The sequence below is a fragment of the Populus nigra genome, chromosome 2 (assembly GCF_951802175.1).
Source record: "Populus nigra chromosome 2, ddPopNigr1.1, whole genome shotgun sequence".
NCBI lineage: Eukaryota > Viridiplantae > Streptophyta > Magnoliopsida > Malpighiales > Salicaceae > Populus > Populus nigra.
The window spans coordinates 38,707,823-38,844,725 of record NC_084853.1 but is presented as its reverse complement, the minus strand read 5'-3'; the positions used below and the strand labels follow the sequence as shown (position 1 = coordinate 38,844,725).

The 136,903-nt window shown below is 33.6% G+C and overlaps 14 protein-coding genes and 2 pseudogenes across 23 annotated transcripts; 3 read left to right on the top strand and 13 right to left on the bottom strand.

The window, feature by feature from the left end:
• Positions 1-2,038: 2,038 nt before the first annotated feature.
• LOC133681542 (uncharacterized) lies at positions 2,039-8,131 on the bottom strand. Of its 4 annotated transcripts, XM_062104613.1 has the most exons (9): positions 7,865-8,131; positions 7,627-7,774; positions 7,058-7,122; positions 6,517-6,674; positions 6,228-6,395; positions 6,012-6,128; positions 5,723-5,890; positions 5,550-5,635; positions 2,039-2,357 (listed from the first exon to the last, which is right to left on the bottom strand). In XM_062104613.1, the coding sequence occupies exons 4-9, from the start codon at positions 6,646-6,648 to the stop codon at positions 2,273-2,275; spliced, it is 756 nt and encodes a 251-aa protein (XP_061960597.1). In that variant the 5' UTR covers positions 6,649-6,674; positions 7,058-7,122; positions 7,627-7,774; positions 7,865-8,131; the 3' UTR covers positions 2,039-2,272. The 4 variants fall into 4 exon arrangements, with proteins under 4 accessions (XP_061960597.1, XP_061960598.1, XP_061960595.1 ...); XM_062104614.1 differs by lacking the exon at positions 7,058-7,122 and having other exon boundaries at positions 6,517-6,677; XM_062104611.1 differs by lacking the exon at positions 7,058-7,122.
• Positions 8,132-10,519: 2,388 nt separating this feature from the next.
• Positions 10,520-11,665, bottom strand: LOC133682255 (uncharacterized). The gene has a single exon (XM_062105540.1). It carries the CDS (start codon positions 11,415-11,417, stop codon positions 10,656-10,658), a length of 762 nt encoding a protein of 253 aa, XP_061961524.1. The 5' UTR covers positions 11,418-11,665; the 3' UTR covers positions 10,520-10,655.
• A 3,689-nt stretch (positions 11,666-15,354) lies between these two features.
• On the bottom strand, positions 15,355-18,341 carry LOC133682508 (probable aldo-keto reductase 2). The gene is made up of 4 exons (XM_062105869.1): positions 17,707-18,341; positions 17,211-17,383; positions 16,993-17,095; positions 15,355-16,009 (listed from the first exon to the last, which is right to left on the bottom strand). The coding sequence occupies exons 1-4, from the start codon at positions 18,127-18,129 to the stop codon at positions 15,671-15,673; spliced, it is 1,038 nt and encodes a 345-aa protein (XP_061961853.1). The 5' UTR covers positions 18,130-18,341; the 3' UTR covers positions 15,355-15,670.
• Positions 18,342-19,354: 1,013 nt separating this feature from the next.
• Positions 19,355-21,098, bottom strand: LOC133682963 (probable xyloglucan galactosyltransferase GT12). Its single transcript, XM_062106492.1, has one exon. It carries the CDS (start codon positions 21,096-21,098, stop codon positions 19,443-19,445), a length of 1,656 nt encoding a protein of 551 aa, XP_061962476.1. The 3' UTR covers positions 19,355-19,442.
• Positions 21,099-26,028: 4,930 nt separating this feature from the next.
• LOC133682346 (phosphoglucan, water dikinase, chloroplastic-like) lies at positions 26,029-37,548 on the top strand. The gene is made up of 19 exons (XM_062105648.1): positions 26,029-26,312; positions 26,426-27,005; positions 28,632-28,718; positions 28,802-28,933; positions 30,014-30,139; positions 30,240-30,418; positions 30,862-30,946; positions 31,291-31,440; positions 31,607-31,659; positions 32,266-32,474; positions 32,569-32,687; positions 33,266-33,336; positions 33,492-33,609; positions 34,744-34,830; positions 34,922-35,008; positions 35,107-35,183; positions 35,344-35,494; positions 35,601-35,712; positions 36,362-37,548. Exons 1-19 carry the CDS (start codon positions 26,122-26,124, stop codon positions 37,261-37,263), a joined length of 3,516 nt encoding a protein of 1,171 aa, XP_061961632.1. The 5' UTR covers positions 26,029-26,121; the 3' UTR covers positions 37,264-37,548.
• A 2,350-nt stretch (positions 37,549-39,898) lies between these two features.
• LOC133682962 (MACPF domain-containing protein At4g24290-like) lies at positions 39,899-41,978 on the bottom strand. Its single transcript, XM_062106491.1, has 5 exons — positions 41,740-41,978; positions 40,620-40,691; positions 40,416-40,521; positions 40,187-40,195; positions 39,899-40,102 (listed from the first exon to the last, which is right to left on the bottom strand). The coding sequence occupies exons 1-5, from the start codon at positions 41,976-41,978 to the stop codon at positions 39,899-39,901; spliced, it is 630 nt and encodes a 209-aa protein (XP_061962475.1).
• A 3,404-nt stretch (positions 41,979-45,382) lies between these two features.
• LOC133682961 (oil body-associated protein 1A-like) lies at positions 45,383-46,299 on the top strand (annotated as a pseudogene).
• Positions 46,300-46,755: 456 nt separating this feature from the next.
• Positions 46,756-48,656, bottom strand: LOC133681337 (uncharacterized). Its single transcript, XM_062104374.1, has 2 exons — positions 48,476-48,656; positions 46,756-47,440 (listed from the first exon to the last, which is right to left on the bottom strand). The coding sequence occupies exons 1-2, from the start codon at positions 48,584-48,586 to the stop codon at positions 47,102-47,104; spliced, it is 450 nt and encodes a 149-aa protein (XP_061960358.1). The 5' UTR covers positions 48,587-48,656; the 3' UTR covers positions 46,756-47,101.
• Positions 48,657-55,479: 6,823 nt separating this feature from the next.
• Positions 55,480-58,642, bottom strand: LOC133682022 (uncharacterized). 2 transcript variants are annotated; one of them, XM_062105258.1, is made up of 7 exons: positions 58,284-58,642; positions 58,078-58,163; positions 57,004-57,082; positions 56,862-56,921; positions 56,529-56,650; positions 56,344-56,415; positions 55,480-55,941 (listed from the first exon to the last, which is right to left on the bottom strand). In XM_062105258.1, exons 1-7 carry the CDS (start codon positions 58,593-58,595, stop codon positions 55,839-55,841), a joined length of 834 nt encoding a protein of 277 aa, XP_061961242.1. In that variant the 5' UTR covers positions 58,596-58,642; the 3' UTR covers positions 55,480-55,838. The 2 variants fall into 2 exon arrangements, with proteins under 2 accessions (XP_061961242.1, XP_061961243.1); XM_062105259.1 differs by having other exon boundaries at positions 58,078-58,198; positions 58,284-58,420.
• Positions 58,643-59,121: 479 nt separating this feature from the next.
• LOC133681551 (putative wall-associated receptor kinase-like 11) lies at positions 59,122-61,801 on the bottom strand (annotated as a pseudogene).
• Positions 61,802-61,930: 129 nt separating this feature from the next.
• On the bottom strand, positions 61,931-67,377 carry LOC133681552 (uncharacterized). The gene is made up of 10 exons (XM_062104627.1): positions 66,999-67,377; positions 66,722-66,881; positions 65,900-65,961; positions 64,243-64,402; positions 64,028-64,148; positions 63,035-63,116; positions 62,856-62,959; positions 62,417-62,495; positions 62,268-62,318; positions 61,931-62,184 (listed from the first exon to the last, which is right to left on the bottom strand). The coding sequence occupies exons 1-10, from the start codon at positions 67,302-67,304 to the stop codon at positions 62,101-62,103; spliced, it is 1,209 nt and encodes a 402-aa protein (XP_061960611.1). The 5' UTR covers positions 67,305-67,377; the 3' UTR covers positions 61,931-62,100.
• A 2,148-nt stretch (positions 67,378-69,525) lies between these two features.
• LOC133681784 (HVA22-like protein f) lies at positions 69,526-70,530 on the bottom strand. Its single transcript, XM_062104922.1, has 4 exons — positions 70,457-70,530; positions 70,293-70,319; positions 69,812-69,934; positions 69,526-69,723 (listed from the first exon to the last, which is right to left on the bottom strand). Exons 1-4 carry the CDS (start codon positions 70,513-70,515, stop codon positions 69,561-69,563), a joined length of 372 nt encoding a protein of 123 aa, XP_061960906.1. The 5' UTR covers positions 70,516-70,530; the 3' UTR covers positions 69,526-69,560.
• Positions 70,531-71,420: 890 nt separating this feature from the next.
• LOC133682425 (15-cis-phytoene desaturase, chloroplastic/chromoplastic) lies at positions 71,421-80,973 on the bottom strand. 2 transcript variants are annotated; one of them, XM_062105775.1, is made up of 15 exons: positions 80,657-80,973; positions 80,219-80,468; positions 80,001-80,133; positions 79,692-79,780; positions 79,282-79,339; positions 78,766-78,921; positions 78,074-78,222; positions 77,092-77,211; positions 74,885-75,098; positions 74,692-74,794; positions 74,014-74,061; positions 73,128-73,173; positions 72,465-72,652; positions 71,987-72,149; positions 71,421-71,661 (listed from the first exon to the last, which is right to left on the bottom strand). In XM_062105775.1, exons 2-15 carry the CDS (start codon positions 80,420-80,422, stop codon positions 71,602-71,604), a joined length of 1,731 nt encoding a protein of 576 aa, XP_061961759.1. In that variant the 5' UTR covers positions 80,423-80,468; positions 80,657-80,973; the 3' UTR covers positions 71,421-71,601. The 2 variants fall into 2 exon arrangements, with proteins under 2 accessions (XP_061961759.1, XP_061961758.1); XM_062105774.1 differs by having other exon boundaries at positions 80,727-80,972.
• Positions 80,974-81,580: 607 nt separating this feature from the next.
• On the bottom strand, positions 81,581-96,140 carry LOC133682423 (DNA topoisomerase 3-beta). Of its 4 annotated transcripts, XM_062105770.1 has the most exons (15): positions 96,026-96,140; positions 95,882-95,938; positions 95,687-95,790; positions 94,971-95,064; positions 94,183-94,282; positions 92,816-93,059; positions 90,642-90,804; positions 90,434-90,553; positions 89,136-89,215; positions 87,922-88,200; positions 85,416-85,584; positions 84,573-84,701; positions 84,222-84,434; positions 83,504-83,683; positions 81,581-82,413 (listed from the first exon to the last, which is right to left on the bottom strand). In XM_062105770.1, exons 1-15 carry the CDS (start codon positions 96,047-96,049, stop codon positions 81,775-81,777), a joined length of 2,595 nt encoding a protein of 864 aa, XP_061961754.1. In that variant the 5' UTR covers positions 96,050-96,140; the 3' UTR covers positions 81,581-81,774. The 4 variants fall into 4 exon arrangements, with proteins under 4 accessions (XP_061961754.1, XP_061961755.1, XP_061961756.1 ...); XM_062105771.1 differs by lacking the exon at positions 96,026-96,140 and having other exon boundaries at positions 94,971-95,059; positions 95,882-95,912; XM_062105772.1 differs by lacking the exons at positions 95,882-95,938; positions 96,026-96,140 and having other exon boundaries at positions 94,183-94,268; positions 94,971-95,059.
• A 17,890-nt stretch (positions 96,141-114,030) lies between these two features.
• Positions 114,031-117,295, top strand: LOC133682601 (transcription factor bHLH77-like). 2 transcript variants are annotated; one of them, XM_062106012.1, is made up of 8 exons: positions 114,031-115,431; positions 115,515-115,727; positions 115,830-115,895; positions 116,049-116,117; positions 116,202-116,273; positions 116,372-116,599; positions 116,673-116,770; positions 116,869-117,295. In XM_062106012.1, exons 1-8 carry the CDS (start codon positions 114,490-114,492, stop codon positions 116,897-116,899), a joined length of 1,719 nt encoding a protein of 572 aa, XP_061961996.1. In that variant the 5' UTR covers positions 114,031-114,489; the 3' UTR covers positions 116,900-117,295. The 2 variants fall into 2 exon arrangements, with proteins under 2 accessions (XP_061961996.1, XP_061961997.1); XM_062106013.1 differs by having other exon boundaries at positions 114,033-115,431; positions 116,692-116,770.
• Positions 117,296-123,143: 5,848 nt separating this feature from the next.
• Positions 123,144-131,938, bottom strand: LOC133682676 (kinesin-like protein KIN-12B). Its single transcript, XM_062106141.1, has 17 exons — positions 131,424-131,938; positions 130,727-130,864; positions 130,546-130,629; positions 130,319-130,444; positions 130,170-130,229; positions 130,026-130,079; positions 129,852-129,944; positions 128,663-128,758; positions 128,221-128,366; positions 127,440-127,589; positions 127,209-127,338; positions 126,776-127,130; positions 125,910-126,664; positions 125,709-125,807; positions 125,475-125,627; positions 124,603-125,403; positions 123,144-123,620 (listed from the first exon to the last, which is right to left on the bottom strand). The coding sequence occupies exons 1-17, from the start codon at positions 131,736-131,738 to the stop codon at positions 123,306-123,308; spliced, it is 3,870 nt and encodes a 1,289-aa protein (XP_061962125.1). The 5' UTR covers positions 131,739-131,938; the 3' UTR covers positions 123,144-123,305.
• Between the last annotated feature and the right edge of the window lie 4,965 nt (positions 131,939-136,903).

Here is a 136,903-nt window from a genome sequence, read left to right as displayed (position 1 = left end):
CCATTTCAGATGAGTTAAGCTAATATTTATACACCGTTTTTCATAAAAATTCAATTTTTTTTATATATTTTAGATTGTTTTGATACACTGATTTTAAAAATAATTTTTTAAAAAATAAAAAACATCATTTTAATGTATTTTAACACGAGAAGCATTTTGATTCCACAAAAATTTAATTTTTTTTGCTAAAAATTAATTTTTTTGTATATTTTGGATCGTTTTGATACGTTGATTTCAAAATAATTTTTATAAAATAAAAAACATCATTTTGATACATTTCAACGTGAAAAACACTTTGAAAAGCAACTATAACTACACTTCTAAACAGACACTAAAAGTTTGGTATGAAATAAAGTGATATCCTTAAAAGCATGAGATTAATTAAATTTTGATCAGTTATTTATGTTAAATTTTTTTAAAAAAAAAACACTACAAGAATTGTACATCTTTATTGTTTCATCCTAGGATGAAACAATAATAAACAAAGCACAGAGCATTTCTATTTGCCAGCTATCCAACCCTAGACAAGGTATATTTAAATTTGTTTAGTATTATTGTATTATATTTTGTTTTAATTATTGTGCTGTGTTTTTTTAAGAGATAGACAAGAAGCATTACTTGGCAGCTCTGCATTTAAGGAAAAAAAAATTGTTTTTTTTTTTCCAAGAAGATAACAGATCTCATGATAAATTATTTTATTTTTAATTGAAAGCAAGGGTACCGGGCTTTGAAATTAGATCACCCATGTTGCCCACTGCCCGGCAGCCTTGTTAATGCTGGAATGAACTGCTTACGGGCTGGTTTTATGGACTGTCCTACGGTAGGTAGTCTGCCCTTGAATCCTCTGATGAGTCTTTTTTTGGTTTGGGCTTTGCCCCTTTCCTCATCACCAAAAACAGAAACAATTTATATTTAGGGATTTCGATTAGTATTGATGGGTTGGATTTTTTTTATATTTATATATTATTTGTTATTTGGTAAAAAATTTAGGTATTTATAAATTATTTATTAGGTTCAAGTATTAATAGGTATTTATTATCTATTATTATTTATTAATCAATGAAAAATAAAATAGTTAATATATATTAACATAGTAAATAAGCTTATTTTTCCATGCAATAAAAACATGTAAATTCAGGATGAAAGTTAGGTCATGACCTGATAGTAAACATCATTAAGAATTGCACTCATTTGCATTGCCAGCTCAAACTCACATAAAACTCACATAGCCCAGCATCAGTATGGCAACCATTTCAGGACAATTCTCGGGTCACTTCACCTCTGTATTCTCCATTTACGCACAACAACAAATTTGGCATTCCCTTGGACCAACTTTGATTATCTTGCGCAAGGTGCGGGAAAAGCGAGGCCAAACAAAGGACTCAAATGCAGGTAATTGTAACCCAAAGTTCTGAGAGAGAAGGTCGATCCCAATTAATGCCCTCTACAAGCTATTCTGAATGCAATTCTCATTCTCATGACATGATGAGGATTTCCTCTGTCATGCCATCATAAATTTTGTGAGACTAATATTCATTATCTTGAGTTAATTTTTTAAATTTATAACCCGGGTTATGAAATCATAATAACCCTAAATAAAATATTTTTATAAAACTCAATTTTCAATAAACATATTGTTGATTGATATAAATGGAAAACATCCAATTTCAAAATGACATTTCAAAACAAAATTAAATGTCATCGAAGGTTACGCAAAACCTTTCTAAACTCTGATTGCTCTAAAATTTTAACTTAAAATATAACAATATATTAAGAGGCTCCTCATTATTTCAACCTGATCCAGCAATCGGATTCAGAAATATAATTTATAGTGTAAAACTAAATTATTTTTAAAAAAATAAAAAGGCAAAAAATAAAATATTATTTGGCTAAAATGGAACAGCCGGAACATAACCAAAACATTCCGGCCAAAACTTGGGCGGGATTTACAGAATGGACTTAGATTCTGAGCAAGATGAAATCTCTTTTGATTTGTTCCATTTTTTAAACTAGAAAATGATATACCGACTATTCTGGATGAAACACAACGAAATTCACAACCTTGCACTGGATAGAACTACAAGAGTTTTCTTTAAATATCTCAATACAACAACGATAAGGCTATTCTGATAGACTGATGATGACTAATTGGGGAATCATGCTGTTCATAACAAGATTTGTTATGCATGCCAGCAGTTCCAGATTGATTTCAAAAACATGGTAAATAAGCCAAGTTTGTACCATGATAGTCCCTTTTACAGTATATTGATTGTTAAATACCAAATTCAATGTACCTTCTTCCATCACAAGTAAAATAAGAAAGCAACCACTTCAACACGTCAATTGCATCTTTGTTCCTGAAGAGAAGAAATTCAGTTTATGCAGACATGTTTCATGTAATTGCACATAATACAGCACCGTTTTCTTGATGCTAGCATTTTTCTTATCTAATAATGACTTGCAGAGTAGTAAACAGGAGAAGATGGTGCATTTGCAGTTCCATTACGACGAGCTATTTCCATAAACACAAACAAAAGAGAGTTGACCTTGTTTGAAATAAAACTTTTCTTAAGTGGAGTGTATATATTATTGTAAAGCTGAAGCGCAATTTCATCATGTTTCCAATAAATACTGTGCAGACAGAGTTTTGGATCTGACAATAGCACTTGCCAAATTTAATTCTAAAAACCAGGATAAACTCTTCCTATAAAATATTTGTACCAAAAAGGAAAAAAAAATCAATTGTCTAAACTCAAGCAAATGCTATCTAGAAGTGGTTTTGGAACAGAACCCCATGCTCCTTTGACATCACTAGCAGAATTGGTGTTGGAACAGAACCAATCTGCACATTCCATTTAGATATCCAAATTACAGAATAGGGAAGATAGAATAACAGAAGTAAAAGTTGAACCTGTAACCCTCCGTGAAATTTGTCACTTACTATCCCCGTGGGATATTAAAGCCTCTTAAAAATCACACTTACAGAACCATCTGAAATCCTAGATCAATATGTTTGTTTAAAGTTAGTTTGTGTAAGCATGCATGGTATCCCTAAGATTTTAATCTCAGTTCCTAAACGCTTTCCTCCATTTGAAAGCCTTTCAAATTTGAGCACATTGCCTCAAGCATGAAAGTGTAAATGGCATATGAAAGTACAGATTTTGAAACAGCTTGCCATCTGCAGCAATCTTTATAGTGCTTAAGGCATTTCTTCATTGTTTTGCCTTAAGACACAGTTCAAGAACAACCTTCTCAAACAGATATTCAAAGTGTCAAATAAGTCAATTGTCCAATATATGTTGCGGACTTGATGAGAAGGAGATTATTATTTTGTTTGTTTAATTGAATGTCACAGGACACATGATTAGTTGAAGGTCATCATTTCATTCCATTACATTTTAGTGCTAACATATCACAGCTGTAAAACTATTACCGATGAATCAATACTGAAATCCTTGACTCTAGCTTAAAATTTAGCACATCTTGCAAACATGAAAAATCAGCTATATTGTCCAGGAATATTCACTCAAATATATTTAGATTAATTCATTTTGATTTTACTCTCTGGAAAAGATCAATCCATGAAAGACAGTACTAGATGGGAAGTAGATTGCTAAACCTATAAACCATGAAAAGTAATGGGAAGAGAGAATTTCACATGTTCACTAATTAGCATGAACAAACCTCATAAATCAAGGATTATGTTAACTTTCTAGCAAAGATCCAATCATGTGTGAACTAGCAAAAACCAATTAAGGACCAAGGAAGCACCATATTTTGTTGAACATGTCTGTTTTTAGCATTCTTGTTTTCATGCATAAAGGATAAATTCTTGATCACCAAAAATATAAAAGATGTTTGACCCGTATCTGTCCACACAGCAAATCTCTTACTGTGTAGTCATCGAAAGCCAATTTGTTGCTTTAGGAGCATAAACTATGGAAACAACCAAATCTAGGAGGACCCATCCATAATGCTCCATACATTACACGGGCAAGACAATGCGTTATGACTTTGTTTTACTGAACTAGTAAATTATAAAAGCAAATAGAGAGAGAGAGAGAGAGGAGGGAGGGGGAGAGAGAGAGCTATATGGTCTACCATCCTATAAAACTTATAAAACTTCAAAGAAACTTCAAAAAGCTATACAATCTTCATTGATACTCCATCCAAATAATAGCTTCTTTTGTTATTTATCTATCCTAAAATGCATGTCTATTGACTATCCTACCTTCCCATTCTGCAATACTTCTCTAACACATAACAGAACACACAATACCCGGTGTCCTTGCCAGAAAACAATGCTTAAGCAACAATGGAAATAGGATAAGGCCAAGTACTTTTGAACCAAAAATCTGATGAATTGGACCCTTGGCTAGGCCATGTTTTGAAGTTAATTGGTTGAACAGTTGAACTGGTAAGGTTTTGTCAATTTCGCAAGCACAAAAACCTAGATGCTGGCAGCTCAATCAGAAACGCTCAGTGACCTGCATTCCATAAACCTTGAACCAGTGGCCTAGGATTAAGACTTTTGTATGGTCAAGGTCATCGCTCTAACAATTATGCTTGGTAGTTTCATGGCTTGTCTCATAAACTTGGCAATTCATGGCTTCTTTTTGTAGTTTGGCTATAATAATTTACACATATATTTATATTAGATCTTGAATTCAAGAAAATCTGATAAATGGTTTATTTGTTGAAATTCGTTAGAGTGTCTTGTATAAGGGAGACCCAAGAATCATTGTGTACGTCTTCTTGTTGCCAAGATTTTAAGGGAAACCAACCATGTTTTTTTTTATGAAGCTGTTTTAGTTTGAATACGTGGTGGATTCTGTACTACATATCAAGGCAGCAAAGGATGGAGAAAAAAAATTAAAAGAATTTTGATTGGTACTGTTTTATGATGTATTCAACAGCTGTAGTTCTTTTTTTTTGTTTTTTGTTTTGGCTATTATAAGAGAGAAGAGAGAGGTGTGTCTTGGTTCTTTCTTGACATAACTAAGTGCTTGTACAAAGAGTAAATGAGACTTAGGTGTATTGGCTTTCAGGATGAAATATTAATTTGAGTGACCACTCTTATTTACTCATAATGAAGTTTTTCTTTAATCATTGTTGCTGGTGGAAGTACTCGAAACTATAGTTGTCCCTATCCAATTTCTCTACCTGCCTATTGGTTTAAAATTGACATTGTCGCAACATATATTCTTGCACTCTAATAAATCACCTCCTAATGAATGTAAATTTAGTTATTTAATCACAATGCTGTAATTTTGTGAAGATTACAAGAAATCAGCTTCATGAAATTACAATGCTAGGTTTAACCTTAAGATGTCAGAACTATAGGAAAAAGATAGATATTTAATCACAAGTCCTAAAACTAAAAAGATAGCTAGCAACATTTAATCAGAGCAAGTTTCTTTTCTCTTTCCCTATTTCAAAAGGATGTCAAGACAGCACAAACACAAACACAAACACAAACAACGAGGTTTTTACATAAGACACATAGAAGAATCTGCTATTCACATACAGAAGTTGCAAAATCCACAAACCTGAAAATGAAGTATAGAGGGCTTAACCGATCTAGTATTATGGAGAATTCATAGTAGTAGCCTCCCTTCTCCATTTGTTTGCACTCCTAAAACAACCAAGTACAATAATCACAAAGAATTATGAAACCTGGAAAACAAGTTAATAACAAATAATATTAGGAGTATTAAAGTACCTTATCGACAGCTTCGCCGGATAATGGAATGTTCTCATAATTCTTGTACTGCTCAAGCCTGGTCAATCTGTATTTTTCCCTGGTTATATTCAATCTTTCCCAGGGAATACCCTGTATGTCTTGCCCATTCCTGGCCTGCCCAGAAGATGTATCCGTAGCCTTGGTAAGCTGCTCATTTTTTACCAAAAATTCCAGATTAATTAATTTTGTAAATTCTACCTGAAATAAAATACTCATCTATAAAAAAAATATAAACCAAAACTACCAAAAAATACGTTGAGAAGAATACCAAGTCGTATTCATTGGCTTCAACATCTTCCACACCGGCGGTGGCTCCTCCATCCATTTCATTGACGAAATCGACCATTTCTGCCTCTTCCACCATGTAATTCATATCCCCCAACCGCTGGAAGTAGGACATGTGCTATTTATGCATATATATAACGTCTGCTACAAATAAAAAAGAAAATCAACTCCAACGTGAATATTAGGAGTATTAAAGTACCTTATCGACAGCTTCGCCGGATAATGGAATGTTCTCATAATTCTTGTACTGCTCAAGCCTGGTCAATCTGTATTTTTCCCTGGTTATATTCAATCTTTCCCAGGGAATACCCTGTATGTCTTGCCCATTCCTGGCCTGCCCAGAAGATGTATCCGTAGCCTTGGTAAGCTGCTCATTTTTTACCAAAAATTCCAGATTAATTAATTTTGTAAATTCTACCTGAAATAAAATACTCATCTATAAAAAAAATATAAACCAAAACTACCAAAAAATACGTTGAGAAGAATACCAAGTCGTATTCATTGGCTTCAACATCTTCCACACCGGCGGTGGCTCCTCCATCCATTTCATTGACGAAATCGACCATTTCTGCCTCTTCCACCATGTAATTCATATCCCCCAACCGCTGGAAGTAGGACATGTGCTATTTATGCATATATATAACGTCTGCTACAAATAAAAAAGAAAATCAACTCCAACGTGAATAAAAATCATTTACCTTGGTAATTATATAATATGATATATTTTATCCATATTCATGAAACGTTGAGAAAGAAGAAGACCAAACTCACACAAACAATTGCAGGTTGCAACAGAACATCCAATCCAAGTTAATTATTAAGAAGTAACTAATAAATTCGACAATTTCAAGGGTCTGTTTAGCATCCATGCCATGCTATGATAGATTAGCCGAAGAGTATTAGCCTCAGAAATATGGATTAAAACCCCACCATAAAAAATCATAGAAAAGAAAAAAGAAGCAAACAACTGTTGCTAGATTACACGAGAAGAATTAAAAATGAGGGGAGGGGAGAGATTCTCTAACGCACACAGTAAGACCAATTCAGAGAGGGAGAAAGAGAGGGAGCAAATTGTTGAGAGGAGATGAAATTCTCTGCAAGGAAAATTTTTAAACAATTAGTAAGCCATGCAGGTTTTATCTTTGGGATTCATTCAAGCACTATTAGTAAACAGTACAGTGCTTTCATGTGTCACAAAGAGAGAACAAAATAAAAACTTTCTAGGTCCTTTCTTTTATCTAGGAAGAACAATACACAAAAAGAAGGATGAAAGGATGGAAATTCGCATGTGCTTGGGTTTTGGGTGGACTTCGGTAAATATCCTATTTTCACCTAACGAAAATTTTCCAATCATCATCATTCAAGGAGTTTCGCTCTGAAAGCTCAAAACCAAATGCCGCATCCTCCTGTGCAGTTCCTGTTCCCAACTCTTTTACACCACTCTATACTTAGGCATGCATCTAGAAACACCAATAAATAATAAAAGATTCGTAACCACTTAAAACAATGACAATATCTGGTGAATAAAACTCGAATTTCGTTTAATTGATTAAACCTAGTAATAAAAGACCTTAATTTTTTTAAAAAAATATTTATACCTAAATGAGAGTTGATGATGTGGCGTTGAGCAGAAAGTTCAGAGGAACAAACAGGACCAGATACCCAATCAGAAGACCGCGGTGTAGTTTGGATTTCTTTCCGTCTCCATTGGAGACAGCATTCTTCCATTTTCATTTTCAACGAGGTCTGAGATTCAGAATGACAAAATAATTAGACAACCGGAGAAGAAATTAAGAGAGATGAATGGAGGTGCGGTGCGGTGCATACAATCAGTACCTGAGGCTGAAGCTGAGTCGGGGATGATATTGATAAGGGTGGAAATGGAATTGAAAAGGAGAATGACGATTGGGGAGGAATCTTCTGCGCTTCCCCACCAATCGGCTGAAGCTCTTCCCTTCCCCGCAACATTCCTCCCGATTCTGCTTCTGCTTCTGCTTCTGGCTGCTGCTTACCCTAATCAAAATAAAATCTTCTAGGGTAAGCAGCCATGGCCAGGGAGAACAAGCTTTTTTCCATTTGTTTATCCCGCCATGCTGCATTGGTTTTAATTTAGGCCCGTTTGTTTGTCTACTTGAAAATAACTTTTTTTGTAAGTGGATTTTTGAAAAATAAATTATTTTTTTATATTTATTAATATCTTAAAAAATATTTTTTTAGTATTTGACTATATAATAAGATGAAAAATAATTTATTAATATATTTTTTTAAGTTTATCAAAAGAATACTGACAAAATCTTGTAAATAAAAAAGTTAGAGAATTAAATTAAAAAAATTCTAATTTTATAAATTATTTTAAATAAAATAAATAACAATTAAAATAATAAAAATAAAAATCAGATAATAAAATTAAAAGATAATAAAATTAAAAAAAAATACAATTTCATAAATTATTTCAAATAAAAATAAATAACAATAAAAAGAATATGAAGATAGATGAAAATTTTCAATTAAAAATATGATAAGAAAATAAATAAATACCAAAGCTATATAAAAATTAAATTAAGTCAAATTATAAGGGATGGAATTGAAAAAAAAATATTCAAAACAAAATATATAGCAATAAAAAAATTAATGATCAAATTTGATAAAATCAATATTTATGAAATTTCTATAATTTTTGGAAAATATTTTCCATCCAAAGTAAAAGAAAAAAAATTTAGAAATTAAGTCAAGTTTTTTTAATTTTAAAAGTGTTTTTTATTGATTAATTTTTCTAAAAATAAATAAATACAAGAAAGTTTGAAATTTTATTTTTTATGAAATTAGTGTAATTACAAGATTTGTAACTTAGTTTACAAAATAATAAGATAAGTTATTCTATTATAATAAATAAAAATTATTTTATAGTTTATATCTTGAAGACACGTACTCCTATTTTTATGAATGACCGTATAAAGTGTTATTAAACTATATACACAATATCATGTGTTAATATTGACTGAGTTAGTACCTGGCATTTTCTTTTAGTAATTATATATGGCCTGCGTGTTGTTGCCGGGAGCCAATTAATAAACAATATAAATGATTATTTTATCAGCAATTAGAAATGTTAGATTCATTATACTGTGAATTTGGGTAACCTAAAGTTTAGATATATAGGTTTGGTTTGCCATACTCTCTCGCCTTGAATTTGGTATGGTGGTCAAATATTATTAGACTTAAGTGATTGAGCCTTACAACCATTTAAAAACGATGAAAATACATTTACATCCAGCCTTGTTTTTGTTAAAATTTAAAAGTAATTTTATATTTGAAATATTTCAATAAAAAAAAATGGTGAAGCTCCTCAACACATCTATATTTCCCCCCTTATAGCATGATTGTATTTCAAATGTTTTTTTTTTTAAAAAAAAAAAGATAAAAGAAACCTCCAACCCAAAAGTTAAAATTTTATTATTTAAATGGCAAATAAATATCTATAATGTAGTTCAAAAAAATATTAAATGAATTATTTTGTCTCTAATTATTCTTTTAATATCAAATATATCTTATAAAAAAGATAATTTTATTCTCAATTGCATGTTTATTAAGTTTTTTTTGTTAAGAATAATTCTATTATTATACTGTTGTAATCCATAATAATTCGTTTCTATAGATAAATATTAAGAGGAACTCCTATCACTTTACTTTTAGTATTATGTAATAGCATAAATAACAATATCAACAATATATATATATATATATATATATATATATATATATATATATATATATATATATATATATTGGACATTCTAACAATTGGAGCTGAACAAGATATGACGCTTGTTTCTGGGCTTTTTACAAGTCAGAGAGGGACTTGTATGTATCTCAGAAGGAGCACTCAATGGGAGGAAGGCGGGCTTGAGGAAACAATTGGTTTGGGATGGGATAAACATGAACAAAGCCATTGTTTTTTAGTGATAGTGATAGTCTCAAGACTTTACCACGAAGATTTGAGGAGAGTTCAGAAAACAAGGAGCGACCAATAAAATATTATGTGGGAAGATCAGTTATATGGATCTGGACATGGATGAAAACGAAGAACAGTGTATCATTAGAGCTGAAAAGAAAATGGTAAACGAGTAAAGAAGATTACATTAGCTCAAATACAAGAAGTATTTATGATCTATAAGGAGGTTTCTTGAGTTGAGACTTACAGCATCAAATCTTTACCTTCTTTAAAATGAAATCAAACAAAGTTAGAGGAAAATAATAGATAATTGGTAAGTGATGGCTCAACAGACTCAAGATATCTTAGCTGAATAAGCCTTTAATGGAATTGGTGGGAGTGGGAAGAAACAATGGCGGCGGCGGCCGCAGCAGCAGCAGCTAGTTTGAAAGTGCAGCAGCAATAATAATAATAATAGCAGCAGCAGCAGCAGCTAGTTTGAAAGTGAACATAGAGAGGACAAAAACGGAACAGTTATTGAATCGACACCAAAAATAATGTACAGAGATAAAACGAAATAATATCATATGCAAAGAAGCATTAATAATTAGAAAGAGTACAACAAATTAATTATCCACATAAATATAGGTTCGGGAATTTTTCATTTCTTTGAAGAAGATGGGATATATTAATTGATCAGTGGTCACAACACAAGCGTGTCGATCTATACTGATCCAATTCTTTTTCTAGCTTCTCTATTATCTCTTGGAGCTTCTCAATCATACTATCTTTCTCTGCGATTGTCTGCGACAGCCTTGAATTCTCATTGCTAAGTGCTTCAAACTGGCTTAATATTCCTTCAATCTGTGCTTCAATGGCTTCATCACTCAACTCAAACGCGCTCTCCACCAGCCTCACAACTCGCCATAAACTCACGACTACAAGCAATCCTCCACCCTTCGTCCCCAAAAACGTTTCCAAGAATAATGCTCCTATAACAACTGCGCCATCGACAACATAACCTGGCCGCTTGAAGAAGGAGCTGCCAAACCCCACAACTAGAGCAACTGACTTGGCAGAAAGGAGGCTCAGTATACAGATCCCTGCCAGATGGTACCAAACTTTGTTTTTCTTATAATGGTCTTCTTCCGGGGTGCATGATTGTAAAGAAGATGAAAGTTCAAGGACAGTTAAGATGACGTCAAGGAGAAGCAGTGAGATTGTAAAAACATGAACTGGGGTTGATTCCAGGAACTTGATTAAGTGGTTTCTCCATGGTTCTCTATTCAGGTCTAGTACTAGTTTAGGATTGCAGAGGTGCATCCATTTTTGCCTTCTGTGCCGGCTTTTGATCAGATTTTGGACCAAGTGCTCTACTGTTTCAACAGAGATGGAATCACTTGGAGGTTGAGATTGCAGGATTCCTGAAGAACCGGTGATTCTCGATGGGTTATTCATTGATGAAGAATATAATTGTATCTGGTACCAGCTTGATGTGATAATTTATATAATAATTATGCAAACGAGAAATTGTCTTTATTTAAAAGGCACGTGAAGTGCAAGAAGGCTGAGGGCAGAGGCGTGGAAGAGGCGTTAAAAACCACATCAAATTGATGTTCTTGATTTCGTCGTGGAAGAGGCGTCAAGTATTGATCAAGCCTACGATTTCTGTCTCTTTTCTCCATGACGAACTTAACCGACCGCCATCCCGTGAAGCGGTTCTCTGAAGAATGAGTGAGATAACATTTTCCACGACGGCATGATTTATATGTATTTTAGAAGGAAAGGCAAGATTGCATCTTTTAGAATGGTTGGGTAAAGAGTAATTAAATGTCTAGTTTTTTTATTAATATATAATTGTTTTAGTTTTTTTTTTCAGCGGGTAAGTAATATTTTTTTAAATATTAAAAAAAAAATACATTTTAAAATTTTTTTAAAAAAAAAACTTAAATATGATGATAATATAGGCCAGGAATCTTGGGCCTCACAGACATGTCATATCCAAGACATTTGGAGCTAGCAGATCCAGACGTGTGAGTTTGACTTAACATTTAAAATTTGACAAACATGTCTGATTTCAGTGCTAGGTTTCTGACAATCATATCATTTTTCAATGCTAGATCTCAAAAAACTTGATCTGTTCATTCTGTCTTGAATTATATTTTTAATATCTAATATATTTCATGAAAAAATAAACTCACCAACTACATGGCTATCAAATTTCTTTAGGAAAGATAATTACATCATTATATTATTACAATCTATAATAATCTTTATCTTGAAAAACACTAAAAGGATGAACAATGATAACCCCCGTACCCATTTCAAGCCATAAAATTTTTGGGTCTTTTTCCAGTCTTCTCTGTAAAGTACGAAGAAATGAGGCTTTGGAGGAGCTTACTTCTTTCTACCCGCAAGAAATACACTATCTGAAAATTATCAACAAATTATCAATAAAAAACTTTTTTGTTAAGTAATGTTTAAAAACAAATGGAAAAAATCCATCAAACATTACCAACAAAATATGTTATGTTGGTAATGACTTAAAGAATTATTAACAAAACAAAAATAATTAAAAATATTTTATCAGTTATTTCATCAATAATATAGCATGTGATTATTTATTGATGGAATTATTTCATCAATAGTTTTTCATTAATAAATTTAAAAGTGTTCATAATTTTGAATGTTGTAACTAATATCAAGTTTAAGAAACTGTCTGGGAACGCGGTACAAATCGCATTCTTAAAAAATTTAATTTTTTTTATTTATTAAAATATAATATGGTTTGTATGTTTTGAATCGTTTTGATGTGCTAATATTAAAAATAAAAAAAATTATTAACATATATTTTGGTATGAAAAATTATTTAAAAAACAACTGCTATTAAATTAACAAATATTCTATTAAGTATTATGTGATTGAAGGGGATATTGCGGCATGGAGTTCAAATTGAAGTGCATGTTATAATACCCAATTCAACTTCAGTTAATTGTCTTTTTTATCATAAAATAAAAGATATTTTTGAACTAGTTTGTAGATATTTAAAAAACGTACCTCTCAAAAAATAAAAAAGTTTGATTCATTCGAAAGGTTTAATAAATTGTAAAAGTTTAAACTCATAAAAATCTAGTCACGCATCAACGACAACAGCTGTTACTTGATAAAAATCTAGTCACGCATCAACGACAACAGCTGTTACTTGACTCGTTTAAACACTAAAAAAAGAGTATATCTGGTTATGAACCAATGACAGAGAAGACGGCACCTAAGACTGTCGGCTCAAAGACTCTGGATTCGAGAGAACAAGCTCTGGTCAACGAATTTGTCCGATTCGAATAAAAGTATAATAATCATGAAGGACTCGGATATAATTCACTCCTCATGGACTCAGCTTCCTCTCAATATAAGAAAAATGCCCACTCTGGTGTGGTGTCGTGGCTAGGGGTAATTATTTTTTATTTATTTGGGATTTTATTAAAAAAAAATTAAATTAATTTTTTTTTTTAAAAATCGAAATTAGTTCAAATCGATCGGTTTTGATTTGGTTTTTTAGGATAAAAACTAGTTCAAACCGAAACTGAAATTGAACCGATTAGTTTTTTCAAAATTTTAATCGGTTTAATCAATTTTTTTTCACGATTTAGTTTTTTCAGTTATTTTTTCCGGTTTTCTTGGTTTTTTTGCTAGTCCCTAGTTAGGGTTGTGTTTTTTTTATTAATATTGGTATTTGAATTAACTTATGAATATCTCGATTAATTTTATGAGTTTTAAAATTAATCACCTTATAAGTTTTCAGTGATTTTAAAAAAACTCAAACTTCTAACCATAGTTAAATTAAATTACCCCTCAATTTATGTTAAATCCAATAGCCTTACGTTGCACTCGCCCCATGTCACGTCTGATGTCATTCTATGGTTAGGAAGAACAAGAAGATATTTGGAGTGAATTTTGTCCCTTATAAAAGGTTAATAAAGGTTTTTAGACAAAATCATAAAAAACTCTGAAACTCCACCGTAGCTTTTTAGATATTCCAGCTCCGACACCGGAGGAGATGTCCGAGCTAGAATCCATTGCTTCTGCAGATTCTGTAAAGGGTGATAGATATGGAAGTAACATCTCTACACATGAGAACTCTGAAACTCCACCATTGTCGTCGTGGAAAGCTATATAAAGGAAGGCCTTTTACCATGTCTCTCGAGACTACGTTTTTAAAAATTTTGATGTTTTTTTTTATTTAAAATGAATATTTTTAATGTTTTTAATTTTTTAATGTAAAAGTAATTTTTAAAAAATAAAATTTTGATATATTTTTAAATAAGAAGCATTTTAAACTAAACGAGCATTAACCAGAAGATATCTCGCGTGTGTATGGAGTTGTGCTTTGCTTTGAAGTTTGTTTGAGCTATGCCTTCCACGATGTTAGCTACTTCACTATTTTTTTTTTATTTTTAATTTTTGAAATAAGGGCATGCTTGGAACAATAAGTTTGTCTGATATCCCATAGTTATTCATTAATTTTCACTTTAATCCCTGTAGTTTTTAGAAATTGTTATGGTCTGTATTTTAATTTCTTTGCTTTACAAATAGGCCCTAAATTGATTTTTTTCCCGTTCTCTATTTCATTGAAAAATATTTTCTAAACTCTCTACAAAAACATTCATGTAATTAGGTACCTAGGTCAAAAAAAGGCCAATCTTGGTAATATTAGCTCATTTTTTCATTTCTTAATCATGTAGTCACTACATAACTTTTTTTTTCTTAGTCAATAAACAATATAATTTGTGATTTTATAAAGATTATATTTTATAATCGTCCAATCATTATAATTTAAAAAATTACAAAATAAAATAAAAACATGATGAATCTTTACAAAATAGATATCTATGGATTAAGAGTTCTACACGCATGATTCGGTTGTTACTTCTATTTATGACTTGTGAATCGTTTACATGTACTTCGAAGAAGAACAAAAGTGGATTGAAATTGCATGCGTTTTCAAGTAATTATTTGTCCTTTTTGCGAGCACTATGCAGCTGTTAAGAGTACCAATTGAATAATTTGATCAGAAAATTATGTCTTGGTGGTGGCGAAAAGGCTGTAATTAGTTTCTTCAATGTTTTTTTTTCATGATAAATCTTAAATTTTAAAAAAATTAAAATAAAACGATAGCTAAGATTTTATATATATATATATATATATATATATATATATATATATATGTTAAAAGTATTTACAAAATAGAAGTTAAAGAAAAAAAATACAATATAACTACTTGACTGATATGTATAGGACTTTACAGTCACAAAATTGTTATATATATATTAGTTATTTGACTAGCGTGCCGCCACGGGTTGTAAATTTTTATTTTTAAAAAACCTAAATATGCAGGCTATTTTCTTAAAAAATTCAAATTTTTTAATTTTTGTTATAATTATAATTATAATAATACGCATTCATCTTTCGATAAAGTCAGATCACAGATTGCACGCGCATAGGGGTTCTACTTGCCCTCCATAATTACATATCAAAAGTGAAACTAGGAAAATCCATCTTCTTGTAGCAAAGCAGGAACTCGGTAACGATAATATCAGATAACGGAAACATTTATTCACTTTAGATGGAGTGCAAAACTTCCACAATTTTGGAGCCCTTCAAAGGCATCTGAAATCCACAAGCAGCAGCGAGATAACGGACATGGCATCATGCCTTTATGTAGCTTTCCATGATGAAAGAGGGGGAGTATCTGAATCCTTGTATGTAAACATGGAACCCTCATATCTGTCACCCTTTACAGCACCTGCAGAGGCGATTGATTCGAGTTCAGCCATTTCTTCTGGTGTTAGTTTGACAGACAATGCCCCAACGTTCTGGTTGAAGTTTTCGATCTTGGTAGTTCCAGGAATTGGACATACATCATCACCCTGGTGGTGTACCCAGGCCAATGCTAGTTGTGATGGGGTGCACTGTTTCCTTGCTGCGATTTCATTAACCCGCTCAAATAGTTGTCTGTTATGGTCTAGATTTTCAGGTCGGAACCTAGGCAGATGCTGAGGCAATTGAAACACTAATTTCAGAAGCTAAGCTTTGAAACAACACATCAAAAACGAAATTATCATTGATGTACGGTTTATGCAAGGCATTCCATATGTACTTGTAGCATGTCCTACTTGCTCACTGTAAGATAACAGGAACAACTTTTCCATAACACGGCAAAATATCAAAAGCAAAAAACATACGTTCTCTAACAAACCAAACTAATCATCATGATGCTGTATACCATGCAGGTTCTATGGGTGCAAACATGCCAAATTGCCTAAATATAAAGTGAGTTGACAGACTTTAAGGAGCCAAAAGCACTGAATTCGGACTATCGGAAAAAGGAGGTATTCTACCCATGAGCTTGTTTTTCTCTAGTCCTCTGTTTAGTGCATGACTGAGAAATCAAAAGATTCAAGCAAAAACATTAAGCACGCAGAATTCTTTGTTTGGACATGCGACAAACTAAAGCCCTTGACTTATTTTTTTATTTGATTGAACCTGTTGCAGGATCTTCAATTACAGCACCTAAATACTATGGTTTATAAGTTCTAACAGAATTGACAGGTTAGGAAATGGGAAAATAGGCTTTGGGTGGATATTGGGGTGTGTGTAGCTTAAGGTTGTGGTTTATAAGCTATCCAGGTCTATTTGAGTCAGAATCTTGAATGAATCCAGGTGGAAAACATCTTTGGTGGAATAAAGCAACTATGAAGGAACTGCTAGCTAAAATATCATGATCTCAAAGCAGGAACTCTCACTTTACGAAAGTATTTTTTTACAGAGTTTTGACTCCAAACCACTCCATAAAATGGAAGAGGCAGAGTTTTCTGAGGCCTGTAAGTTAACCAATATGTAACCCGCCAAAGGAGGAGATATAATTTGTCACATTCCTTCCTTTCCAAACTATAAAAGTTTTATGCTGGCACAATTGGTTATTTACGGCAGATGTATTACAGTCAGAAACTCTGTATTCACAAAGAGCAGTACCAACCTTTCGGAAGTCACCCTCTGTAAAGCTCTCAACCACCTTAGGCCCTGATGAAAGGAATCCTCGTCCTAGAGGACTGTACGCAACAATCCCAATGCCAAGTTCTCTGAGAAATTAGAAGATAAGATCAGAATCTGCATATCCAAGCATCCTATAATCATTTTAAAGCTTTAGTTATTTTGATCTCGAAAAGAAATTAGTTTTGCTCATTAATGCCTCACCTGCAGGTAGGAACAATCTCTTCCTCCACATCTCTTGACCACAATGACCACTCCAATTGCACAGCAGTTACCGGATGAACAGCATGAGCTCTTCTGATTGTTGAAGCAGAGGCCTCAGACAGACCTATATACTTTATTTTACCTTCTTCAACTAGTTTCTTGAGTTCCCCCATCTAGCAAAGGAAAGCATTAGGACTGCTCAACAACAAGATATTTGAAACTAGAACGCATATATAAAAGGGACACCTCGTAGTAACAATGTGAGCATCGATCAGACTACAAGAGAAAATGTCAAGGCACATAACACACAAGGCAGCATCAGTACCATGACTACTCTTATGATTTCAGTGGATTCATATCAAAGTGTAAGGGTTTTTGGATATATCCCCCGAAACAATATAAAAACACATCTACAAGCAAAAGGAAAATTTATCCATCGATTAAAATATTTAATTAGAACTCTTATGTATATAGAAAAATAATTAAAGAGAAATACCGTGACTTCAATGGGAACTTTGGTATCAATGCGATGCTGGTAATAAAGATCAACGCAGTCAAGTTGAAGGCGTTTCAAGCTGGCCTCACAAGCAGCTCTCACATAAGCAGGATCCCCTCGAATCTCCCTCTTGCCGTCTTGAAAGTTAATACCAAATTTGGTAGCTAGCTCAACTTTCTCCCTCAATCCTGATCCGGCCTTCAAAGCCTTGCCCAGAAGGATTTCGTTGGTGTGGGGTCCATACATATCAGAGGTATCGAGGAGAGTGACACCGGAGTTGATGGCATGGTGGATGAGGGCGATCATGTCGGATTCAGGTTTTGGAGGGCCATAGAAGGCAGACATGCCCATACATCCAAGTCCCTGTGCTGATACTTCAAGGCCCTGTGATCCCAGCTTGATCCTTTTCACTGCTGCTGCCATCTCTTTCTCTCCTGTTCTTAACTAATTAGCTTTTCAAGAATGAAGGACTCTCTGTGTGTGCGTGAGCTCAACTCAACAGCAATCAATACCGATAATGGCGCAGCGAAGGAAACTGCTATAAATAAAGTGAGGGAGTGTGTCTGAGACCTTCATATTTCCATGGTGGTGATGGTTGGTGCCGTCAAAAGCATCTTTTCCTTTCCTTGTGTCCCAACTACCAATCATCAGACACCTAAAATGTTGCTGACGTAAGGACTTGCGTAATGTTAGAATTTCTTTTTCCTTTTTATTTTTCGATTTTAAGCGTTAATTTTCTCACCGTTGATTTACAAGGTGTCTCAATTTTTATCCTAAAACTTTGATATATATTATTAGATCCCTTGACTTTCCCTGGAGTCCCAATTTCCGTCAATTTTAGTCCGTTACGGTAATGGAAAATATGCACAAATTTGACTTCCATCCCTGAAGTTTATGGAATAACTGAAAATAACCCAAAAGGTATTAAAAACTTTAAAAGAAACTATATAGATTGAATTTAATAAAATTAAAAACTAGAAAAAATAAAAAATTATTTTTTAGCAAAGATATTTGTGTATGTATGTATTGTTGTGATTGATTTTCATTTAAAAATATATCAAAATAATATATTTTTATTTTTTAAAAAATTATTTTTAAAATCAGCGCTTTAAAATGATTTAAAAAAATAAAAAAATTTAATTTAAAATAAAAAAATAAAAAAATTTAATTTTTCTCTAAAATGCTGGAATATCTTTAGAAGGGAAGTAACAAAACTTCAAAATGGACGTATTTTAATGGAGAACTCGCATTGTGTGCCAACATTGTTTCTAAAGTTGTAAGCTTTTTACTTCGTCTTTTTTGTTCAAATAAAAGGTGATAATGGCATTCTCTTGCGTCTTTTTTAATTATTATTATTTGAGATTGTAAATAACGTTAATAAAAAATATATAGAATCATATTATTGTTTGTTATAAATGAACATTTAGTGTTTCATACACCGAATACACATTATACTCTTTCATTATTTTTTTTTTATATATAATGAAAAGTGAAGACCTCCTCCTCCTCCTCCTCCTTCTTCTAAGTACTAAATACATTTAACAAGATTATAAGAAAAGGATCACACAAATATCAGGTAGAGTTAATCAAAGGAATGCCATCACCTAGTTAAAGCACTAGAAAAGTACGAAAATTGCAGATTGTAATGTTCTGTATGTTTGGCAGGGCTCCCTACTCAGGAACTTCTTTTTTTTTATTGTCAATCCAATATGAATTAGCTTCTTTTTTTTTTTTTGTTAATATCTCATTGAAGAATCAGTGAAATGATCCCACTCTTCTTCCACTCCAATCCCAGATAATTTCATCTTCCAGCTATTCTCTTCTGCAAAACCATTACTAGGATCCCTCCCCTTGTTAATATTATCTCTCACTTTTCCTATTCTATGCAGGACTCCCTTCAATGTTATGTCGAATGCATCTTCAAGGGTCTCTAATTTAGACCTGGGATCTGCATATATTACTCTTGGGATCACCTTTATGACCTCCTTTCTCATTGCCAACATTTCGTTGTCCGAAATTTGAAGTAATACCTGCTTTATGCTGACAAACCCATCTTTTACTAGGTCGATTGGTATGAACACAGAATATCTCCAGTAATCCCTCTGTAAATGCCAGGTATACTGCGCGTAAGCAGAGAATGGATGGAAGAAGACTGGAATGCAACCAGCCAAAATCGAGTCGAAAATCGATCTCCTGGTGTAGGAGTCCCCGGGAGGCTGTAAGCAGAAAACCGAGTCTTGAAACACTTTAATCACTTCAGCTGGGTTATCACATCTGCTTTCGCCCCCAGAATTACAACGAAGAAAATTGCATGTCCTCCTTGAAGCTAAACACTGGTGGATAATCTCCTTTCGTATAGAATCGTTCGCACTAGGTCTCGGGGCACCTGCGAAAGCAAACAGGTAGCGCCTGTTATGGCTCTGCATTCTGTTTTGCCACTGGAATACCTCATCGTCACTTGAAGGATGGAAATATGTGGGATATGGTATTGCAAATTCATTGCTCCATGAGGTTGTTTCAATTGACAACGCTGTCAGGTTCATAGATTCAGGCAAGGTCATAAGCTTGCTACCCCAATCGGAGTCATGATCAGTTTGTCTTCGAAAATCCCAACCAATCCTACCCAAAACAAAGAAATGGTCTCTTCCCCACATCCTTTTCCATTCAGGCTGCTGCGCAAGCCACTTGACAAGATCAGAACCTAAAGAGTCCCTCATTGATATGTTGTAACCCCAAAGGTAGCGTCCGGCATCCAAGCCAGCATAGAACGGCACATAAATGGCATTGGCGAACGATGAGTTATTAGTCAAACACTTGTAATTCTTCATCCTCTCATGAAATATGACTTCTAAAAGGAACTGGTTGGTTGTAAACCAACTCTTTTCGGACAAAACCCCCTCAGAATTCTCAACCTGAGGACCAAAGCCCGAGTTCGTCAAGAACGGGCACATGTCTAGCCATTTCACAAGTACTGAGCAATTTTTCAGTACATCATCATTGAATCGGCGAGGAAGATGATGAACATATATGTAACGACCCTCGCAAGAATCTGCTGGTCTCTTGGTTCCCGCAGCCAATGTAGTATTCTTGTTCACAGCAAGATTATTTGCGTGATCAAGAGACTCAATTACATCAATAGAAGGATTATCAGTATCAACTAATGGATCAGGAGAAGCGTTTTGGTTGAACATTTGAGGGACATCAAGAGAGTGATTAGGTTTATGGGCATGGAGGTTGTTAAAGGAATTGACAAAGACGCTGATTAAAGAGGTGGCGCTGTTTGTTCCATCGACACTTAAAACAGAATAATCAAAAGCCTTAAAAAACACAACGAAGAAAGAGAAGGCAACAAGGAAGACAAACCAGTTTCGGATAATAGCTGGTCCCTCCATTCTCTCAACAGCACAGCATTTTCCAACCAGCGAAAGAATCCCAATAAACCCGAAGAAGAACTAAAACACAAAAAACCCTGAGTCTTGAATAGTTGTATAGGAAGCAAGAATGGTGTTTACAGAGTGAGCAAGAGAGAGTTTTATGAGAAGAATGATAAAAGGAGGTACTAGAAGCTGGATTTTCTTCCCTTTTTTTGTTTCTGGATTTTATTGGCAATGATATGGTTCTGCTACTGAAAATCCTGAGCCTTTTAATTTAAATTAATTTATGGAAAATAAAAGCTGGATTTTATTTTATTTATTTGTTTCCTAATTGTTATGATGCCAGAAGCAAAGGTTTTGGAAGGCATTAAAAAGCATGGAACCATTCATGGAAACCTTGCGACCATTCATGGAAACCTGAGAGGGGTGCAATCTCACGTATTAATATATTTCCTGTTCTGTCTTCGTATAGGTTTTACTTGTTTACTACGAGTGCAAGATCACCCTTGCTTAAACGTGTGGTTGCTTTTACAAATTAAGAGATTGTTTGGGTTTATGATAGAGTTTTAAGGATTTTTTTGTTTGGAAATGTATTAAAATAATATTTTTTTATTTTTAAAAAATTATTTTTGATATCAGCACATTAAAATAATCTGAAAACATAAAAAAATATTTTTTAAAAAATAAAATTTCAACCGCGTTTTCAAATACTATCTTAGCTAAGAATGAGAGGCTACTATTTAACTCATTTTGAATGAATATTTTAAATTTAAATACTTCAAATAAAAAGAATTTAGATATATAGTGATTGTGATTGTAGTAGTGTTTATTTTAAAATTATTTTTCGTTTTGAAATGTACTAAAATAATTTTTTTTATTTTTTAAAATTTATTTTTAATATCAATACATTAAAATAATTTAAAATTATAAAATTTCAAAATCACTTTTTTAAACGAAAAACAAACATTTTGAAGTCACATTCATTTTCTTATAAAATCCTACACACTTGATTTTTTTCTTTTTGACTGGGAGACAAATCCATTGCTTTATATATATGAACAACAAACACACACCTATGCCAATTCAACTGTAGGATTCAGCAGAATCCTACACAACCACGAAGAACCCTCTAATGGTAGCCTTTAATTTGATCTCACTCTTTGGAAGGTGTTTATTAAAAACATAATAATAAAATAAAAATTCTGTGAAATCATTGTCTAGTTATGCAACGAGTCTTTAATTAACTTAATTTGGTAAATCAAAATAATAATTCTTTTCAAAGAAACTTTAGCGAGAATGGTAAGGACTAAGAACTCAAGGGAAAACATGGGATAACAAAGCAAACAAATACTAACGAGTAATATAAAACATAAAATAATATGGTATCAGAATTTTAATAATTAAATAGTAATCATGAGTTTAAATTTCATCATTCTTATTTATTTGATAAAAAAATAAAACATAAAGTAACGTGGTTCTGCAATGTAAGTTCCAAGTCTAAAAAATTTTTAATAAAAAAATATATTAAAAAATAATATAAATATATCTTAAAATCTTAGTTAAACATCTAATTTTTTGAATAGAATTGTTATTTAACAGTAAAAAAATATAGGTGGATAAAAAACACAATTGTCGGCAGTGAAGTGCGAAGGATAGAGATGGAAAAAAGAACTAGGAAAGCATAAAAGGCAGAAAATAGGAAAAACAACAAAAGAAAAAGGTCGTTAAGAGGCCCACACAAATCCTACTTCAAAGATAGAACGTATCAATAATAATTTGCGTGCAAGACCAATGACAAAAGCATTGATGTCAGGAGTGCGCATCATAGATATTAAATTCCAGCCAGCCCATAAGGTTAACTTGAAATCTAGCTGATTTAATAGTTGAGTTGATTCAGATAAGATGAAAGATTAATGAGAGTAAATAAATGGTCAAACCTGGTGAACCTAGCAAAGTTTATAGAGAATTTTTTTTAAAATGTATTTTTTTTTCTAGTCAAAGACTTTTTTTTTATGTTATTTAGTTGGTTATTAATTCTTTTCAAAATTAACTATATGAATACTAAAAGAATATTTTATTTTTTTAATGAAAAATTTAAAGCCCTTTAGTGTATATTAATTAGATGGTCCGCGCTATGCCGCGAGTTCACCTTTTATTTTCATAAAAAATTTGGGTCTTGAAGCTGGCAGGACTCATGACTAATTTCGGTCCTGCACAATCAATGACCTAAGGCTATTTTTGGTTCTGCAGCTGCAAGACCCAATGATAATTGGGTCTTGGCGCAACCCAAGCGCCACGTGTGTACTGAGGTCTGCCCAGCACACAACAGGCATCCCAAGCACCACTTGTGCGATTGGTCTGCTAACACATAGGTAGACAACCCAAGCGCCACGTGTCCCCACGTGGTTTTTTTCGATAGTAATAACAGTTTTTTAAAATTTATTAATGACGATGATAATAATAATAATTTTTAGAACATAAATAATAATATTTTTTATATTAATACTTAGAATTGTTGAATATTTTTAATAATACTACGCCGCGGGTTACCATTTTATTCTTATAAAAAATAACATAAAAATTTATAATAGAAATAATAATATATTTTCAATAGTAATAATAATATTTTCTTTCAAATTTATTAATTATTTTATTAATAATAATAATATTTAGAATCATAGGATCCAGGAACCTTGAGTTTTGATGAAGAACGCAATAGAATTGGGTCCTTACACAAGACCCATTGATTGTGAGTCCTGACGCCGAACCCATCCCCCTTGAATCCAGTGCCATGACTCAAGCACCAGGTGTTTTCAAGTGGGGCGAGGGCATTGATCACTCCCAGCACAACCCAAACGACATGTATGCGCAGGGGTGTGCCAAGCTCTCACGCATCAGCCTAAGCCCCACGTGTGCGCTAGGGTCTGCCAACACACAGGCAGCACCCAAGCGCCACGTGTCCCAATTAGTTTTTCTTTAATAGTAGTAAAATTTTTTTAAAATTTATTGATGATAATAATGATAATAATTTTTAATTTTACCTTTCAAATCAAATCTATGATTGTTTTTGAATACTAAGAATATTTTTTTTCTAATTTAGTAATTATTTTATTAATAATATTAATTATAAATAATAATATTTACAACACAAAAAGATAATATTTTTAATATTAATACTTTTGATTATGTAAAAATATTAATATTCACAATACAAATAATACTATTTTAATTCCAAGAATATTTAGAACACAAATAATAATATTTTTTTTATATCAAAACTTTGAATTATTATAAAAATAATAATATTATAATATAAATATTAATATCTTTGATATGAATACGTTGAATTATAAGAAAAATAATAATATTTAGAACACAAGTAATAATATTTTTTTTATATGAATGCTTTCTATTATAAGAAAAATAATAATATTTATAACACAAATTATAATATTTTTTATATTAATACTTAGAATTGTTGAATATTTTTAATAATATTACACCGTGGTTTCACTTTTTATTTTTATAAAAAAATATCATAAAAATTTAGAATATAAATAATAATATGTTTTCGATATTATTAATAATATTTTCTTTCAAATTTATTAATTATTATATTAATTATAATACAAATAATAATATTTATCACACAATAATTAGCCCAAGGGCCACGTGTGAGCTTGGTATCTGCCCAGCACACTGGCAGTCAGCCCAAGCGCCACGTGTATGCTTGGTCTGCCCAACATACAAGCAGATAACCCAAGCACCCAAGGCTGAGCAGACAGAGTGTTAGGTGGCTGCAGCCAAGCAGTAGGTGTCCGCAGCCCCAGTGGGCGCACCTCAAGCCTGACGCTTGGGTTTTGTAGGGCGCAACCTCACCATATGCCCTTACCAAATAGTACAATACATAGTGAAAAGCACTCACAGGGCCGTTGCAGTGCAAAACAATACAATTCACAGTGAAAGTACTTACAGTGCACAGTAATTTTTACTATCCCCGCTAAACAGTGCAGTCCACATTGAAAGCACTCACAAGGTCGCTACAGTCAGGGGCGGAGCAAGAGAAAAAAATTAGGGAGGGCCAAATTCTAAATTAGGGGGGAAGAAAAAATTTTATTACTTTTATTAAATATTTATAAGGGAGGGGGCATTTTCTTGCAGGGGCCGGGGCCCCTGCCAGCCCCCCTCCCTCCGCCACTGGCTACAGTGCAATCCATAATGAAAACATTCATAGTATACAGTAGCTCACGCTACAGTGAAACACTGATTAATTTTAATTATAGTTAATATTATATGTTTATAAAAAAATAAAATATTTTTTTAATATGGATTTGAAACTTTTAATATATATATATATATATATATATATATATATATATATATATAATCGTGAGATTAAATTTTTTAACAGGTGTCTCCTAGCGTGTTTGTAGCACAGTGGTCAATCGTTACGCTCTCGTCAGATCCACCGCCAAATCTAGGGAAGTACAATTAATTCTTTTACACTGACTTCTTTAGTACGAAATGTACCAGATCTGCACTGATCCCCTCACAATGTCTATAAATAACTTTTTATTTATTTATTTATTTATTTTTCAGAAATAAAAGATGAACATTACTGTATATTTATATTCCATCATCATGATTTCTATTTTCACTGCAAAAAATAAATATTAATTGGCTGAAGAAAATAGAAACAGAAAAAGAAATCTTTAATAATAATAGTAATAATATCTTATAAATGGATTTGAAGACTGCAAGCAGCACGTGGCACATCAAAGCCTTCAACTTCACACAAAAGCTAGATATGTTCATTAAAAAAAAACAATTCTAGATATTTATATTAAAATAATATTCTTTATACCAACCTATTAAAATTTACTAAAATAAATTGATTTAATATTTTTTAAATAAAATAATATTTTTAAAAATATCTAAAACAGAGACAGAAGCTAATGCGAAACAGACCTTGAAAGTATTACCACTACTCCTACTTCACTCGCTGATAACAAGACTTGCTTCTCTGATCTGAAGCTGGGAAATGGATTCTCTGCGTCTTTTGCATTTTGTCACTCCTACTCCAACTAGAAGAAACCAATTCCATCACTCTCATTCTCATCATAAACTTGCACGACCACCGGGACTGTGCGCGACCACCACGTTCTTCAATCCAAGGATTCCGATTCCGATTCGCGGAAGAATCGTTTGTGCTGTTTCCTCTACTCAAACCAGGTATTCTTATTCTTATGATCATCATTATTTGGCTTTTGTTTGGTTGACGAGATAATTCTATTCTTTTATTTTTCTTGTCATGTTTCTTGTTCTGATGGGTTTAAGTTTGGCAGAGAAGAAGAGAGGGCAACGAAGAAGAGCATGTTGAATGTGAGGATAGATCACCAAGTTGAATTTGGTGAGAATATTGTGATTGTGGGGTCAAGTAAAGAAATGGGTTCTTGGAAGAAGAAGGTTCCGATGAAATGGACGGAGAATGGATGGGTTTGTAAGTTGGAGCTGAAAGGGGGTGAGGTTGTTGAGTTTAAGTTTGCTATTGTGAGCAAGGACAATAGTTTGGTGTGGGAAAGTGGGGATAACCGGGCTTTGAAGCTTCCCAGAGAAGGGAGTTTTGAGATTGTTTGTCGATGGGGTGCGACTGGGGAGGCTGTCAATTTTTCGCCTTCGGAGTTAGAGCAGAATGGAGAGGAAGCGGAGGACGTTGGCGAGAATGGTTCTGCTGGTGCTGATATCACTTTGGAGGCGGGAACAAGTCCTTTTGTTGGGCAGTGGCAAGGGAAGGCTGCCTCTTTCATGCGATCGAATGACCATGGGAACAGGGGAAGTGAAAGAAGATGGGACACGTCTGGTCTTCAGGGCTCGGTTTTAAAGTTAGTTGAAGGTGACTTGAATGCAAGGAATTGGCGGAAAAAGGTATTGATGTTAAAATGTGTGTTGTCAAATTTGGATTTCGTGGAAATTTTTCAACAACCATCCAAACCAATGTTTTTATCAACCTCTAGATGATAAATACAGAATTGAAATTGTTATATAATTATAAATAATTTGCGATTACTGTTTTTTTTTTTTTTTTATATATATATATATATATATATATATATATATATATATATATATATAGCTTTCTATGCATGTATGTAAGATCAGCTTGCCAGCATGTGTATATTAGTCAATGGCATAGCTGATTATGCGATTTGTAGAATTCTGGAGATTGTAATGAAAGCGAGACACAGATAGAGACGGAGAACAGAAAATATATTTAAGAATATTTTCCATGTCCTGCCGTGAGTAAGAAAAACATCTTTAGTGCACAAATAAATCCTCTCTTTCTATCTTTTGGTTATGTGCTGGAAATCATGCAAATAATGTAGATTGTTCTAGTGATGTGTGCTCATGGTATCTGAATGCAAAATATCCATATACACATACCATCCACGCTATTCAGAACAGAATATTTGTATTTGATGTATGATGCAGCATAAGAATTTAGCTTTGAATTTGGACATATATTTAAGCTATGAATAGGAGACAAATGTTCAAGCCCCGAGCTTTAATTCTATGAGATAAAAGCTTAGATGATTCTTTGTGGGAGTTGGTTGAAGTTTTCCAGGCTGTTTTGAGCTCCAGAGGAGGCTACATTCAAGTTATTAGCATCAAGGGAAATTCTGTCATTATACAAATTTCTGGGAATTCCAGTAGGAGGGTTTAGTTTATATTTTTCCAATTTAGATCTATATTTAATTAGAAAATCCAAGTACCGTTAGGATGCTTAGCAAATAACTCCAGCATTACAAACAAGCTTTGTAGTTTTTCACTTCCAGTGGAGAATTGTGCAGCATTTTGCTTATTATGTTATGTGTGATGCTTTCCTTGTTATTAAAGGAGTGATTCCTTAAATCTGCTATTGTGAGGCTAGTAGTTTTATTCTGTTTTAATTCAATTTGTCATACTTTCCCATCTGTTTTCAATGTCTAAGTCCCTAACTCACCATGTTCTACAACCCTAGTCTTGAAATAATTAACCATGAACTTCCTTTAAAGTTTTTGTGCATCAATGTATGAGATGGAGTGGTTGGTTTTAGTGAAATCATGCACCCATGGTACAGGTAATCCGTTACAAGTTTTAAGCATTGCAAATTTCATGGACAAAAACTGAACATTAGAAAACAGATAATAACAATGGACCCTATAGTCTATGACTCATGCTTCTTGCACTTGCTCTAGATTGAAGCAGCAACTGAAATGGCAGGATTGTGACAACTCATCCTGCATACCATTTGACTGAGGCATATTGACATTGGTTGTTCAGTGTGTAATTGTTATTGTCTTCCGTGGTTTGCTCACTTAGATGCTTCTTTTTGTCATCATCTGAATACATCTAGTTAATACAGAGTCATGGCTACTTTATGTCACCGTATGTGTGAACGTATGTAAATTCAGAAACAATTATTTCATTGTATAAGCCTGTAATTCATGATTTATGAGCTAAGTCAAAGACTCCTTTATGTATATTAACACCTCATTGATTTTTCATTAACAGCTTGAAGTTGTGTGCGAGCTACTAGTTGGAAGTCTTCAGAGTAAGGACCGGCTGGAGGCTCTAATAGACTCTGCTATCTATTTGAAGGTATTGCTTTATAACCTTAGAATCTTTTACTCTTTGGAAGTTTGTTTCCATCCATGCTTTCCTTAGATCTTTCTCTTATGCAGTGGATAAACACAGGGCAAGTTCCTTGCTTTGAAGATGGAGGTCATCACCGGCCAAATCGGCATGCTGAAATTTCCAGGCTTATATTCCAGGAATTAGAACAGGTGTCTTCAAGGAGAGATACTTCAGCCCAGGTAGCGTATCATTCTTTTTTTCATGGTTCAGATGTATCAAAATTTGACAGCATTTCATCTTTTTTCCCCCTTACCTCACAAGGATTGCACTGATCTGATTGCATTTTGTTTATTGTAAAGTAAAGTTAAATATCAACAACAATGTAGCATTTTCTTTATCCATTTAAGACTACTGATGTAGAACAAGCAAAGAAGCAAAAAATGAAAAGAGAATCATAATCTCAAACTCAACTTTAGTGGATCAATCGATATTACCTGTTTTTTAAATATTTAAGAGTGACATTTCATGTAGGCAGTGAAGCAATTACAAACTCAGAAACATAAACCTCTCACAAAAACAAAATCCTAATACCAATCTAAGCAGAAAATAGAGGTGTCCGGGCAAATATATTGTGAAAGTTCTGCCTAAATTTAGGATTCCTGGCTTGCGTTATTGGCCGTCCTGAATTGGTTTTCAGAGTGCTTTTGATGACAGTGGAATTGGTTTGTCTATCTCTCAGTACCTATTGACTTGGAAGGATTGAGCAGTGGTCCCTGTATGCCAGTGACCTGCGGTTCTGTTTTATGTTTTGGATGGTATAATTTATGTGTTTTCTTACAATGGGTTATGTTTTGGATGGTATAATTTATGTTTTTTCTTACAATGGGAGCTCACGGTAGCAAAATAGTTGAAGTTAACGCCCTTAATGTCTGATTAATATAATGATGTGTATTTCTGTTGCTAGCATTGGAAATTTTGCTGAAACTGAAGACAACACAAATTATCAAGCAAAAGAAATGGGGAGGGGGTGGAACGGAGGACTGGCAGGGCTGGTGCAAACTGGCTTATGCTTGAACTTGGGTGTTGTCTCATTTCATATACTCAATGATAACATGACCATCAAAATCTTTCACAATCAAATGTGAACTTTATCTGCACTTTCATCTTTTATGTTAATGGTTTTTTGTGGTGTATTTCATGTTCTGCACTTTCATCTTATATGTTACTGGTTTTTGGTGGTTTATTCATGTGTATCTATCCCATTTGACCTGTTAAAAAGTTACTTTTCTTTAATTACAAGTTTTGAATTTAATGTTCAGGAAGTGCTTGTTATTCGAAAAATCCATCCCTGTTTGCCATCATTCAAGGCAGAATTCACAGCATCTGTTCCTCTTACTCGGATTAGAGATATTGCTCATCGGGGTGACATTCCTCATGACCTTAAGGTTATATGATACATCACATAGCACTTGGTAAGTAATCTTTGCTGTAATCAAATAACTGGTGTTGATTTCTTTTTTTCTTCTTTTTTTTGTTCACATCCAGCAAGAAATCAAACATACAATACAAAACAAACTTCATCGCAATGCTGGCCCTGAAGATTTAGTTGCTACTGAAGCAATGCTTGCAAGAATTACGAAGAACCCTGGGGAATATAGTGAAGCATTTGTTGAACAATTCAAAATATTCCATCATGAACTCAAAGATTTCTTCAATGCAGGAAGGTCGGGTTATGACTCTTAAACCTCTGATTATCCTAACATTGTCGATAGGTCCTCGGTTCTAAGCAACCATTCAAGAGGAGGAAAATAAGGGATAAAGAACATTGTTTTGGCTCAGCAATTTATATTAACTCCTTTTTCTTGCCCATCATCTTGTCCATATTCATGCTATCTACCATGGATCATTTTTATGGAATGTGGTATGACTTATGAGGAGAACTTCTCTGCATGTGATAAACCAGTTGTCATTTGTTGAGGTTTTTTATAGAACTAGGGGTTTTTCCACAATCTGTTTTATAAATTTATCTAAAACACTGTAATCAGAAAGGAACATTTTATTTTATTTTTTCATTTTTATTCATTTCAACTAGTTTCTAAATGGATCAACTTCTTGACTGGTTTAGTTTTTGTTGATTCAACTTTCTTTTTAAATTTTGGCTTTGCAGTCTTGCTGAACAACTTGTATCAATTAGAGAATCCTTGGATGAAAGGGGCTGTTCGGCTCTTACATTATTTATGGATTGCAAAAAGGTAAATCGTCCCCTTTTAATTTTGGTTCTCCTTTATTATTATGAATTGTATAAAGTTGCCACATGATAACAAGTACATTTCATTAATAACCTAATCTGTCTCATTGGCTCTATGCCTGTACTTTGTACATTCATTGAATCACAGTCATGCTACATATGTTAGGATCTTTTATGTTTGAATTTATGTCCCTAATGATGAAATCTTTTGTACTTCTATAAATTCAACCTTGGTGCTTAGTCATGCGATAGTTTAAGGCGCTGCTAGTTTTAATTCAACATTGTTGGTTAATTTTATTAATTCTAATTTTGCACAGAAATTTACGAGGGACTTGTTTGTATTTTCAGAATTTGGATTCTGCTGAAAAATCACGCACTATTTTTGAACTGATCAAAACCATGCAATCCCTGAATGCTCTGAGAGATATAATTGTAAAAGGTCTTGAAAGTGGTATCGGGAATGATGCTTCTGATGCTGCAATAGCTATGCGTCAAAAGGTGAGCTCATGCTCAGCAATCATTTAGCAAGAGCTTGAAATTAGCAAACAGTGTCTGGAGTTTGATGGTTCTGCCCTTGATGATTCCTTTTTTATTTTTTTTTGTTGTATCATAAGTCCTTTTGTCAATTCTTACATATAACTGTAATATTTGGGTTTCTTTACAGTGGCGTCTATGTGAGATTGGTCTTGAAGACCATTCTTTTGTTCTTCTGAGCAGGTATGCAAGACTGTGTCTTAGTTTACTTAAGATGCCTTTTGCTTTTTCCTAGACATGATCACATAAATCCTTTTGTCAATTCTTACATATAACTGTAATATTTGGATAAATGGCATCTGGCCATGCTTTTTGCTTGTTTGACGCTCACCAACCCATACATTAACTTGTATTTCACAACATTTGGTACTTCAAAAAAAGATTCCATGATCTGTACCAAATCGCCTTGAAGAATCTGCAGAAAAAAAGTCTTATGCCTTGGGAGACCAAGCATGGCCAGAATATATTTTTATGTTGCTGGATAACACAAATCATGTAAGGAAAAAGCCATTTGAAATTTTTTCCTGGGACCAGCATGACCACAATATTTTCTGATGTGGCATCTTGATGTCTTACTGGGTGAAAAGAGCTTTTAAGTGATTCCACTCATGCATGTCATACTCTTTCAGCTGCAAATGAAAACACTGGTAGTGGTTCAAATGACCTAATTTACTGATGGATAGATATACTTAATTTTCTTCCATTCTGGAGTTGATTTAGCCTATAAAGATTTGCTTTAGTTTTCTGTTTGGAATTCATGCACGGGTTGGATGTTATTGGTCCGTATAGGTTTCTCAATGCACTTGAAGCTATGGGAGGGGCTAAATGGCTTGCAGACAATGTGGAGTCAAATAATATAAGCTCTTGGAGTGACCCACTTGGTGCGCTGATTGTTGGTGTTCATCAACTTGCTTTATCTGGTTGGAAACCAGAAGAATGTGAAGCTATTGGAGCCGAGCTTCTTGCCTGGCAAGAGAAAGGTCTCCTTGAAAAGGAAGGTACTTGTTAGTTCTCTAGTGCTGGAAACATTTCACGTCCAGTGAATGTGCTATTGTTAACTTTGTTTTCTTGGCTTCTTCTATTACTATAAAGGAAGTGAAGATGGGAAGATAATTTGGGTACTAAGGCTTAAAGCTACTCTTGATAGAGCAAGAAGGCTCACCGAGGAATATTCTGAAGCTCTTCTTCAAACATTTCCAGAAAGAGTGCAGGTATAAGATTTAATTTTCTCCTTTTCTTTTCTTTTGTTTTTTTTCTTTCCTTGTTAGGACCACATCTACATCTGCTGTTTGATATTCCTGGTTTCTTGATGGATTAATACTTCTATTGTTCTCCATCCCGTTTTACTTTTCTATTTTTACTTTCTAATTTTTAATAAATAGCATGTATCACTTTGACAAACACACATTTTCAAAATTAACCTTTTGTTGGAAAACATATTAACTTATATTTTGAGAATTGGTATTTTTGCTAGTGGAAATTAATAGGAACAATGTTGGAAAGTCTATTACTGCCCTGTAAATTACTTAGAAGGTGGATGAATTACTTTGACATATGTCAAAAGGAAAATACGAGCAAATAAAATAGAATGCATTTTTTTTTACCTGATGGGGCTCATGAACTCTGACAATTTGCAGAGCTAGATTTGCTGAAAACAATCTATCTTAATAAATCATGGCTTTAGAGTGCTAAAATTATTTCATGGATGCTATCCATGAACTACTGGAAAAACATTAGAGTTATAAATAGACTCTGAATTGTGATTAAAATTGTTCCCTGACCCTTGCAGATGCTTGGAAAAGCACTTGGAATTCCTGAAAACAGTATAAGGACGTATACTGAAGCTGAGATTCGTGCTGGGTATGTAGACATTTTTTGTAATCCTAAAGAATGCGATCTTCTAGATAGGCTTGCACAATCTATCAATACTTTGTGCTACTGATTTCAAAACCATATGAATATCTTACTGGTTATAGAAATACTGTAACCTTCTAACTGGTAGATTTCATATGTAGGGTAATTTTTCAGGTTTCAAAACTTTGTACCCTGCTTTTGAAAGCGGTTAGAAGTACCCTTGGTTCCCATGGTTGGGATATTCTTGTTCCTGGAGCTGCTAGTGGCACATTAGTACAGGTACCCTTGATCATTTTTGCTTCAATTGCTTTTAATAGGAAGCACACCAATATTATAAAATAGCATTAGTAATTATTTGCGGATTCCTAACTTTATCATTTTTGCTTAAGATAAAAAATTTAATTTTGAGAGATGTCACTAATGAAGTTTAGCGAGCCGATAAGCAGCCTCATTCTGTGCTCATGCATCGACCTTAGTTTTTGGTGTCACTATTCTTCCATTTCCCTAGAAGAAAAAAGTAAAAGAGGAAAAGGAGAAGATGGAAAAAGATAGTTCTCGGGAGTTGGGCCAATGATGGTTACTCATCTGAATGACAAGAAGTTAGATAAAAGCCCAGAATGACCATGTACAATGATGCTGTTTATTCCCGGGTTCAAGTCAGAGTTACCACTTTATGGTGCTTGTGGGTGGAAAGCACTTCATAATTTCAAGCACCCTTGCTTATGAGATAACTTTTGAGGTGTATGATAGTTTCCTGACCTCTTTATCGGTACCCTGCATGGTACTTTTGGGGTGTGTGATTATTTTCTTGGCCTTCTGATATGTCTTTCCTTTATTTATTTATTTATCTTCAGGGTGGAGAATGCATCATTCTCCTTGTTGTAACTTAGGTTTTCCTTTCTAATAAAATCTTTTTCTTATTTGTGATAAAGGGCAATTAACTGAAATTCATCAAGCTGGTTGAAATTTTGGTTCCAACCAAGTAAATCTCAGCTGAATCAATGTTGCAGCTGCTGAGCTAACTGGATCAGCTATCATACCTGTGTTCTCAAAACCATTCTTTTGAAGCCATCTCCCTTCTATGTTTGTGCAAGGATTCTTTAGTGTAGTGGCTAATTGGAATAGTTGTTAATTTTTTTACTTTGAAAAGAAACTTTAGTATGTCCTTGCTTGTTGGTCTGTTGGAATTACCATGGCCCTTGGTTTTCATGCTCAGTGATCTTAAAATTGGTAAATGCCATAGTTCCCCATGAAGTTGTCTTTGGCCTCTAAGATCCTGGTCAAACACATCAATTGCAACAAAAGCTTTTAGTATTACATGCTCTCATCGATGTTAAATTTATAAATCCATGTTTATGCATTACATCTTTACAAAATTGTTGGTCAATATGACATTCAGTTGCTGTGTCATAGGTTGAGAGCATTGTGCCTGGATCATTGCCATCGAAAATAGAAGGACCTATTGTTCTTGTGGTGAACAAAGCTGATGGAGATGAAGAGGTTTAAATGTCTCTCATCTCGATATATTTTATGTCTTGTTCATCATAGTACACGTGAACTTTCTCACTTACTATACAAGTATATCTTGCAGGTAACAGCTGCTGGCAGTAACATAGTGGGAATTATACTTCTGCAAGAGCTGCCTCACTTATCTCATCTTGGTGTTAGGGCTCGTCAAGCAAGTTCCTTCACTAAATTCTAAATATCTCAAGTCATTACAGACTGTTGAAATATGTATAAATAAAGGTTAACTTTAATGGAATTGGTTTTCTGCAGGAGAGGGTTGTCTTTGTGACATGCGAAGATGATGATAAAGTTGCTGATATGCGAAAGCTTACTGGAAAAAATGTGAGGTTAGTTTGTCTGAACACCTATGATATGAAATCAATTCTTGTGTCTTCATTATGTTTTTGAATTTGATGGTTAGAAATATGCAGCATTTGGTTCTGTTTGATTTCCGTCCTTTTCCTCTTCCTCTTCCTTTTCTTGGTTTTTAATGTCTATGGTTTGCAGGTTGGAAGCTTCCTTGACTGGCGTAAATCTAAATCTCTCTTCATCAGATGATATCGTTCCAGAAGATCATTCAGGCAACGGTTCAGCAACAGTTGAACCTCCTGGACCTCATGATCCATTCTTGTCTGCTGTTAAAGCTCACTCCAATAAGGTACAATAACTTATATATTACTTTTATGTAATTGTAACTCTTCAACCGCCCTGTGATTATAGTAGATGTGGTTTATCAAAATTGACAAATATTTAATTTTATCAAGGGTGTTTCTGCTGGAGGTCTTATACTACTTGCAGATGCAGATGCACAAACATCAGGCGCAAAGGCTGCTGCTTGTGGTCGTTTAGCTTCTTTGACAGCAGCTTCGAAAAAGGGTAATGTTGGTTGGTTGTTAAGATGGTTTACCTTTTCGCTAATGAAATGTGTTTCACCTTTTGCTAAGTTTCTCTGAAGGGGTGGTACTTTTAAGTTCCATCCTGCTATATGGATTTTAATTTGCCGACCACTTGCCTTTTTTATTCTCATTATTAACCATCACATTTACATATGATTTTTATAACTGCGTTGGGCACTGGGATCTTAGAATGTCACAAATCGCCTTGGGAAGTTCTTTCATCAGGTTTAACAACATTAAAATCAAACCGAATGGCACCAGGAATCATTCTAATAGGAATTGGAGTTCCCTTCCCAAGTACAAAAATACAATTAAATACTTTAAGGAAAAATTGAACATCTATCCTTGTTTTTTTTTTTTTTTTCAAAATAAACAGTCCTAAAAATGTTTTTTTGACTGCTGCTGCATCAACTGGATCCACCAAAAAGTACATGTGATACTTGACACAACATTAACTTTTTTATTATAAGTGAGCAGCATTTGAGAGTAAAAGATGGATTAAAAATTGGAAGAAGTTCGTGAATTAGAGGAATTAAATAGTTATTGGACGACCTCCTTTATTGCATGTTAGATTTGCATGTTTTCTGTACTGAGGCTGACTTTTTGTGGATTTGCTTTTTAAATGGCAGTTTCCAGTGACCAAGGTGTGCTTGCTTCATTTGAAGTTCCTAAGAGCATGGTTATACCTTTTGGTTGTATGGAATTGGCACTAGAGCATAGCAAATCTATGGACACATTCATGTCATTTCTAGAACAGATAGAAACAGCTAGGCTGGATGGGGGCGAACTTGACAAGCTATGCTTTAAACTCCAGGAACTGATCTCTACCCTGCAGCTCCCAAAAGACACCATTGATGGAATAGGTCGAATGTTTCCAGACAATGCAAGACTGATTGTACGCTCAAGTGCCAATGTTGAGGACTTGGCTGGAATGTCAGCTGCTGGTCTTTATGAATCAATTCCCAATGTTAGCCCATCAAATCCAACTGCATTTGCAAATGCTGTTAGCCAAGTATGGGCTTCATTGTACACACGGAGAGCAGTTCTAAGCCGTCGAGCTGCTGGCGTGCCTCAGAAAGATGCCACAATGGCAGTTCTGGTTCAAGAAATGCTTTCACCAGATCTATCATTCGTGCTCCACACACTCAGCCCAACTGACCGTGACCAGAACTCTGTTGAAGCAGAGATTGCCCCTGGGCTGGGTGAGACCCTAGCTTCTGGCACCAGAGGCACTCCATGGCGCCTTTCATGTGGGAAGTTTGATGGGCACGTGAGAACACTGGCATTTGCAAATTTCAGCGAGGAGATGCTGGTATCCGGTGCAGGTCCTGCTGATGGCGACGTAACCCGTTTGACTGTAGACTACAGCAAGAAACCATTAACAGTTGATCCAATATTCCGTCACCAACTGGGTCAGCGTCTCTGTTCAGTAGGCTTTTTCCTCGAAAGGGAGTTTGGCAGCCCACAGGATGTGGAAGGATGTGTGGTCGGAAAAGATATCTATGTCGTTCAGACACGCCCACAACCTTAGTAAAGCTTGTCTTATTCTGTATTAAAGGTGAAGGGAGGGTTACTTCCCAACCGGGAACTTCGTATCTTTGGCAATGGTAAGCGTCGACTGTAGTAAGGCTTCTCTATACACCGTTATACATTTCATTGGGAGAGAGTATAGCTCTAGTGGCTTGAAGGTATGTATATTGTCCAGAGATATAAAGCTATGTAGCACAAATTATGAGAGAAGGTTGTAGAAATTAATAAATAAAGACGAGAAAATAAAATTAATGACCAGATCAAAGAGTTTTATGGTGTTGAGAAATTCATTAGTGATATCCTAATAATTAATTTATAAAACTCCCTTTTTAAAAAAAAGGACAGAAGCAAGTAAGAGAGAATAAAAGTGATATTCTCTTACCTGTATATTACCATTAGTGTTTTTGGCCAAAATCTATCAAACTCCCTCTCTTCAGTTAAACTTTCTCAGTTCTTTCTTTTCAGTTATATTTTCTCAATTGTTTAGACCATGAGAACTCTTAATTAGTTGCAACAATTTACTTTCAATTTCTCTCTTATATTCAATATAATGGCCTCATCATTTTCTTTCTCATGACTCCATTGTCTTGCCTTCTCGCTTTCTTCCCGTTCTCTGGTATCATAACCACCATCATCATCGTTCTTTCATTTAGCTTCCTCGCTCTCATTTCTGCTACCATAGGATTACTTCACCTCTCCTTGTCGAAGGTTTAGGACAATGGTTTTTGGCAGATGAGTAAATGATGGGTTTGCAACGATATGGGTTTTAATCGAGTTGATTATTAGTGGGTGTTTATTTGTAGGAATTTTTGATGGGTAATTGTTAAATTGGGGTTTTACGTACTGATGGATAAAGTGGAAAGTAAGGATTTTTATAGCTTGAAGATTCAAGTTGATTACAAGTAACACAATAAACGTGATGCATGCAAATCCTTACGTAGCATTTTGTTAAGATAGCGGGGCATATATGAAATTTATTCCAAAACTATTTCAAATAAATTTATTTTATATTTTTCTCTGTCTATTCAATTAAATATGATGTTTTTTTCTCTCATATTTATCATTTTTATCCTAGAATGCTAACCAAATAAAATCTTAGAAATTAAAGTTGAGTTTACACGAATGTACTTTAAAAGATCTCAAATAATTCTTTCATTTAGGGATTATACATCATAAGAATCGATAATTAACAACACTAAAAAGACAAAATGTTAACAAAAAATAGGGTTGGAACAACACCCTAATAGTAGCTTTATTGCTAAAATATTTAAATTTAAGATTTTGTGTGAAAAAAAATAAAATAGGTGTGGATTGTTTTGGGATGTAAGTTTCCTTTTAATTGTTCTATATTAGATTCATTGCTTATATTTTTTATACTATTTTTTCTTTCTTTTTGTTAATTTCTACTAATTGCTCTGATTAAATTAAAAAAATGCCACGTGTTATTCAGATCTGACGTGTCAAGGCCCACGTTACTTGTCACTGGAAAATTGGGTGGAATCTCATTCAAAGGGCAACATTAAGAAAATATCTAGAATAGAGGGATGTGATAGACAGAAAGAAAAAGGTAGAGGAGCCACATTGAAAAAGTGTTAAGAAAAGAGGGATGAAAGTGCAATTTCCCCACACAAGATTTGTTAATCGCTATGAAATGTAAATGGAATAAAGTTGAGTATATTTCATTAATTTTCTGATAATATAATTAAGACTTGCTTTAATCTATAAGACACTAAGGTTATAACCACACAATGCAAATAGGCAAATAAATAGCAAATAAATCCATTTGCATGTATTTCTCTGTACAAACTATGGCATTACTTTCCCTCACATAAAACAATCTGTCAGGAAAGTATATATTTTGTAAATTGAGAAAATAACTAAATCAGGCATTAAAACAAAATCCGCTCTATGCACAGTGAAATCCATGGTCTAACAAAGCAAACTTCACCTGCAAACCAATCTTCCCGCCATCAGTGACCATCTTAGCATTTTAGTGGGTATTGGCTGGTTTTGCTGGTAAGTCACTCGTGTCACCTGTGGAGCACAGAGTGACCTTGGTTTGAATCCCGCTCACACCAAAGATGAGAAGAGGCTTGTGGAAAGGGGAGGGTGATGCTATGTAGCTAAATCCTATTTGACATCCCAATGAATCACCACAAAAATACGAAGAAAGGTAAGTTCATGGTTTGTCCTCTGCCCTCTGCCATTGGAAAATAATAGCAAACACAGGACCAGTACAAAAAGAAAGCTCCAGTTTCTTTTAATTACCAGGAAAACAACTCAAAGGCCAGGACCTAGATAATCTACATCTCATCTTTACGGATTTGAGGTTTCGGTCATTTTAAGTTTTATGGAGTTTCGCATTAATTTCACCCACCATGCATTTGCTGAATGTCGGATGCATTCACGACACATGAAAAACAATGCAGTAGACACAAGTTAGCTATGGCATCCTCTTCATTATGAAAATCCAATTAAGGCATGCAATCTTGCCATAATCTCTTCAACGCTAGCATTGTATTTTTTGCATGAACATCAAGGGAATTCAAAGTAGTTTCATTTCAAATAATACTTTTTTGACTGCCAAAGTTCTCACACAGTAACTTCAAATATTATAATTGCCTTTTTCCCACCGTTTAGTCATAGGAGCACTTACAACGCCGATACAAGTTGACTGCATGACTAAGATAACCACTTCCAGGAATCCCAGTAAGAAGAGATGTGATCGGTGCAAATCTGAAAAGAATCGCTTCAGGTCTAGCAGTCACTGTCTGGAGCCAATTGGAAAGACTGTTAGTGAACACATCTCCTCCTCTTTTTGTACAAATGATGGTGAGGCCCTGTCCAAGTTGAAAAACGAGATTTCAAGAAAAGAAATTAACGTTGTTACTCTGGAAATTCATAGTACATCTTGTTCGACTTACGTCCTTGCACTGCATAACGCGATTGAAAACCTCAGGAAGACAGGAACCTATATCAAGCCATGACATTCAGCAATTTATATATATCATGTCAGGAATTAAAAGTTTAGTATGTAGAAGAAGAAGGACAAATACTTGTCTTCCATCTCTTGTATATATTCCTCAGTAGAAGGGGAGGACTTTTTCTGTCTGAAAATAGATAATCTCCAAGATCTTCCAAATGCCTTCTCACCTCAGCAGGGGGAATAGGCGAGGAAGGTTTTTGTGGAACACAGATTAAATCTTGACCTCCAACAGCCATCCCTATTATTATATGTGTGCCATATGTACGAATAAACCTGCCTAAAACTAATAAGCATCCGTGTGCCAGAGTGACGCAAATCAGGCAGGAGTCTATATTGCATCAGATCAACAAAATTATTTGGACAGAACAGACCTACGAGAAAAAGACACTCCCTCCGTCCCAAAGAGATTGACCACCTTACCATTTTGTGATGTCCCAGAATTGCTGTCCGCAATTTAAAAAGTTCGAAGTATTAATTGCTTGATTTTCTTGTTATAGCCCTGATTAAAATCCACCTTGATTCTTTTAATTCCCTCATTAACTTAGATTTAAACCAAAATCTTCATTTGTTGTGTTCATGAAATATGATTCATGTGACTTAAGGAGCAATTGTCTCGTAATCTTAATTTAATGAAAATTATTAGGTTTAATTGTAATCTTTATGTACGCTATATATTGCAAGTAATAAAAAAACAAATATATAGCTAAACGTGATTTAAAAAATAAAGTGCTATATATATTTCTTAGTAGAAAAAAAACTTTTTTTTAAATAAAGATTCAACCTTATTGAACTAGTTGGTATATCATGCGAGCGTTCATAAAATATAATTAATGAGATTTTATTAGTTATTTTCTAGATTTATTTTAAAAAAAAAAACAAACATAAAAAAAATATAAAACTCATAACCCATTAGAAGTGATAAGAATATATTTACTTAGAATTTCTCTCTTTTAATTATATTTATTTATTTTTAAATGAGTCTAGTAAGTAACTAATAGGTATCATTAGTTATTTTTTAAGCATTATAAAATTTTTCACTAGCTAATGATGAGAGGTTTGATATATATGAGATTTTATGGTAAATTAAGACTTGATATATTGTCCAGCCCAATCGTATCTAGATCTATCTAGATCTAACTAGCGCTAGAGTCAGCATATCCCAGGCTTGGGACACTATCAAGTCTGTACTCTGGGCATGCTCGTTTCCTTAGACAGACCCCAGAAAGAAGGGTCATAAAGGTTTTTTATACACGTTAAAAATAGATTTATCAAAAGTTATGAAATTTAAGTTACGTTGCAGGCTATGCACCAAGGGTTTTGTCTTGTTTTTCCCCTCTCATCTTATTCTCCTACTTTCAATCTTCTTTATTTTCCCTTATTTTATATTCTTCTATGACACAAACAATCCAGAGTTCTGTCTAGCATGTATTCTGAACGGGCCTTGTTAATGTCAAAAAAGTGACTTGTTTTGGTAAAATACTTAAAAGCTACCTAGACAAGGATGCAGGATCCCACCGAGGAGGAACAGACTTCTTTACTTCATCTTTCAGTGTTAATGGAGATGCTGTCAAGTGCAAATAGTACAGTGAGATGAAGTAACCGTCAAACGCTAGGTACCTGGAGTCTGCAGTGTCACGAAACCAGTCTCCGCTCAAACCGAAAATAGCATTAAGATACCCAGAAGGAACTTTTCCTTTGATTGAAGATTTCTGATTAAGTAGCTCTGACATCTGCTAGGGAAGAAGACGACAAATAAACTTGAAATATAATGTGTTGCTTATCCATGACATAATGCTTATTACGAATGACTTCATATATATCGACTTGAAATACAAATGTAAACAGACGAGTTAAAACAGTTCAATCACATATATTATGAAAATATAGCTTTAAAATTGCATGCAGAATCCACAATTAATTGAAGAAGTGAGGACAAAGAACCAAGCATGATCAGATCAAAGATTTTACGTTGCCTGTCACTTTAAGTGGTCTGTAAGAATAAATGGTTCGAGAGACGCAAGTTTGGGAGAAATATGGCTCACGGGACTAGTCATTGCAGATGTGTAGGCATCAAGGGCACTGCTTATCTATGAATCTTCAAAAACTGAAGGTGCTTATCAGAATTAGATAAAAAGAAAAAAGAAAGGCCAGCTAGCCACACTGCTAAATCAGTTTCAGTCATTCATATTATGTTACCCTCTAGTGACCACCTTTGCATGATTCGTGTAGCTTTTATCAACAATTCTTCTCCTACAGAGCATTATAATCTGACAACTGATTTTTTCAATACTCTACTATGTAGATTCATCAATTGTCCTACTGGAAAGAACTTCTCCTTTTAACTATGCTGAACCTAGGCTCACAGAGACCTCATTACCTCAGATTGCTTTGCTGAAGCTCTCACATTCCCATTCTGCTACAAACTCATAACATTAATTAGCCTTTCCTGGACATCATTAAATTAACATAAACAAAATCACGCGTCAAGATGTTCATTAGTCAAGGAAAGCCAAGAATGGCTCATATAACCCCTGACCTTCTGCTCTGACAGGACCAATTTCTGTAAAAACGAGTAAGTTGCATCTTCTAATCATCTCAAAGAAACTCTCTCTACACCAAACCCTTGTGAGTGTGACAACAAATAATGCTGCTAGCCTGCTACCTACCAGTATCTCTAAATTTCCCATTTTTATTGTTCCTAGGAGCGTAAAGATTTTAATTTACCCCCAATTAAACTTGTTTATAGATTATTCAGTTCAAAATACTAAATCATTCCTAGACATCATCTATCCATAAAGGGTGGTGATGATGCCACTCCAAGAATTTATAATGGGGCTCCACACTAGCATGTGTTCTAATACATCTTTTGATTGTTGAGTGGAGTGCTATAATAAACTCGTAGAGTTGCATCATCACCACCCATAGACCATATTCCGGAAAGATCTTAGAGGCTCCATTTTCCCAACTTACTAGTTCTTTCATTTCAGTAGATTAACTAGGAAAGTAGAGTCTACTTTCTTCCATCTTTGTTTCCCACTCCACTGCACTGCACTTAAGCCGAGCAAAATTTTTTACAGCATAAGAAAAATATTCATGCGATAGCAATGTTTTAAAAGAAGTAAAAAAAAATTAAAAATTTGGTAATTGAAAGAGGCTTATATGCTGTCAAAGCAGTGATATAAAAAAAAAAAAAAAAACTATAAAATGAGCATCTTATACTTGTACTCACTCAATTAATATGATTTAATTAAAAAATTAAAATTTCTTTTCAAAAAGCTAGTTCAACAAAGCCTTAAAAAAAAAAAATCTGAGCTAACCCTTATTACTTTTAAAACGACAAGAAAATCCCATGAAAAGTGAATAAAAATAATAATTAAATATTGATGGATGAAAAAAAATTTAAAAAACTTAAAAAAATAAGAAAAAACCAAGCAAACTTGGGTGGACTTCATAAATCCAGATTTGATATCTCAAATCTACAATTCGTTAAATTTTAAACTTGAACTCAACTAAGAAGCTCAACACCCAACTAATTAAATATCGAAAGACAAAATTAATAAATTTAAATCGATTAAGAAACAAAATTCCTTCTCTTTTCCTTTCCTTTTGTATTTGCTTTTTGTTTTTGTGACTCTCTTTTCTTTTCTTTTTTGTTTTTCTTTCGTGTATATTGTTTTTGGCTATCTTCTGGTTAGCCCTTTCAATATATCGACTTATTCTAGTAAAAAAAAGAAATAAAATTCCTTTTAAAAAAACTAAATTTAACAAAGCAAAAAAAGAAAAACCAAGGTCACCCATGTTATTTTTAAAATGACATATAAACTCCATATAAAGTAAATAAAAAGAATGTTAGGTGATAAAATAAAATAAAAATCTTAAAAAATAGGGGAAAAAGTTAGGACAAACTTTGTAAACCCAAGTTAATCTCTTAAACATGCAATCCGTTAAATTATAGACCCAGACTTAACCTAGAAGCTCTACACCTAATAAATTAAATATTATATGATAAAATCAATTAATTCAATCTAAAAACAAAATTCCTTTTAAAAACAACTATATTGAACAAAGAAAAAAACACTTAAGGCAACTCGTGTTATTTTTAAAATAATAAAAAAATTCCATAAAAAGCGAATTAAGAAGAACCAAAAAAATAATTGTAAGATGAAAATGAAAGAAAAAATCTTAAAAAAAAGAGAGAAAAACAAACAAGTCTATATGAACCTTGTAGACCCGATTTAATCTTTCAAATTCATAATCTGTTAAATTCTAGACTTTAGACTCAGTCAATAAGCTAAACACTCGACCAATTAAATGTCGGGAGGATGAAATTAATTAATTTAATTTAATAAAAAAATTCCTTTGAAAAAGCTAAATTTAATAAAGACTGAAAAAAATAGAAGCAACTCATGTTATTTTTCAAATGACTGAAAAAAAATCCATAAAAAGTGAATAATAAAATAACAAAATGCTAAAAGATGAAAAAAATTAAAAAATAAGCTTAAAAAAAAAACTAAGTAAGCCTGGGTAAACTTTATAAATTCAGGTTAATCTTTTAAATTTGCAAACCTTTAAATTCTAGATTCAAACATAACTAAAAAGTTAAACACTCGACTGATAAAATGTTAAAAGATAAAACAGTTAAAAAAATCAATCTAAAAATATTTTCAAGGTAAGCATTTATTGTTTATCATTTATTATCCCTTAAATATTAATATAAAAAACTTTTAATTTTAAAATTATCTAACTAAAACAAGTAGGGATAAAAAATTTATTATCATAGTTTTAAAATCTAATTTGAAGATGAATCCTAAGTTATGGTGGACCACTCAAGCCCACACATCTATGTTTTTTTTTCCAATGGCCTTTTAGTGTTTTTATTTGTAAACAGAATATAAACAATATATAATATTATTAAGAACATGTTTGGAAACGCGGTGTAAATCATGTTTTTAAAAAATTTAAATTTTTTTTATTAAAATTTAATATAATTTATATATTTTGAATTGTTTTGATATACTAATATTAAAAATAATTTTTATAAAATAAAAAAATTTCATTAACATATATTTCAACACAAAAACCCTACGAGAGTACCGCATTTTCAGTCCACATCAAGAGATCAGGAAAGAAGAGAATGTCAGCTCATCCAGATGTTCCCGGCGAGCCAACAACTGGAACGGCTCTCCTTGAGACGGCCACAGCTGCCGTTCAAAGCTTTGGTCCTGCTAAGAAAATCCACCAACACCTCTGCGCGTAAGTTAGCCTCCTCGATCCCTCTCTCTCTCTCTCTTCACGTGCACAAGTTATTTGCATAAATCAAATATAATAATCAAGAAGAACCCCATTAGTGAATTGTGTTTATATATTCCCGTAGATTTCACTTTTATTCACATGACATGACTCGGCAAGTAGAGGAGCATCATTTTTTGTGGCCACCAGAACGAGGAAATGCGCCAATGCCTGATATACAGTAGCCCCGAATCGGATGCTAGCTCGGCTTGTTGGGGTGGAGTACATCATCTCCGAGAATCTGTTCTTGGCTCTGGCAGACGTGGAGAAGCCGCTTTGGCACACCCATGAATACGAGGTGAAAAGTGGGGTTCTGCTCATGCCTGGGGTCTCTGGTCCTATACAGAAGCAGGATCTTGAGAAAGTCTGCAAGACTTGCGGTAAGACATTTCATTTCTGGCAGATTGACAGGGGCGATAATCTGCCTCTAGGCCTCCCACAAATGATGATGTCCTTGACTAGAGATGGCCAGCTCTATGATGAACTTGCCTATGGTAATCATATTTATCAATTTAAGATCACCTAATCTTAATTAATTATATCCATAAGTACTGGTTCAATATTTTTGGTGTAATTAATTAATAACTGAAAAGCGTTATGGGATATCCTTTGCAAAAGAGAGGGAGAACAGAGCTTAATTACATGAACGGGCCCGATAATGGGATACATCCACTGGCCAATGGTGGTGGCAAGGGGCTCAAGACGTCGCTGAGGGAGGACGACTGCATGCCCATCGATTCTGTCCCCAGGGTCTTTGTCTAAATAAACTATACGCGGTGCGTCGTAAAATATGTAATTCTAGCTTAATACAAGTTAGACTTATATTGGGGATCATATGATGAGCGCCAGTAACTAGATAGATTCTAGACCTAGCTAGCTAGCAATCTACTTTATGTACAAGTTCCTGGATGATAATGCTCAGAAAAAGTCCTTGGAGCGATATCTAGTTATTTTATAGACTTTCGAAAGAAATTGTTAGGCTTTCATGGGCTTTCCAATAGAGTAATGTGTGCCAAAAATTGGTCAAAATTAGGCACCAGTAACTGTGGAGAATCGAAAGACAATGCTGTGTGGTCTTAATAAATTTGAATTGTTTGTGTTTTTTATGATTTTTTTGGATTGTTTTGATATAATATCAAAAATAAATTTTAAAAAATAAAAAAAATATTATTTTAATATATTTTTAAATAAAAATATTTTAAAAACAACAGCCACCAATTGCATAAATATTTTAAAAATAATATTAAAAGCAGGAACAGCGACACATCCAATGCATAGTGCCCTCATGCAAGGCAAACAAAACCCTATTCACAACGTGAACGATCATATTCCCACCAGATAGCAAGACCCCGCGACATTGTCAGCCTAGCTGAAATGGGAGACAGACAAGAAGAAGCATAAAAAATAGACCAATATCCGATACGAATACGTAGACCCTGGTGACTGTTACATTACAAAAACAAACGGAAAGAAAAGTATATTATACTGATATTAATGTTCGCCCAGAGCTGATAGATGAGGGAGGCCTCCTACTAAAAGTCAAAAGTGACATAATCTCAGCAAATCAAACCCCACTATTACTGGTGCTGTTGTCGCTATAAATGCTCCCTGCAACACCATCACCACTTGCATTGTTGTGGCTGGCAGCATTGATTTGCGTGTGCTTTTCCGAGGAGCCATTGCAAGGCTTAATCGGGTACTTTATGGCATTGAGCTCCAGCTTTCTCATGGCTGCTTTACCAAGATCAACACCACATATATCAGAGAGCCTAACAAGATACAATAACACATCTGATAGCTCCTCTCCAAGGTGTTCTTTCTCTTCATCTTTCCAATTAGGAAGCCCTCTTGGCACCTCTCCTTTCCACTGAAATATCTCAGACAATTCTCCTACTTCTCCGACCTGCAAGGCTGCAACACGGTGATACAAAACAATATTGAAAAGAAAACAATGAGCCTGACAAAGAAAACTACACCATCGTAACCATTATTGTATTTGTGTCTTTACGCAAGTACTGTGGTCTTAATCAAACATTGTGGGGTCTTATTCTGAAGCGTGAGTACATTCTTGTTTTCCGTGTTGAGCACGAATTATCTTGTCCCAGAGATGGGGCTGTGAATGTCCTAAACTTTTCATACAAAAACACGCGGTTTTAAATAGTGGGACAGTTGAAGTTCTTGCAGTTCGAGGGCCAGCTTCATTAACATTACAAAATTTACACATGAGTAACCTCTCGAAAACCAAAACACAGAAATGGGAAAGTAAGAAATAACTAAAATAGCTATTTAGCTTGGTTTGGATCCGAGAAACAATTCGATGGGCATAACTAAAGCATAGACAAAGGAGTGCAACTCTCCAGCAAATTAAGAGCTCAGCACCATCAATGAGTAAAAAGAAAAGAAGATTAAACAATTGGATTTACACTTTCCGGTAAAAAAATTAAAAAAAAATGGTCGAATTATTTGTTCCGGACACTTTAGAAATGGGGAACGACAGAAAACAAAACATCAAGAAAGAGTCAACAAATAAAGGTCCTGTCTTTGAATTTTTTTCTTGAACAAAGGTTCAGTGATTTTATTTATTTTCCTGTAAACTATTTGATACTATTTTAAAGGAGCCAGCCCCCAATCATAAGATTTGACCAAAACAGAGAAATGAGAATGAAGAGTCAAAGATCAGAGATCAAGCAGAGTAGTATAAAAGTTGAAAATGTATAAAATTAAGCATGTTTTACACATAAACTTAAACCTAAACACACACACAAACTTCTGTATGGATAAAAGAAAGAAATGGGGTCTGTCAGCTTGTTACAAGTTCTGATGGGACTAGAGAAAGATCAGAAACAAAACAAAGCATGGGGATTTGAAAGGGTATATCAATATATATACACTTTCTAGATTATAGCTAGCTGGGGTTGGAAAAAGAGGAGCAACTTACCATGGCCAAAAGGAGATTTCTAGGGCTATGAAACTGATCCCAGTCTCTTTCCTTGGCAAACTCAGCCAATCTCTTCTTGAGCTCTTCTAGGGTAACCCCAGCCCCTGCCATCTTTCTTTATTTCTCTGCAAGACCAAGAATAACCCAGGTCGCCCTAGCCTAACAAGAAAGAAAGAGGAAACCAAAAATTATAAAGGTGCTGACTGGGCTACCGGCTATGGCCCGCTCAATGGACTCTTATCCGATGTGATGTGACTGACACGTGTCTGTGCTGGTGATTTCTTTGGCTGAAGCTATGGACCACCCGCGCTTTTAGAATAATAAAGCTGGTTTTGCAAATGGCCTTTTTAGAAGGATTATGACATGCTGAATAATAATAATAATAATTAATGACTTGTACGTACTTGGGGCTTCAGAATACTTATTTTTTGTATACAGATTGTATTTTCACCCAGATGACAAGATAAATACATGTACCACCTTGGTATATTGCTAAACTTATATAGTGTTTTTACTATCTAATTATGTTTAAAAAAAAATTAAATTTTTTTATATTTTTAAAAAATTATTTTTGATATCAACACATCAAAACGATAAAAAAACATAAAAAATATTTAAAACAAAAAAAAATCAAATTTTTTAAAAAATGCAGCCATGCTGCGTAAACAAACATTTACAAAGCTCAAAAATTAGATTTAAGGTTGTGCATATTAAAGTAGTGTTTGACATTACATACAATTGCTTTTTAATTTATTTTTTGTTTAGAAATATATTATTTTAATAATACTTGTAATTCTTAATATTAATATATTAAAACGATCCAAACACAAAAAAAAACTAGATTAAAAAAAATTATTTGAAAAAAAATAATATTACTACAAAAACAAACAATATCGTGTATTTTCTCAAGATGCTTACTCTAAAAAAAAAAAGGAGTTATACTTGAATTAATAAATAATTTTTTAGTTGAGTCCAGAAAATGCAGAAATAAATAAATAAATAAATTTAATTTGGCATTTCCATCAGAATAGGGTGGAGATAGACAACAATTGGCTATCACTATCTCTCTTTTCTTCCCGGGAAAAGATGATGAAAATTTTGGAGACACCATGTTGTCACCATCTTTTGCTTTTGAAAAGGTAACGATAACTAGACGCGAAGATCGAAACCACCTTTTTATTTTTACATTTTAAAAAGCTTGAAATTATTTTATTTTAAATTAATATATATTTTTTTATGTTTTTAGATTATTTTGGTGCATTATATTAAAAATAATTTTTAAAATATAAAAACATATTATTTTGATATATTTTTAAATAAAAAACTATTTAAAAAATAATTACAACCATATTTTTACACATGGTTTTGCTAGGGCATAAAAAAGCTGCTGGTTAATTACATTAAAGTGATGTCTCGGGAAGATTTTATCCATTAATAAAAATAAAATATACACTCTTATATAAAAATATCATTTAAAAATAAAATATAATCTCAATTTACGAATAAATTGATACAAGAAAAGGGAAAGGTGGAGGTGGAGAGTAAGAAGAAGTTCCCTGAGAATGGGAGTTCCGAGGCAACTGGAAATCACCCAAATATATATAGAAATGTAATGATATCGTTGCTGGAAAGTGAAAATGCACCGAAGAATCTCTCGGAAATGACTGACTTGTCAATATGCTTGGAGCAGAGCAGAGCAGAGCCATGGAAAAAGGTAGTTGGTGGCAGCCACCATTTTTACGAAATTGTTTATAATCAACGAGGAGAGGACCACCAATAATGAGGTCTTCAGAGTCTCCCAGATCATCATTCTCCCTTTCTCTGTTCGTTTTCCTACAACTGTGTTCTCAATTAGGGTTTTGCTGCTTGTTGTCACCTCTTTATGTCGCCAAAATACTTTGGTGTTGTAAGTATTTATTAATTTTGATCAATTAAACAAGTTAATTTTATTTGAATCGTATTAAAATAAAAAAAAATAACAATGTAAAAGCATAAATATATATATAAAAAACTTATATATGCAAGTTCAATTTATTCAATTAAATAAATCACTAATTTTTGTGTAAATAACTGGAAAAAAATAATTAATAATAAATAAAGATATAATTAAAAAAAATTAAGATTTTAATGAAAGTTAAAATATTTAATATTGTAAAATAAATTATTTACCTAGTTATATTTAATTAATTTAATTATAAAAATAGAGAGTTAGATAAGTCAATCTTATAACACTAAAAATCTTATTTTAAACTAATTAATAAAGTTCAAGCACTATTACATACAAACCTTATTTATTTATTAGACGAGAGCTCGTTTGTTATTGAGGTTAAATCTTGTTGTTTAATTTTTTTAATGTTTTTGAATTATTTTAATGTGTTAATATTAAAAATAAATTTTAAAAAATAAAAAATATATTATTTTAATATATTTTTAAATAAAAATTATTTTAAAAAATAATTTCTAGTACGATTTCCTACATCAAAACTAAAAAAAACTAGTATAATGGCTACAGCAAAACAAGAACAAACTCAAAGCTTACAAAAGAGAGTGTGGATGAAAAGATTAAATTGAAATCCATTAAGAAAATCTAGTAAAAATAATTTGTTTGAAATCTTGTCGGCTCTCAAAAAGCCCTTTCTCAAACTCGATTATTTTCCAACTTTCCTGTGTATACTCTTTTTCACTAAACATAAGAAATAGGAAATACCAGCTAAAATCACCAAAGGGAATAAACTAGATTTGGAGCACACGACATACCACGGATCGGTTCAATTTTTTTTCGACGTGAAAAAAATGCTAAGAAAAAAATTTGAGACTGAATCATCGGACCAGTTAGTAATTTAAATATGAATTCAAGCATGTAACAATAATAAATAAACTAATACAAAAATAGATAAAAAAAAAACCCGATCTAAGATCATTTAGAGTCATTACTAGAAAACCGATAAATACAAACGGAAATACCGAGGGAATATTTCCGTCGGTAAATTTTCGAGAGATTTTACCGACAGACATATTCCCTTGGTATATACCGAGGGAATTACGGAGGGACAAAAAAATTAAAACAAAGCAAAAAAAATGATGACGTGTCAGGATTTATTAACGGAATTACCGACAGAATTTTTTCCGTCGGTAAATCCGTTGGTAAACTTGTTTACACTGTTCATCATGTCAATTACAAAGGGAATCACCGACGGATAAAATCCGTCGGTATTTTCCAGAGAGCTCCAGAACTGTTCACTTTCCAATTGCACTGTTAATTGTTGTTATTTACAGACAAAATGATCACCGACGGATTGAAAAGTCGTCGGTGTTATTTGGCGGTTTTTTGAAAAAATTCAATTGATTTAAAATTTTCATTTAAATATTACAGACGGAATCACCGACGGACTGAAAAATCATCGGTAATTGTTGGCGGTTTCTGAAAACTTTTTACGAAATTGAAAATTTAAATTAAATATTACCGACGGAATAATTAAAAAATATTAACATTCAATTTTCCGTTGGTAAATCCGTCGCTACGCGCCCTAATAAAAAGCCTGAATCCTTTATTTCATAAGAGACATACTTATTTCTCCTTCTACTTCTTCTTCTACTTCTTCTACTTCTTCTTCTTCTTCACTATATGTAAAAAACATCAATATCTATTTCTTTCTCTTCTTTTCTCTCCTCATCTCCTTCTCTTTTTCTCCATGCTCGGGTATGTTTTCTTCTTCTTTCTTCTTTTATCCTCTTAGTTTTTTTAATTAATATGCTTTACAAAAAAAAATTTCTCTCCTTAGCTTCACTTGCAACTACATTAAGGTAAGATTTTTCTTCTTTTTTCATGATTTTTTAACCCTTTATATTTGTTTTTTATTTTATTTTTAATTGTTTTTGTTCTTAATAATTGTATAAATGTTGTTGTGAGATTTGTTTTTTCATATGAGATTAATTTTTAGTTGATTTATTTATAGGATTTTTAAATTTTTAGCAATTGCAACTTTATATTTTTCATATGAATTTTTTTAGTTGAATTTATTTTTTCATTTTATTTATTTGTTGCAAATTTGTTTGAGTTGATTTTCTTTTTTTTTTTCAAGCATTTTGAGTATATATTATACAGTGTTGATTTATGTTAATTTAATTATTTTATAATTTTATAAAATGATTTTTTTAAAATTTGTTTTTTAAATAATTACCGACGGAATTACCGATGGAATTTCCATCAGTAATTCCATCGGTAAATCCGTTGGTAATAAAAAAATATTATTACCGAGGGATATACTGACAAAATAAAGCGGGTAATTTTATTTTTTTATTTCCGATGGATTTACCGACGGATAAAAAATTACTGATAAAGGATTCACCGATGGAGCATTTCCGTCAGTGATGTCATCGGTAAATTAATTACTGACGGAATATATGTCTTACGCAGACGAAAAAATTCTGTCGGTAAAACTGTTAAATCTTGTAGTGAGTATCATAAAACTTAATGTTAAAGGGCAAAACTATAAAAAAAAAAATAGAAAAACAAAAACCCAGTTAAGCTAGGTTAACTTACAAATTCTGTTATTATGGACATAAAATTTTAATAATTTTATAGAAAGAAAAATATAAAAAAACAAAGACCACTTGAAAAGAAAGGGAATAAAAGCACAAAAACCAAATTTCAATACATCAAATATTAAATGATGAAATTGAAATAAATAAATTAAAAAAAAATCAACTTGCATTAATATTTGAAATTAGTGACTCTGGTTATGAACTTGAGGCTAACTCTATATAAGACAAATCGTAAAAAATAAAACTCAAAACTCTAGAAAAAAAGGTAAAAATACATCAACTTAAAAAAAAAAAAAAAAAAACAAGCAAACCCAGACAAACCTCCTAAACATGATTTAATCTGTAAAATTTGCAACCCGTGAAATCTTAGACCTAGGTTGAATCAATAAGTTTAATTATCAACCAATTTAATTTTAAATGATGAAATCATAAAAAATATACTTTTAAAAATTTGCAAAAGCAAAAAAGATAGCTATAAAAAAAAATTAAGATCAAATTTGATAAGAAAAAAAACTCAGTGAGGATGAAGTTGTAAAAAGAAAACAATCTAAAAAATAATTTTAAACAAAATAAATAGTAATAAAAAGAAAGGAAGATCAAAATTGAAAGATTAAAAAATAAAAAGGGATGAAATTAAAAAAAAAATTATGACGCAAGCATGTTTTTCTTTTTTTTTTTTTAAATATTACTCGGGGCATAAATTCAACCGAGAAAAAAGGTTGATATATGGTCAAAACAAAAAAAAATGGAAAACCACAAAAAATGAATGGTTAAAAAATCATATAGAAGGAAGATAAAGAAAAACCGGAAGCCTAATCACTAATGATATAAAATGTTGAATGATAAAACTTAAAAAAACATTAACTTGAAAAAAAGGAACAAAAAAACATAGAAAACTCAGAAGAACCTTCTAAACCCGAGCGAAAATCCCAAATTCACAACTCGTTAAATCCTAGATATGAACTGAATTAAGAAACTTAATTCTCAACTAATTTAATATTGATTGGCCAAAGTAAATCCAACAAATAACAACAATTAAAAATACTTGAGAAAACCCGGGTCATTTTCAAAGAAAGCAAATAAATAAAAATAAACTCAAAATTATATCTAAAATAAAAAAATAGCAATCAAAGGAATAAATACTAAATTTGAATAATAATAAAAAATAAAGGGGTGAAATAGAAAAAAAAATTCTAATTTTATAAATTATTTTTTAAAAAAAATTTCAAATATTGAAGGAAGGAGTCAGAAAAAAATATCAATTTAAAGAATTAGTCAAAAAAACTAACAAAAAATGATAAATAAAAAGACTAGAGATAACCAGATCATTTTAAAGACCACCAAAATATTCCACAAAAAAACAAGCTAAAAAAAATAGAACCTAATCTCCAACTAAATAAATGCTAAAGGATGAAATAAGAAAATATTAACTTAGACAAAGGAAAATAAAAGACTAAGCAAATCCGAACAAACTTCCAAAGCCTAATTAAAATTTTTAAACTCGTAACTTGTGAAATTCTATATCCAGTTTCAATCAAGAAATTTATTATGAACCAATTTAAAAAACTTGTTAAAGCAAAAATAAAAAAAATGGTAATCAAAGGAATGATGATAAACTTTTATAGAAAAAAAAAATCAAAGGAGGGTGAGACTAAAAAAATAAAAATTAAATCTGAAAGATGAAAAAAATTAAAAGGGAATGAAATTGAAAAAGCATACTAATTTTATAAATTATTTACGATAAAAAATTATAATAAAAAAACAGGAATCAAGTCAAAAATATCAACAAATTAAAGGGTTGTTCTTTGATTTTTAAGGAGTTAACGTAAAATTCTAGATGAAGAGAGAGAAAAGAAAAAATAATAACCACTAACAATAAACCACCATAAATCTTGGAACATGCATCGCCTCAAAGGGTAGAGGGGTCATGAGAATTCCAACTCTACCGGTGGAGATAGAGTCCACTTGCTCGTGCCAATAATTTTTTTTTTAAATATTTAACATTTATTAAAATACATTATTGCACTTGAACTAATATAATGTTATAAAAAAACCTTGGTATAAAAAAAAAACCCCTTGAAAGAGAGAGAATCATGTTAATTTTATCTTCAAAAACATCAATTTAATTTAACTACTTAAGAAAAATTAAAAAGGCAATAATTTTTATTTTTTGGAGTAAAATTAATAATTTTACTATGAAAAAATAAAATCACTAACTTAACCCTTCTCAAATTATTAAAGACCATTATATCATCATGAAAAGATCGGCTTGCCCCCAATACCAAGTTAAAAGTTTTTATTCCAATGAATAGCTACAGTAAAGACACTAACGATGCATGAAATGCATTCCCTAAACAGTCCCAAAACCCTTCTTACCCTAGTATATAAACCTTAAACCTATTAGATTCAATAGCTGCATCTCTTATCCAGCCACATCCACCTTGACGACAAATAGCAAGTGACGAGAATCCAATATGGCATTATATGATTAATCAAATCTGGGGAATCCTCTGTTTTCATTACATTAAAGACGGCTACTGCCTTGAACAGCTTCCCTTAGTATCAACTAATGAACCTCCAGTAATTAAAAAAAAAACCAGTAACCTCTAGTACATTGCATCCCACCATCTCCGGTCAGACCCACATCAACAGCAGCAACATGCACATTGCATACCACCGTCTCCGGTCAGACCCACATCAATGGTGGCAACATGCACAAACCCTCACACAACAGTTTCAAAATCTGTTAAAGATTTCATGATTTTCTGACATATTCAGCATTGAACAAAACACAAGTGAATGAATGCACTTGCAGATGCTAAATCTTGTGGACGCTATAACCTGCATACTCCGAAGTTAAGTTCTCCTTCCAATTCTCAAATTCAGATCCACCAAACACCAATTGCTTGATTCCAACATAGCTGTTTAAGGAGCACGAACCGGTTGAAGCGTAAGCACAAACGCATGTATTTATTATTTTTCAAATGGGCAGCAAGTCCACAGAAAAGGACCTCAGCACCAAACAAATGACAATAAAAAACACAAAGCACGAATAAAAGCAAAAGAAAGGAGTTGAAGCTGCAAGGGAATCCTAGGCATCAACATTGTCCTTATGTGAATCTCACAACATGTTTGTACATAGTATTCGTACTATGAAGTTGGCATTACACATCAATCGTAGTCTGGGATGAAAATTGCAAATTCATATTTTTGTGCAAGGATAAATACAGTCCCGTTAAATTTCATCTCATTAAAGTTTCAGAAGAATTTATGGCACATCGTCAGAAATTCTAAGAAAAAAAGAAGAAATATGGATAACTTACTCAGAGCTTATTTGTGTCAAGGCGTTTATCAGAGTGTCCAGAAGCAACGGCTCAGTTGTCCCAATATCTACCCTATTATATTTTAACATCATCCATGAGCAATAACCATCAGAATAAGCATAATCACTACGGTGAAAAAGAGTACTCTTGAACCAATTAACTATGTTATGAAATGATCCTCATACCATACACGTGCCAAGTTGTCTTGAATCTCAAAATCTCCAATGTTGTAAAACGTTGCTGGTGTCACATTTGCTCCCTGAATGGCATCGTAATTAGGTCTTTTTTCAAAAGTTGATTGTGACAGCTGCAAGGTAAGAAACACAGGAAAAACAAACTTTAGTGCCAGGAAGAAAGAAAGTTGCAACAATGGCAAATATGATTTTTTTATTAGCAACTAAGTGCTCTCCATTAGACAGAATATAACTTTACAAAGATCAACCACTACATCACCTTTTCATGCAATACAATCAACCATTACTCAACATTTTTTTATGGCAAGAAAATTTTCTACATACTTGCATATTCATGGAATTGCATCCACCAAGACGCCCAACAATATGCCATGATCGAAATGTCTGCAAAAACATGCCACATAAGCTTCACAGTGATTTAATTTAATAGTTCAAAATACCATTACTAGAGTTAAAGAGAAGTTACATCACAAATTAAGGACACATCATTCTCCAATGGCGCATTGTAGAATTCAAACCATATATACGAGTTTGAGAAATCAAATCTGGAGATGATGGTCACAGAGTGAGTTCGTAAAACAGGAGCTAAATAGGAAAGATCAAAGAAAAGCATCCAAGTGACATTTTCACATGAGACATCAGGCATCATGAAGAATAGGATAGGCCAGAGTAATTATAATTTAACCATGCTAAAAAAGTGGTAGTTCTCAAAGACCTTCAAATTACAAAAGCTATTAGAACCAAGGAAATTTGAAATCAGTTGATAAAAGGGGTGGATATAGTACCACAGACCGCATCATATATGCTTGGGTAAATTGTGGATTCGGTAGTTACTTTCATGAAATAGTGTTCAGTACGATTCCTACTCACAAGCAAGCATCATTATCTTTGAAAATTTTGATATTAAAGCCTATATGAATTGCTATGAATTCAAGACTACAAGCCAGAATATACAAATATATATATGCATCCTGATTCCTGACTGTTATGAAGAATTTGCACCATAAGCTGAGTGAAACCGTGTTCTTGAAAATAAGGGTGCAGTGCAAGTGCTACTTGTCTAAGAAATGTTGGGATTTAATGTCAAAATCTCCAGGTCAGGAAGCTACTATCCATTTGAAGCAATTTTCTCAGCATCTTCAGTAATTTACATGTTTGGGTTGTAGAAATCATTGATATAAAACCAGACCTGGTCTAATAGCCAGACCTGAGATCTTAATTGAGTTTTAAATAGTCTTTATATTTTTTTTTATTAAACCCTCAAAAAAATTAATTTATGAATACTTGGCTTTATATATATTTATCTTAAGGTTCGACATGAAGACCTATTGCATGAAGCAAGACAAATTCTTTTTTCCCTATGCCTAACCCCCTTCAAAATGCTCTACAAATAAACCAGCAGATTTTATCTTCTGTTTTACTCAAAAAACACCAAGACGATCACCAGGCAAAGCAAGAATTGAAATACACGATAATCTTAGTTTTTGAACAAATGGGTTCTCAAGGAATCAGCTTATGACACAAAGATTGAATATCTTACTTGTTGAAAGTAACCTTCATGGGTTTAGCTGAACCTGTCTTTGCGTGCAAAATCTTGTTCTTTTTACGCCTCAATCTTTCCTCCATCTAAAAACCCATTATTGCTCACTTCCATTAATCAACTAACATAAGGCAAGGCAGTGATATTTATTACACAAACGATAAAAAAAAATCAAAAAGAGAGAGAGAGAAAAAAGATGAACATACTTTAGAGCGAGCTTTAAGTGGGTCATCAAGACAAGAACCAAGAATGTCAGCAAATTCAGGGTCTTTATCATAATCTTTTTCTTCTCTGCTTGGATTATGCGATGATGATGGAAAGTCATTCTGGAAGTCAAAATCAATGTCATTTTTTGTGCTCTTTGTATGAGCATGATTCCTAAGGAACAGTGGAGTGTCGTTGGTTTTAGACTGCTTCTTCTTCTGCTTTAGAAATGGAGGCAAAGAGTTGGAGTGTCGAGATATTTGGCACCATAAGGCAAAGCTCTGGGATTGAAGAGGGGATGACAAGATAAGCATGTTTTTTTGGGGGTGGTTTAGAACATCAGTCGTTTTTGTTTCTGATAAACCCTCGCCCCCTGCTCAAGCCGACAACTAGAGAGGTTTATATTTATATGGTCCCTGTACTCTTGATTGTTTCTAGTCTTGTTCCTCTACTCAAGAAACATTTTAATATGATCCCTAGATCCAATTTCCGTCCAATACACAGTGCTTAGATATGCATCCTCTTGACATTTTACCAAGAATTAATGACACTTTAAAGAATGTTTCTTAATTTTTATAGCCAGCTGAGATCTTCGATGCTTCGGATTCTCGATCCTCCTGTGCAGTCGCTCGAGTTCAATTGAGCATTTAGTTGCCGAAACACAAAAAAACTTGAAAGGATTCAGTGTGTTACATGCAATACGTGACCTGGGAAGTTAATTCGGGTAATTAGTTGCAATATTAATGTTTATTCGAGTAAAAAATATTGATTCATACAGTTGATGATCATGTCAATGGTCAAGAACATAAATAACACTGACAGATTATAGTTACCCAAGGCTGGGAAAAATAATTTATTCTATTAGCTGATGCAATGAGTCGTCAATGAAGAAAAGGGCAAACATTTTCATCGGAGGGAAATTTTAAAGTAGATGTGGCTGCCTATCTATTTGCACAGATACAGTGCCAGTATTCTAACATTATCCAGTTGCAGTTGATGAAGCATTCCATGGCACAGTAATGTAACCTACAGTATAATCAACCCCTTCAAGTTTCTTCTTGAATGGCAGAAGAAGCTCCTTGTGAAGCTCTGATCATTTCCAAATCCTTTGCAGTAGTCTTCACGTCGGGTCTTGTCTGGCCATTCAAGTCTAAACATCTTCTTGCTAGCTTACCGACTGCTGTAATCTCTTCTTTCCTACCCTCCTTGAGAACTCCAGCATCAACGATTTCGAACAAACGATTCTCTTCCATTGACTGTCGAAAATATGCTGCTAAATTCTGTACATCTCCGGTTGGGGTTGCAAAGTCCGTACATCGCTCTTTTCGGTGAACTGATTTGACTGTAAATACTCTGGATCAAGGTAGCCAATAGTTCCCAATACAAGAGTGGTCAAGTGAGTTTGACCAATGGCAAGTGATCTTGAAGTTCCAAAATCTGACACTTTGGCTCTATATTTATCATCTAAAAGTAAGTTTGTAGACTTTATGTCGCGATGATAAACAAGTACGGAAGCTGCTGAATGCAGATAAGATACAGCATTAGCAACTTCTACAGCAATCCTTAAACGAATTTCCCATGTAAAAGGAAACTCTCCCTTCGGATGATGTAGATGTTGGAAGAGAGTTCCTTTAGGGTTGAACTCATAGACTAGTAAAGGAACTTCTGTCTCCAAGCAACATCCAAATAACTTGACAACATTTCTATGGCCAATTCGTGACAAAATTACAATCTCGTTGATAAATTCTTCTAGTCTGCACTGGTCCACTTCTTTTGATTTCTAGATAGCTACAATTCTTCCATCTGTCAACATTCCAAAACAGTTCCTTGACCTCCTTGGCCTAGAATTCGATGCTCATGATAGTTGTCTGTGGCCTTCTCCAACTCCTTGAGGGCAAAAAATTTTGTTCGCTCAACATTGCTTTCACTTGCAGAAAGTTGTTGCTGCAATAATAGCCCACCACTCCTTTTGAAAAACATTTGCTTCAGCTTACCTTTCTTCTTTTAATCAACTTGTACAACCACCATGATCCGATAAGGAGCAACATTAATCCAAGAACGGATCCACATCCTGAAAAACCCACATAAATAGAGTCACGTTTATTCAATTCAAGCCTTCCAATATATGTATATGAGCTTGGAAATAGAAAAAAATGAAAATGCATGACAGTTTCCCACATAGCAATGCGTAGGATTGTACCGTTTGGTCGAACCGAGTACATTCGAAAGCTCATTTTTTTGCTTCAGATTGGAACAACAATATAGATTAACACGAGGAAAAATGATACAGTAACAAAATCTGCATACCTATAACGATGGTGATAGCTCTAGCTAGTTTTTTTGGTTTCTGATCTGAGTTGGTAGCATTGGTTATAAGTTTTATAATTCCCAGCAGGACATGGGCAATTGTATCCCCCTGCATTGTTCATACATAGCAAATGGCAGCTATCGGTCCCAGGATACAAGCAATTCTCCACATTTTCTATTAAAAGAAAAAATATATGACTGCTTCAGATTTCAAAATAAAAAACTCTCAGAAGGTTCACTGAGATTATCTCCATCTTATATATATTGTTACAGAGTTTGTGACTTAATCCTATTTAACTGAATTTTTTTTATTGTTTTATTTTTAATTTTAATTGAATTTTTTAATATTCCAAACGGGATCTTGTTTATTTTTTGATCTTCTTTTTTATTATTTTATCATTTTATTTATTATTGTTATATTTTTTATTCATATATTTGATTTGCTATTTGATTGATGACATGGGTCTTTTATTTATTTTCTTCATATTTTTTTATGTTAAAATAATTTTTTTCTTAGCATTGTTTTTATGAATAAAAAACAATGCTAAGAAACCATGTGAAGACGAAGCAGCATCCAGTTGACCAGAAATCTGTGACCTGCAATACTATCAATACATTCATTGTCTTCTTGAATGGTGGAAGAAGCTCCAAGCGAAGCACTAGTTGCTTCCAGCTTCGTTGCCACTTCTGTCTCTTCTTTCCTACTGTTATAATCTCCTTTATAAATATTGGTGGGCAAATATCTTCATTTTAAAGACAAAAAAGAGACTGCCTATAGCTGCAATTTATACATCGGTGGATCCTTCATCCTAGTCTGCAACTTTACTAACAGTCAAGCAGACTTGGTAGATCAAGTTGTCGATCACATAACATATGGGAAATTTGTCTGAATCAAGGTGGTCCGGTCCACACTAGAGGGAAATTGCCATTCAGAAAAGAAGCATAATCATGAATTTGAAACACGTGAATACTAGCTAGCTTGGTCGGAAATATCACTCGATGCAGTACTAAGAATTTTGATCGAGTTCCACTCGCACCTGGCCTCAAAGCGGTACTAAGTGAATTTGGATCAAATTTCACATGCACCTAATGCAGCAAACAGAAGGGTGCACCCAGCTACTTAAACAAAGCTCAGATTTTTCCCAAGTTCACAAAGCACCACTTACTGATATGTCCCTCGTTGCTTACTATACAGTATCAAAATACCTGCTAGTTGTCGAAAACTTTCTGAAAGCCATCTTAGATCAGGAGATAAGAAGCAAAGTTTGCCTACTTCTTAGATGGGTTATATTCTACTTCTTGCAGGCGGGTAGAGAAGCATCTATCGGAAAAATCAACACCCTTCTCACAAGAATCAGAATTTATAATTTATGAATCAGAAAATTTTTGGAACAACATACTGTACATACAGTAGCTGAATTTGAGTATGCAGTAACATCTATACAGAAGAAAAGAAGAAAAAGAACAAAGAAAAGAATACTCATGAAGTAACTGGGAATACAAGAATCTCCATCACGGAACTCGTTCCAACACTCGCTGCAATGCCTTCTTGATACCGCCTTGGTCAAGTGTTGTTGTCAGCTGTATTTCCTGCACCTGAATTATACAACAAATTAATAAGAGAGAAAGATAGGGAGACCATATCAACGAGGAGGTGTGAAAAGACAAACATAACCTACCTGCCTTCCAGCACGAGCAAGGAGGGTAAACTTCCTATTTATAGGTGGTGCCTGTGGAATGATTATGAGATGAGAATAATAAAATATAATAAGGAGCTCACAGCGCAAGAAACACACGGTATAGTGTGGCCTAAACAGGAGCAACTCACATTCGAAAGCCAAAGTTGCAGGTCTTGTGAAACAACACGCTTTTCAAACCCTTGTCTGCTAATTCTTATGTCATCTATGCTGGACAAGAACGATACAAAGAAAAGCCGAATAAGTTGCTACTCTGAATCATGGTAGGTAATTTCAATGAGCATAAAAGGAAATGTAAATATTTTTAAAGTCTACTCATAGTTGGAGTTAAAACCATTTATTCATATAAGAGTCTCAAATGAAATAGGGTGGGCATATAGTGATATAAAAGTCCCATAGATTCATAAAAGATGCATGCTAAAAGGAAAACAGATTACAAAATAATTTGACAGATACAGAAAACTTATGAAGCTTGGAAATGACGTTCATGTTGAGAAAGGAAACTTTGGTTTAATATATTTGCAATCAAATCTTTAGAATGAACTTCTTTAATGGAGGATAAAACCATACCCATCTTCACGTGTTAACTCTTGAAATATTGATTCAAGCCCTGGTAGAGGTTCAATAGTAATGCTGTTGTGCATGCTCAGAGGATCAGGAGCAATCGAACCATCCTGTAATACATAAATATCCATTCAAAATAGAAGCTTTAATTATGTAAATGGAGCATGTAACGTAGTCTTACAAACCTGAGGAATCACTTTGTCCAAAGTTTCTAGCAGTGGATCTTCCTCCAATTGTTTGATTGACAGTGTAATCCTCGACTTTCCCCTGCATTTATTTGCAATTATAATATTACAGTAAGAGGCAAAGTAAAGGAAAACAACTGATCAGAGACAAACACCGTGACAATTAAGCTGATTCCAACCCAATTAGGTTGCCTAATGTAGGTAATGTTAGGCTAGAAAAATGAATTAGCCATGTCCTCTTTCAGAAAACCACTCAAGATAGCCTTTAATGATATGCTAAAGAATGGATTAGTCATAAAGAAACCATAGGGATTGTTATGCAAATTTCTTGACGAATACATTTTAATTCTTCAAAAGAAAACAAGAGTTAGAAAAGATAACGTGAACTCTATATAGCAACAGCTTTTTCCTTTTCACTTTTTAATCAGTGTATGTTTTAAAGCATTCTCAATTCTCTGCTTTTTAGAATCCTCTCAGGTTATGGTAACTAGGATTGATGTTTAAGACCTTAATGTACAAGGAACCATACCAAGTAGATGAATGGTCTTACTTAAAAGGTATGTCCATTGATCACACAAGGAAACTGAGTAGATTGGATCAATAGCCCATGGATTGAATAGACACGAACTAGGTGTAAAAATGAAACCTATAATTAAAAGGCTACCCATTGACCTATACCACAAGGATTCAATTTTATGCAAAAAAGAGAGGAAGGGGACCTTGCATTACAAAAATAAAATATCAGATCATCAATCAAATTCTGAAAACTTATTTTCATTAAAAAAAAAAATTCGCATTTCACTGGCATGTTCTTGTGTTTAAACTCTGATTATAACATCCTCAAAGAAATAAAACACCCCATGGCGTACACCAAATAAAGGTCTGGGCACTTTAGTACTGGACAAGGCACAATTGATTGCATGTTACTGAAAATGTCTCATTGAGAATTCTTTCAATGCAAATAGTAATGGGAGAGAAGCAAAAAAGACTTACTGATCTATATCAATGATTTTGACTGTTACTTCATCACCAACATTAAGGATGTCCCTTACATCTTGAACTAAATCCCATGAAACCTCAGACACATGTACTAGTCCAGTGAGATGATACAGACCTGTATTGTAGTTTCAAGACGCCACCAATAATTCTTGCAAAATTATAAATTCAATGGACAGAAAGAAGTCTATACAAACAGAGAAAGTGACTACCATCAGGGAAACGCAAGTGAATAAAAGCACCATAGTCCTCAACAGAACCAACCCTTCCTGCAAAAATTTCCCCTACATTAATTCCTTTAGAAAACTTTGACCAGACAGCTTCCTTTTCAGAGAATATCAATTTCCTGTTCTCCTCTTCAGCGTGGATTACCTAAATGTTTGAGAAGTATACCAACATCACTAGAGTTGAATGAAATGTCGAATTGTTACCAGGCAAGGAGAAACAGGGAATAAAAGAACAAGGAGCAAGATGAAAAGCAGTCACAAGAAACTTATCAGGAGGAACTGAAGCATCTTGACATGAGATGAAAAGCAGTTCTCTAAGTCTGCTCTTTACCATTTTCACTTTTATTTCAGGTGTTCTGGATTTCTTATTATCACCATTGAGATTAAAAACAATTGTTTTTTTTATTTGTGGTGTGTGTGTGTGTGGGGGGGAGGGGGGGGGGGGGGGGGTGGGTGTTAATGCTTTAAAAATAAAACAGAATCTTTGTGCTCAATGGTGTACATCAACAGCACTAGCAAACAGTTCCTCCATGTTCAGCAATTACTTCTTCCAAGTCAATGTTAAGTGAAGAAAGTAAAATCTTCAGAAAATCATCATAACAAACACAAACCTATAGTTCAAGAAGAAATAAATCTAAGCACTGTGTCCATCATCTGGAATGCTGAAACTCATCAGTTTGATCAACCACTAATTTTCTCTTATTGTAGTCATTTTGTATTTAAATACTATATTAAGTTCTGCATTTATTCTTTGCTTGTAAGTCTCCATGTTATTGGCTTCATCTTCTCTCTATCCTATTGGACAATGCATTTATGCATACATTTGCTCGTTTAAACTATTGCGTTTGAAGTTGTGGGAGAGTTAAAACAGAAGAAGAAGCAGGTTTGATTTAAAAAAAAATTAAAACCATGATTTGGATTTACAATACACTAAGAATCATGGTTTTGATAACACAATCCGAACGCCACCAAAAGGATACTCCTAACAATGATTTAGTCACCTAATAGAAGTGGTAAAAAAACAGAGTGCCTGTCTATATCACAGGGCAATCATGAGCCATGGTCTTTAAATAATGGAAATGTGATAACTCAATGGCTCGATCACAACAACTAACCAGAAGAAATTTTTTTAACATGAACTGAATGGGCCTTTCAAAATGCATTCGAAAGACATCCAAAATCATGGCTTTGCATAATGCAAGACTGTTAGCAAAACACTGCCAGGACTTCAGTACAAGACCCTTCACGGAAGAGCCAAACAGGGCTTGATTCCAGCACAAGAATATCATAATATTTTCCACCTTGTCCCATTTTAAGTTTTTTGTGCTAAAGTCACTTTCCTTAATTTGAGAGAGAAGAGTTATTTCCCCTCTAATCGCTTATATAAAAAAAGAAAACAGAAACACATCCATCATACTGTTTGACAAAGGAAAACAGCAAATATGATCATGGGATTTTCATTTACATGTTCCTGGCAATGCTTAATAACTACCAAAACAGGACAAAGGTACACCAAAAGACATGTGCAAGCTTACAAGCTACATGCATTTATAAAACTAAATAAAGTCAAACACCCACATGAGGAAAAATTAAGTTCTTTTGCACTTCAATTCTAGCAAAACAGACAGAAGAAAATCATTACCTTCACGGAAATGAGTAAACCATTCAAATCTTTTGCAATCTCATGGATAGTCTTCTGTGGATCTACATGAAATGCAATCACAAAATCAGAAAGACATAGTTTTGCAACAAGCTCTCAGTCACAACTCCACTTCCAAAGCAGAAGTTCATTAAAAATGCCAATGTATGATAGAAAAGGAGAAGTTACAAGGAATACAGAGAAGTTTCTAGGAGTATCAGCGAAGGTGATGCTTAGCCTACATAAATGGAGAACTAAAAAGTTCAATAGGAGTTACTGAAAAGCATTAGAATCAAAATTCAAATTCCAATCCTCCTTAAAACATTCCACCTTGTCTGCTAATGTTTTTCCATATAAAAAAGTGAAAAGAACAGTCATCACAGCATTCCCTGTAACCCAATATCATCATTTTAGTTAAAAATTACAGGCAAGTCAAATTATATTCGGCTGCCGAAATACCCATTATATAATAAAGGGCAAAACCAAAAGTAAGAGATAATATAGAAATGATCAGAAAATTGATTTGTTGTCCTAAACTCGCTACTCTTGTGGGAAAAAGAAAGAACTACTTCAAAAACATGGGTTTCTACCAGAAAATGTGTACCCACCTAGTTTAGAATTCGGTTCAAGATGATTTCAGAGACAACAAGTTGAGTTGAGATGATAAAGTGAGTACAAAATCCAGCAGCTATGAATTGCAAGTACTCTTGACCAAGTAATAACTCGCAAACTCGTAATTGCATAACCAGAAAACAAATTTATGTGAAAAGAGAGAGCACGCTCTAAGACCAAGTACAATGAGAAAGCAAGTGAAGGGCAAAGTACCTTTGCAAGAATGTGAAGGGCTCAACAGAGGGAAGGGAAGAAAACCCACAAGAGAATAAAAACGAACAATTAAGCCACCACCATTGAATCCTTCAACCCTTCCCTGCAAGATGTGTCCACCATCATAGTAAGCCTTTACCGCCTTCCAATCAGCAGACCTCTACTTCTTTGTACAAACACTGTGTTAGTTTTGATCATTAAGTAACATTAAAAAAAATGGAAATTTCAAGATATGAAGCAAGCAAGAAACAAGAATAAAGATAGCAAAACAACACACCCGAGCCTGTCGCAAAGCATCAGTTGATGGTTCAAGAACTTCGTCGGTGGCAGTGGTGATAGCTGTTTCACTAGAGTTTTCAGCTTTGGCATTGGCAGAGACAGAGAATTTAGCAGTAATATTATTAGTTGAACGTCTAGTTCTTGAAGGAGGAATGAAGAGAGGAGAAGTTATAGTGAAAAATGGAGATGCATGATCAGTAGTAGCGAAGATTTGTTGTTGTTGTTGTTGATGATGATGTTGTGAGAGAAAGGCAGAGAGGCCTGCAAGTGTGAGTGATCCTTGAGTTACAGAGAATATTGGCATGGTTGATGGGTGGAGAACTTGAGAGCAGGGAGAGTGGCATTTGGTTTGGATTGGGTTATCTACAAAGACAGTAATAACACTCCACTTCTCAAGTTTCAGTTTGGAGATTTTTTTTTTTTTTTGTGGTCGTCAGCTTCAATTGAATATTCAAGGTGTCAAATCTCTGCCCACAAATATTTTTTCTTTTTTCTTGGTCATATGATCAAATTTAGTTATGACATTCATAGGATATTATTTTTTAAAAATATTTTTCATTTAAAAATATATTAAAATAATATTTTTAAAAAATATATTTTTAATATTCACATATCAAAATAATTTTAAATTTTAAAAATATTATTTTTAAACAAAACAAAATTCAATAAATTTTAAATGCAATTTTTAAATGTAAAAACAAACACATTATAATATTGTTCATAATATTTTTATTAGAAAAAAAAACTATATTAACAAAAACATATTGGCGTGAGTTTTTTTTATTGTAGCCATAGATTCAAAATTTTAAAAAAGTTTTTTTTTTTAGCAAAACAAAATTCAAAAATTTTTAAAAGCGGTTTTTGAACACATTCTAATTAATGCTCTTATTAAAAAAAAACATATAGAGCATAAGTTTTTTTTTTAATTGTAGTCATATATATAGTTTATTGTGGATTGCTACAATAAAAATATATTTTCACTATTGAGTTGAAAAACAAAAGCTTTAGCTGTGAGGGTATTTTAATTTTTTAAATAAATTCATTAGTCATTAAAAAGTTAATCAATGATGTGTTAGTCTTTTATAATATTTTGTATAGTGAAAATACTCTTATACTCGTAAGATTAATAAAATTTAGAATTGTTGATCAAATAATGTTTTTATCTTTTTATAAACTTTAAAATAGTAAAAACATTTCTTTATCTTCAGGGTAAAAAAAATTATATACTTAAGTTGTTGATTAAGGGATTTTTTGGTTTTTTTCTTTTTAGGCTATAGTTAAAATACATCTTTGCCCTTAAAAAGACAAAAAGCTATAGTTAAAATACATCTTTGCCCTTAAAAAGACAAAAAAATAAGTTATGCATTTACTAGTATTTTGGTCCTTTAACATTAGTTTGTTTTTTATTTTTAGGATAATGAGAGCGCTTTGATAGGTTTACATTGTTTTTTAATTTTTAAATAGGAAAAGTTATTGACGTGTTTTTATTATATACAAGCGTGTGGATGGTGTTCACGTCTTTTAGGTAGCATGCGCGACGTCACCTAGTGGTCAAACCTGGCCTTTCACCGTGTCCTTCGAAGTGTTAGCACGTGCTTTTCTTCTTGGTGTCTAGGATTGCAGTCCAAACAAAATTTGGTCAAAATTAAAAAAAAAAGTTGTTTAAAATTAATTTTTTTACGTTTTCGCATTATTTTGATGTACTAATATTAAAAATAAATTAAAAAAATATTATTTTAATATATTTTTAAATAATAAATACTTTGAAAAAAAACTACTATTGCAATCCCAACATCCACAAAGGTCAAAGAGAGATTCCAAGAAAGCAGGACGAATGCGGGCTATTAATCAAGATTTTTTTTACTATTTAGTTTCAAGTTTGTAAGGTAGATGGGAGGATTGTTCCCTTTTATCTCTCAATAAATGGCAGTAGCACCCGTGCAAGTACGTTTTCTTTTTATGGGATAACATTCTTGTATGAATATTTCAAAGCAGATGCAGCTTATAACCATGACAGAAAGTGTTTGTTTACCAAGATGATTGACAATATGCTATTTTTAAATGAGAGAAATAAACATCTAATTTATATTGAATATGATTTGTCTCAGGATTTTAATCTCAGGATAGCTTGAGACTAAAATATTCTTCATCTCTTTTTATCCTTTCAGATGTTTGGATTCGCTTATAAGTGTTTTTATACGTAGTTTGGGAGTAACGTATAAACCAAGGAAGGGTCGTCTCCTTCCTTCCATCGTTCACATTTTTCGATCTTTCTTCTCATCTATCCTTCCTGGAAAATAAAGTAAGATTTCACTGTAAAAACTTCTTGGATTCTTGAGCCAGCTTGCCCAAAAGGTCATATTTGCCAATCTTGTTGTGATACAGACACTGAAACTTGGAGACCTTGCTGATATTATTGGTCTGCAATGGTGAACAGACCAGCCAATCCATACATAGGGATTAAGCTAAAAACATTACTTAAAAAAACACATTACTTAAAAGTACATTTAAAATGTGTTGCCAATGCTCATTTGTTCTCCTCGAATTAAGGCATAATTAATTAAAATCCTTCACCAGGGATCATTTTTCTCAAGTCGTTTAATAAGCCATTAAGCTTTCTGTAGTCCCGCATGTAATTCTCATAAACAAAAGTTGCCCCATTGAAAACAGGCAGCACTAACCACAAATGAACCAGAAGCTTGATCAGTCCCCACAATGGAAACCTATAAAAGAAAGAAAGAAAAAACTAAGTAAATGTATTGTTTATATTATTGGGAGATTTGTGTATAATTAGCACTTAATTACACGTACCATTGAAGAAATACCAGAAATGTTATCTCGAAGAGGGATATAAATGAATATAGAATCCAATATGATAACCACTGCTTGCTGTCTCGATGTGAAGGCCTTTCCATTGCTTGAATTGATGCATAGCTGTTCAGTTCATATCTAGAATATGTTAATGCATGATAACTTCTTTCCTTCTTAATTAATGAGGGGAAAACATTAACATTGTTTCTTTGATCTTTTCATTTCTTCCTTTTCTTTTTAGAGAAATTAATGATGATGGGTTTCAAAGAAATTAACTGTTTGGAACTTGGTTACTAAACTCTCGTGATTTTTTGAAAAAAAATTTTGCTTAAAATTAATTTATTTTGTGTTTTTGGATATTTTAATATGTTGATATCAAAAATATTTTTTAAAAATAAAAAAAATTATATTCATGTATTTTTAAATGAAAATTACTTTAAAAAACAACCGATACCATACTTTCAAATGTTATCTTACTTACGCTGGATAAAGAAGCATTGTTCCAGGCCTGCTTCCAGGAAAGAAAGAAAAAGAAAAAGAAAAAGAAAAAGAAAAAGAAGAAGAAGAAGAATTATTATTTATTATGCAACATATTGTTAAAGAAAATAACAATTAAGAATGATTTAGGTGCATACTAGAAATTACCCTAGTATTGGTAGAACTAGTGCATTCACAATTGAAAAAACTGCTCCAAGAAGACCCATGCTCCTCCTTGCTAATCAACAGTCTCCCGTGAAATAACAATTTTACTGAAAAAACTACGTAAAATTATTAGTAACGATTTAAGCTAAAATTTCCACAGATATATATATATATATATATATATATATATATATATATATATATATATATATCTTCTTCTTCTTATAACAATTGCCTTTTCTTTCTTATGTAAAATCTTACCTTTTTTTCACAGGTTTCTATGACGTTGAAAGACTGATATAAAACAAAAGGATTCGGTGGAATTAATTAATTTCTGTATCAAGAAATTTAAGTATATTGATTGTTTGTATTTACACACACACACACACACACTAGTGATCATATCTTTAGAATTTAAGATTGATCACGCTCTCGTTCAGTGTGGCTACCATTAAGGAGAGGTCCATGCATGGTTTTTAACAAGGAAACCCGCGTCTGTCATGATGATCAGCATGCCAGGTTCTTAATTATGCAGACTGGTGCATAAGCACCTAAGGAGAAGAGAGGCAATGGCGCCCTTGTTTTCTTGTTAATGAAGCCTTTGAAGAAGGTGATTACACGCACAGGATTCAAAATAATAATCAGATGCTAAAAAAAACAATTGGATATAACTTTTAAAAAATAGTTATTCTGATTTTACATGTCATCAACAATTTCATTCTCACAAAATACAGTTGGAATTGCTTTTCATATTTTATTATATTAAATTTTAATGAGAAGAAGGTTAAGACTCATTCCCTTCCTTTGCTTCATGAATTCAAAGTCAATATCCAGAAAAAAAAAATTAATAAATTTCTCAGACCGATGTGAAAAATGTACTTTTAAAATCATCCAAAAATAAATTTAATTTCGATGGATATATAGGCTGATAGAATAATAATAAAAAAAAGAACAAAAAGGAAGATGATTATTCTATCATGTGAAGACGATGCCATATATTAATATAACGGAAGGTTTTCAATTGAGGAGATTCGTTTCATTTAAGAGCTTTACAAATTCTAGTATGCATGGAAAGCTTCAGGAAGTTTTTTTTTTGTCGAACCACCTGCTCTAATTCTTTAGACCAATGCCCTGTAATTCCAGAGTTGTTAACTAATGGTTGCCTCAGTCAACCTTCCTTGTCCCCGAGCAACCAGGAACTCATAATCCTGCATATAAGTCGATGCATTTTATCAGTTTGTATTCTATAAAACATTAGCCACAATGCTTCCCTTCTCGTTTTTCATTATCATTTTTATTTCTTGTTCATACATGAATTCCTTTTCCGTTTCTTTATTGTTGTGGGCACAGTCAAGTCCACAACTACAACCTTTCTGATTTTTTATTACGTTATTCGATTCTGAGCTAAGAACAGTTACTATCTGCACAACTTAGCAAAACATACAAGTTATCAGTTTGAACCATCCCCTAAACTGAAATTTTCGGGACAAGTGGACATGACAGAAAGAACATACTAGATCAGACAGTGAGTACCTGTACAATTGCCTGTGCACAAAGCTTCCCTGATAGAACAGCACCTTCCATTGAAGCCAAGTACTTTTGTTTTGTGTAGTCACCAGCTAAATAGAAACCCTCTATCGGAGATCTTTGCAAGGGACGGCAAGGTTCACAATCTGGGACAGTCTTGTAAACCGACCTGAGACATTTATCAGAAACGTCTTAGAGGGGAAAGGAAGATTCAAGTAGTAGTATCATTCACCAGTTAAGGTTGTCTAGGTAAATTAGAAATTGGAAAACCAATCAAAAGCACTGGTGCACTGTACTACTCAGGGTGCTGGTCCTGCTGGATGGCGTTGTTAACTTTTTTGCAAGATCGATGAAAGGTCAGATACTATGCCACTAGGTCAGTTATTCAACTTCAATGCATTATTTCAGTCACACGAGGGGCAGGGAATCCCTCTTCCATCACCCTCAATAGAGTATTTCCAAATGCAAGGGTTTGCAGTCTAACCTTGGAGTTTTAACAACATGATACTTCACGATTTTTGCTTTGCTTTGATCTGCGGATATTTCATCAGGAAAAAGTTTTGCAAGTTCCCCCATTGTAGCATCAATAATCTCTGAGTCACTGCGTGAAATCCATTCTTCAGCAGGGGCAAAAACTAACTCCAGCATAGATTTATTTGGGTCATAATACTCCTGTACCAACAGTAAATAATGAGTTAAACAGTTGACTTAAAAGTACTATTTTTATGGGCGGGGAGGGGGAACATAATTATTGCATTTGAGGATTTGATCAGTTGAAGTAATAAAACACGCCTATGCATTGTCTGAATGGAGACATAACAGCAGCAGTTGCTTAAGATTTTAACCAATGGCTGGCCAAAGACCTCATCATGCGCAAATAGTATGATGCTTTCCATTTATAATGGACCTGAGTGGGTGAATTCAACATTTTGTCTAGAACATGACAAAAAGTTTGCACTGGTTAACCTGGTACCTGAAATTCTATGAAGACCGGATACTGCTACAATAAATTATGTTAATCCATATGAAAATATTAGCATAGTCATGGCCATGGACACAACTCAGCATATGTTCGTGCATGAATTTTACAACACATGCATATACATGTGCGAGTTTGTGTAATGAAACCATTGAAGTACAATTTTACCTTACATGTCAGAGACATGTCAGCATACACACTGAGAAGAGGACTCCTGCACAACATAAAAAAGAGAGATAAAACTAGTTGGGAGATAGAGTGACTCTAATTTTGGAAAGAAAGAGAAAGGAAATGTAATTACCAAAAATAAGACTTAACATATAGTTGGACTGGAAAAACATCACTCGTAATCGAAAGAAAAACTCTACTTGACACCAGGGCAAACAAAATTGGCAGTGGAAGAATATCAAGTCCAAGCTCCAAAAATCCAGTAGCAAATTTGATCAAAGCTCTCAGTAAACCCTTCCGGGGTCAATCATACGTGTTTTAAATTGAAAGAGCAATTCTAGGAACCCCGACAACATTCTATGAAACAAAAAACTTTTGAAAGGGCAACAGTTCTGCTAACTCCAATTTCAACATCATTGGTGGTACTATTAATTCTAAATTTCTGGCTATAATTATTACATGGGGGAAAGCTTCTCCAAAATTGGATTCTTATTACATCATTTATAGAAATTCAAATCAATGGTTCAGTAACTTAATCACTCATGGAATTCCTAGCTTCTAAGTCACCCAATGAGCATAAGAGAAGCATTAACCATACATGTGCCTTATATGCAATAAAAAAATATAAAGTAAAACCATTCATGGGGCCTTACTTATGAGCTTCAGATTTTTTTTCAGTTGAGTGGTTCTTAACCCGTTAGAGAGTGGTGGGCTTGCTCAAGTTTCAAGTCTAGAGGACATACATGAGGCGGGTGTAAGAGAATACAATATGAAATCATTATTGGGAGGACGCCTAAAATATAAGCTTTTGGGTTGAGTGGTTCTTTGACAATAAACATATATATGTTTTAAGCAAATCAATTGATACAAAATAAAGGTTCAGGACCTGCTGAAAAGTAGGTGATCGTATGTATTCTTCAGTTTCCTGTCAAACCTGCAATAAAAATAATTGTCGAAGAAACATCAAGCTAAAGTTTGAACTTTTTAACAACAGAGATGCATAAACATAGGTATTGACTTCAGTGTAAAAACTAATGAGTACCATGATACAAAAGTTAAAATTGTAATGATGTTTTTCAGAATAAAGTGTTGTGAAATTGAGGAAACATGATTGATGAACTCAATTTTACAGTTGGTAAGAATGTTCCCATGGTGCATAAGCAACACATAACAAGATCATTCTAACAAATGCGATAAACTTCCTTCATAAAGTTATTCCTTCCATCTCTCAACATTGCCAAACCAAGATTATTTTTTTTGGGTACAACTATGGGAGTTAGTTATTAGTTGTTACTAGTTAAGAAAGGGGACTAAATTGACCAGTCATGAAAGTTGTGGGGCTAAACTTCCACCATTGGGAAACAGAAAATATGATGAATCGTGACTCAAACCAAGCACCTTCTTGCATAATGCAAAGAGGTGCTACCGCTTGCAGCAAACCGCAGGTAGTCAAAACCAGAAAGCTGAACAAAGAAAGCTACTGATATAACATGATGGTAGTAAGAACACTAGCAGAGTATTGTCATTATTTTGCTTATTCATGAAAATGGAATCTATCACTAACCATATGTGAACATTAATAACAGGAACTCCAACTAATTTCTCCAGTTTCTTGAAGTAAGGAATCTCTTTCCAGTTATCAGGCAAAAGAAGCTTCAGGGTATCAACTGGTTGGAGCAACATACGTTATTGATATTAGAGAACATGAATTAAAAATTATACTAGCTATATATTGTAATGGGAAAGATCAAGTATACCTGGAGTGGCAAACACATAAACATCCCCTTCAATCACATCCCCAGTATTTAGTAAAAAGCTCTTCACTGTTCCATCATCATTTAGCTCAATTTTCTTTATCCGAGAATTAAGCTTGACTTCACCACCACGCAACTGAATATGATCAACAATTGGCATGCAAAGCCTCTCTGGGGGATTACCATCCAAGAAAGCCATCTTTGAACCATGTTTCTCCTATTGACGATTGACAAAATTCCATCTATTAGAAAAAATGTTTTCTTATAGCTTATAAAAAATACAGAGCATGTATGTTCAATCATGTATAGACCTATTAATGAACCCAAATACATCATTTGTAGGTCACAAAATGAAATTGCAAGGAAAATGGTCACTTCACCAAGTTTGAATTATTTACAAGTTTAGCACTCTCTAGTGATTGTTATATGTTGTTCGAGTTCAATCTTTTTCTGACTATATATAGTGAGAAAATAATTCAGAATATGCATTTAGGTGTTAGTTAAAAATATCTTGACATGGAATTTTGACATTTAATTTGATTTTAAGTCATATTTTGATTAAGTTATTTTTCATTTTGATTTTGTTCAAGTATTAAGAATATAATTAAGTAAATTTGAAAATTCAATCTTATATGTATATAGAGCTTAGGTTCTGAGGACACGCACCTTAAGTCTTCAAATTTTAAAATCATTTTTCTTTTAAATTAAATCATGTATGTGCGGCATAAAAAGAGTTCCTTTAGTTAGTATATGTATATTTGCATGTGATTAGTTATCTTAATTAATGAAGTATGGATTATGATTTGATTTGTGAATATCTGACAAAATAAGGTTCTGGTTAATGGATTTGATTACTAATTTTCATATGATAAGTATGGATTTTACAAAGTTACATATTATCAGGACACTTATCACTAACAGGGAAATGTTAGCGTATGTGCACATAGAAAAGTTTGTATGCCTTAGCTAGTCCCGTGTGTTGGCCAACACATGGATAGGTATGTATGATACCTACCTGACAAAGGTTCTTTTATTGGGACATGTGACATGAGAAAGTAACTTCTTTCTCCTTTCTTTCATATGTTTTTTGATATGTGGTACTCCGAGAGAAAGCAAGTATAAGCTATATGATTTTGGTTAAGTATTATAAGCTATGTTAAGCATGAACATGATAGCTTATTAAATGAGTTAGTTAGATGTTTGTGTTATGCTTGTCCTTGTTCTTGTATATTTTGTATTATTTACTCACTGGATTGTGGAAAACTCACCCCTTTATTATTTTGTCTTTTTCAGGTGTAAAGTTATTGGCAAGTCAAGTTTCATGTGACTAGGAGTCGATGTGTTGAGTTCCTCTTCTTGTGGGTTTTTTTTTTCATGCCACCCGATTTGATTGTACAAAGTTTGGGTTTGACCATGTAAACTTGGTACTAAAGTTCCACAATTACAATTAGTTTAGGGCTTTTGTATGAAATGTGTTATGTATAGGAAACTTTAGTGTGTTTTGAACATATATATGGTATTTTATTCCTGTTTACATAAGCTTTATGTTATATATGATATGTTAATCCTGTTTACACAAGTTATATGTTTAATTGTGTATGTATTCTGAGGGTTGCGAGAATCAAGCCTAGACCCTCATGCTAGTCATGTGCCTACTTTTAGGGTTGTGATAGAAATCAAGAGAAATTCAATTTTTAGTCCAAAGCAACTTGAGAAAAATTAGAGATGGGAGATAATGAACTCATGTGCTTAGTTATAGGACATTGGTGAGTTCACTTAAGATCATCACATCCCAAAGTTTACGGTTTCTTTGATAACCCTTGTCCACAAATGAGAAGAAAAATAATAAAAGGACATAAGTGATTTCTATTCATTCAAATACAAAAACAGTCTGAAAAACTAAATTGACTCAAAAGAACCAAAAAGGGGGGGAATGAACTTCGAAATCCTTGTAGAAATTTTTTTTATTGTTGGGAATCATGACAGGTATAACCTGAGGTTCCTATTTACAAATATGTGGATTTCCTAAGGCACTATGATTTACAAGCATAAAATAAGCAAAAACTTGCTCTAAATTCCAACCATAATGTACTTGAAATAACAAATCTCACCAAAGATCAAAGCCGAGTTCCCATTTCCTATCCTATACATGGAGTACTTAAATTTTTCATACAACATCCAAGGGAAATGGTAGGAAGTAGCTAGCATACCTGAAGAAATCTGTTCAAAGCTATCAAAATGCATTGCATTGAAAGCTCATCTGGGTTAATAAAGTTTAGAGCCTTTGACATGGCAATAAACACCTCAGTAGTCACTCTATCAGGTACACCCTAAAATACAAAAAGATAAAACAAAAGGTCATTTGTGTATGTCAAGTTATATTCCAATTTCATATAGACTGGATAAGTTAATGAGAAATCTATTAAACAAACCAAAGCTTGATTCAAAAACTAAAATTATCAAATGATCTGTTAGTTGATCAGGTTAATTAGAAAAACACGTCCTGAGAATGAATTAAAAAGCAAAACATGATATCCTTCTTTACAAGGTTATGCAATTCTCTACGAGGAATTCCCATGTGAAATATACTTACGACCTATAAGATAGTAAGCTATGTACTTTAAAGAATGAAATCTTCGCTTAAATTCTTTTTCTTAAAAGGAGGGTAGAGAGGAGGGAAGCTGAAGGTTCTCTGATCTGAAGCCTTACACCTGAGGATACTGTAAACATAACAACCATATCACATAAGCCTCATCTTCCAACACTGATATTTTCCAATTCAAGATTTCATTGAGCAAGATAAACGTCAGTGCTAAGATTCACACACATATTGTACCTCTAAGCACGAATCTGTATCCAAGAACCATATAAAATCCTACCAAATGATTTCATAATAAATATAGCATTTACATGCCGGGTCTAATTAATGCTCATGATTTCAAGAGCATAAAAGTTAGCATGAAATTCTATTTGTGTATGTTCTGGCAAGAAAGCTGGTGAATACTTTGGTTTGAAGTTCAAGTATTAAACTATATGTGCAAGGCTGCTTCTGGTCTATCTAAATAAGTTACATCTCCTAGTATTGTTCCAACTAAGGAAATGGTTAAGTTTATAACAAATAAGCTAGGGACTTCCTGTGTGCATGAGCTGCTTACGCATCTACATTATTGATTTTGGCATGCTAAAGTATACCTGCTTTCTCATCCACTCTTGAACACTTAAACCATCTTGAGCCTCAACATAAGCCTGTCCACCAACAATTGCTGGCAGTAGCCCAATTGCAAACTTCACTTTCTCTGGCCAAGTCAGCATTTCATTGTTCTTTAAAATGGCCAATATCCCTGCCAATACATTTCCAACAAATATAAGGTAATCTGGGGGGAAAAATAGAAAGATGTGGTGCACTGTTGAGGAAATTCAACTAAACATGAATTTTATAAGAATAAACATCCTTTTGATGTGAAGTATGGTGACTCAATGTGGTCACATGAAACAGACCCAAGGACTGTTTCACTGACCCCTACCAGGTAACAAGTGGAATAGTTTTACAGCACAGAAAACAAGCATAAAATGCATTGGCTTATGAATTAGTTCAGAGAGCCATCTCCACCTCTCTGTAGATGACCTTAATTTTAACCAAATCTCTCATCTTTCTACCTGTTCATTCTTGTTCATGAGAACATGGTGATTTTTTTGAGGCTGGATGACACCAACCATCTGCTAAGAAGTCCGTATCACATCATAAAGGCTTTACTGATTGAAGAATTGACAGTACATACTTGCTCCGTCTTACCATTTGCCACTAAAACAGTAGCCTCAATATTTGAAGGGATAATATCAAACAAATGTCCTTAATTCTTTATTTGCTCACACAAGTTGCTTACCATTTAATGGTGCAGGGAGAACTTCAGGAAAATCAAATCGACTGAATTCTCCTGGCTTATTTGGCATTGCAAATATCATAGAATGCTCCTTCCATTGCAACCTATCATTGATACCAAGTTCACCAAAAAGATTCTGCACATTTGGATATGCCCCAACTTGCAAGAAACAAAACAAAGATTCAATAAGATCAACGATAAAATCACCAAAGGTAAACACCTAAAAAAGAAAGAAACAACTTCATGAAGCATAAAAATCAACAGCTAGATTACAATAGCCAGAATGGGAACAGAAAAACCATAAAGCAGGGGTATGTTTAGTACTTTCCACAAAAACACATTAAAGAGCAAATAAAGTAAGGATGAATTTGAAAAGGCATTATAAAGTGAAGACGCAGCAGAATTCACAAAGGAATTTGAACCTATCTTACCTAATGAACATGCATACGAAGTGAGAAAAAAAAAAACCAAGCTTAAAATTCTATCCCCGATTTCCTTTTACTAGTAATGAGAACTTACAGAATATATGCAAGCCTGTCTCGTACCAGTCTCCATCATCATCTTTCCATGCAGCCACCTATCAGAAAACAGGCCAAATATCAGTTGATAAAATAACAAAAAAAGATAGATCTAATGAACAAAGCAGAAGATGAGATCCTTGCATCGTTTCATCCCAAGGAAAGAGTGAGGAAAACAGTAACCTACTTCATTATTAAGATTTATTGTACACCATTTAGACAAATATAAGAACACAATATCCCTTCAGATTATTAACATTTACATCATCAAGCACAACAAGAAATTATAAATTATATTGTAATGACAACGATGATAGGACAAAAAACAACCTAGCAAATGAATTGAAAAACAAGCAAGCAGAAGTATGTTGTCAACTTGAGAAGTGGGTAAAAATAGAGCAGTGTAAAAACCTTTCCACCTAAAACATCTCTTGCTTCAAGCAATATAGGCTTATGGCCTGCATCTGCCAAATATTTTGCAGTCGATAAACCCGCCAAACCTGAAAAAATAAGGAAAATTTTTAGTCACGCACACAAATAAGCATCGCACAATCTCTCAAGAGTACATGCAAAAATCTTGTGAAAGTACGAGCTTCAAAATTATTAATTAAACACGAGGACAATATTTCAACGAAAATTTTTTACAGATAGATAGAAATCAATCTAAATAATCAACACACAGTTTTTTCCCATACAAAAAAAAGGATAAGATTTCATCACCTGCACCAGCAATGACAACATTTAATGGTTTAGCTGGACGCGGAGAAGAACGAAAGGATGAAGATAACAAGGCAGCTTCTAAGAAATTCACCGTGTTATCAAGGTCCGGTCTTGGATAGTCCACACAGACAACCTACAGCGTAGACAAAAGATCACCGCAAATTTTCACGTATTGATTGGCAACTAAATAATACCCTGTAGTGTAGAGAACTACGCACCCGCAAAGGAGGGCGGATATGATTCCTTAGTCTTGTTTTAGCAGAAGAATTTCCAAATGGGAATTTCAAAGAATGGCCCATTGATTCACTGCCTCTAAAAGCTAGTGCATTAGTTTGGTGAGAACAAGTAGGATAAGCGCCACATCTCAAGGCAACTTGAGGGTCTAATGATTTACTATGCCAGCTCAAGTTCAATGCACTCATTTCTCCAAAACCAAATTCAACAGCTATAACAACTGTAACAGCAGCCCTGCAAACAAAAAAGAAGAAGAAGAAAATGAAATAAGATTTCAGAACAAAAACAGTAATAAAGCCAAGAAACGAAACGCATAATCAAAGTTCATTCCTTTTTCTTCTCTTTCTTGATGGAAGAAGCTCAAGATTCAATTTTTCATGCAATTCGGAACTCAAGATTGAAGCAAGGAAGTCTTTGCATACCCAGTTTTGCTCCAAGTATAATTAAGAAGGCAGGGAGAGAGAATAAAAGAGAAGAGGCAATTGCACTTACCCCTTTAAATGGAAAATTGGTTCAGACAAGAGCGCGTGAGAGAGAGCGAGGGAGAATTGGGGAAGAAACTAGATAGACAGCAGCAGGGGTGCTAAAAAACAGGTCATGTAATTTTGGTGACTCTTGTCTGTTACAAGATATAGCTGAGTCTTTGTTTGGCAGTGACTTTTGCTCTCTGGGTGGGGGAAAATGAGAAAACCCTCACATCTCTTGGATCAGATATAGAAAATGATCTGTTTATTTTGTAGAAAAATAGGATTTTATCTCCTTCTATTTACAAAATTGAGGATAATAGTATAGGATTTGTTTGGTAGAATTTAATTCTCATAATAATAATAATAATAATAATAATAATAATAATAATGTAGCAGGATAAATAAATTAGCAAGTAATAGAAGTAAAGAAAGACTATTGTCAGGTTTCGGAAATGAGGATTTGTTTGGTCGCCGTTAGGAATATTCTGTGACGGATGACTGGAGATGATTAGGACACAAGAGTCCAACACCACTCCTATTATCTCTGCTCTCTCTTGTTTCTTATAAACATAAGGCCGCGTTTGGATGTCGGGAGTGGATAGGAATCTCCTATCTGTCAATTTGTGTTTTTTTTAGAGACCACCCTGCATTCATCCTTGGGTTGTTGAAATTAGTATAGAGAATTAAAATGGGAAGTCTGTTTTTCACCGGAAATATATTTTTATTAATTTGAGTTAAATAGAGAAAAATATTTTATTTTTTAGGGGGTGCTGACACTTTAATTTCCCCGACATTTTTCTTTAGACAAGAGTTCTAGGTGGCTTCACCTTCAGCTCCGCCCAGTGGCAACATCAGTACCACAGCATCTTCACGACCAACTGAAGAAAAAGCGACAGTATACTGAACTTGAAAAGATATGAAAACAGCAGTACATAAAAATAGTTTATACTCTCATTCTCGTCAAAGTTCCAAACGCCACAAGTTCACAGCTTTATGCTCGCACAACATAACGTAGCAAACTCCGGATTCCCTGTTTATGAAGAAGAGCGATATAATTATCCAGAAAAGCTCGTTTAGAAATCCCGAAAGCTCATCTTAGGGTCCATTTTTCCAAGACCCCGTCCCCTTCCTCTAGAAGCACCTCTTCCCCTTGACCTTGCCCACTTACCAGCTCGCTTGAAGAACGACTTTCCATGCTTCACCTCGACGAGAGAATGAAGCAGATTATCACAAAGAATACAACCAACATGCAGGGTTGCTCCATCCTCCAAGGGCGTCGTATTCTTGTTGAAATCCACTTCTATGATTGTTGAGTCACATTCAGGACATCGTTCTCGAGTAGTGGAAATGCGGTGAGCACCTTGAGGGAGCAAGACAAGACAATTGCACATATTGCAGTAAAGTCTCCACTTGGGAGCACTTATAGGATCCAAAACAAGTGTCCCATTGCATTCGGGGCAAGCACAAACCCCTTGAGCTATCAAAGAATGTCGACATGTCGGATGCGGACAGAGGAAGCATGGCATGCCTGCCCCCTTCCCCAACATCCCAGAACTACCGGTCTTAGAAGCACCAAAGAGAGCGTCAATACCTTCAAAAGGAGGACTATTGTAGCAGAGAGGACAAAGAGGGAATGACTTGCCTTCTGGACCAGCCATGGCAAAGATCAACAGCTCAAAGTTGTCCAGAGGACATGTTAGTTCCTTGTACAGCTGCAAAAAAAAAAAAATCAGCTAGTTATTAGGGAACAAAACGGTGATTTTAGACACAGGATGACAGTAATGCCATCCTAACTGCACGTAAAAGCAAACACCTCAGGCTTTGAGGGGCCAGAACCACAAACTCTGTCATAATTACTACTGGTTCACATCTTTGTATTCCCGTCAACAAAACATTATTTAGGTAAAATGATGGTTTAGCTAAAACTGATCTCACAAAAGATCTAAGACAATAATGCTATGGAGTTTCAAATCTGATGATCAAGAGATACCTAGTCACAAAATCTAATAATCCCACTGTATGGTGAGCATTTTCACCAATGAGTTCCATATCATTGTGATTTGGACACGCTATAGTAATTCAACTAGTAGCACCTGCCCATTGATACAGACCCTTAGGGAATCCAAAGATTAAAATAAAAAAAAATGCATGACTGTACGAGTGGATTTGGAGTTGTCCATGAATTGACAATTCCAGTTTTAACTTTGAGAGGTGGAAGTCCACCATGATTGTTTTGTAGTGAATTCCTCAGGATGAATAGTTTTTATCTTCTCTCTCTTTTATTCTTCTACATTAGCAAGTTACAAACATTATATAATGTCTATATGAAGACAGTCAAATTAAATTCTTCACTTTAGCCTTTTATTCAGCACAGGATACCCAAAACAAATTGATGCTAACAGGTCAATCTAGAATTCCTCTATATACACTCCTCAATTTGTAATTCATTTCGGGAAATGCCTGCTTATTTCAAGATATTCTTATCAAACAAACAGGAGAAAACAGAAGAAAAACTAAATTGCATAGTGAAGTGGCACAAAAATGCTCATTTGTGCTTAACGTAGTAGCAGAATGTTGAGACAAGCATCATGTCCATGAAGAAAACATGAAACTGTAGAATACCAGGCAATTTTATCCTAGCCAAATGACAGAAAGAAGCTACTGCATGATAATATGAAACTACAGCACAGCCTCCTCAGTTCCCAAACCTGAAACATACTGTAAAGTTCTTTCTATATTTCATTCATGCATTTTGGTATAAAATCGAGAGCATTGATAATTTTTTCTGGTAAAGTTAATTACCTTGATTGTTCCCTTTTGAGGAAGATAATAAACTTCCTCACATGTACCACAATATAAACGCGATGGCTGGCTAGAAATGTACTTCATGTACCTCAGGCATTTACCACATTTGCTAAAAGCACGTCCTGAGTCAGCAAGTGGGGAGAACTGTGCTTCAAACAATGCATCCATGTTGTCAATCTGATCAAATAGAAAGCAAGCAAACTAGTAAGGAAGAAAAGTAATCATCACAATCTAAGTTCAACAACACTGACTACTGTAGCAGATTAAAAGTGATGTACAGCCAAAGCAGACAAATGCAATGCACTATACATCTTCATATATAGATTACTGAATATTTTTAAAAAAAATCCTGTCAAAATGATTGGCACAATGGTCGCCAAAAAAAGTCAAATAAATCAACAAGACTTCCCCATTCAATTAAATAGGTTGGGAAAATCCATGTAACTCTGGCATCACTTTCTCCATGGATAACACACTAATGTGATATGATGGCGATCTAGTCTACCTCACATTACCTAAAATAGCATTTCTACTATTATCATTCTACAACTGGCAAAAATGATATATTAATTTATAAAGGTTACCACAAAAGTTGACATGAGAGAGAGCGGAGAGGACAAAAGTTCAATGCCTAACTCCACTTTGCATCAAGCAATGCTTTCAGCTATGAATGAAAGATGAAAAAGGGAAGGAAAAGAATGAATCAAATCATGACCTGCTTAACAAAGTAACTGTACTTCCGCTTGAATTGTTCTAGCACATGCTGAACAACACAAGAATGATCAGCCTCACCCTTGGCAACAAGGGTAATCTGCTGCTCAATAAAACCACGAATATCTGGTAAACAGAGATCTGGATCAATGCATTGATAGCCTCTTATTAGTGTGATACCCAAAGCAGTTGGAACCAACTTTCTACCAGCTTGTACCTGCAATTTGAACAAAAGGGAATATCAGAATTGGGGAAAACAAGACAAAATAATAAGGAAGAAGGAAGAATTTGTTTCTTTTAGAGCTTGTAAAAAATGAAAATCCACCTTTTTTAACAGGGATAAATAATAATGTACCTGAACATAGTTGCGGTCACAGATGTTGTTAATATGTACAGATATTGATGCATCTGTACCTATTCCATTCTTCTCCATAAGAGAAATCAGCTCACTTTCACTGAGATAATCTGGAGGAACAGTTTGCCCCTACATATTTTATGAACTCATAAAGCACCGCCATAATACTGAAACATTTAAAGTAATATTGGTTTTACTGTTGTCATTTTGTTGCATTTTATAAATAGCACAATCCTTTCCTAAAGAGGCATGGAACAGATATAATCCTAGTCAACAAGCATTGATCCACCTTAAGCCAGAAATAGTGTTCCCAGACCAAGTTTAATATTTCTTTTTTGAACAAAAAAAAAAAAACAATTTTATTAACATTAGGAGAAGAATGTACAGGCAGAAGATAAGGCATCGTCCTACAGAATAAACAAAAGAACGAATACAAAAAAGGCAAAACTAAATCAACAGTGTTCTCCAATCCCTTTGTATTATCTGGAAGGGAAAATCGACTAGATAGTCTCACAGCTGAGGCACCATAATGATGCTAAAAACACAAATTTATACCAAAGAAGTCGGAAGGATAAGTTTGTTTGGAAAATCATAGAATTGCACTTGTTCCAAATGCACCAAGTCATAGCACAGGCACATTTCCACAACAATTTATCGTCTTTTCATATCCCAAAACAATCAAAGGCTCAAAGAGAATCCCCTAAGTATGATATATTTCCCTCCTTAAAAAAAAAAAAAAAAACCCAGAGAGAGGAAAATTGAGTCCCAGTTGGATGGGACAGTGTCTGATAAAATTCAGGCACTAAACAGAAGAAATTGCAAGCATGATAGTTCCAAGAATACCTCAAATAGCTCAACTTTAGAAACTTCAATTTTATCTCCTTTTGCAAACTGAGGAAGATTTTTCTCACTCACTGCCAACCATGGCATAATTGATGTAAATCCTTTGACTATAACATGCAGACCTATACAATGGAAGAACTCTCCACCAATTGAGAATTCTACCTTTGTCCTGAAATGAACATCATTTGTCTATGAACATAAAATTAGATGAGAAACAGTACAGGGAGAAGAAAGAGAGTAAGATATCTGTCAAGAAGAAAGAAAAATCAGATAAAACTATCACAAATGCACTGAAAATGAATACAAGAAGAATAGTCATCCATGCATCATTGAGTGATAATAAGTATGTGTTCTCGCAAAATAAAACTGTGACAGTGGGAGACAAAAACCATATCAATCATAGCATTCTTAAACGCTGTGACTTGACTGACCACCCAGGTACCACTGACAACAATTCAATCAAATTAATATTTTGTAAGAGACACATTCAATAACAAGAATAGCAGTCTATTGATTTGGTAGCAACACATAAATGCAGTCTTAAGTTTCTGTACATTGAGATGTCAAGTTTGGCTTTATACAGTTTTCTTAGTTGAAATTAAAGATCACTTGGGTTCGCATGAAGCATGGTTCCAACAATACTTGACTCAAAACCCAAGATAAAATGACACTTTTCCTTCTGATTTCTAGCTAATATAACACAAATTATGTTGCACTCAACATTCTAACCTACTTACATAATCACTATACAGGTAGTCGATCCCCAATATGTACATTCAAAGTCTAATGGTCTCCAAACTCCAAGAAAGCATGGAATGACATGGTTCATATTCAACATTTGATATCAACATTAGTCTCACTCCATCCATAGCAGATAAAGCAAATAAGTTTGGCCTTAATGATGCTAAAGGATCAAGCCAAGCAGATGACTAGGATGTTTGGACTAAGCATGTAAAAAACTTAAAAATACTTGAGCTGGGATCCAGATTTCCAACACGCCTATCACATGAGTTCCTACCCTACATGCCAAGCTATTGAGTAGAACTCACACACTTGCCAAGCAAAAAAATTACAATGAAGCCACATATGCCAAACTTTACACAATTCTGATCACATAAGCTTTTTAAAATTACATCACACATGACATAAATCACTGGCCCTTAGGATGGCTCACAATGGTGGCCATTTGTATAGAAAGAGGCAACCCTCTTGTTTTGCTTTATTTTATTGTGAAGCTCTTCTGTGTATGACTTCTAGATTGTTACGAAAAGAAGCAGAAGCACTGTTAAACCACAAAATAAGTTAAGATTTCCTCTCTAGCTTCACCGACACCCAATACACACAGCAGGCCATGCAACTTGACTATCATTTGCTCTGTTTGTCATGCTATGCAACTTTGTATTAGCATGGTATACTCCAGCTAAGATATGCCAAGAATACGATTGGTATATAGCATGCTATAGTCAAATCCTATCCATCCAGTGCTTGCTCTGGTAGAAAGTCCACCACAATGATAGAAGACGAACCTTCATCTCTAAGGATTCTCTAGCTGGCTTTATTGTGATGGCATCAACTGTTTCAAATGTAAGAGCTTGGAGGTTTTAAGAGAAAATAATAACTTTAGGCTTAGAGTTTGGTCAAAGAAATAATATGCACCAAAAATGTGAGCAGTAACAAGAGTTTGTAAGTGCCATAGCATTCATAACCTGTTATAAGAGTTAGCAAAAAGACCAGCTAGCAAGCTATTGAGTCGAGCACAATGGCTAGGCCTAGCCTCATTGTCCTAAAAAGTGTTGCTCAAACTTAGATATTTTGATTTTCAAGTTGATTCAAAACAAGCTTTGAGCCAGACCAAGACAAATTTGTTTGTTAGAATTCTTGACTAGTTGAATGGAGAGCAGGCATCACTCATCGCCCATCCAACCCGGGGCCATTCCTAGCAATGGCACATATATTGAAAACAATTGCTTCTGATACCAAATGAATATGGCTTCTTTTTTCTTTCCACCTCACTATGAAAGAACATAGTTTCTGAGAATTCCTTAACAAGTTGAGTTGCAGAGAGGTCATCCCCCATCCATCCATTAAGGCCAATCCTGACAATAGCACAGATGAGAAGCTGCCATTTCTCCACTCATAAACGTTTGGTTTTAAGGCAAAGCATGCTTTCAATATCATTCTCTCATCAAACCCAAAAATGCTAACAATTATGAGAATGACATGGTTTTCAGTTGACTTCAAACATCCATTGTGAGCAAGGTGAAAAGGCGATCTAAAATAAAAGCTTTGAACAGCATAATATCAGGGAAAAGCTTTGAAGTGAAAGGACATGGAATGCAAGAGAAAAGGTTTGCAAACATGTAGCAGCAAATGAAATGACAATTAGAAAATTAGAAGAGCAGGTGTCATATAGGTTCATGACTGACTGCGGTGCAAAGATAAAAGCCAAGGGTAAGACAATAAAGATTAGACCATAAATACAAGGATAAAACTTCGAGACTTTTACCTTGTATACTTGCAGTCTGGAGATACAGTCCCCAGAAAATGTTGGCAGACATACTGATATAGCCTCCAGGCATCTCTTTCAAGCATATCCTCATTTGCTGACCGCATTGGAGTTATAGGAGGATGGTCACCTGCATCTTTTCCAGACTGAGGCTTATGATAACCACCAGAAAGCAGTCCCTGGACATAATCGCCCCACATTGGATTGTTTGCTAGTGCACCAAGTGTGCCTTTAAAATCAAATGAGGAAGGGTAGGCAGTGCTCTCTGTACGTGGATAACTAAAAGAGCAGCATAAAATTATAAGGGGTATTGAATTCCACAAAGAAAAAGAAAATTAATTAAACCAATTATTTGAATAATTAGAGGATCTAGCAACATGTATATATTTATGTATCTATTATCAATCTTCAATTCATAAAGGCCTCTAATTGTGAATATTATATATTATTCAATTCAAGAACATAGCTGATTTGGGAAGATGGACAGTAAATTCAACTATGACCTGTGCATAATTGTAAAATAACAGTTGTTCTATGCACAAACAGTACAAACTACATGAATTATATGTCAAACAGGGATAGGGGCTATACAAGTATAATTCATAGACAAAGAAGCGCTTCAAAAAGATAGGTCCATATTACTGAATCAGAGGGCCTTAGGCTCTGAGAATATAAACTAACAAATCGGTTGCAAAGTGAATAACTCCACATTAACTCCCCTATTTATTGTTTAATCTCATAATTTTTTTCATGAGATATTATTTACATTAAGAAAAAGGCATATAGAATTTATTTAGCATTGCCCTTCTGCCCAGACTTCTCTAGATGGGTCACTCACCTGAACAAAAAAAGATTTAAATTAGCATTAGCATATACTTTTGGACACCCAAACCTTTGGAAACTACATGTTTGGTCGTCATAGTTTTCAGTTTTAGAATCTACCATGTACACCTATAGGTTATATTATTAGTGCAATAAACCATTTTTCTTATCCAGTTCCAGCACAATGAATCGAAAAGACAAATTTTGTCACGACGCTCAGATACTTCATATCTTAATAAATCAAACTCTAACAATAGTATTCAGCTAAGAATGGCTAATGATACAACAACATGACTATGAAAATAAGTAGAGAACTTATATTTGCTAGCCAAAACTAGTGCAACTAACCAAAGAACAAAGTAATTACATTGGGACAAGAAACTTAGGAAAACCTGATAAATCCCTGAATATATAGACGTTCAGCCAGCTGCATGGTCACTTGAGGTCCGAAGCCTAATGCACTTGATGCAATCTGAAAAGCACATTGGTGTCTTAAGCACATGTTCAATCTATACAAAGAACTTGCAGAGTTAACTCTAAGATCAGATGGAGTAAATGACACTAGGCAATAGGGAACACTGCTTATTATAATGGTAAGAGTGCTAGCCATACAACCACAAGGAGATTTGAGTCTTGAGAGCAGCCATTTCATGTAAAAATGCTAGAGTAGGATACTCTAGATTTTCCTACCAAGTTGGACATCAATGGGAACAGAACCAGAGACCGATTTTTTAATTTACTTTAGCCACAAAGTTGTAATTGACACTAAGCAGATAGCTGAAACTGTATCACAAAAGATTTCCCCCAACCTTTTGGCATTAAAATTTTAATTACCCATCAAAATAACCATAGCATAGTTCAGAATTAGCAGTTGCCAGCATTATCTTTCATGGGCATAATAATGTCAAAGGGTTACATCCAGAACTACCAAAAATATGATAATTATACTATAGAAGTATTGTTGTTACTTGCATGGATCTTAAAATATAACTTGCATTCAACGCATGCAAGTAGTTTAACGAAGGTGTGCATTGAGTCAAAAAGTCTCTCCCACTTTACTTACTTTGGAACATAACAACTTCTCCAGTACCATCGAATATGAATAAAGCAGATGCTTTGAAGCAGGCAAATAAACCAAGTGTAAAAAATGTTTGTGACCTTGGGCTGACCTAGGGGGCTCATCAACTTGAAAGCTGTTTGAGAACAGACAAATAGCCAGGTGTCTTTTTCCTTCTTTTATTTAGGAAAGAAGTATAATAAGAAACACAAGTGAAAAACTAACAAAAAGGAGAATGGGACTAGCAGGTACTCTTGTTTTGTCCATGCAAGTTTCCTACTGTTAAGTGTATGTGCCTCATTAAAAATGGTTAGGAACTTCAAACATTAAGCTCCATGACACATTCAAGCTGCACTTGCGAGCCCATGACCCGAACCTAGTAGAGTTCAGCTCATGCTTGGAGAGTAAAGATACTGGAAAAGAAGTTGCAAATGCATAAGCCTAACCAAGCTAGCCCAAATACTTACAAGAAGCAGCTTTTTTTTTCCCAATCCCTAAATTCACACCAGAAATGAGCAAAGATGCCAGATACAAAGTTGAAAATAAATAAGCTGAACCAAGCCACCAAACAAGCTTATACCAAATAGCTTGCAGGTGGCAGGACTCTTTTCTCAGTCCCAAATTTTCTCTAACCTTTAGAAGGTTCACTGTGTTTAGACCAGGAGGACGGCCTTTGCTTTCCTGTTTCTCTGACATATCAGTTACTTCCAATATTCTATCCTGTAATACCAGCTTTTGAAACATCAAAGCAACCTGCAATATGTAAAAATATGATACAGCTTTTCTGTCAAGATAAAAGCTAAAACTGAGAAAATCTAGGTTAAGGAAAAGAAAGCCTCACATCCAAGTCAAATAACTTGTGACGTTCCCATTCTAGTTGAAGTTCATAGCCATCTACCATTACGTGGGGGCGCAAAGCCCAAAACTTTTCTGGCTTAAAAGTAGTAATTTGCAAATACCTCTGTACACAAAACCCAAGGGTAGGAGTTTGACACGGCCCATATCTGAAAGAAGAGGTGAGTAAGCATGATTAACTGATTGCTTGAGGTAAAAAATTGGAACAAGATGGAGTTCATGTCCATACACAAACATAATCTAAAGTTAAGTGAAGTGCATTTGCAATAAAAAAAAAAGACCGCAGTCAGAAATCTGCAAAGCAAGCTAGACCCTTTGCCACCCCAACCAGGTGAGCAAAGAGGACAAAAAAAGAACATAAAAGACAACAAAGAATGCAGTCAACAGATGAAAGAGAACAATAAACAGTTACTAAAGAGTGTAATTTCCTATGAAATCAATATAGTAAATTGATATATAACAAAATAAAGTGACTAAAGGGAAGGATATAAAACCCAGAATCCACTAGGCTACCCTTGAAATTCATAAAGGGCACTTCTTGCATCCATAAGAAATTAAGGCTCCTGAAATCCCCAAACACTGATAAAGCAGAGACAGCAGCGGTACCAGTAGCATGGCTCGTGTTTCTTCTGAAGAATGCTTCAATATGTTGCTTCGTTCTCATTTATCAGTGGTTTAACTAAAAAATAGGCTATGTTGTTACATGTAGTACAAAAAAAAAGGAGGAAATAAAGGGGTAGGATGGATAGAGACACCTTGTGAATCAAGGCAAAACCAAGGCTCTTGAAATTTAATAGAATCAAACAAAGGTTTCATGCCTTCATTAATGCTCAAACTTGTCCAGTTTCTTGGATTTCATCCTACTACTTTCAATATGGGTAATCAAGACCTTGAACTCTAGAACATACAAATGTGGTCCTAAAAAACCAAGGTAATTTGGAGTTTTGACTGTTGACCAAATTTTTAAAAATATTGAACAAACTGGTGTCAACTTGTCACCCCATGCATGATCACAGCTACCCTCAAAAAGACCCTAAGCTTCGGCCCCAACATAGGAGAGGTGGGGCTTTTTCCAAATAAAACGGTGGTGTGATGTGGGCGCAATGTTCCCTACTGGAGAGTGTGGGATAGCCTACCTACCTTTCCATTTTTTCACCAAAAAAAACTGTCACCTATACTATTTTCATAATATTAATTAGCTATATAAAGGAGAAGCAGAACCCACTCTAAAAGGGTTGGTTTTACTGCAACATCCATTTTTCGAAAACAGAAAACAGAAAAAAGAAAAACAGAAGAAAGTCTATCAAAGGCCATTTTCTCTCTTTACCACCACTTTTTCTCCAAGTAGTAACATAAACTAGAAGGAATAGATGTGTGTGTGAGTGCACTATTTTTTTGGCCATTGAAATTGCTGCGACAATGGAAACAGAAGTATCAAATAGAAACAGGAAGCTGGATTCATGGATCTACCATCTTCAATTTCACTCAAGTTCCATATCACAAGAAAAAAAATTCACAAACAAATAAAGCAAACAGTTATACCAATCAAACTCAAAGCATCCCAGTCAATGGCTGGGATGCTTTGAATTGACTCAAAACTCCTGAAGCAGCATCAGCCCAACATCTTCCTCACAGCAAAGAAAAAAAACCCAATGTCGGGATTGTTCTTCAAACCCATTGCTTTCTTTGCACAGGAGAGAGAGAGAGAGAGTTAGGAGGGGCGAGTGGAGCAGACATATACTCTCTTCCTTGTCATGGACTTTAAGATTGTTCCTAGAATAGTATGGTGGCTAAATGAAGAACAAGAATGAAGGAGAACAGAACTTCAGATAGGACCAATATTCCAGATGATCTGTCAAATGACATCATACTACTATGTGAATCATCCACATCCAAACATCAGTTACTTTTCTTTTAATGGTCAAAGCTACCAAATCAACAAATTGTATAATTTAATCCAATGATGGGCACTTGGAAGAAAATGAAAAGATTTATCAAAATGATCTTTAATTTTCCCTAACCTTCTCTGAGTTCAGAGATTCTAGACTACGGAATAGAATTCCTATTGACGCATGGAACTCGAAAGCATCAAGAAAACAAACCATTACAATGCTAAAGACAACTGCATGATAAACTATAATAAGAGAAGAAAGAACCTACGAGATAACTCTGGAATCAAGATTGCCATATTTTCCCTGGAAATAACTAGTTTGAAATCGTGTGAATGCAACGCCAACTTTCAAATCTATCTCTTGCCGAGCATCCACAGCTAGTGCCTCATATTCGTTGGGTTCAACTAGGCAGGTCATGGCCTTCAAAATGTCTTTCTCAGTAACTGAAGAAAATCGTGCGCGATAAACCTTTCTTCTATCATCATATGCTTGAAAACCGGTACTCTGAATAACTGTATAAACAATGAACTTTCACTTATTATGGTGGATAGATAGTGAAAAATTATAACTGTTTTATACTTGTTTTATGTAGCTAACATAGTCTTGACTAAATTCCAACAAATTCTAATTTTGAGGTCAAATATTTGGAGAAAATTATGACAACCAATTTTGTGAAGAAAGCATGTGCATCCAAGCTCTCGGGAGTTGATACAGTTAACATAAATTTTAGCAGGTGAAAAATTTATTAATAAGCAAATGCACCATTTTTGTTAGTAAGTCCAGCAAATGGTAGCTCCATCCATTTTCCAGAACAAAAAAAAGTGTGTAGGTAAGCTGAATTGTGATAGAATAAAATCTACTAATATGTTACCCAAACTTAAGACACATTATAACGCACACACTCATTTGCATGTGTGAAGATCAGCCTCCAATTATACATCATGCAGTCCTTCTAAGTAGGCTTCCTTTCCATTTCTCAATTGCATATCTAAATAGCTATATTACATATGATGGTTCCCTCTTGGTGAGGACAGCAATGTATCTTTGTTTTTTTTAGTCCATGACAGTAATGAATAGAACACCTGCCTGTGGTGGAAATCCAAAACTCAAGCTATGAGAGGCATGAAAAACAAGACTTTTTTTGGTCTGCAAGAGTCCAACTGCCATTTCAGATTTAATTAGGTTCTTCAAGTCTATTCATTGCAAATTTCCTATTTGCCACATTAAAGTCAAATCTCACTTTTGGCACAGTGAGTTCAAGTAGCATGGCATAATTGTTTGGGTTCTTCAATTAAGGTTTCAAACCAGTGGTTGTGATTTGCTGTTTTCTCAGTTATGATTTAGTGTTTTTAGGGTTTTTGATGGCAGTCTGTTGTAGTGGTCCAGATGATGGTTTCTCTTCTTCCTCCTAGACAAATAACCAGCTATGTATAATCAACTTTTGCACAATCAAGTCCACAAAGACACAAATATTTCGAGTCTTCCCCACTTCTCAAGACTGATTAACCACTCTCGTTCAGACCCTCATTTTTTTATAAAGTATTAGAATTCAAATTTACTAGATTTCCATAAAAAAAATCAAGTACTATATAACCATGAGAGTTGCATCAAAACATTCAAAAGCTATAAAGTTACCTTCAAAGCATATATTTTCTCCTTCACGATCACAGTCCAACCACAATACCAAATAATTGCAACCACGAGCTTCTTGACTTAAATGCCTACAAATATGTGCCTGCAACCATGAGCTTCTTGACTTAAATACCTACAAGCATTGAACCTTGACACCTAGAAACAGTCAAATTATTCTCTGAAAAGAAGACTTAAACCATCTGCATAAAAAAATTATAAAAAATCACAGTCCACGATACTTGTGTTCTCAATAAATGTTGAGTTCTACATATATTTGTTTAAAAACAAAAAACTACTCTATGAGTTGCAACTTGCAAGCAATATAAGAAAGCATTTATTGAAAGACATTATCATAATCACAACGGATATTGCATGAATTATAGGAGAAAGCAGCCAATGCATGTGTGAACAAGCACCTGATTGATGTTTGGCATTGCATTTCGGAAGCGCTTTTGAAAAAATTTGAAAATTTTTTTTTTTTTTGCTTTCAAGTAAAATGTTTTTGATATTTTCAGATCATTTTGATAGGCTGATTTCAAAATTAATTTTAAAAAAAATAAAAAAAAAACATTATTTTAATGTGTTTGGGAATGAAAAACAACCGCTACCACACTCTCAAATACACCCTAAGCATAAATTGATGGATATCACAACATCAAATTTTTACATGCAATGAAAATGTCACATGCACTGTGATTTGAGATCTTCGCACAGACCCATGGATGCAAGTATTATGATTGGCATTTAAACTAGTAAAGAAACTGCAAAAAGATGACAAGAGCCAGCTTGACCTTTGGATTTGCTTCTGCCTTATGAATTGGAGCTTGAAAAAGATCAGCAGGATCAGTGGCGGCCCAGTCTTGATATTTTGCTGGAAAATCTACACTAAACTTGCATAAGAAGAGGGGAAAGGGGGGAAACACAATAAGTAGTGTGAAATAAGCTATTGCGGCTAAGATAAGCAAAACACTTACAGCTGAACCAAAACAAATTCCATTGAATGCTGATATGCATATAACATGCCATAGATAGCCAACACTCTACTTGTTTAGTAAAAGGAACTGTCATTTAATTGCACATGTTCAATACACTTACGAGCATGGTATCTTCGTTTTTTACCATAAGCCAGAATCATAATCTATCACACGATGCAAACAAAATCCCACAATCTTATACTCACAGTGGCGTTCAGCTATGAATATTTATACCTTTTCAATCCTTGCCCCTAAGAACTATAAGTAATGGACAATGTCCAGGAGAAATCCCTAGCTAAGGTAACAGTCAATCCCGGATAACACACCCTATTGATGAAGTTAAAAAAAAATGCATGTCTCCAGCACCAAGACACGTTAATTTAACAAAAAAATGAAGCAACAACATGTTGGAAAAACTAACCGAGTCATCCAACAAAAAGCAAACAGGGAACCCTATAACTTTCAACACCCATTACTTTACACATAAAGCCAAAACTAATGGATCAGCAGAGAAGGGAGAGAGAGAAAAGGACCTGAAAACATGTCCAATGACTGAAGTGACTTTAAAGTATGCACGAAATCCATTAAACATTCCTTCAAATTCATGAACCTCGGTAGTGCCTTTCCTACTATGCATCTGCACCATGCGAATAAACTCGGAAAAAGGAAAAAAAAAAAGAAAGCTAGGGTTTGAGAAGCACAAAACAGAGGTAGAGAGTGTCTTTTACTTGGCCGCCGGAGATTGTAGAAGCAATAGATAGAGCGATGCTAGGTTTCTCTGCAATCTGTCATAAGCAATCATTTCGATAAGAGAGCTTCTTCTTCACTACAAAGAGAAAGAGAGAGAGTGAGAGTAAAGTAGTGATGCTTACCATGAGCACTTTGGGAGGGGCCATTTTTTCGAACTTGGAGTCTCGATTGGCTTAGCAGAGGAAGGACTCTTTCCGCTTATATACGATCCAGTGACGGGAGGCGCTTGGTATTCAGCTCTGGTAGTTTTCGTTGCCTCGGATTGGACTTCTGGAGGTAAAACTTGTTTGGGCCCTTTTGCTTTCGTCATAGAATGGCCCAAACCTAATTTTGAATTTTGCAAACAGGTCCAATGCTTAGAGACCAAGAGGCCTTGGCCCATCTTCTATCTATCTATCTATAGATGAATATTCATATGAAAATCTGACAAAATAGCAGAAAATACAAAGATATTGTTTGTGTTTACTAAAATAAATTAAAAAATATATATTAAGCAATAAACCGATCAATTATTGTTTATAATAATTAAATATTAAAATAAAATGCTAGATTTTTTATTAAAAAAATACAATACTTATGCATATCTAACCTTGACTTTTCTTTTTAATTTAAACTACTTTTCTTTTATATTAGAGGTTGTGTTTTTTTTTTCAGTGACAAATTATTTTAATTTTCATAAATACATCATGTAAACACGTTTTATTTATATAAAGTATCAAAGAAAAAAATAAGGATAAATTATAATGATATTTTTTAAATATTATAAAATTTTAAAAAAATAACTATTATTTAAAAAATTGAGCTCAAAATTTAAAAAAAAAACAAAGAGAGCATTGATAAAAAAAATTACATAAAAAACCAATGCAAAGTAATATATATATATATATATATATATATATATAAAATAAGAGAGGGTAATAATTAAAATTAAAACTAAAAAAAAAAGTCAGGTGTTGGGACTTAGGGGCTATCAGTCAAGGTATGCTCTCTTGAGGCATGCACGGGCCTAGATGGAGTATTGGTTGCTCAAGTTTTTTTTTTTTTTCCTCAAAGCGAAATGTCTTGCGATGTATTATCTATATTTCCCAATCACCTTAAAAAATCCAACTCTGAGTTTTGAGGTCCTAAAATCCTTATCTTCGGCTTTTTTAACATGAAATTTTAAATACACTAGATATACAATTTATTTATAAAAAAAATATAAAGGAAAATATTGAAAGATTAATTACAATAATTCCTTTAAAGAATTACACGTGTTTTGCTAAAATTTTTTTTTAATTAATGGAGTGGATGTCATCCTTTTTCTCTAGTTGAAAAAAACACCTATTGTGACAAACAACTTTTTATCTTCTACGACTTTTTATAGTCATCTTTGATGATAAGAAATTCTAGGTATAAGTTTTAGGACCCCAAAAACCTATTTTCGCTATTTATTTTCACATAAAATACTAAAAACATATTAAAAGCTTTTATAAACTTGTTTTCAATCACAAATCAACCTCTAGTCTCTTCTAAGAATAAAAACTCATTAAAAAAAATAACGCTCTTGAATTTTTTTTATTTTTTTGCAATTATCAGAGAAAAAAACTATTTTCATCGAACTTTTGTAAAAAAGCCCAACCATTTCTGTTAAATATAAGAAAATCTCTCCTAGAAACAAACTTTTCTCGAAAAGCCCAACCCACCCTCCGAGGATAAAAATTCTCTAAACACTTTGTGTGCATGAGAAAATACAAATATAAAGAAATCTCAACCTATTAACTTATTTATTTATTTATTTATTTAAATATGAACAATGATCACCAACCCACACGTTTTAATATATGTAATAATTTTCTATTAACTTATTTATTTATTTACTTAAAACATTTATGGCTATAACTCAAGTAAGAAAAAAATATTAAAGATTTTTCTAAGAAAATATTTTAAGGGTGTTGATAGGGAAATCATAACACTGAGATAAAGGATGAAGTTACAGTGGAGAAATGACGTTTTTTTTATATATATATAATGGATGACTAAGACTAAGATTGTGTTTGTTTGAGTAGCGGGTAAAGTATTTTTTAAAAAAATATTTTTTTTTATTTTATGTGTGGATATCAGAAATATTTTTAAAAATATTTTATTGTATTTCAAAGCAAAAAATATTTTGAAAAGCTAGCGCCACTACAATACCAAACACCACCTTAAGTTTCCAACAAAAACATTTTTCAATTAATTCCCCATTTATTAGAAGTTGCTTAAATAAATTTGTTGCATTTTCTTCCAATGATCAAGGCTAATTTTGAAGGATGAAGTTAAAGTAGAGAAATGTCGTTTGTTTTTTCTAATGAATGGCTAAGACTAGGTTGTGTTTGTTTTTGTGGTTGGTTAAGTATTTTTTTTAAATATTTTCTAGATATTATCTTTTATTAATTTATGTGTTGATATCAAAAATATTTTTAAAAATATTTTATTATATTTCAAAGTCAAATACATTTTAAAAAATTATCATCACCACAATACCAAACACCATCTAAGTCTCCAGGAAAAACATTTTTCAATTAATTTCTCATTTATTAGAAGTTGCTTAAATAAATTTGTTGCATTTTTTTTCCAATGATCAAGGCTAATTTTGAACAAGTTGACGCATCAAATAATATGAAATCTTTTTTTTTAAAATTTTCAAGCAACTTTAAACATGCAACTTCATATTAATTTGGTCCATCCAGAGTAATAAATCTTCCTGAGTGCTGATGATTAATTATTTGAATAATTTATTTTTGAAAATTATAAACAACGAGCGAAAGGCAACAACCTCCCAGCAACCAAAAAGTGAAAAGGTGACCATGTGATATAAAACAAAGAGATGGCAGCCTCGAGGGACTCCACCCACTTGTTATTATATGCTTTCCTTTTCTTTATATTATCGCTTGATGGAATGGAAGAGGTGACTTGAGGATTATATTAATATTTACAACTAATTAAAAACAAAAAAAGTATATATTAACAGCAAAAGCTGGGAGGTTTGCCTGCTTCCATGTAACGATCGTCTCCTTTGTATTTAACCCCACAGAATATGCCCATGCAAAGGCCACCCTCCCTTTTTTTTTTTCTTTTTTAGTATTTTAAAGTATAGTAGTGATTGTTTTTTTGAAGTGTTTTTCGTTCAAAAATATATTAAGATGATATTTTTTTTTAAAAAAAATATTTTTAATATCAGCATATAAAAATAATATAAAAATATCTAAAAATAATTTAAAATAAAAAAATTTATTTTTCTAAAAAAACTCTTGAAAACAAAAAAAAAATAACAAAAAAAAATGATTTATCTCTATCTCTATCTCATATGGAAATTTTTATTCAAGTGGGACAGTTGTACACAATCCATGTCGCATCCTCTTTGGTTTTACTAGGCTCCAACCCCGAGACAAAAGAGTAATGAGCAGCTATCGGGGCTTGCTTTGCGCATTACGAGAGGCCAGAGCAAAAAGTCTCCCGCCCACAGTCCGACGGAGGGGGAGGGATGAAAGTCAAGACCGCCCACAGGCAAAACAGAAAAAAAAAATGCAGATTTATGTTTTTCATGATTTTACTTGTTGGCTCTCGTAATCTTTGTTTTTTAATATGAAATATCCAAAATTACCTTTAAATTAACATTAGGAACCGAAAAAAAACTAAAAAAAAAAGTGTTTTACTGTGCCTTTCCTCATAAAATATTATTTATTTTAATATAATTTTTTTATCATATAAATTTATTTTTATAATATTAATTTTATCCTTCATTATTAAATTTGTTATAGATTGAATTTCATGATTTTTTTATTTACTTTTAACATGGTCATCACAATATCATGACATAAACCGTAAGTTTGCGAGTTCACTCGAGTTTTTTCTCCTCTTTCTAATTGATATTTTTCTTATTTGTATTTTTTTAATATTTGGTTGATTGAAAATTAGACTTCGTGGTTTGTTTCGGTTAACTTTCGATAAGGTTATTCCTATTTCATGACTCGGGTAATGGGTTTAACGAATTTACTCGGGTTGACTCAAGTTGTTTTTTGTGTTCTTTTTATAATCAATCTTCCTTTTCAATTTCATCTCTTGACACTAGATTGATTGGAAATTGAGTTTCATAATTTATTTCAATTTGTTTTATATTGGGTTATCCAGATCTCATAATCTATATAAGAACGAATAATTGTTAAAAGAAAGTCATGCAAAACATAGACCCAATGCAATCTTTAATGGATGAATATTAAATCCAGAAAACCCAGCAAAAGCCTAAACCCAGAAAATACACCAAATCCCAGAGTAAAGGTTTAAAGTCAATTCAAATAAGTCACATACACTTATGCACTCATGCTTCAGCTTTCAGGATCATCAATAAACATGTAAAACTTAAAAATGCATAGGATTCAAAGCCTATAACCTATTGTCAATATACAAACATGCACATATGTTATTCTTATTAATTCAAAAGTTTATTCAACTCCAAACACAACATTAAAATGTTTTAAATGAACTTCCAAAACCGAACAAGAACACCAAAATGAGCAAGCATTGCTATATGTCTCATTTTTCATATAATCAACAAACCATAACATATGTTTTACACGCATAAAAAACAAATATTTAGGCATTAAAAGCATACAGTAATCATCAATTAAACATCATAAAACACCAGATTATCAACTAAAACTAACAAAAATATTGCTACTTGCATTCAAAAAAACTTGAACTTACATATAAAAACAAATTATAACATGGTTGAATCAAATCAAAAGTATCTTGAACAACACTTGAATGAAAGGTTTAAATCTTAAAATGCAAAGGGGAGGGGTGTCGTCAATGAGTTCTACCATTTCATCAAGTTGAGTAACTTACTTTCAAGAGATGATTTCAACTAGTTCTTGTCCGCTTTGCTTGATTTGAGCAGATTCCAATAACTCTTTCCATGTAGCTTTTAATTTTATTCTGCACAATGTTTTTGTTCTCTTTTTTACTGTTAGATTGGTTTCTTTCTTAAGGTTCCTTCTCTTTTTTATGGCCTTTCTCTCTAGAATCTCCCCAAGATCCCTTTTTGGTGAGCTAAAAAACAACCTTATATATGTTAATCAAAACCATAAATGGCAAAACTATGGTGGTTTTGCCAAGAGTTTGTTAAAAAGGTTCATGTTCATTCTCTTTAACCTCCATAGAAAATGTATAATCTGTTTTTTTTCCTATCTTTTTATGAGCTAAACCTATCAAGAGAAGGTAACCACGAAGTCTAAATAATTATGACGGTTTTCTTCTTCAATTATAACTGATTGAGTGAGCTACTATGAAGAGATTATCGTGATAAACTAGATGTAGACGTGGGATTAGAGTGGTTGATCCTTGTAGAGGGGATGCATGTCTACAATGAGGATCTATCTCATTTGATTTGAAGGCCTAAATATATTTGTCACAGCCTAAGAGAAAACATAATTATTTAAAAGTGTAAAATTTTATGTGGTGTAATTTTTTTTTCAAAAAAATTCGCAGTTTCCCTTGTAACGGGACTATACCAAGTTATCGACATCTTCATTCCTGACACAACTCATATCATAATCATGGTCCAATCATCTTGGATCTCTTTCCCAAACAACGCATCACAAAAAAAAACAGGTATTGTCCAATAATCAAGATGCAATTAATAATAATTATAAAAAAAATAGTAAAAACTTAGATTATGAATGTAACACCCCCATTATTTTATCATCCCAACATTCCTAATCATATGAACAACTATGATAAAATACAAATACTTAATTTAACATAAAGATATTATTAAGTATGGCATACTCATTAATTACATATAAAAGTTTTGTTCTACAAATATAAAGGTTCATTCAAACTCTTTTACATCATTTATAATTCTCAAAATACATGTTGATCAAAATAAATACATAAGAACTAGCATATATTCAAGCAGGATCTATTCTACTACTACGAGGGTCCTGAAAATAAGATTAATATTTTATCAATAAATGCAATGTATCATTTTACTATACTCATACAGATACACACAAACACACACACACACACACTTTATTATGAAATATTAATATCTTACACCTCCATATTCATTCCATTACATTTCAATCTTAGTCATTTCACGGGGTATTGCTCCCTCATTAGGGACACTAATTTATTCACTTAAGTACCGGTACTAATTCACCCGCTTAATTACCGGTACTAATTCACTCTTAATTACCGGGCATTAATTCACTCTCAATTACTGAGCATTAATTCATCCGTCCAATTACCAATACTAAATTATCCGCTCAATTACCAGACATTAATTCACAGTCAATTACCAGGCATTAATTCATCCACTTAATTACCGATATTAATTTATCTGCCCAATTACCGGGCATTAATTCACTCACTCAATTATCGGGCGTTAATTAATCCGTCCAAATACCTGTACTAATTTATCCATCTAATTACCGGGCATTAATTCATCCGTTAACATCAAACATAAATTACAGAATTTCTAATTAAAATTAACAACAGTTTTTCAATTAATCTTTCTATAAAAATTGAAGATGTCGGATACCTATCTGCTGGTGATGCTTGACTAGTAACTCCCTGCTGTTGTTTGGAGCCTCCAACCTCTTTTGTTCCATTTGAAAGATCTTATGATTTCAATATTTCATCACCCAATAATTTTCTTAAAACTTCATCACATAATAAGATTTTCGATCAATATAATTTTAACATCCGAAACTATTGTGGTTATTCTAACATAGTTTCATGTTCTTTAATAATTCCACAAATAATTCATACAATGCTACCTCAACCTAAACTCTTATTTCACCATAATTATAAGGAAATCTTATATCACTATAAAACTTTTCCTAACAATCAAAGGAAATTTAATTCATTTACACCTAATTCAACACATCATTTCATTTTATTTTTCTTCCACTATTTAAATATAATTCATTAATCTCTTCAAGCTTGAAATTTTATATCTTATATTTTCCATGCCCAAATTCACCTTTCTAAGAGTTCCATAATCACACATAACAACAACTAAGCATCCATGTATGAAATTTCACTAATCAACACAATAAGATCATATTTACTTATAACATAACAAGGAATCACTAGCAAACCTAAGGTGGAAACCATATTTTTTTTTAATCTATTTTTCAATCACCAAATACTCAATTATCATAACTAAATATAATTTGTTTGTTATTAATTCAACAACTTAATCACCCAAAAAAAAAACATCCTTGGCTGAAATTCCCAATACTAAGAGGAAGAAATACCCTTTTTTTCCTTCAAATTAACCTAATTAATGATAAGCCCAAACATTTATTCCTTCAATAAACATGTAATTAACATAAATCCATGCATTCAAACCATCATAACATCAAGAACCCACCTTCACATAATACCAATTCCACTCAATCCAATAACAAACATGAAAAACAATAAAATGAACCATCGTGGACAGTTTTGTTATCCTTAAGGAATGAAGAATCAAAAGCCAAAACAAGTTGAATCAAGTTTTTTTTTTCCTTCACACTTTCTTCTAAGCTCAATTTTTTTTTCTTTCTCTAAAAGCATTTTTAAAATCTTCAAACTCCTTTTAGTCTCCTTAATGTATCAACCCTCTCTTTAATTACTTAACACGCTTTCTATCTTACACTTTGTTTTTGATTTTTCAAGCAATTTCTATGAAAAATGACACAAACCCTCTTTTTCTCATTTTTCTTTCCTTGGCTGGCTGCACACTCCCTCTTTCCCTTTCTTTTTTTAATTGCTGGCAGCTTGTAAAGAGGATTATTTTGGGCAAAGTCTCAATTTGGTCCCTAAGGAATTTCTAGACAATCATTTATGACATTTGTTCTTTTATCTGAAAACAATTCTTATCATACTCCAAAAATTTTGAAATTTTAACCGAGATTAAAATAATATTTTATAAGACTTCATGCAAAATTTCAACTTAATCTGATGACTAGATTGAAAGTTATGTATTATAGCGTAAAATTAGCCGGTTTGTAATTTTTCATCAAAAATTCAGATTTTTATATTTCATACTTGCACAAGTCATATCAATTAATTCACTCAATTCTCGAGACTTTTTCACACACACACACACACACATATATATATATTATTTTTTTATTTTTACCGGGGTTTACAATATTCATTAATTAGAGGGTGAGCCCTCAATCAGCTTAAATATGTCAATTGCTTGGGAGACTAATCAGGGACACTATGTTGTTGAATTCATTAAAATGAATGAGGTATAAATTTGTGATGATGATAGCTGATCCATATAGAGAAGATTTTTCTCACTCGAATGGTAGTGGTTGGAGCTTCTAAAGTGGTCTGAGATATCATGATTATTTGATTGAAGATGCTAACTCGACTAGCCTTCTTTGTCAAAGAAGATAGCAAAATAAGGAAATACGACGTGCCACTCGGTTTCTTCATTAAAAACGAGTGACATGTCGCCTGTTTAAACCCTAAAAATTAGGGTTTAAGAATTCAAATTTTATAAATCTCAAATTGGTTCATGTTATTTTAATTGTAGCACATGCACCCTCGATTGACCCTAGAACTTTTTAATTTTTGCAGTCGCATCCCTGAAAACCTTGATTTATCTTTTTTATTTGAGCACCTTTTTCAAATTGGTCATTGATTTTTATTTTGTTCAATTTAACCCCTATCAACTATCAAACTTTTATTTCTTTTTAAATTGACCCTTGATTTTGATTCATTTCAGTCACTAAACTTGTGCGCCTATTGCACTTTGGTCCTAAGTTTTGAATTTCTTCAATTTGGTTCATAATTGATTCCTAAACTTTGTTTTTCTTGCAATTTCACCCTTGATTTCATCCAATAAAACATGTATAAATTAAACACGGTCCTTTAAAATTTTAATATTCTCAATTAGATCCAAATTAAGCTTCCATACTTAACTTTTCACTAATTAAGTCTTTAATAAAATTAATTTAACTCTTTGAAAGTCTAATCAAGTCATTGCAGTAAATCAATTCCTTTAATTTTGGCTTAAATTAATTTATAAACATAATTAAACTTTTAATTTGACCCATGATTAAATCAAATCAGTTTATTGAAAATCTAATTAAGTCTTCAAACTTAATTTTTATGCAAATTCATCTAGTAGTCATTTGAGTTAACCTTCAATTTGCATTGCCTTTCACATTTAGGTCTTTCAAGAGTGCGATTGAGTTTCTAAAAATATCAAAGATCTAGTTTGGTCCCTTCTTCTCTTATTTATATATGTAGATCTATCTTCAACCCGTTCTTGCCATTCAAGTTGCTTGTTTTATTTTTCAACCTTTTTTATTTTTGTATAAAAGAAAAGGATAATTTTGATAGAACCCAAAATTGGGTTATGACAACTACTACTATGGTTTTAAATGAAAAACCCTAAATTTCATTGTCAATGAGTTCTTTCTTTATTTTGTTAGGGACTCATCAACAATGATCGAGTACAGAAATCAACAGATTCATGATTAAAAAGGAAAAAAACAGTGATGCATGTTTCTGGGGCTATATAATAATCTTGGTTAGTGCAAAAGGGTTGTCAATAGCTTAAGAAGATAGATTAGTCCCAAATTCTTAACTCGTATTTTTCTAAGTTGGTAGGTCGCTCTAGGGCTAGTCTAGGTTGAAACCATATGAGTGGTGGGCTTGAACAGACCTAACCTCGAACCCACCATTAAAAATGGTTTGGGTTCAATACTATACTCATAAGTTACCACTACTATGATTTTAAATTACCACTACTATGATTTTAAATGAAAAACCCTAAACTCTATTGTCAATGAATTCTTTCTTCGTTGTTAAAGGACTAATCAACAATGATCAAGTACAAGAATCCATAGATTCATGATCAGGAAAAAAATTGATGCATTGTTCTAGGGGTATATAAGAATCTTGGTTAGTGTAAAGGGTTGGCAAAAACTTGAGAAAAATAGATTAGTCCCAAATTCTTAACTCGTCTTTACCTAAGTTTATGGGTCCCTCCAAAGCTAGCCTGAGCCGAAACCATATATGTGATAGGTCTGGACAAATCTAATCGTGATCCCACATTAAAAGTGGTTTGAGTTCAGGCTCTCAAAACCATACTCATAAGTTACTACTATTATGGTTTTAAATAAATAAAAACTCCAAATCCCATTATTAATGAGTTCTTTCTTCATTGTTAAGGGACTAATCAATAATGATTGAGTGCATGAATCTACATATTCATGATCAGAAAAGAAAAGAAAAATCCATATTAGTCCCAATTTCATAACTTGTCTCTTTCCAAATTGTTGATTGTTGTGGATTTTGATTTTTTTTTTCTGGAATATATTATACATCTAGAGATAGAAATATAAAAAGAGTTTTGATTTTTTTTTTAATTTAATATTTTTTATAATTTATCTTGAAAATTATAATTTATCTTTATCTTTTTTTAATACATGATAGATATATTTTATCTTTTTCCTTTTTTAATTTCAATTTTCAATGAAAAACCCTAAATTGGGTTATGACAACTAGTACTATGGTTTTAAATGAAAAACCCTAAATTCCATTGTCAATGAGTTCTTTCTTTATTTTGTTAGGGACTCATCAACAATGATCGAGTACAGAAATCAACAGATTCATGATTAAAAAGGAAAAAAACAATGATGCATGTTTCTGGGGGTATATAATAATCTTGGTTAGTGCAAAAGGGTTGTCAATAGCTTAAGAAGATAGATTAGTCCCAAATTCTTAACTCGTTTTTTTCTAAGTTGGTAGGTCGCTCTAGGGCTAGTTTAGGTTGAAACCATATGAGTGGTGGGCTTGAACAGACCTAACCTCGAACCCACCATTAAAAATGGTTTGGGTTCAATACTATACTCATAAGTTACCACTACTATGATTTTAAATGAAAAACCCTAAACTCTATTGTCAATGAGTTCTTTCTTCGTTGTTAAAAGACTAATCAACAATGATCAAGTACAAGAATCCATAGATTCATGATCAGGAAAAAAAAATTGATGCATTGTTCTAGGGGTATATAAGAATCTTGGTTAGTGTAAAGGGTTGACAAAAACTTGAGAAAAATAGATTAGTCCCAAATTCTTAACTCGTCTTTACCTAAGTTTATGGGTCCCTCCAAAGCTAGCCTGAGCCAAAACCATATATGTGATAGGTCTGGATAAACCTAATCGTGATTCCATATTAAAAGTGGTTTGAGTTCAGGCTCTCAAAACCATACTCATAAGTTACTACTATTATGGTTTTAAATAAATAAAAACCCCAAATCCCATTATTAATGAGTTCTTTCTTCATTGTTAAGGGACTAATCAATAATGATTGAGTACATGAATCTACATATTCATGATCATAAAAGAAAAGAAAAATCCATACATAGTTCCAAAGATACATAAGAATCTTGGTTAATGCAAAAGGTAATTAATAACTAGAGACAATATATTAGTCCCAATTTCATAACTTGTCTCTTTCCAAATTGTTGATTGTTGTGGATTTTGATTTTTTTTTTTTTTGGAATATGTTATACATCTAGAGATAGAAATATAAAAAGAGTTTTGATTTTTTTTAATTTAATATTTTGTATAATTTATCTTGAAAATTATCATTTATCTTTATCTTTTTTTAATACATGATAGATATATTTTATCTTTTTCCTTTTTTATTTTCAATTTTCAATTTTTTTTACCATTTGTCAACTTTATATAGCGTGGCAATCCATCTTTCACTTGAAAATTGACCGAAATACTATATATTGGATGGATAACATTAAAGAAATATTCAGAGTAAAAACATTGAATAGATAATTATTTTTTTTAAGAAATCACATTAAAAATATCAAAAATAAAGATACGCAATATGGCATGAATCCAATAAACCAATAAAGTAGATCAACTTGGCCTTGGGAAAAGAAGCAAACCCTAAAAAAAGCATTGTTTAAATATCTCAATACGAGAGGAAGAAATACTGAATAAAATAAAAATGACTCAGCCCAATCATTAACCGTCCTGCCATGGATGATTTCTCTCAAGCTTTGATTGGAAGAGACTTAATTAATTAATTAAAACTAGAAACCAATAATTAATCAAATTCAAAACGCGTCCAGGGAAATGATAAATAACAACTGCAGAGTGTCAGATATTTTAATTTTTTCGGACATTAAAAAGAATTCATCTCGAAATCTGGACCCATTGACCAGTTGAGAAGCAACAGCTGGCACCGAGGAGCACAAAAGTTCTGGTCAAGATGCATACGAATGTGTGCACTCAATGATTGAAGGTCACGTTAGTGGTAGCTCGGGTGGGTTCGTGTTTATTCAGCCTCCTTTGCCGCCATTGAAGTCATCAGAGGCATCTTTGGTGTGATTCAAAGAAATTGCAACTTGCCGTGATTCTATGGATTATAGTAGCAGTAAATGAATTATTAGCACTTGAAAAGAAAGATATTTTCTGATGGAATGTTGTATTGTAGCGACCAATCCCTTATAATTAATATTTTTTTATTTTTTTTGTATTTTCTACTTACAGAGCACGTATCCTTGCTTTTTTTTTTTTTTTTTATCAATCTTTAATTCTTCTTTCCCCCGAATGCTGGTATAGACCGAAGTTCTATATTATGGCTTTAGGGCTCTGCAATATTAATATTTGATTGATCACAATTTTGTATATTTTATAATAACTATAGAAGTTTTCAGGAGAATTAATGATTTTCCACATAATTTTATTAAATTTTGGAATCAATGTCATTAGATTCTATCGTCTTATTTTTCAAGGTTTTTATTTATAATCAAAATAAAGTTGTAGGCTAGGAATGACTTTTAAATTTTATTTTATAACATGTATTGGTTTTTCAATTTCTTTTTTTGATCGGAAACAAAAATTACCCAACATTCAGCAAGGTTAAAGGCTAATAAGACGATAAGAAAGACTAAGCCAAGGGAGCTCATAATAGTTTATGCTTGAGAGGCCATGTGTTTTAGGTGAACTCCACTAAAAAAGAGTTTCGTCTAGCTCATGATGAGATGACCTTCTTGAAGTATGGGATGATTAAGATAAAAGCATCCTAAAAAGAACTCTTGTGCAAGGATGAAGGATTCGAGGAACTCTCATGAAGAGTTTTAAAAGATGTTTGGAGGGTTTGCATTGCTGACTAAGATAGTCGGGGGAGGGGGGGTCTCTTTGCCTTATCTAACCTGTATTTTTTTAACCTAGCAAGAGGAATTCAGATGGATTTCATTATTGTTTTCCATTCAGTTCTTGTGCCTGACTTCGCTAACATCTTCCCTGTCAGGGATGCAACCAAACACAAAGTCTACCTTACTGAGGAGTATGGCCTCAATGTTTAGGTCTTAGCCCCTCTATCCCTGTTGGCTTGTTACACAACCTCGGTCTTAATTATAGGTTTTTTCATTATGTAATGAATATTTCTTTGTATAGAATTAAATCCTTTTGATAAAATTAAAACTTCTCAAGGTAGTCTCTATCATTATATTTTTAGGTAGTCTAGATGGGTTTAACTCTCATATTTAGAAAAAAAATTTATGCCAAGTCCAATACCTAGCTACATGTAGCTTACAAGCTAGACTCATGTAGAATAGATGGGTTTAATGTCTATACTTAGCAAAATTTTCATATAAACTTGTTGAAATCTAGAGATCTTTCATACACAGTTTGAATGGATCTAATGCCTACAAATTGATGGTGATGATGATGAGAGATGCTAGAAAAATTTTCTTGGAATGTTCTTTGATAGTCTGATCGAATCCAACTCTTATATTTATAAAAATAAGTTTAAAATAATTTATTTAATAATATAGGGTGGTCATATGAATATAAAAAATAATGTCATAGTGAAAAATATTTATAAGTTACCATATAATTAGCATTCATAGTTAACATAGAGACTTGATAAGAGTTAATTATTGGATCGATTGAATAAATTTAATTAAAAAACACAAATAGTAATTGAATAAATTAAAAATATATATATATATATATATATATAAAAGGGTAAAAATGAATAGTTAACACAAATACAAGGATAAATCTAAGAGTTTTGTCAATTCAAATAATAAGTATTAATTGATAAAAGAATTTCTTAAACGAATTATAATGCGAAAGATGATGCAGTCGAGTCTTCAAACTCCATGCAAAAATTAATATCAACGCCATGCTGAACTTAATTATCCAAGAGATATTCCAATGGGCCAAAACCATCCGCTCATGATGATCTTTTTAATTTAGATAGCCTCGTCCTTCCAAGGTTTTTGAGTTGGCATGATATATACCGGAGGCAGCTAGCCTATCAGGGAGGGATTAGGCTGCGACTAGTAAAAAAAAAAAAAGGCTTTCTACAAAGGAAAACGGTGGGGCGGTTGCGGTGGCGGTGGCGGTGGACTAAAGCAGTGAAGGTTGGCGATTATTTGATCAAACCCCTTGCATGCCTGAATTTCTTTGAACCACTGCACGTTCAAGAACAGTGCTTTCTCTGTCGACATCAATTCCCTCTGGTCATCTTTTATATTTATTCAGTCGATGGCAAAGACGTGAACCACGTAATAATCTGAAGAAACACACACACACAGCCTTCATTGACCACATTCATGGAATTTAGATATCGTTTATTATATTATTTGCAACATTCATATATATTGTTATAATTAATTAATAGCAAAACAATTTAGTTTCTTCTTCTTCTTCTTCACATAAATAGCCGATAGATATAGTTTGATCCTTAAAAAGCGTACTTATTTGGAGGACCAGCCACAAACCTTAAACAAAAGTAGTCTTATTTTTTAAAAAGATGTAATGATATCTAAATAAAAACAAAAAAAACCAATAAATATATAAGCTAGCTAGTTACAATATAATGTTCATGCGCAATATTGACGAAGCTGGCCACTTCACTTCATTAGCAAAGAGGATCTTTTTTTGATTCCATATCTATATGCTGTAAATTTTTTTGTTTCATTTAAAATTTTCTATCATTTATTTTCTATTATATTGAATTTAATGATAAAAAAAAACCATTCTCCTTTTTTATTTTTCAAACTCATATTTATTAGAACAGAGTTTAGTGGGTGGGCTAGGAACGGACTCGGCTTCTCCTTAAGCCGCCTTCTTGAACTTAAACACAGTGCAAAAAGAAAGAAAGAATACAAACAATGAAGGAGGTGATCTTTGCATCCGGGACCACGGACCTTTCTTTTCTTTTCTTTTCTTTTCTTTTTCTTTTTTTTCTTTGCCCCGACGTTGGCATAATACAACGTCGTCAGCAAGTTATTGTCCATAGTCAACAAATTAATCACGTATTATTTGTCACATTTCGCGCTAACATAATAAATTATTAAACTGCAGAGATAAATCTTGAAAAATGATGCATCAATGTATTTTGAAATTTTAATTTTTAATTTTTTTTTAGTTTAAAAGTTTAAACACATGGTTATGATCCAATGATAGGTGAGTCGGGCTTATGTCCATACCTAACATATCTAGGTTTAGTAGAATCTGAGACCTGGGTAACATCAGTCTAGCATGCTTTCATACTTAGGCAGCGTTTGGAAACACAGGTTGGTCTGTATTTCTAAAAAATTCAAAAAAAATTTTAATTTTTTTTATGTTTTAGATTGTTTGGATGCGCTAATCTTAATAATGATTTTTAAAAAATAAAAAAATATAATTTTGATGCATTTCTGCATGAAAAACACTTTGAAAAGCAATTGCAACCACACTCCCAAACAGGCTTACATAAGTCTGACGAGCTGTTAGATTCAATGTTCTTTGGTTCAATTATGCATTGAATCCAAGCACACACGGGTCTACCGAACTGTTAGACTCACTTTGAAAAGCAATCGCAACCACACTCCCAAACAGGCTTACATAAGTCTGACGAGCTGTTAGATTCAATGTTCTTTGGTTCAATTATGCATTGAATCCAAGCACACACGGGTCTACTGAACTGTTAGACTCATCATCTTTAGGTTCAGTTATGTGTCGAGCCCAAACAAAAATGAGTCCGATAAGCTTCCAAACCTTGCGTCCTTTAGATCATTTACACGTTGAGCCCAAGCAAACATGAGTTCAACGAGCTACAAAACCCAACATCCTTGGGTTCAGCTACGCGTTGAGCCTAAACAGACATAAATCTGACGAGCTTCCAGATCCAACATCCTCGAGTACAACAATGTGCTGAGTTCATGCGAAGATGAGTCTGCGAAACTTCCAAACCCACTGCTTGTGGGCTTGACATCACACTAAACCCAAGTGGATATAGATATGACAATCATTATAAGTACTATGTTGAGCCATAAGATTTCGTTTGTTTATTCTTATTACTTTTAACATAAAATATTAATGTCAAATGTATTCATCTTTTTACACCATTGAGTGTATAAAAATCTTCTAAAGATCTATTATATTTTCATCGTCATTAATATTGTGCAAGGGATACTCGTCCCTCGTTTATAATGTTGTATAAGGGGTATTTATCCTTATTAATACTATAAAAAGGAAATAAATCTTCATCTCTTCCACTTCAGTAAAATAACAAGGTTCAGGGGCTATAAATACCTTCAGAATCACCAAGGTAAAGGGTTCCTGATTTCTATTATCTAAAATATCTATACTTTTAAATCCCGGAGCATTTATCATACCAAAACAAAAATAAATACTCTTATTCTTAGAATTTAAAGCTCATTTTCTTATTTATTGCAATCTCTCTCTTAAAAGTTACTGACTTTATCATTTAAAGATCTTCAAACTCCATCAAAATGGACTGTTTTGCAGGTGTTAAGCCTTAAGCTCTGAAGAATTAAATATTGACGTGAACATATGATTAATCATCTTCCAAACATCAAAAAACTTCATTATTGAGCCTATTGAATTTTGAAATATCATATATATATATATATATATATATATATAATAAGTTGGTTCATACTCAACATTATTTTATTCATTACAAGTTATACTCAGTATAGAAGGATTATGTATATATAACTATTTGCAGATTTTAAAATCCTGACATTTTATTTATAAACTAATATGAGAACATTGGCTTAATGATTGAAAAAAACATGTTCCATCAAGTTATTATCAGGGTTAAAAAACAATTATAAAAAGTAAAATTCTCATGAATTTACTAGTCTCTACAAGAGTAATGTGTCCTTAATCTAATCGAACAAACAAGTTTAATATTAATAGACAAAAATCGATCCACATATACTTATGGTCGGGAAATTAAAAAACTTTTAGCAGGATCAAACTAAATTATTAGCACAAAAGAGGTGTTTGGCACCCTTTAGAGAGAGGGAGGGGGGGGGGGGGGGGACATCCATGTCATAAAAAAGAAAACCCTAAAAAAGAGAACAATAATTAAAACTATTCTAGATCTGAAGACTCCCATCTTTTCATATTAGATCCAAACAACTCCTAACAACCACACACAGAGGCAGAGAGCAGAAATAATAAAGGTATCACCTAAAGCAATCAATCATAATTAATTAACAAACTATAGAGCATAGATTAGAAAAATCTCTTCCATCCTTTTCCCTCTGCATTAATCATTGGCGATTAGCACCATATGACAGCAAAACACTGCAAATGCTCTGTGCCAACAGAAAGCCACAACCACCTTCCTCTGCACACGAAGAAACAGCACAGAAATTTGGCGTCGAGGCTTTTTATCACTCTCCCTCCATCAACTAAACAATAAGTAGAAAATAGTTTTTTTAAAATATATATATATATTTTAATTTACCACTAAAAACCTCTTTCTGAGTGGAGTCTCGTTCAGACAAAAACATTGAAAATTCAATAAAGAGATGGCAGGCACTCTCTGGTTTGACGTTTAAGGCCCGGCATCCCCACTTCCCCCGTCTTTAACGGAGTTCTAACCAGAGATTATTATGACAGTAATATAAGAACAGTGATTATAGATACGCTAATGCTTGGAGAGGCACATTCTGATAATGATGTCAAAGCAATACATGTCAGACTGTAGCTTTTTTATAGTTTTATGACAACAGACCCTATCATGTTTTTATGTTTTACTAGGGCTACATTAACCTTGAAATCATAATGCTATAAATAATTATGGAAAAAAAAAGGTCAAACAGACATTTTCTTTCTTTATCTTTCTTGCTTCCTCTCCACTTTCCTCCGCACTCTCCTCCTCCTTTTCTTTTTCTCTGCTTTTTTTGAGCTCATACACACAACACTCTTTCTCGTTGTCTTTTTTTCTTCTTCTTTTAGTTTCTTTTTTCTATTCCTGAATTGAGTGTCCTTCAAGAACTCTTCTTATCATCATTACATGTCCTTTTAACTCCACCCTCCTTTCACCTTTGCTTCCTTACATGTCCTAAAGCAAAGCAACGCACCTCCCTCAAGATAGATTTTTATTTTTTGCCAGGCAAATTAATTTCCACTCCACTATAAGTCTTCTTTCTTGATTCTTAGTTTTGACTCCAATTCTTCATCTGGGTCATCTAAACTTTTCTTAGATTCACTTCAATTTTACCTCTCTTGTTATCAAGATAATTGTTTGTTACTTTCTTTCCTTTCATCTCATGGAAAGAGATAAGTTGTTTGTGAGCGAGGGAGCCAACACAGCAGCAACCATTTGGAATTCTTGCAGTTTTGGAATGGAAATGCAAGCCAATGAGCTGAGTTGCGGTCCAGAGAAACTGGCCAATTGCTTTCTCAATCCCAATTGGGACAACTCATTGGATCAGAGCGATCCCTTTGAGTCTGCTTTGAGCTCCATTGTCTCATCACCTGTTGCATCAGGTGCCAACGCAAACGCCAACGCCATTCCTAATGCTGGCGTTGGTGGTGACAGTTTTATGATTAGAGAACTTATTGGAAGACTAGGAAACATTTGCAATTCTGGAGACATTTTACCACAATCTTTTGTTAACAATAATAACAATAGCACTAACACTTCTTGCTATAGTACCCCAATGAATTCCCCTCCAAAGCCGAATCTTTCGATGATGGATTCACAAATGAGAGGAAATCTGCCAATTCCTGGAAACAGCGTAGTAAAGCATCCGGGTTTAGCACCATTTCCAGCTGATTTTGTAGAGAGGGCTGCACGATATTCTTGCTTTGGTAGCAACAATCCTGGAGGCATCAATAAACAATTCGGATTGAATGAATCCGAATTGATTAATAGGCTGATGCCACGAGTAGAACCTGGTAAGCTCTCGAGAGTTTCGAGTAACAATTCAATGAAGGTCACTGTATCGCAAGCAAATGTTCAAGAAAGCAACAAGAGCTCACCCCAGTATGGGAGTTTGAATTCTGAAAAGAAATTCAGTAGGCAGTCAAGGCCTACAACATCAGAGAATGGAGATTCCAGGGAAGAATCTTCAGTGTCTGAGCAGGTCCCAGGTGGGAAATTGAGCATGAAATCCCAGAATGACGCCAATTCCAGGAAAAGAAAATCAATTCCCAGAGGAAAAGCCAAAGAAACTCCCTCTTCATCTCCATCTGCTTCTGATGTCAAGGTAGTGTACGCGATTCTGTTTCTTTCTATGGAAACGTCTGTTGAGATTTTCTTTGGAAAACGAATGAGTTAGCTTCATTTCAGGTTGCAGCAGAGAATGATGAATCGAAGGCAAAAAGAAGCAAATCGGATGAAACTAATGGCAGTGACAAGGATACATTAAAGGACAAGGAAGAAGAAAATGGAAATCAGAAACAGAACAAAAATAATTCAAAGCCGCCAGAGCCACCAAAGGATTATATCCATGTCAGAGCCAGAAGGGGTCAGGCTACAGATAGCCACAGTCTTGCTGAAAGAGTACGGATTGATTAAACTTTGTTCTGTTATCTATTTGTGGGCACTGTGATAGATTTGTATTGACATTTCCTTTTATTTTTTTTGCTGTTCTTGAATGGCCAGGTTAGAAGAGAGAAAATCAGTGAAAGAATGAAGTTCCTCCAGGATCTTGTTCCCGGATGCAATAAGGTGTTTATATTATGCTAAAAATGACTGTTTTATTTCTTTTTAAAAAGAAGAAGAAGAAAACTTCAACAAAACAGTATACTTGTGTAAAGAAATTGTAGAGATTAGATGGAGTGAAATTTTCTAAATTTTGGCTTGAATGTTGTTGATTTGCAGGTTACTGGGAAAGCAGTGATGCTTGACGAGATTATAAACTATGTACAGTCATTGCAGCGCCAGGTTGAGGTAATATTCAGATTTGCAGAGGTCCCTCCTTAATTTTTTTAATGTGAGATTGATTAATTTCTGATTGGATTCTGTCATTTGCAGTTTCTGTCAATGAAGTTGTCATCTGTGAATCCGAGGATGGAGTTCAACATGGAAACTTTGTTGTCCAAGGATGTAAGTTGATCTTTTAACTTGTTTTACTGTTCTGTCTCTGTAACAGCTGGTCTGAATTTTTCATGTCTAATGATCGCTGCAATCAATGTATATTGCAGATTTTCCAATCCCGTGGATCTATGCCACATAGTCTTTATCCATTAGATGCCTCCACGCCGGTATTCCCTTATGGTTACCAATCCCAGCAAGGGTTAGCCCTGCAAAATGGCATGCCAAGCAATGCCGAAACCCAGCTCTCTATGAACCCATTAAATGCTGCGTTGCGGCGAAACCCGAGCATGCATTTGCCACACCTTGATGGTTTTGGTGATCCTGCTGCTCTTCAGGTAATTGAAAAGGAAACATGCCATCAATCCCAATACATTTTGGATGGCTTCCTCTTGCATATTCTCATCATAGCTAGAATTTTATTCTTCAGGCCTCAGCCATGTGGGAAGACGACCTTCAAAGTGTTGTGCAGATGGGATATGGTCAGAATCATCAGGAGAGCTTTCAAGGTAAGCAGAATTCCAGAAAGAAGTTTGGTTAATTCACAGGTTTTAAAGTTTGGCAGCTTCATCGTTCAAGATTTAAATCCATAAATTGTTTGATGCAGGCTCAGTGCCCTCAACTCACATGAAAATTGAGCTATAATTAACCAATAAACAGTCTCTGATCCCACTGAGGCTCCCCCCAAGAGAGAGAGAGAGGCCTGCCTCAGCATGTACAGCCAGGTTCCAGAATTCGCATCACTCTTTAGCATGGAGAAAGACACAATTTTTTTGTTTCAAGTGATTTAAGCAACTGATTCTTTGGATAATTCTTATATAGAACTCCTTACATTGTAAAATCTAGAACTAATTGCAGTGCTATCCAACTATTCTACAATATATAGCCTACAGTCACATTTAAGGAAGAAGTGTGCTGGAGAGTTGAGAGAAGTTTTTTTGTAATCTTTTTTTTTTCCCCTCCAACTTTATTGTGTATTTGTATTGCCTTACCATTGAGAAATATTATCAGATATTCATTGAGTTTACACAAAACTCCATTGTATTTCTTATTTATTTTTAATTCTGCTTTAGTTTTATTATTCTCTACAGATTGCAGATTACTGCCTCTGACTTGCTGAAGTTTAACAAAGCAACGAACCATTAATTTCCAATATTTGAAGAGTTAATCATCTATATAACTTGGTCTTGTGGTTTCGAAAACACTTGTTCAATTCCTGTATTTTTAAACTTGATAATAAATTAGTTATTTCAAGGATGTTTAAAATTAGAATTACATTTCAAGGATGTTTCATGAAAATTTAAAAAATAATTGTTTAAAATTATTTTTTATATATATTTTTACATCATTTTAATTTGCTATTGTGATTTTTAAAAATAAAAAAAATTATTTTAATATATTTTTAAATAAAAAATATTTTCAAAAACAATACTCTCAAATAAATTATTAAATCAATCTCACTTTCCTTTTCGATTTATTTCGTTTTTTCTTTTTCAAAAAATAGAAAAAAGAAAATAAGAGAGGTGGGTGAGATGGGAAAGTTCTACGAGTAAAGAAGTATATTTTCGAACAGAAACTACTAGCTATATAATTATTTGCAATAATACTACAGGGATTGATTAATCCGTTTTATTAAACTGAAGGGACTCGCAGTAGCAGGATAAACCAGGGTTGTAAGAACATTTTCCTGAACTTTCTGAGGAACCAAACAAGAGCGCAAAAGAGTTCAGTGATGAAGACACTAGCTAGCTGGAGAGAAATCGAGAAGGGGTGGGGTCCAGGTATTGGAAAGGGAGAGATGTGAAGGAAAATCGCGTGACTTGAGGGGAAATAGATTCTTAATTGTGACCAGCTGTTAGTGGGGACAAATGGCTTCTTGAGTCCATTTGATGGTTAAGAGAGATTTCTTGTTTCTTTAGCTGGAATCCAATGTCATTTTGGAATTCACTGTGCTCCAAATTGACCGAAACCTTTAGTTTTTTTACAGTCTGTCTCTTTTTCTCTTGAAAAATTACCACTAATTAATGGGGGGTGTCAGTTTCATTCCTCTTGGCAGTTTATTTTTTTAATTGACCAATACATTTTGGTTTTGGAGTATATTGATATGCTCTTTCTGAACAATATATATATAATTTCAATTAAAATAAAAAATTTAACATTCAAATTTCAAATACAACATCAAGTGCTTAAATATAATTTTAAAATTTAAACAGTAACCACTACTAGATTGTTGGTTTGCATTGTATTATGGGTCGGATCAATTTTATTTAACGTAAAAAAAATCCATGCATAACTAATTTTTTTCTAGTAGAAAAAAATCGTATGGGAGTTGACCCGATTGACTTGTCAGGTCTGAAGATAATTTGGATGACTAATAAAAATATAGTTTGATTTAAAAAGATTTAAGACAATATCTTTTTTTTTTTAAATATTGAGATAATAATGTATTTGATCAACCTGAGTTAACCTTTCAAGTATGTTATCTAGAGCATGACACCATGATAACCCCAATTAAAAAATAAAATAAATTATGAAGCTCAATTCTCAATAAATTCATTGTTGAATAATAAAATTGAGAAAAAAATCAATCTAAAAAAAACACAATAAAACGACTTAAGTCTACTTGAGTTAACTCGTAAAGCTGTGACTCGGGTTACGAGATTAAGATGATTTTATATAAAATAAATTGAAACAAATAACAAAACTTGATTCATAATCAACCAAATATTAAATGAAAAAACTAAAAAAAAAACAATTAAAAAACAAAACAAAACTTGAGTTAAATGGGTTAACTTATAAAGCCCATGATATAGGTCATAAGAATGAGATAACCATAAAGAAAGCAAATTACAACAAATTAAAAAATTCAATCTCCAACAAACAAGTGTTGAGAGATGAAATTATAAGGGAAAACATAGATTAAAAAAAAAAGCAAAAAAAAAAAATTACTATTCAAGAAACAAACGGAATGGAATTGAAACATTTTGATTGGAATTTCACTGAGAAATCTGGAATGGACCAAATTTAGAGCGAGATGAAATTTGTTCCGAGTTGTTTTATTTTTTGAAATAGTATAAAACTAGATAGAATGGAAAAACATTGACACCCTTAGTTATAATAATATTATTAGTAATAGCATTAACAAGAAAAAATCTACTAAGTTCAATACTTGCCAAGGAGTTTCTAAGTGTGTGTCTGATATTGTAATAACTTTTAAGGTTAAGATTTTAAAAAAACTATAAATGATAAGATTTTCTCAAACCTTATTTTAGGTTTGAAAAAAGTTATAAATTATATATTTTCTCCAACCCTAGTTTTTGTCACAATTTGAGATGAAGGACATATTTAAATAATAAAAACCTAACAACTTTTAAAATTATGATCAATCCAAAAGCATCTCTATCTTCATAGCACAACAATATTAAATCAAGCATAAATATATATTTGATATTGTGATAGATTTTGCGGTTATAATTTAAAAAGTAGGCAAATTATATCAACTTTGTAACCAATGTTTCAAGAGAAAGTATTTAATAAAATCTATGTAAAACTATTTTGTGTGTTAATTAACTAAATATTTTTAAAATTAAAATTAGAATAAAACCGTAGTCTCAATCCCATATGATCACATTGTCAGATGAACCCTAAGTTAAGTGTATAAGATGTGTGAAAAGGGATGATGGTTATTCCAAATAAAACGAGAATATACTCAAACCCTGCTTTTCTCCCTTTTCGGCTACATTTTTTTTGTTTTTTTAATGGGAGAATTTGAGGAGCGTCGAAAGCACAGGTTGGCAGGAGTGAAGTTCTGACTTGGCTGAGGAATAAAGAGTCAGACAGAGCTTTACAATCTCATCTACTTGATTTAATAATAATAATTACTATACATATATATATATATATAAAACTGGAAAAGGAAATCTTTATATGGATAAGTGGAAGAATTAAGTAGTGGAGTGCAGATGTAGATAGAGGGCCCATGGAGGAGGATACACGCAACTTTGTAAGGCTGTCAATAAAATCAAATTTCCATACAGCAACAGAAAGCAATCTGCATTGTCGTCCTTCTCTGGCATACATGATCTTAACTGGTTTGAGCATTAATATGTTCATACCAGAGATTAAGATCGAATGCCAAGTTGAGTGTAGTTGATGAAGGCCATGCTTTTAAAACTAATGAAAGATTTCTGGTGCCTGCACAAACCCATATTTTTTTACCAAAAAAAATCCAAAGCCCGGGTCAATTTCCATCTAATCAACGACTTAAATCTTGAATTAGATTGACTCTCGAATCTTGAACTACATCGATTCTCGAGTATGGTTTTATAATTATAACATATACAATAATTATGCTTTTTCTTGTTACTTAATTATATTTTAAAAAATTTTCTTTTAATTTACAACTTAAATCTTGAAGTAGATCAATTCTCGAGTAGGATCTTATAACTATGACACGTGTACAATAATGTACCTTTAATCATACTTGAGAAATTTCCAATCAATCTACAACTTAAATATAATAAGGTTTTATAACTATGACTTATACAATAGAGTACCTTCCCTTGTCACTTAATCAAACCTGAGAGAATGGTGGAAAGCCATCAGAAACAGAATTATTAGACTAGGATGGCCTGTGTAGAGAAAACCAGCCTTAACATATAACAGGAGGGATAGTTGAGTTAACTAGGAGATCTTTTTTGGTTGATTGGTCAAATAAAAGACAGTAGCAAGGATCAACAAGAAAGATTGCAGAAATAAATGGTGCCAAGAAAGTAGCTGATATATGCCTGAATTTCCGGTATCAGATGGATAGCGACGTCCAAGCAAATCATGTGATGAAATCTCGTAGGACATTTTAACCAGATTGATGCTAAGTAGTGCGCTGGGCTGGATAGATAGAAAGCAATTGGATGCAGTGTTTTTCCCATTTATTCAAGTCAAATCATCTCCCTTCGACATCAAATTTCAAATGATTAATGCCAGAGATTGAAAGGTTTCTCTTTTCCACAAGCGAAACTTCAAGAGTAAGCAGAAAACGACACTTTCCTGCAAAACCAGATAGTTTGGTGAAATTGCATCCTTAGATTCCCTCGCTGTTGTGTAGCTTTTTATCATCATCTCATCGCTAGTAAAATTAGCTGTATAATTAACTAAAATAAGTGGTTACATGAACACCAGCACTTCAAATAATATTTAGGGTTGATACTTGATATAGTTAAAGAATTGTCACTTAATTGGCCTCTCTCTCTCGCTGTATGTTTGTATTTTCTCATTTTCAACTAGTTTTTTTAATTGTTGTCGCAATAACGTTAATCATAAATACTATTTATGTTTGGTGATGGTGTTCATGTCAATCATTCAAGGGATACTTGGACACTTTATTGTGTAAAATAAAAAGGCCGGACAACTAATTGAATAAAATTAAAAATCAAATACTCAATTGTAAGAGTCATAAAAATTTAGGCACTCAAAATTACTTTACCCTTTTTCTTTAACTAGATAACAACACATTACCAGTGCATGAAGTATCAAGTCTCTACAGCACCTAAGATTGAGCTTTCACGGGTAAATCTTGTGATGTTTTCATGGAACATCATGCATGGAGCTTTTTCTTCTGAAAAGAAAATGATTTTCTTCGCTTAAGGATTGATATGATCTGACGCAAAAGTTGTGGGGCAAAAAAAAAAAAAAGAAGCCCTTCAAGCATCCCCATGGTTAGGAGAGATTGATGGAATGTGTTTGTTTATGTGGGGTTATTATTAATGATCATCAGGGGGGTCCAATTACCAGGCTGTCAGTCATTCTCTCATGGGATTTTCATCCCTAATGTCTTCCTTTCGCTTTATGTCTCTTTCTTCAATCTAAAGAAGCACTTGGCTTTAACTTCGGTAGGTATAACCTTTGATGGAGGAGGAGGTGGCGGTGGTGGAGAACAGAAGCTATAATTTTGTTTCACCAAACATAACTCGACCCCCAATCTTCCGAACTACTTTATGCGAGCCTAAAAGGTTATAATACAGTAGCCTAGAACATGATTCATCTTTTCAGAGTCAATTTGACAAGGCTATAGAGGTCTGAAACTCGAGTTTGTTTTCCAAAGCAAATACAAAAATGAGAGGGGTATAGAGGTTTGTTTCCAAGCAGTTCCAAAAGGGAAATTTCTCTTCGTTTCTTTAATGGTAAATGTTATCCAGACGTCACTTTCAGACCCACTTCCCCCTCCTCAGATTGTAATCCTATCTAATCCTGTAGCAGTGCATGGATTCGGATGCTGCTTGTTCCATCCGTTCTGGTTTAGAAATGGACCGCGAGTATGGATAGTTCATGTCAGAGAAGACAAGGCCACAGGCTTCTTGTTTTTTTTATGCTCTATGATATGATAGACTCCTCCCTCCAGTACCATGAAGGCTGCCTAAGTATGGAAGTAATGGTGGACTTGTCTGTCTGCTTTTGCCTTTTGTATACTCAAAGGGACAATGGACATACTTCTCTGATCCAGTTAAAGATTGCCTCCTATCCTCTTGACATCCAAACCAAAAAAATAAATGATCTAAAAAGCTTGACTACATCATTATAGTTAGTTTCTTCAGATCTTTGTATAGGCCTACTGTCCCTGCAGCAGGGGTCCACCATGTCCAGAACATCCGAAACTCCCATTTGAATACAAAATAACAGTCTCCTTCCTTTCTTCCTTTCCTACGGCGTGTGTCCATGCGACTCTTACGCCTTGACATCGGTCTGTGTTGACTATATACATGCCTAAGTCATCATTACAGATGCCGGTTCTAGAAGGGATTTTGTTTCGATGAGCTAAAACGAGTCCTGGGAGGATCCTTACTGTATATTATGTGCCTATGTATGAATAAGAAATGCGTGGAGGTGTGAATAAAAAGAATATATTCATTCAACTCTTATGAACTGCAAGGATCCGAATGGAATACAAGGCCCAGTATGAGAGCCGAGAGGTTGGCCCTCACAAATGGCAAAAACTAGCAGTACAAGTTTGGCTATATATCACATAACAGTTAGTAATACGTACACTTTTTATATGTTGCATCGATCATAACCGGAAAACCATGATGAGGGTTCTGCGAGTTTTGACAATTCACCATCTTTGGCTTTATAAAATGGCTCAAACTCCTCTCTCCATTGCTGATCGCCTTCGCCAAGAGGCTCACCTGCATCATACTTGGGCATATTACAATCATCATTGTGAGCAGGTCGTATTGCTTCTTTGGGCAAACGAGACTCTGCCACTAGCTCCTTTAGAGAACTGATCTCGTTTTCATGTTTTCTCTTCAGCTTATTAATCTGTTCATTTGCCTTTACAGCTTCTTGCTCTGCCTCCATAGCTCGCCTCTGCCAAGAATTTTCAAGTTGAATAATGGTTAGTTCCATAATCGAAGTTCATGTTTCATGGTAGAAACTGGATTCTGGAAAAAAAATGAAGTTCTGATTGGTACATGCAAACTATAGAGCACGAGACAAGGCACATAATTCGGCATTTTATCTAGAACGTGTTCACACTTCACAGTGCTGAGCAGCATTAATCAAGTATACAAGTTTTCCCAACAGGAGGCGGTTTTGAAGCTTCATTTAGCTGAACAGCATGCACAGGTGTTGAAAAGCCAAATATTGTTGAATTTGCAGGGGCTAAAACAGATTTCACGAGTTCAAAATTATGCAACAATTCAAAATGTTGAAGAGACAATGATATGAGTTTGGCATTCATGCTCGATAAGAAAACCTCGATCAAGTATTGAAGTAAATGGAACAATTAGCAACTTGAGTACGCAAAATGAAGAACTAATGTAGCTTACTGCTCACCCTATTTAGTTCGTGTAGAGCTAAATGAAGAACTTTAGTTCGTTTACTTCAAGTATTGCAGTAAAAGGAACAATTAGCAACTTGAGTACGCAAAATGAAGAACTAATGTAGCTTACTGCTCACCCTATTTAGTTCGTTTAGAGCTAGAGCACAATCATCAGTTAAAAGTGCAATAGGTTTATGTGCATCATTTATGGTGTTAAAGGCATAATGAGTGTGAAAGTTCCTTTTATCAGCATGGAATCAAGGTGGATAAAAACAATTTGATTTTTTACCATTTAGCCCAAAAAAAAAATGTAATTGGAATGACATGACTATGTCAGTCAGGCACAATAAACCCAGAAAAGGTGATATGACTACTTGTAGCATCTTCTAAACCTTCCTTTACTTGTTTCGGGAAGCACGTGAAGTGAGACTTTCAGACTAGAGGATGTATCGCCCAGGGAATGATAAGAAAAATGATCTTAACAAAGAATACTAGAGTATCAAAATGTGGGACTGATTTGGCACTGACCTCAGCAACAACAACAGCTTCTTCTGCTTCTTTCAACCTCACCAGCAATTCACCTGCAGCTTGTACAGCTTCAGCAGTATCCCTCAGTTGAGCCTGAAGTCCCCTGCTTTCATCTCTAAAATATCGCCTCTCCTTTTCTCTTTCAGCTTTCAATGCAGAAATTTCGGCAGCAAGTGCATTTATGAACTTGGATTCGGCACCCCTAACTCCAGCTTTAGAAGCTGCTTTCTTGACATCATTTATTCCTTCTTGAATCTGCCTGTGCCTTGCAAGTAATTGAATATGTTTTTCCTCAAGATCTGCGTACTGTTCAAGCATGCGTGCATGTCCCTCCATGGCCATTTGCATTGCTTCATTCAGCTCTTCTGCACATTTCTTCTCTGTATCTAATTCCTGCTTCAATTTCTCATTTAGTGCTCTGTTAGCATCAAGTTCAGTCCTCAATTCTTCAGCAAGAGAAATCCACTTGCTCTCAGCCTCCATCCAGCGCGTTCTCTCCATTTCAAGTTTCTCATCGGGACTCTCCTCAGTTGATTCCTGGATTGCATTAAGTGGGGGAGCCAAACTAGGCTCACATGTATAGGTCAATTTCAGAAGTGAATTTCTTTTTATAGCAGATGGGGAAGAAGAGTCTATATAGTACTGTAACTGGCTTCTTAAATCTTGAATCTCTTCCAACAAGACTTCCTTTTCACCCAAATCATAGAAGTTTCGATAATGTTCTAGCTCATCCCGAACTCTTTTCAGCTCAATATTTGTCCTTGAAACTTCAGGGTGGTTCTCATATTTCTCTTTCAAAAGCTGTCAATAAAAAATTATAAATATCTAAAAACTAATGAGTATATTTTAAAATCTGAGTAAAACAGCCATACCTCATGCTCATGCATGAGTGCTGCTAACTCTTCCTCCATGAAATCCTTAGAAGGTAAAACACCGTCCATAAGGCTCTCAAGCCGAAGAATTTTATCTTCCCTTGTCTGCCCTATTATGGCATTGCACTCTCTCTCATGCTTGTATTGCTGAACCTGTAAACAATGGCCGAGAAATCATTTCAGCAGTTAAAGAAAATAATGACTACATTGCTGTTGTCCAAAGTCACTACCTACCAGACGGTTGAGCTGCGTTATCTCAGAAGCTTGTTTGGCACAAAACTCTTCCAGGGCCATTTCTCTCCTGATTGCTCCTGCCAAAACCTTCTCCACTGCCTGTTTGTTGAAGAAACAATAAAATGTTATCCAGCCCGTTCACAAAAATAGGGAAGCATGATCATTAAAACCAAAACATCAAGATGAAGCCATCAAACGTACCTTCGGAACTTGCTTTTTGGGTTTATCATTGGAGTCCGAGCCATCAACAGGTACTAACTGCAGATTGCTATCATCTGCATCTTTCACCTCTAGTTGTGTTTTAGTTTTGCAATTTGCACACAACAATACTGTTTCTGATATCTCATAATCGTGAGGAAAAGTTTGCACGCCCACATCAACTTTGTCAAGAAGCAGAATCGGCTTAGATTCTTCAGGCTTATAGGAAAATCTGAAGGAAGATCGCCTCAATACAGAACTCCTGCAATGACTATCAATAATTTCCATGCCACGATGAAGGCTGGCCGCTAAATGTTCAGTTGATGCAAGGAAACTCTTACTGGTTTGAGGAATTAGAGCAGTTGAAGGTTCGAATTTTGCAGAAGATATACGGTTCTCTGGTCCTGACTTGCTTTCATCCTTGGAATCTTTCTGGGAAGCAGTTAACATTGATGAAGTCCGCAAACTTTTCCTGCTGATGTTGAGTCTAGGCGAAACACTTGGAGTTGGAGATTTAAGAACAGGGGACACTTCAGAAGGAACTATACTGAGGCTTGAAGGAGACACACAATTCCCTGTCTCTTTTTGAGAACCATTTGGTTCGTCTGTGGTGGAAATGCTAGTGGAAAATCCACTTTGGGAACCAGAAGTGCAGGAGGACCTGACCTCCACCATTTTGTTTGATGATTCTTCTGTTATCAATTTACTGACGGAGGACCTAAGAGTCCCTTTCTCCTCAGCTGGCTCCTCGCAAGATTCTGCATCGGGTGTGTCAACAAGTAAATCGGACTGGACTTTCTAGTATTTGTAAGACTGTTCATGTAAATCCATAAAAACACGACAAATATTAGCATTAATGTTGGAAAAACCTGACGTGTTGTTTCTAGCAGGTTCAGCACAACCCGAAATCAGAATTTCATGTTTTTCAGCTTGTTCAGGTATTGTTTCTTCCATGTCGACATCTGAATCCTCAGTACCTTGGTCTATGATAGATCTGCCTTCATCAACATAATTTTGATATGTTGCGCCTGCTGGTCCCAGACCTACTTGAATGCAGAGCTTTTCAACAGCTCCCTCGTCAATTTCCATCATCTCATCACCATCTTCATCTACTTGAGGTAATCGAGGAAGTGGATGGATAAGGCTTTTCAATATATTCAAACTTTTACGGGGATCCCAACCTGTTGGATTGTTGCTATTTGCTTTCACTCGGTGCAATTCATCCTGTTGCATTCATCCAGAGTCATGTATGTGCAACTATTGATGACACAAAAAAATTAATAATTGAAAATAAGAGTCTACCCTTAGCTGCCGTATTACTTCTCGCAAGTGATTCACATCATCCTCCATCTCCTCATTAACGACAGCCTTGTTCTTGACTGCCTTAGCCCGCTGTGCAAATCGCAATGTGCTAAAAGTTTCACTCTTACAACTGCATTGTTGATTCACAAGAACTTCCATTATGAGAGAGAGAGAGAGAGAGAGAGAGAGAGAGAGAGGGTGCTTCAAGACAGCAGTGTTTGCATTGTTTACCTTTGTGCTGGAGAAATAGCACACACCATAGCTAGTTTGGCATTTCCACCAAGTGATTCTTGCAATAAAAACGTTAACCTGGAGTCTCGATAAGGTATATGCCTTTGCTTTCCTGTCTGAGAAACCTCAGCAAGAATGTTTATCAAGTTCCTGCAAATACAATAATTGGTCACAATTAAAGGGAAATGTCTCTTGATGCATGGTTAGATGAACATGTTCATTAGAAATTGCACCTATTAAGAAGCTCAAACTCATTTTCTGATGACCATTGAAAACACATCATAGAACAGATTGAGAGAACAAAATGCAATCAGGAATTTTATCGTTTAGCTGGAATCCCAAAAGCAGCCAAATAGATTATTCCCTAATCATATGTATTTGATGATTCTGATATGTATACTGCATTTTGCTCTTAACTTCTACCCCCAGCCCATCCTACATAATTCTTTTAAGCACTCTACAAACTACCGGTCTTGTTTCTACACTGCACTTCTTCATTTTTTTTTTTATCAACAAAGAAAATCTAGGCAGTTTATACTAATATCTTTACAAGTCACAACTGTAGTACTAAATTAAAAGCTCAAACAAGTGCCAGATTATTGTATGTTTTGCTGTTCTGGGAAACTCAATATCATATATGCTGTAGTATCAAACTTGAAAAAACAATCAGAAGATTTTTTGTTGGACAACAATATTATTTTTTTGAGGTACAACTGATTTTACAGCAACTTGAAACTCAGCACAAAAAAAAAGCAGTAAATGAGATAAGATATGACCATACCCAAGCTGTGAGAGAGATCGGTTAATATTCCCTGCTTCCTTCAACCGATCCCCGGCGGCTCCAGTTAACTTCTGTCTCTCTGATCCAGCAAGATCAACAAGATTTATTCTACTTGTTTTCAAGCTGTTCATTCCACCTGCCATGCTCTATAAGATAATAGTTTAGTTTATTTAGAATCCCTCCAGCAGAAAATGCAAGACAAAATCAACAAAGAAGAAGCATGTTCATGAACCAAATATTACCAAACTTCACAATATACAAACGTTCTTAGCAGGCAAATATATTTTGGAGGAAAATAGAGTTTGAGTCACACCAAGAGATTCAGAATCTACAACCAGAAAGGGAAACACCAATAAAAGGAATAAAAACCTGACAACATACTTCATTCAATAGGATGAAGAATAAATAGCATTGATGCATATATGAGCAGTGAAAGTCTTACCTTGCACCGGGATTCAACAACACAAGTGAAAACACTATGTGAACGGGAACTCTCTGTATTTATACTGGTTGCACCAGTCCTCCTGTTGGACAGTCCCTGCATAATTTATTTAGCAGCCATAAACTTAACGCTTGGCTTCACTTTGAAAAAAAATAGAATTTCAAACTAGGAAAAAGACTTCAACAAGAACATGAAGTAATTCCTCCTTAAATATAAGACTGAAAGCAGTGATGAAGGTAAATAACAAACAGAGACTGCAGTAAGAGTGTTTCTGTGCATGTCTTCAAGGAATCAAAAAACAAAAACTTAATAGTAGATATTGACAACTAGTCTTACATTGTGCACTGTAAGAACAATGCCATCAACAATTTATCTCCAAATCCCTTTTAAGAATGATAAAGCAAACCCACATTCATTGCTTAATAAAAACATTTTTTTTACTGAAATTCAACTATTTTTCCAAATTCATTACTTCCTTGTTAATTCTTTCTCCTCAAAAGCAGACTTCCCTGCATAAGATGGCAGTAAAAATGCAACAACATTCAAAAAACTTCTAAAGCCCCATGCACTTAAGATTTTGAAATTACCTGTTATAACCTATGGATTTCAGCCATTTTTCCTTTTCTGTTTTCACTCCAGGATGTAATTAGAAGTGAAGATGATTTTCATCCTCCTAGAATGAGTTGAAAAATTGAACCAGGTCTGGGACATTTAAACCACCAAGGTCTGTAATTGAATCATTCTCTTCCTTATTTATGCTCTAGAACAAAAGGGACACAAGAGTTGTTCTTGCTCTAGCCGTGTGTTTACAGTGAGGAGATCAACAAAATTCATAAGAGATCCTTGCTAGTCAAGAAACTATCTAAAGAGAAAAAAAAATAGTGGAAAAAATATCAGCGGAAGGACTCCCAAACTTTACAGTCTAAACTGACAACAAATCTTCACTTTGCTACTGTATAAAATGAAGTCAACCTCAACATTTTTTTCCATGGGAGCCTTAAAACTTGTCTCTGGGAACTATTATGCCACAATCAATATTTGTGAACTTCATATCAATTTGTGTAAGAGCTGTGCTTATAACAGCATGTTTATCTCAGTACAACATGTAAAGTAGTCTAAACAACATGTTTAATATTATACTTCACGAACATTCATATTTCTTCATAGCAGAAGGAAATTGAAATCAAACCTTTATCAGGAGCTGGGTCACATCTTTCATTGTAAATACAAACTCCTCTTTGAGATTTTCAACATAAACACCAGTTTGCATGTCTTCTCTTATCTGGAAAAGAAACGAGACCGACTAAGAAAACCATTTTTTATTTATTAAGGGCAGATTAAGATTCAAAATTTTCCTGTTTACCTGAAGGTTTCTTTGACTTGGATCCAGCAAATCTGTTATTTGTTCATTATAGATCTGCAAAAATTAGTTGAATAATCAACTGGTGTAAAATACAAGGCTAAACAAGCCCAAGTGTACCAAAAGAAGCATTTAGAATTACTTAACCTCAAGAAAAGAACAGCGACACTGATACTTAAGTTGTTTGTCAGTGTGCTTAATTTGCTCCTGCGAAGGAAAAAAGAGCACTGACAGTGATAATCTTCAACACAAGACAATCTTCAATCAGCTTGAAAATGAAAAGAATAAGTCTTCACCTCACTTATACGGTCAAAGAGTCGCTGTAAGACTCGGGGGGTCAAACCTTGTTGATCACTCGATAAAGTTTCATCCGACAACACATTGGCTGGGCCCCACATTGTGTATGTCTTTCCACTCCCCGTCTGAGCAATACAGTTTCAAGAGTAGAAAGAAGAGCTGGGAACATCATCTTATGCAATATAAAAGAAAAGGCGGGAACTAACAGTACTAATTGTGAAGTTACCTGTCCATAGGCAAATACAGAACTGTTAAACCCAGCAAGACAATTCTCCACAAGAGGGGCTCCTACAAGTTGAAACATGTCTAGCTGTGGAAAACAAGATCCAAGAAAACTTAAATGAGTATTTGATTACAGTGATCACCAATTAGTACACTGCAAAGGAACACATAGATAGAGATCATACCTGGGTGGCCCCCGTATCTGCCACTGAGTCAAAAGTGAAGGTCTGTCCATTGATTGACAAAGAATTATTAGATATTTTCTGAACTATTGTCTCTCCTTCCTCCTCGTCCTTTTTTAAAGGCCGCATTCGTACCACTACCTGAGACATTTTTAATATTGTAACACTAAGCTGCTGCCGAAAACTGTTTAAATCTCAAATTCAACATGTAACCCAAGAAAATGAAAAGAACAAAGTGTGGTGATCCTAATGCAAATATTCTTACTCTTCCTTTGGCTAATAACAGATTATACTACAGAAATTCCAGTCCAATCCGTTCCATCGCACGATTTGGAAGTGAATTGAAGCCGTTTCTCATCAGCCAAAATTTTGAAAATAAGTGAAATCAAACTTAAAACAAGTTTTTAACAATAAAACACTCAGATTTATAATCATAGATACCTTAAGAACACAATAAAAAAATAGAGAGCTAAAATTCTATTTAGTGGAATCAAGTAAAGTATTGTTTATAAAAAAATTAAATAAAATTAACAGAAACATAAAAAAAAAAATTCTATTCAGTTTCAGTTTCCAAACAGATATGTATAGAAACCTAAAATCTAAAAATAGTAATTAATTCAACTGAAACCAAAATTTTCTCAGTAACCAAACCAGAAACAAAAACCTAGGCGGTATTATTTATTTAGTAATAATAAATTACCTTGACGCCAGAATCGGAAAGCGAATTCTCCGGAAAAGCCTCGATACTAAGCTTGCGCTTGAGAGGATTTGAAGACGGAGGCCGCGGAGGCAAGGGACTCTTCAACTTGGCGGAGGCAGTAGACGGCGAAGGCTTTAGATCGGAAGTAATAGAGTTCGGATCCAGAGGCGGAGCGTTCTCTTTAGAAGATTTGGCCCTCCGCGAAGGCGATTGCGAGGGTTTCGTCTTGTGAGAGCTAGGGTTTGGTGACTGCTCATTGTGTGTTGTTGCTGCTTCTCTCAAGACCGGGTTCTTAGGTAGCATAAAGTGCTTCATTACTAAATTTCTAGAGAGAGAGAGAGAGAGAGTTAGTGAGTTCCGGTTTGGGCAGAGTAGCGAGAGAGGAGGAAGAGAGACAAGAAGGGAGAGGGAGAAATGTAGCCGTTAGAGGAGTAGTTCGAATTTCTTTTTTTCTGGTTTCTTAAGAGAGGGAGGGGATGATTTTTGAATTTTGTTGGATCCAGAGCGTTGAAGGGGTGGGGATCCTAGGCACATATGACTAGCCTATTATCAACTATTTGTACGGTGCAGATGGTGGCCCAGCAACTTGATTCGTTTCTATGGATCCATGTCGAGATTTTGCATTTCATAGACGGGACTCAGTGTCTATGTTATCGAGAATAATATCTAAAAGAATTTATTAATTTTTTAAAAATATATTGGGTCAATATAAATGCTGTTCTTTTGAAATCATTCTAATAAAAAATTAATTTTGATTAACATATAAGCTACCTTAAAAATACCCTCTTCATAAAAAATAAAATCAAGATTCATATATTATATATTTGTGGTGTGTGTGTGTGTATAAATTTTATTGATTTAAATATAAGTATAAAATAGAAATGCATAAACTATTATAATCTAACTTTTCTATGGTGTAATATTATATCCAGTTTCTCATAAATAAATAGTTCGCTAGAACTCGTTCCATTAAAAAATATAATTTGGTTCCATATATATTATAATTAGAATTGCAAAATTTTCAATCTTCTCAACGTTATTATATTTCTATTAGACAATTAATATTTTTTTAAGAAAAGGGGATTAAATTGTGATTCAAGGATATAAATTTATTAGACTAGTAAGAAAAAGATATATAATTTATTATATAATAACCATGTAACAAGAACGTATAAAATATAAAGAAAAAATATTACTCAAGAAAAGTCTATGTTGCATATAATTTTAATCTATAAATATGAAAAATTAAAATTTAGGATGTTTGTTTTCAACATAAATATACAAAAATATATATATCAACATGCATACTAAACATATATTCAAACTTGCAATTGATATACAATAAAAAGTTCTAGTATACATGCTAATAATAAAATTAATTATGCTTAAATTAAAACAAAGAATGGTATGTACTTGTTGAAATAATATAAAGTAATAAATATTTTGTTGTTGTCAACGATGAATCATTTGTCCTTAAATTTTTATTACTCTTCACTTATGCGACTAGAATGTTTGCAATTTGTCTCTCAATATTCCAACAACACCACTTTGGTTTAGATGCACTTCCAAACTAAGATCTTTAAATCAAAGTAAAATAACTTGATTATCTCTCAACAAAGTGAACTAAAACTCTTGAATTTTAGGAGGAAAATAAAAGCATAAAAAGAGAAGAAAAACACTAAAAAAAAGGTGATGAAGAGTGTGTAAAAATCTGAAAAAATATTTTTTTAAACTCTTCATTCATCCCTTTTGTATAGGGGATTCTGTAAGCTAAAAAGTTGAAGAATTAATCTGATAATTATCAGGATTAATTTCCACATTATGAACCTTTGATTAGCCATTATAAATTAAGAATTAAATTTGAACATAATGGGCTTAAATCTATGTTTTTTTGGTTAAAAAAACTGTCCAGATTTACAAATAGGAGGCTGGGCATATTAGACCACCTTCTGGACTAAAAACAGATGGAGTAACACGTGTGAGTCATGCATGACCCTTTTTCTTTTCTTTTCTTTTCTTTTTCCAAGTTAGATGGATGGCATATCATCTAAACAAATGGAGAGACAAAGTATTGGAGGCACAACAAAAAAATATTGAAGTGAATAAGGTGAGAAACTCATGGGTTAAGACTCTATTTCAGATTCTAGGTGATGGGAAGGAAAATGTATCTATTAGAAGATAAAATGATGAAGAATTAAGTGTTAAAAGGAGAATTTAAATCAAGGTTTCTTGTGCATCCTAGAAGTACTAAGATATACAGAAACTTAAATTTTTTTTATTAATGGCTAAATATGAAGAGAGAAATAAAAGAATATGTGGTCAAATAAGGTTAATGTCAACATATGAAAGTATAACATCAAAAGCCAGTAGAGAAGATATTGTGCAGTTATTGTTAATACCAGAATGGAAGTGAGAAAATATCACTATGGACTTTGTGTCTAGGTTTTCTAGAGAAAAAAGAGGTAATTATGCTATTTGGGTGATAATGGATAGACTAATTAAATATGTTATGTTATAGCCTATGAAAAAGATGAATTTGGTCGATAAAGTGGCTAAACTACATGTAAACAAAGTGGTGAGGTTACATAGGATACCAATGTCGATAGTGTAAGATTAAGATCCTAGATTCACATTCTAATTGTGGCTAAACATTTAGTAGTCTATAGAGACGAGATTGAATCTAAACATAACTTTTCATCCATAAACCGATAAACAATCAGAAAGAACAATTCATACCCTAAATGATCTGTTAAAGGCCTGTATATTGGAGTTTGTGGGCAACTGGGAAGATCATCTATCACTAGTATAATTTACTTACAATAATAGTTATCAAGCTAATGTGGGAAATGGCTCTATATAAAGCCTTGTATGGTAGAAAGTGTCAGACCTTGATGTGTTGGGAATAAGTCAGTGACAGACAATTAATTGGACCTGAATTGGTTTAAATCACTTTGAAAAAGGTGAAGATTATAAAACACAGGATGAAAGTAGCGCAAGATAAACAAAAAAATGTCATTTAATAGTCCAATTAGATAAAATTAGATGGATGGCTCATGTTATGTCGCGAGCCGGGTCAAATTTTTCTTAGCATAAAACAAAAAAATGTTTAGACAATGACAATATATTTAAAGAAGAAAAAAGGATTTAGGACCCGAATCAATGATTCGAATAAGTTCAATAAGTATGGTTAATTTAATAATATAATTATGAAAAAAAATCAATGACAATAAGAAAAAAAACAAAAAAAACAACAATGACTAATTGAAAAAAATGAACATTTACCAGTATTATAAAAAGATATCCTCTAAATATTTTTAAAATATCTCAACCATATTATTTGATAACAAAGCAAAACTAAATGAGAATGGGATAACCTTATATGAAAAAAAAAAAGTTGAAGCTCAGTTACCAGCAGATCAAATGTTAAAAGATAAACTAAAAAAATAAATTAAACAAAAGATAAAAAAAAAAAAACATAACTCTATTCAACATGCCAAACTCGTGGCTCAGTTATGAGATCTGGATAATCTGCACAAAAACATTTGAGGTCAACTCTCAAGTAAACTAAATAACAAAAGGCAAAACTAAAAAAAAATGTCAAAGAAAACCCAAGTCTACCCGGTTTAAGTTGATTAACTTGCAACCTGAGATATAAAATCAAGATAATCTCATAGAAAGGAAAACAACAAAAATCACGAAGCTAAAGGTTTAATAACCTCATGTCGAATGATGAAATTAAAAAAAAAATTAAAAAAACAAAACCTTGAAAAAAAAAAGACAAAAGCCAATCGGGTTAATCATCAAAACACGTGATCCGAGTTACCTTATAGAATACAATTCTAAAAAAAATCATGAAGCAAGATTTTCAATCATTCAAAATTAAAAACAAAACAAATATAAATAAACAGAATGATGACCAAATTTCGTATAAAAAATAAAAAAAACAGAGGAGAAAGTGAAAAATAAAAGAAATTAAGAAAGTGATAAAAAATAGCAATAAAAAGAACGAGAATCAAATTTGGTATAAAAATCAAATGAAATAAATGAAAGAAGGGGGAAATTGAAAAATAAAATAAATTAAGTAAAGAATAAAAAAAACAACAATCAAAAGAATGATGACCAAATATGATAGATGAAAAAAATTGAAGGATGGTGAAATTAAGAAAAGAAAATTCAATTTATAAATTATTTCAAACAAAACAAATATTATTCAAAAGAACAATGGTCAAGTCTGAAGGAAAAACAAATCGAATGGTTGTTTTGAAATATTGAAGTGACTGGATTGAAAATCGAGGAGGAGAGAAAACAAAGAAAATGTTGTCGCAACAAAACCAGAGGTCCATTGACCACACACACTCCTGAGCATGGAGGGGTCATCGAGGAGATTCCAATGTCGCCTTGATAGTCGATGTTTGGTTATTAAGTGATGTTGCATGCACTGCCCGAAGTGTGTGGGTATCACCCACACACTGACGCGTGCTCACATGAACCAATTTTTTTTAATAATATTTATATTTTTTAAATTACAAATCACCCTTCAATCTTTCTGGTTATAACAAAAAAAATAAAAATACAAAAAAATACCTTTAAAATAAGTGAAGTTAATTTTGACTTTAAAGGTAATTTAGTCATTTTACTATTTTGAAAAAGTTGAAAGGACTAAAAAGCCCTTGGATGCAAGATTATTATTATTATTATTTTGCTTTGAAGGGTATTTAATTCATTCTAATGTTCTAAAAAAGTGAGAAGATCCCGATTAATTTGATAATGCCAATTGAACGTGGTGAAAAGACCATTTTGAGACCAATTTTAGTTCATCAACTTTTATTATGAAGGGCTAAAATGTCATCATATATAGTAATCCATAGTGCAACAAGTCTTTGTTCATGGTAAAACACTGATGTTTTAATATATGTGTGTGTGTGTGTGTGTGTATAATTAGGATATAAATTATAAAAAATATCAAATTAAAAGGTAGAGAACTAAAGAGTAAAATACATGACTCACTTCAAAATCATGACAAATTTTATTTTGGTTTAAAAGTTATTTTGTTCATTTTTCAATCACGGAGTTCGATAGAGGAGAGAGAATGTTTGTTGATTGCCACAATTTTACCAACTAAAATGGCTAACCTTAGTGTCAAAGGGTTCTGTCCGACGAGATGAGTTTTATGATGATTGTTTTTTTCTCTAAAAATGATGGAACGACAAATCAAGTTTGGTTTTGATTTTTTGGATTAAGTTACTTTTGTTTTTTTGAGTGATTTTAGGGTGTTTTAGATGATTTATATTCGTTGTTATTATATTTAAGGTGTTTTTTTTTGTTGAAGTGATTTAAAAAATAGAATTTTAGGCCAAAAAACCCCGCCCATAATTTTCCATCCACCATTGTTTTAGAAATAGCAGGTTATAGGTTAGTTGCTGGCTTAGGTGACATTTCAATTGCTTAATTAAAAACAAAATACAAGAGTCGTCCACTTA

What these genes read in the sequence shown, in the direction of transcription:
- LOC133681542 (XM_062104613.1), bottom strand. Translation starts at nt 6,648, where the DNA reads ATGTCCTACTTCCAGCGGTTGGGGGATATGAATTACATGGTGGAAGAG. An exon ending in CCGGCGAAGCTGTCGATAAG is followed by an intron (nt 6,129 to 6,227) that starts GTACTTTAATAC and finishes TCCTACTTCCAG; the next exon opens with CGGTTGGGGGATATGAATTA. An exon ending in AAGCCAATGAATACGACTTG is followed by an intron (nt 5,891 to 6,011) that starts GTATTCTTCTCA and finishes AAAAATGAGCAG; the next exon opens with CTTACCAAGGCTACGGATAC.
- LOC133682255 (XM_062105540.1), bottom strand. Translation starts at nt 11,417, where the DNA reads ATGAATAACCCATCGAGAATCACCGGTTCTTCAGGAATCCTGCAATCT.
- LOC133682508 (XM_062105869.1), bottom strand. Translation starts at nt 18,129, where the DNA reads ATGGCAGCAGCAGTGAAAAGGATCAAGCTGGGATCACAGGGCCTTGAA. An exon ending in AAGTTCCCATTGAAGTCACG is followed by an intron (nt 17,384 to 17,706) that starts GTATTTCTCTTT and finishes TTCCTTTGCTAG; the next exon opens with ATGGGGGAACTCAAGAAACT. An exon ending in GAGATTGTTCCTACCTGCAG is followed by an intron (nt 17,096 to 17,210) that starts GTGAGGCATTAA and finishes CTAATTTCTCAG; the next exon opens with AGAACTTGGCATTGGGATTG.
- LOC133682963 (XM_062106492.1), bottom strand. Translation starts at nt 21,098, where the DNA reads ATGGAGGGACCAGCTATTATCCGAAACTGGTTTGTCTTCCTTGTTGCC.
- LOC133682346 (XM_062105648.1), top strand. Translation starts at nt 26,122, where the DNA reads ATGGATTCTCTGCGTCTTTTGCATTTTGTCACTCCTACTCCAACTAGA. An exon ending in AGGTCTCCTTGAAAAGGAAG is followed by an intron (nt 32,475 to 32,568) that starts GTACTTGTTAGT and finishes ATTACTATAAAG; the next exon opens with GAAGTGAAGATGGGAAGATA. An exon ending in GAAGCTGAGATTCGTGCTGG is followed by an intron (nt 33,337 to 33,491) that starts GTATGTAGACAT and finishes TTTCATATGTAG; the next exon opens with GGTAATTTTTCAGGTTTCAA.
- LOC133682962 (XM_062106491.1), bottom strand. Translation starts at nt 41,978, where the DNA reads ATGTCAGAGCTACTTAATCAGAAATCTTCAATCAAAGGAAAAGTTCCT. An exon ending in GATCCTGCATCCTTGTCTAG is followed by an intron (nt 40,692 to 41,739) that starts GTAGCTTTTAAG and finishes AATTGCGGACAG; the next exon opens with CAATTCTGGGACATCACAAA. An exon ending in GGAGTGTCTTTTTCTCGTAG is followed by an intron (nt 40,522 to 40,619) that starts GTCTGTTCTGTC and finishes AGTTTTAGGCAG; the next exon opens with GTTTATTCGTACATATGGCA.
- LOC133681337 (XM_062104374.1), bottom strand. Translation starts at nt 48,586, where the DNA reads ATGGCAGGGGCTGGGGTTACCCTAGAAGAGCTCAAGAAGAGATTGGCT. An exon ending in GAAATCTCCTTTTGGCCATG is followed by an intron (nt 47,441 to 48,475) that starts GTAAGTTGCTCC and finishes GCAGCCTTGCAG; the next exon opens with GTCGGAGAAGTAGGAGAATT.
- LOC133682022 (XM_062105258.1), bottom strand. Translation starts at nt 58,595, where the DNA reads ATGCTTATCTTGTCATCCCCTCTTCAATCCCAGAGCTTTGCCTTATGG. An exon ending in CACTTAAAGCTCGCTCTAAA is followed by an intron (nt 58,164 to 58,283) that starts GTATGTTCATCT and finishes ATGGGTTTTTAG; the next exon opens with ATGGAGGAAAGATTGAGGCG. An exon ending in TTGACACAAATAAGCTCTGA is followed by an intron (nt 55,942 to 56,343) that starts GTAAGTTATCCA and finishes CTCCTTAAACAG; the next exon opens with CTATGTTGGAATCAAGCAAT.
- LOC133681552 (XM_062104627.1), bottom strand. Translation starts at nt 67,304, where the DNA reads ATGCCAATATTCTCTGTAACTCAAGGATCACTCACACTTGCAGGCCTC. An exon ending in ATGCTTTGCGACAGGCTCGG is followed by an intron (nt 66,882 to 66,998) that starts GTGTGTTGTTTT and finishes ACAAAGAAGTAG; the next exon opens with AGGTCTGCTGATTGGAAGGC. An exon ending in TGCAACTTTGGCTTTCGAAT is followed by an intron (nt 62,319 to 62,416) that starts GTGAGTTGCTCC and finishes ATCATTCCACAG; the next exon opens with GCACCACCTATAAATAGGAA.
- LOC133681784 (XM_062104922.1), bottom strand. Translation starts at nt 70,515, where the DNA reads ATGGGTCTTCTTGGAGCAGTTTTTTCAATTGTGAATGCACTAGTTCTA. An exon ending in ACAATGCTTCTTTATCCAGC is followed by an intron (nt 69,935 to 70,292) that starts GTAAGTAAGATA and finishes TGAACTGAACAG; the next exon opens with CTATGCATCAATTCAAGCAA. An exon ending in TTTCTGGTATTTCTTCAATG is followed by an intron (nt 69,724 to 69,811) that starts GTACGTGTAATT and finishes TTTCTTTTATAG; the next exon opens with GTTTCCATTGTGGGGACTGA.
- LOC133682425 (XM_062105775.1), bottom strand. Translation starts at nt 80,422, where the DNA reads ATGAGTGCATTGAACTTGAGCTGGCATAGTAAATCATTAGACCCTCAA. An exon ending in TCTCCCTGCACCATTAAATG is followed by an intron (nt 78,223 to 78,765) that starts GTAAGCAACTTG and finishes ATGTATTGGCAG; the next exon opens with GGATATTGGCCATTTTAAAG. An exon ending in GTGCACAGGCAATTGTACAG is followed by an intron (nt 71,662 to 71,986) that starts GTACTCACTGTC and finishes ACTTATATGCAG; the next exon opens with GATTATGAGTTCCTGGTTGC.
- LOC133682423 (XM_062105770.1), bottom strand. Translation starts at nt 96,049, where the DNA reads ATGGCCCCTCCCAAAGTGCTCATG. An exon ending in TATATTCAGGGATTTATCAG is followed by an intron (nt 88,201 to 89,135) that starts GTTTTCCTAAGT and finishes CTGCTCTTTTAG; the next exon opens with TTATCCACGTACAGAGAGCA. An exon ending in GTGACCGCAACTATGTTCAG is followed by an intron (nt 84,435 to 84,572) that starts GTACATTATTAT and finishes TTCAAATTGCAG; the next exon opens with GTACAAGCTGGTAGAAAGTT.
- LOC133682601 (XM_062106012.1), top strand. Translation starts at nt 114,490, where the DNA reads ATGGAAAGAGATAAGTTGTTTGTGAGCGAGGGAGCCAACACAGCAGCA. An exon ending in GCCACAGTCTTGCTGAAAGA is followed by an intron (nt 115,728 to 115,829) that starts GTACGGATTGAT and finishes TTGAATGGCCAG; the next exon opens with GTTAGAAGAGAGAAAATCAG. An exon ending in AAACTTTGTTGTCCAAGGAT is followed by an intron (nt 116,274 to 116,371) that starts GTAAGTTGATCT and finishes TGTATATTGCAG; the next exon opens with ATTTTCCAATCCCGTGGATC.
- LOC133682676 (XM_062106141.1), bottom strand. Translation starts at nt 131,738, where the DNA reads ATGAAGCACTTTATGCTACCTAAGAACCCGGTCTTGAGAGAAGCAGCA. An exon ending in CAAGTCAAAGAAACCTTCAG is followed by an intron (nt 129,945 to 130,025) that starts GTAAACAGGAAA and finishes TTTCTTTTCCAG; the next exon opens with ATAAGAGAAGACATGCAAAC. An exon ending in TAACGCAGCTCAACCGTCTG is followed by an intron (nt 125,628 to 125,708) that starts GTAGGTAGTGAC and finishes CATTGTTTACAG; the next exon opens with GTTCAGCAATACAAGCATGA.